The 137,500-nt window shown below is 50.0% G+C and overlaps 2 protein-coding genes and 2 long non-coding RNA genes across 5 annotated transcripts in view; 3 read left to right on the forward strand and 1 right to left on the reverse strand.

The window, feature by feature from the left end:
• The window catches only part of LOC143438052 (uncharacterized), a 28,919-nt gene extending 5,020 nt beyond the window's left edge, over positions 1–23,899 (reverse strand). The window contains exons 1-3 of the long non-coding RNA XR_013107148.1: positions 23,781–23,899; positions 676–871; positions 1–101 (exon numbers count right to left, since the gene is read on the reverse strand). The exon at positions 1–101 is cut by the window's left edge and continues 166 nt beyond it. This is a non-coding gene — a long non-coding RNA (uncharacterized LOC143438052). The remainder of the gene's footprint in view (positions 102–675; positions 872–23,780) is intronic.
• On the forward strand, positions 21,386–22,733 carry LOC143438051 (uncharacterized). The gene is made up of 2 exons (XR_013107147.1): positions 21,386–21,557; positions 22,561–22,733. It is a non-coding gene; the product is annotated as an uncharacterized LOC143438051 (long non-coding RNA).
• A 31,039-nt stretch (positions 23,900–54,938) lies between the features above and the next one.
• Foxk1 (forkhead box K1) lies at positions 54,939–114,277 on the forward strand. Its single transcript, XM_076923545.1, has 9 exons — positions 54,939–55,524; positions 91,703–91,888; positions 103,942–104,098; positions 106,307–106,453; positions 107,584–107,777; positions 109,786–109,952; positions 110,051–110,335; positions 111,620–111,844; positions 112,761–114,277. Exons 1-9 carry the CDS (start codon positions 55,004–55,006, stop codon positions 113,039–113,041), a joined length of 2,163 nt encoding a protein of 720 aa, XP_076779660.1. The 5' UTR covers positions 54,939–55,003; the 3' UTR covers positions 113,042–114,277.
• Positions 114,278–121,142: 6,865 nt separating this feature from the next.
• On the forward strand, positions 121,143–134,755 carry Ap5z1 (adaptor related protein complex 5 subunit zeta 1). Of its 2 annotated transcripts, XM_076923546.1 has the most exons (17): positions 121,143–121,277; positions 122,603–122,737; positions 122,827–123,013; positions 123,588–123,732; positions 123,962–124,071; positions 124,810–124,978; positions 125,975–126,115; positions 126,251–126,288; positions 126,360–126,522; positions 128,593–128,774; positions 130,268–130,410; positions 130,725–130,865; positions 131,241–131,352; positions 132,098–132,195; positions 133,641–133,773; positions 133,850–134,064; positions 134,171–134,755. In XM_076923546.1, the coding sequence occupies exons 1-17, from the start codon at positions 121,237–121,239 to the stop codon at positions 134,439–134,441; spliced, it is 2,424 nt and encodes an 807-aa protein (XP_076779661.1). In that variant the 5' UTR covers positions 121,143–121,236; the 3' UTR covers positions 134,442–134,755. The 2 variants fall into 2 exon arrangements, with proteins under 2 accessions (XP_076779661.1, XP_076779662.1); XM_076923547.1 differs by lacking the exon at positions 128,593–128,774 and having other exon boundaries at positions 130,323–130,410; positions 134,171–134,649.
• Positions 134,756–137,500: the final 2,745 nt, after the last annotated feature.

Raw genomic sequence — 137,500 nt, forward strand, 5'->3', positions numbered from 1 at the left:
TCCTCTGCAAGAGCAGTGTGTGCTTTTAGCCACTGTGCCATCTCTCCAGCCCCAGCTGCCTGAATCACATGGGGGGCACCATTCCGTAGGCAGATCCCAAGCTGTACAAGAGCAGAGAGAGTGTGCTGAGTGCAAACCAGCAAGCACAAAATTTTATCACTCTGCTCTGAACTGCAGGTGAGATGTGACTAGATGTTCTAAGTTCCTGCTTTGATTTACCTGCTGTGATGGACTGTAACCTGCAATCATGAGCTAAAATAAACCCCGTTATCCTTTAAATTGCATTTTTATCAGAATATTTCTTCAAAGCAACAAAACTGAACATAGATCACCATGACCAGCTTGGGTTCAAGACCCCTGTTGTAGCTGGATTTGGGCTATTTAATTGGGTTCTTTTCCCTACCACCCTTCTCCCTTATCCCTCTCTCTTCCAACCTCCCAACAGTAGGTAGGAGAGAAAGAAGGCTAGAGAGGAAAGGGGGTGTCGATCTCTTTAGACTACTTCCTGCTGGTTAGGGGCATCGAGTTCCTTGAGGCAAGCCCGATTTCTTCTACTTACCAGTGAGCAGCAGCAGCAGCCAACCAGAAACCAGCAAACAGCTAACAGCAGCACCAGCAGCACCAGCCATCATCTCTCTCAGGGCTCTAACATTTATAAACCTTCTGAAGACTCACCAGAATTCCAAACATGAACTATCTTCAGCTGGTAAAATCACACTTCTGCCAGAGCATGAGACAAATCATATTCAGCTGCTGTGGACAATCTGAAGCAGCCCTATATCCCAGCTGGTAAAATCACACTTCTGCCAGAGCATGAGACAAATCATATTCAGCTGCTGTGGACAATCTGAAGCAGCCCTATATCCCAGACCTGGGATTAAAACAAAACATTCACATGATATTTATGTGTTTTTTTTTTTTTTTTTAAGAAACCAAAGGCTAGAGATATGATTCAGAAGTTGAGAGCACTGACCGCTTTTCCAGACATCCTGAATTCAACTCCCAGCAACAACATAGTGGCTCACAACCATCTATAATAGTGTGGAGTGAAAAATTATAAAGACCATTTATATATATATGCTTTTTCTTTACCCTAAACCTGAGCAAAAGAATGCAAGTTCCAGAAAGCAGAACTGGATGTAAGATTTCAGGCTTTCACTGCCCTGGGACACATTCCGGGTGGAGGGCATTATCCCTGAATCAGAGGACACTTGCTGGATTAACATTCCTCAAGCCTCAGGGTGGGGCTATAGCAAGTGAGAAATATTTAACCTGAAATAGTTGGTAATGACAGGGTAGGGCACAGTGACATGGTAAAACTACATTTTTTGAGAAGAATGAGTATGCAGAGTGATTTTCTCGTGGCTCTAAATCATTTAGGGTGGGTTCCTCTGAAATTTTCCACTGTTCTTGGTTATACCCCACCCCTTTGAGGTTTTCCCAGTGTTACAGCCTGCTGATGTTCAAAATTTGTAAAACAACCAATCATGTGTAACCACGCAAAAATGCAACCAATCATGTGTAACCGCGTGAAAATTCCTTCCTTTCCCCACCCCATGCTATAAAAAAAAAAAAAAAAAAAAAAAAAAAAAAAAAAAAACCAACTTGCTGGCCTTTTGTCAAAATTCTGTTCCTGCGTGGACGAGCAGTTTTGACCTTGGCTAGTCAACTCTACAATAAACCTCTGCGGATTGCATCCAGGTATGGTTTCTTGTGATTTTTTGGGTGGTTGTGATTTCCTGAGACTTGAGGAAGGGTCTCCCGAGTTTGGGGGTCTTCAATAGGACCTACACCCTCTTCAAATATGCAAGCATAGCCGGGCGGTGGTGGCACACGCCTTTAATCCCAGCACTTGGGAGGCAGAGGCAGGCGGATTTCTGAGTTTGAGGCCAGCCTGGTCTACAGAGTGAGTTCCAGGACAGCCAGGACTACACAGAGAAACCCTGTCTCGAAAAACCAAAAAATAAATAAATAAAAATAAAAATAAAAATAAAAAATATGCAAGCATATATGCAGGCACAACACTATATAATAAATAAATAAATAAATAAATTTTTTAAAGAAAGAAAGAAAACAAAATTCCCACTACACCTTGTTAGTGTTGATGCTGTGATCACAACTGTGCATGCCTGCAACACTGTATCAGCTGCTTCTGTATCAGCTGTCATTCTGGTGACAAAGGTAACTTAAGGAGGCACAGGTTTATTCTGGCTCACAGTTTGAGTGTACACAGTCCATCCTGGTGGGAAGGCAGGATGGTGGGAGTGTGAGGTGGCTGCTCACACTGCGTCCACAGTCGAGGAGCAGCAAGAGAGAAATGCTGGCGCTCAGCTCACTTTCAGTCCAGGACCCCAGCCATGGGATGGTGTCACCCACACTAAGGGTGGGTCTTCCCATCTCAGTTAACCTAATCTAGAGAATCCCTCGCAGATAGGATTCTGTCCAAGGTGATTCTACATCTGACAAGTTGACCATCACTATAACCATCATGGGCATCAGGCAGGGGTGTAAATAAGGGGCATAAATTAATGGCCACTATGTCAGCATCACACATGGAGCTTCCTATCACCATTGGCAACAGTTGTAGGGATGGAAAGCAATAAGGCATGGCAGGAACTAGGGCTAACTGGGAAAATGTGAATGAGCCTATGTATTATGATTTGGGGACAGACAAACTGACAAGACCAGGGTGACTCCATGGAAGTAGGAACAGGAACTGGGACTCCTCACGTCTTAGCAGAACCAGGAGCAGAGACAGGATTGGAAGTAGAGTCAAGAACTGTAATCTTCAAGTCCTGTTCTGGTGATCATATGACTTCCCACAGGTTATACAACCTTCCCAAACAGCACCACTGAAAGATCCCCGAGAGAAGAGTCCCTTACTCAAGTCTCGAGATGTCACAGCCACCCAATAATTCATAAGACACCAATCTAGATGCAATCAGCAAGAGGCATATTTCAGGATCAACCGGCTGATGGTCAATTCATAACCCACGCAGGAGCACAGGAATTGACCCAGCAGCCCGGGGGAGGAGGAATTTTAAAGGGTAAAACCACAAATGGGGGGGGGGGGCGCGGAGGAGGTAACCAAGGGAACATAACATAAAAACAGTAGAAAGTCTCGGGGCAGTGGTGGTGCATGCCTTTAATCCCAGCACTTGGGAGGCAGAGGCAGGCAGATTTCTGAGTTCGAGGCCAGCCTGGTCTACACAGTGAGTTTCAGGACAGCCAGGGCTACAAAGAGAAACCCTGTCTCAAAAAACAAAAACAAAAAAAAAAAAATCAAAAAAAAAGTAGAAAGTCCCAACCTGTAATTCAGCCAGAGTCATGCAGAAACACAAACATCTCGTACACTCATCTTTCGCAAGAATGTAACCTTGTCCAACCATCTGTGCTTTGGGCCTTCTCTTCCCTGAAGTCTGAGGAATGTTAATCAGCCTCTCCCTTCCTCTCCTGCAAGTGTCTTTTGACTCAGAAATAATGTGCCCCTCCCGGAATGTAGAATGTATCCAGGAGCAGTGAAGACCTAAAATCTCACATTTAGTTCTGCCTTCTTGGTGGATCTAGTGAACCTGATAGCATATATATATATATATATATTTTTTTTTTTTTTTTTTTGCTCAGGTCTAGGGGGTCATAAAAAACTTTCTATATTTTTCATAAGTTTTCTATACCTTTCACCACCTGCTAGGGAAAAAAAATGTTGAAACACATAACCTATGTTTCACACTATAATATTCAGCTTAAACCTGAACATGCTTCTGAAAGCAGTAACCCTAATTAAACTCTTGGGACACACACACACACACACTGTTCAGAGGGACTTTGTTCATAATAGTCAAACACTACAGATGACCCAATGCCCTCCATTAAAACTGTACCATCACATGCTACTTAGCCCTGGAAAGGACAGACCGTGATACACATAGCAACTTTGAGAGCTGACAGGGGATTATACAGAACACAGAGAAAGCCGTCTCAAAGGCTTACACTCTGTGTTATTCCATTTATATAACATTCTTTAAACAGCAAAATTGTGAGAATGGAAAATAGACTAGCGGTCTGCAGGGTGAGGGATTGAGGGAGGAAGTCTGTGGAGTCATAATGGAACAGCATGTAGTAGAATCTTGGGGTACTAGTGAGACAGGCTGACTCCATGACAGGCTTCAAATTGGCAGTTCAGGAGACTATGCCTAAATCTCTGTTTCCAAAGACTGTCCAGGCAAGTCCAGGCCTCAGAAGCTGCCTCAGACCCAGCCTGAGGAAAGGACAATGGATCAGCAACAGTTTCCAGACTTCCCCAGCAACAGTTTCCAGCCCCCCATCCCCACCCCTAGAGACAGAGTGAACAGATTAACATAGAGATCACCTACCCCTCCCAGAATCTCCCTAATGAGCTTTAAATCAGATCTACATGCTCACTTTGGGGTCTTCATCTTTATATATATAGACCCCAGCATGCTGGACTTCTGCAGAATAAAACACTCTTTGCGTTTATATACTATCTGAGTCTGGGGTATCGCTCTCTGTCAAATCACTGGTAATTTCTGAACTTTTTGGTGTGTGGGATCTTTGTTTTATTTTGTTTTTTAAACACTTCTGGGATAGATTTCAGGGTCTCATGTGTGCTAGGCTGGAGCTCTACCACTGAGCCACACCCCAGCCCCTCACTGGGGGATTCTAGGCAGGGGCTCTCCCACTGAGCCACGCCCCAGCCCCTCACTGGGGGATTCTAGGCAGGGGCTCTCCCACTGAGCCACGCCCCAGCCCCTCACTGGGGGATTCTAGGCAGGGGCTCTCCCACTGAGCCACGCCCCATCCCCTCACTGGGGGATTCTAGGCAGTGGCTCTATCACTGAGCCACGCCCCCAGCCCCTCACTGGGGATTCTAGGCAGGTGTTCTACCACTGAGCCACGCCCCAGCCCCTCACTGGGGGATTCTAGGCAGGGGCTCTATCACTGAGCCACGCCCCCAGCCCCTCACTGGGGGATTCTAGGCAGGGGCTCTACCACTGAGCCACGCCCCCAGCCCCCCACTGGGGGATTCTAGACAAGCAATGAACTTGCTGAGCCACGATTTTGTGTGCTGTGTATTCAGATGCTGATTTCTCTGCCCAGAGTTGGGATTTTGGCATTGCCATGATTATTGGAGCATCTCCCATCTCAATAATATATAAAGATTGTTTTCCATCACTTCTAATTGGTTAATAAAATGCTGATCAACCAATAGCTGGCAGGAGGGGAGGGAAGACCGGACTTCAGATCCAAATCTGGGGTTCCCATGGAGCGGGGAGAGAGAGAGAGAGACAGAGACAGACAGAGAGACAGAGACAGTCATAGACAAAGACATAGAATGAGCAGAAGAACCAGGGGGATTTTCCAGGAGCAGGTCATCAAGGGAGCAGCCATGAGGTCACATGGAGCAGGAACCTCCAGGACGAGACAAGATGGCATGTGGCTGGGAAGTAGGCCAGGCCAGCACGGTCAGGTTAGAATAGATGAACCCTACCCAGCTACAGTGCTTGCAGTGTCTTAATATAAGGTCTTTGTGTCATTTATTTAGGAACAAGGTGGGGGGCATGGAAAAGCCTCCAGAATTACAATTACAGAGCCACACCCCTAGCTTGGTAAACGCTTTTATTTTGTCCTCTGTTGTAGAAATATTTAATCCCAAACTGGGGTTTCCACCCCACCTTTGACCTTTAGTTCCCAGGCAATGACACACACACACACACACACACACACACACACACACACACACACCACACATAGCCTTTATATTTACAACAAGCTTTCAGCAGCACAAGAGCTGGGCAGATATCTACCCTGTATATTATTAGAATCCACTTTCCTATCAATAACCCCAAGTTATTACTATGTTTCATCTGGGCTGCTCTTAACTCCCATTGGCCAGCCCCCAGGGCCGTGTTTCTTGTGGCTCACCTAGCCCATGGCGGCTTCTCTTCCTCCTCCTGCACCTTCTTCCTCTCCTCACAGTTCTCTTCCAACCCCAAGCCTGGAACCCTAAACCCCACTTCTGTCTCTTCTGCCCAGCTATTGCCTGTTGGCATCTTTATTTACCAATCAGAAAAAAAAAAAAAAAAAAAACTTGAGGGCAGGGTCACTTGGGACTGACTACATGCAGACTCCAAGTCTTGGGGTCCCACACTTAGCATTACAATAGACAACAAGACCAAACCTCAGTAGTCCTCCTTGTGTCCCAAGACCAGGTCAATAACAGCGAAGAAAGGAAGTCCTTGCTAGTTCCAGGAACTTTTCTTTAAGGACCGTACATAGCTTATGGCCTAGCACAGGGAAAGGCAGAACTCCTTGTAAACACTACAAAGACCCAGAACACATGGTCATCAAATACACCCCAATTAAGGCTGGTGCAAGCATGCAAATCAGCAGAATATAAACGCATAGTAGGATACTACAAGGGCAATCTCTGGTACAAAGCCAGACAGCCATGTAAAGACAGGACACTTGGAGGTCACCCTTGACCACATCTTTTCCATATTTGCAACAAAGGTGTCACTGAGACTTCACACATGGCCAATTCCAAACGGAATCAGCCAAGACACTATGGGGGACAGGGGTGGGGGGGTGGGGGGTGGTTCCATGCAGGAATCCCGTGCTGTTTCCTCTTGTGGTAGTTAATCCTCACTGTTGACTTGATGAGACTCAGAATAACATCGGAGACACAGCACTGGGGGTGTCTATTAGGGTGTTTCCGGGAAGGCTTAGCTGGTGTGGGAAGATCCACCCCAAAGGTGGGCAGCACAATGCCGTGTGCTGGGACTCTGGACTGAGCAGAAAGAACAAAGCAGGCTGAGGATCAGCATCCTTCTCTCTCTGCGACCTGACTCTGGATGCCGGTTGCCTCAAACACCTGCTTCCATGACTTCCTCACCATGACTGATAGCTCATAAACTGAGCCAAAACAGACTCCCCTTTCCTTAAGTGGCATTTGCCAAGCATTATTGTCACAGCCAAGAAAAAATAGCCCCCATCCACCCACTCTTCCACCTGAAGAAACACGTTGGGGAGCATCTTTGAGGTCGCGCATTTGTGGGACTGGTGCCATCCTTCCCCCATCCATTGCCTGTACCCCACTACCCATCCAGGGGTGCCCAGAGCTGTACCTGGAGGTTAGCAGGACCCCACACACTCTGGTACTTACTTTTCTCAAGGTAATTGAAGGTCGCCTGAAGAGAGAGATAGGCATTCAGAGAGACAAAGAGAGGAAGATAGACAAAGGGTTAAGAAGCAGGGGCTGGAGAGATGACTCAGCAGTTAAGAGCACACCGCTCTTGTAGAAGACTCAAGTTTGGTCTCCAGCACCCATGTTGGCATCTGTGGACACCCTCAAACATATGTGCATATACACAAATAAAAATTTTAATATTAAAGAATTTATCCAAAACTGGGGCTAGTAGGTCAGTGTCCTTGTTGTACAAGTTTGAGGACCTGAGTTCACATCCCAAGCACCTGTTTACAAAGCTGGGCATGAAACAAAAGCAGGGTGTGGCCCTGTATGCTCAGTCTCCCCAGCAATGAGGATTAAGATAGGTGGATCCAGGAGCTCCCTGGTAACCAGTCTATCCAAAATAGTGAGTTTCTGGCTCGGAGACAGAGCATGTCTCAAGGCATTAAGGCAGAGAATCATGAGGGAGATATGATGTCCTCCTCTGGCTTCTGCATATATGGGTATATACAGCTATACAGAGAGAAGAGAGGGAAATGAGAAGGATCAAGAAGAGGAAGAAGAAAATGGAGTAAGGAGAAGAAGAAACAACCAAAACTATACTCAGGGAATCAGAAAAAGAGGAAAGTAAAGAGAAGAAAAAGGAAAAAAAGGAAGAAGAGGAAGAAGAAAGAGGAGGAGGAAGAAGAAGAAGAAGAAGAAGAAGAGGAGGGGGAGGAGGAGGAGGAGGAGGAGGAGGGGAAGGAGGAGGAGGAGGAGGAAGAAGAAGAAGAAGAAGAAGAAGAAGAAGAAGAAGAAGAAGAAGAAGAAGAAGAAGAAGAGGAGGAGGAGGAGGAGGAGGGGAAGGAGGAGGAGGAGGAGGAAGAGAAGGAGGAGGAAGAGGAGGAGGAGGGGGAGGAGGAGGAGGAGGAAGAGAAGGAGGTGGAAGAGGAGGAGGAGGGGGAGGAGGGGGAGGGGGAGGAGGAGGAGGAGGAGGAGGAGGGAGAGGGGGAGGAGGAGGGGGAGAGGGAGAGGGAGAGGGAGAGGGAGAGGGAGAGGGAGAGGGAGAGGGAGAGGGAGAGGGAGAGGGAGAGGGAGAGGGAGAGCGAGAGAGAGAGGGAGAGCGAGAGGGAGAGGGAGAGGGAGAGGGAGAGGGAGAGGGAGAGGGAGAGGGAGAGGGAGAGGGAGAGGGAGAGGGAGAGGGAGAAAGAAGAAGAAGAAGAAGAAGAAGAAGAAGAAGAAGAAGAAGAAGAAGAAGAAGAAGAAGAAGAAGAAGAAGAAGAAGAAGAAGAAGAAGAAGAAGAAGCAGAAGCCGCCACCAAATGTATACTCAGGTAGCCATCTGAATCACAGGGCACTTCCCCTGAGTGCCTGTGGTTATAATCAGTCACAGGTGTTGAAGGCAAGCCACACCCTTGCCTGGAAGCTGAGCTACAGGTTGGGACAAAGAGGAAAAACATACAAGCCCGGAACATTCCTTCTAGACGTCTCTGCTTGGAGAGTATACAGCCTCCTTGCTCTGTCCTCATTCCAAAGAAAAGCTTCCTTTTGTCTCTTAACCAAGAGCGTTCTTTATCACAGATGATTCCCTTCTGCTGAACTGGAGACTGTAGGGCGTCCACCCACCCTGCCAATGTTGACACAAGCACTGCCGTCCACCTCAGACACAGTGCAGGAAGCACTACAGATCACCTCCTGCTATCCTCTTTGGTAGACAATAAAAAGTTAGCAGAACCATCTGGAACCCTGGCCTGTCCATCTGTGCTGGACAGTACGCAGCTGTGAAGATGGCTCCGTGGGTGACACATTCATTATGGGAACCTGAGGATATGAGTTCAGATACCCAGGGACCACATAAGAAGACCACATAATCCTCATGTTCCTACAAGAAGATGGGGGCAGAGACAGGAGAATTCTCTGAAGCTTGTGTGTCACTGAGCTTGACAGCCTGTGTTCGGCCCCCAGGTGCCACATTGTGGAAGAAAAGAACCTCTCCCCCAGGTTCTCCTCCAACACCCCATGCACACAAATAATTCAGCAAATGCTTGAAGTAAAATGTAGAGGGAAAAAAAGTCCATTGAAAGTTATTAAAACTTCCTCTCTTTTGAAAACCAGGCATGGTAACATATGCCTGTAATCCTAGCCCTGAAGATACGTAGACAAGAGGATCAGAAGCACAAGGCAGCCCTCAGCCACATAGCATATTTAAGGGCAGCCTAGGATATATAGGACCCTGCAGGAGAAGAAAAGGAAAGCCCTTTTGGAGACAAGGTCTTGCTACGCAGCCCAATACTGAGCTCTTGTCTCAGCCTCCTTCTGAGTGCATCACTACACTAAGCTTTTATATTTATTAATTTTATGTGTGAATATTTTGCCTGTGTGTGTGTATGCATAGAGGTTAGAAGAGGATGTCAAGTTCCCTAAAACCCAAGTTAGGATGATTTTGAGCCACCATGTGGATGCTGGGAATCAAACCTGGATCCTTTGCAAGAGCATACTTAACTGCTGAGCCATCTCTCACGGCTCTCAGCCCATGGGCTGAAACTTCAAAACAAAACACAGCAAGCAGGTCCTAGTGGCACAAACCTGTCACCCCAGATTTTCAGGAGGCTAAAGTAGAAGAATCCCAAGTTAAATGCCTACTTGGGCTACAGAGTGAGTTCAAGACCAGCCTGGACCACTTAGGGAGACCCTGTCTCAAAACAGAAAGTAAAAAGAGGGTTAGAAATATAGCTCAACAATAGAGAGCTTGCTTATAATTCCCCAGAGAGGGGCTGGGGTGTGGCTCAGTGGTAGAGCCCCTGCCTAGAATTCCCCAGTGATGGGCTGGGGTGTGGCTCAGTGATAGAGTGTTTGTCTAGTATGTGTGAGGCTCTGGATTCAATCCCTAGTGCCTCAAAGAAAGAAAGAGTGAGAGAGGGAGGGGAAGGAGGAGAGAGGTACTGGAATTTCAGATAGGTGAAGATTCTAGGCTAGCATGTTCCTCTTTTGAAAGAATTCAAGTATCTGAGTCCAGAAGAGTCCTGCCCTGCAGTCTACCTGACAATAACAACCCTCCTGGGTCACACAGTGATGAATGGGATAATCCCTGATGTGGAAGAGTTGTGGGTCCTAGAGATGGAGAAGCCATTCATAAGTCATTAGGCCATTCAAAGTCATTAAGGTAACAACCAAAGGATTATGGGATAACCAAGAATGACTATCAAGACAACAGCTGGCTCAGTCAGCAAAGCCCTTGTCTAGAAAGTGTGGGGACCACATGGGATGGTATGAGCCTGTTATTCCAGTGATGGTGACTAGGAGTTGGAGGCTGGCAGATCCCTGGAAGCTCATGGGCCAGCTAGCATGTGTGGCAAAGTTTGAGACCAGTGAGAGACCCAAATATATGGTGGAAGATGCCTGAGGAATGACACCTAAGGTTATCCTTGAGACCTCCACACATGTGCTGTGCCCGTGGGCACAAAGGAGTCAGAGTTCACATGTTCACATCCTGCAGGAAGTGCCACTGTAACAGGTGACAAGGACAGATGGAATGACAGGGGGCTGTGAACACCCTAGCAAATTTTTGTCTATGTGATTTTGGTCTCTCTCTCTCTCTCTCTCTCTCTCTCTCTCTCTCTCTCTCTCTCTCTCTCTCTCCCTCTCTTGGTTTTTCGAGACAGGGTTTCTTTGTATATCCTTGGCTGTCCTGGAACTCACTCTGTAGACCAGGCTGGCCTGGAACTCAGAAATCCGCCTGCCTCTGACTCCCAAGTGCATGTGCCACCACTGCCCGGCAGATTTTGGAGTCTCTTTTAGCAGAGAAGACATGTTCTTATCTCAGCCACAGGGCAGCAAGTAGATTGCCCCAGCGGGAGAGATTAGAGACTAGGAGACTAGCAACAATGTTTCTCTTAATTGCTCTCTAGGATGCTGGCTACTTTCCATTCAAGAAGTCGGGTCATTATGACAAATCACATTCCAGAGACTCCACCAGGCAGGCCTTGATGAATAAAAGGAAGCTGAGAGACTGGGGAGATACCCAGTGGGTGAGAGCTCTTGCTGAGCAAGCCCAATGACCTGAGTTCGAATTCCAGCATCCACAGAAGCTGGAACCCCCATACTGTGGAGGGATAGAGCTAGGCCAGAGCTTGCTGGCTGCTCCAGGTTCAATGAGACAGTGTCTCAAGCAAATGAGGAGGCAAGTGGAAGAGCAGGGCATCTAGCATGCTTCTCTGGTTTTCTCACATGTACTTGGCTAAACAATGTGCACATACACCATAAGTACTGTGGTGGTTTGAATGAAAATGGCCCCAATAGGACCACAGGGAGTGACACTATTAGGAGGTGTGGCCTTGTTGAGGAAGTGTGTCACTGGAGGGTGGGATTTGAGGTCTCAGATGCTCAAGCCAGGCCCAGTGACTCACACCCTTCTTGCTGCCTGCCAATCCGGATGTAGAATTCTCTCAGCTACCTCTCCAGCACCATGCCTGTCTATGAGCTGTCATGCTTCCCGCCATGATGACAGTGGACTAAACCCCTGAATTCGTGAGCACCAGCACTGCCGCGAACCCCCCACGCTTGGGCACCAAACTGCCGCTCTGGTTCAAGGGTCAGGGTCTAGCGAGAGAGAGAGTGGGGATAAAGGGGAAGAGACGCGAAGAATGGAGACAAGACAGAGATTCTGATCAAGTCTCGTTTATTGAAGGGAATTCTGAGCTATTTATAGGCTTTTGCCACGTGCCTTGTAGGCACGTGGATACCACGTGCCTTGCAGGTGTTGATATGACGTAAGCCTTACAGGCGTCTATAGCGTGGACAGCACGTGCACTGCAATGCTTTGCAGGTGTGGATAGCACATGCGCCTTATGAGCATGTATGGTGTAGATAGCACGTGGACAGCACGTGAACTGCATGCCTTGCAGGCGTGACTACCACGTGCACCTTGCAGCTGGGGGCAGTAAACAGCAACACAAAATATGTGGGATATCAGAGTGTGCTTTAGCTGTTGTAGGCTATTGAAAACCAAATCTTTCGTCAGGTTATATGGTTCCAGATGGCTGCAAAGTTGATCTAGCCGCTTTCTGCTAAAGTCGGCTCCCAACATAGCACCAAGTAAATGCTTTTTGTTTAAAAGTTGCCATGGTCATGGTGTCTCTTCAAAGCAATAAAAAACCCTCTAAAGACAAGTACTTATACATAAGGTAAGATAAAAATGAGGAAGGAAGCTAACGAAAGATCGATGGTATGAATCAAGTAGAGGACCAGGGATTGTCTGGAGCCAGGGGAGCTGGACGATGTGTGAGAACCTCTGTGGACACAGTTCACAGCTACTTGGAACTCTGACCTCAAAACTAAGGAAGAACCAGCTGTCGTGGCACACACAAGGGCTGGGAAGATGGAGACAGGGTGATTGTGTGTTCAAGGCCAGCCTGGGCTACATATCAATACCTTATCTCAAAAGTTAAAAATAGGGCTGATGAAATACTCAGCTCATAAAGGTGCTCACCATGTCTAACCATTGCACACAGGGACTTCACCAGTGAGCGACCTGCCCTAGAGTTTCTATAGCTGTGAGGAGACCCCAGCAACTCTTAAAAAAAAAAAAAATTTACTGGAGCTGGCTTACAGTTTCAGATGTTTAGTCTGTCATTGTCATGGCAGGAAGTTGTAGAAAAAATATATTGTGTCTGTATGGATGTGGCACCTGTCAATAATAAATTTGATGGCCTATAGCTTAGACAGAAAATAGGAGGTGGGACATCCTATAGGCAGAAAGGATTCTGGGATAGCGCCAGGCGAGAGATTCACCCAGGAAAACATGACAAGACAGCCACATGGCATCCAAGCACAAATAACCAGCTATATGGCAGAGTGTAGATTAGAATAAATGGGTTATTTTAAGATATGATCTAGTCAGAGAAGAGCCTAGCTATATGGCCAAGGTATTTGTAAATATATTTTGAGTCTGAATCTTATTTTTAGGAGTATGGGGCTGGGAGAAAAAAACAGACCTAACTTCTACAGGACGTATGTCAGTATGCCCGCAGACACAGTCCTGGAGAAGGAGCTAAGAGTTCTCCATCCAGATCAGCAGACAGCAGGAAGAGTATGAGACACACTTCCTCCAACAAGGCCATACCTCCTAATACTGCCTCTCCCTGTGGGCCTTTGGGTACCATTTTTATTCAAATCACCACAAGACCCCACCTCAAAAGAAGAGTGTGACCGGGCAGTGGTGACACATGCCTTTAATGCCAGCACTGGGATGCAGGGGCAGGTGGATTTCTGAGTTTGAGGCCATCCTGGTCTACAGAGTGAGTTCCAGGACAGTCAGGGCTACACAGAGAAACCCTATCTCGAAAAACAAAAAAACAAACAAACAAAAAAAAAACAAAAAACAAAAAACAAAAAAAAAACAAAAAAAAAAAAAAAAAAAAAAAAAGAAGAACAAGCAATTGAATGGCTTCTGAGAAATGACACACATAGTTGTCCTCTGGCTTCCACATGCATATGCACACATTCACACATGTAAACATGCAGCCACACACACTTATGCATCTGAATACAAATGAAGGTATGCATACACACACACACACACACACACACACACACACACGTACATGCATCTCTCATTTAAAACCATCCTGCGACTGAAGCGATGGTTCAGTGGTTAAGAGTGCTTGCTGCTCTTGTAGAGAACCCAAGCTTGGTTCCCAGCACCTACACCGGACAGCTCACAACTACCTATCTGTAACTTCAGTCCAGAGAAATCTGGACTCTCTATAAACTAATGGTCATCTGTCTATAAGCTAATGGTTGTCTTCATCCATTTCCAAAGCATGGTCAGGACCACAGTGCCCCATCCCTGTAAGCTGAGTCGGCATCAGCTTTGCTTGCTCTGGAGAAGAAGGGGAGGGAAGAAGAAAGGAAGGGAAGGAGGGAAGGAGGGAGGGAGGGAGAGTGTGAGACACTGGGCCTGGCTTGAGCATCTGACACTCCATCATCATCAAAGAGGATGACCTCTTATGGCCTCCATGGACACCAAGAACACACACTCCACACACACATACACAATTAAAAATGATTTTTAAAAAGCCCACCCCTTAGTCATGCTTGAAATCCCATCACTGAAGGGTCTGAGGAAAAATTGGTGTGAGTTTGAGGCCAGCCTGGACCAGAGCAAGACCTTGTCATTAAAGAAAAAGAAAAAAGGAAAAGGCAAACCTTCCTTCGATCTGTTCCCCGCCCTCGCAGGTCATTCTTAATGGTGACCTCACATATGTGGGCAATGCTTAGTCACCATTTGTTTTCTGCATTGATTCTGTGTCCCCAGCACTTAGCAAGCTGCCTGTCACACAATAGGAGGCGATCAATACGTGTTGATCCCCGTTGATAAAATGATTAAATGAGTGTTCTCCCTCTCCAGCCCGCAAACACATTCATCCAAGCTGTGCTTACAGAATCCCTCAGGACAGGCCCTGCCCGGGAGCAGGAGGTCAGGACAGTGGCCTAGAGGATGCAGGCCAGCTGCCTAGGGGACTGCAGTTGGCTAGGGTGGGACTCAGAAAGGAGCTGCTGAGGGGTCCTGCTTTGCTCCCTCCAGGACACTGGAGACTCTTCAGAGCAAGCAAAGCTGATGCCAACTCAGCTTACAGGGATAGGGCATTGTGGTCCTGACCATGCTTTGGAAATGGATGGAGACAACCATTAGCTTATAGACAAACAACCATTAGCTCATAGATATTCTCTCTTCACTTGCAGTAGCAAAAAGAAGGGAAACACTGGTTCCCAAAGCCACCAGGGACAGAAGCACAGGTGGCCCATTCGTGGCTAGTCTTATGTGCTAACAGCCGATGAGACACCCAGGCTAAGTCAGAAGGAAGCCTTGTCCACTGTGCAGGAAGCAAGCATTGGATCCTGTATCATGTGGTCCCAGTGAAGAACTTTTCAGATTTCTATATGCCACTGATGTGGCCTGTGTGGTGCTATGGCAGGGTCTTGATGGCCAAAATGTAGTTCTGATTAGCTTCAACTTGACACAGCTCAGAGTAATCTGAGGGAGTCTAAACTGGGGGATTGCCTCAATCAGATTGGCTGGTAGGCATGTTTGTGAGACAGTTCTTTTGATTGCTATCTGATATAGGAGGGTCCAGCTAACTGTGGTATCACCCCAGACAGGCAGGCCTGGGCTGTATAAGAAAGATAGCTGAGCCGGGAGGTGGTAATGCACACCTTTAATCCCAATACTTGGGAAGCAGAGGCAGGTGGATCTAAGAGTTCAGGGACAGCCTGGTCTACAGAGTGAGTTCCAGGACAGCCAGGACTACACAAAGAAACCTTGTCAGAAAAGGAGGAGGAACTGATGAAGGAGGAAGAGGTAGAGGAGGAAGAAGAGGAAGAGGAAGAAGAAGAGGAGGGGGAGGAGGAAGAGAAAGAGGAGGAGGAAGAGGAGGAGGAAGAGGAGGAGGAGAGAAGAATTCCTTCTCTACTGGAATTCTGCCCTGAATTAATTCTTGCCCTGGCTCTCCTCACTAATGGATTAATACCTTTAAGATGAAGTAAGCCCTTTCCTCCCCAAGTTTCTTTTGGTTATGGTATTTATCACAGCAACATAAATCAAACTAAGGCAGCAGTCCAAGGACCAGGAACCTCAGCATCTATATAGTACCAACAGCAGCAGCAACATCTGTACCAGCAGCAGCATCACCATCACTATCAGGATCAGGATAAGTACCAACATCAGGACCAGCACCAGTATCAGGACAAGTACCAGCATCAGGACCAGCACCAGATTCGGAACCAGGATAAGCACTGGCACTGGCATCAGCATCGGGGGCACCAGCACTGGAAGATGTTTATTATTCTAGATGCACAATGTGTCATTCAGGCAGCATCAGTAACATTAGAGGGCTGGCTAAAACAAAAACACAGTCTCCAACTTGGCAGAGGGGGTCACACCTGTGATCCGAGCATGGGAAAGGTGGGAAGGATCAAAAGTTCAAGGGCACCCTCAGCTACAGAGTGAGTTTGAGGTCAGCCTTAATTACATAAGACCCTGACTAATATAAAAGAATAAAATGAGAAGGTTTGATGAGGTGAGCTTACTTACAATTCGTGTTTTCCATCCTTTAGCATGGGAAGCACACACATAGAACACAATTCAGAAGGCACATATCAGAACCCAACAACATATCCCACTCCCATCCCTCTGCAGTAATGCTGGCGGCCATAGCTTTCTTGGCATCTCTTCAGGAGTGTCCCTGATTATGAAGGCAGCTGTGTGTGTCTTACTGTTTTCACAGATCCCCGTACTTCTTGTTACACATTCTATCAGATGCCTTTGCTGTCTTTGTCAAATCTCCTAGGCTCTAGATTTCTTCTTGCACCATATAGCCCAAAAATATAATGCCGAGATGATTCAAATGTTTATGCATCCAAGCTAGTTATGGTAGGGCACGCCTGTAATCCCAGTGAGTGAAAGGCTGAAGGGAGACTTCGAGTTCAGCATCAGCTACTCAGCAATTCTGTGCCATGTAAGCACAAGGACCTGAGTTCAGATCCCTGTTATTTCACCTTCCCTCCCCGACCTCCCAAAAAAAACCTGGATGCAACGGAGCATGGCTGGAATTTCCGCATGAGGAAAGTGAGTCAGAAGGATCCTTAAATTAGTCTAGCTGGATTCAAAGAGAGACTCTGTCTCAAAGAACAAGGTGAACAGTGATTGAGGAAGACACTAACATGGGCTTTAAGTCTACACAAACATACACACACAAACACTAACACACACATACAAAAGCACACAGATGTGGACACATGCATACACTATACACAAAATGAAATAAAAATTTAAAACAACAAAAATCTGGGATTTCTAAGGACAGTACCTTGGACATCTTAGACAGTCTTCCTGATAGTTACAACATGGGTCAGAGGCAAGGCTTGGTGGCACATGCCTTAAATTGCAGCACTCAGGAGGCAGAGACGGGCAGATCTCTGTGAGTGTGAGGCCAGCCTGGTAAATAAAAGTTCCAGGTTATCCAAGGCTACTTAGTAAGATTCTGTTTTAAAAAGCAAATGAACGAAATAACAAAACAAAAAAATATATACAAACAAAATAAAAAGTGGGCCTGGCTTAACCAACCTAAATTTTCAATTTCATTCTAAGAATGTGGGGGTCTTTCCACATCTACAAAGAAACAAAATAAATAATTCAGGAAGATTTTCATGGCTTGAACTGTACCTTAGCAAGCTTCATACCTAAATTCCGTTACCCTAGTATCATGGAGTCCCTGCGGCTGACTGGTCAGGCAGCCTGTTTGGCAAACTAAAGGCCAGTGAGAGACTCCATGTCAAAAAACAAGATAGGATATTCTAATGGAAGACAAAGTCTTGCCTCCATTTTTTTTAACAGATTTTTTTTTCTATTTATTTATGTGCAGTACCCATAGAAGCCAGAAGATGGCACTAGATCTCTGAAACCAGAGTTATAAAAGGTTAACTGTCTGATTTGAATGCTGGGAGCCAAATTCAGGTCCTCTGCAAGCATAGGATGCAGTCTTTATAGGCTGAGCCATCTCTCCAGCCCTTCTGATTTTCTTAAACATATACCTGTTGCCTGTGGAAGCCAGAGTTTATGGCATCAGATTCCTGAGACCTAGATTTACAGATGATTGGGAACCACCATGTGGGTGCTGGGAACTGAACCTGGGTCTTCTGAAAGATCAGGAAGTGCTCTTTCTTGACTGCTAAGCCATCTCTCCAGCTCCCACATTCACAACTATATTCACCATGAACCCACAGATCTTATCACTCTGTAGTTTTCTGTTGACTACCGTGCTTCTCTGCAAAGATCATATCATGTCAGATCAAAGAACTTGTGTGTGTGTGTGTGTGTGTGTGTGTGTGTGTGTGTGCTTGCATGCATGTGCGTGTGCACTAAGAATACAGGTCAGAGGACAACTTTGATTGTTGGTCCTCAAGCAACCCCTGACTTTTTTTTTTCTTCTTTTATTGGATATTTTATTTACATTTCAGATGTTATCTACTTACCCCATGCCTCCCACACACACACACCCAGGAACCCCTATCCCTACCCCTGACTTTTTTGTTTGAGACAGTATCTCTTGTTGGGCTGGAACTTGGGGCCAGGCTAGATGGCTCACTGGCTTGGAGGGGGCCTCTTCTCATCTCACACCATTATAGGAACGTGACACCCAGCTTAGCTTTTTACTGTCCATTCTAGGAATCTGAACTCAAGCCCTCACACTTGTGAGGGAAACTGTGTACCACTGAATCCATGCCTACAATCCTGTCTTGTAAGACAGGTAACGAGTCCATGGAATCCACTCCTGAGTGGTGTTAATATACCCAAGATCTTTCTAAATGCTTATTTTTAACTTGGACTTTGTCACAGAGAGTGGGGCAAAAATAAAGTCCTTTTATGTGGGCCACCGTCAGAAGAACTGGCCCAGATTTACGGTGCATCTTCCTGCTTCAAATAATCAGATCAAAAAATCCCGCACAGGAGTGCCCAGGAGTTCGGGTTTCAGTTGATTCCAGAAGTACTCAAGGTGATAACCAAGATTAGCCACCACAAGTCCACCCCTTGTCAACTTGACCCACAGTCACATCTCCTATGTCGGGATTAATTTCCAAATGGAAACAATATCCATTAGGTTATGGTTCTGCCTAATGTGATGTAACTATCCCACATACAACTGCAAACACTTTTAGTGTCTCGTAATTTAAATATGATAACCGCTGATACTCTCTCCACCGATGTAAGATGATAGAGGGAAAAAATGTAAATACTGATGAGATATTTGTGCATATGCACAAACAGAGTTGTGGTGTTTTATCAGTCACCTTCTACATTATTACTGAGACAAGGTCTCTTGCTTGAACCCAGAGCTTACTGGTTCAACTTAGCTTGCCAGCTTAGTACGGGGCTCTGCATGTCTCCCGGATTCTGGGTTTTGTTATTTGGTTTGCTTTGTTTTGAGGCAAAGTAGCCCAGGCTGGTTTTCCCCTCTCAGTCTCCAAAGCAGCTGGTGTGAGGAATACACTATTATAACACCTGACAGCCAGGTTGTGAGTCCTAGAATCCCACAGGAGCAATTCCTGGCCGGCACCCTGTTTCATGTGACTTGTCACCTTGCCAACAGAGCTCTGCACTGGGCTGAATCCCAGCCTCCCTTGTCATGCATGTACCAAAAAGATCTTGTGTGACATGTTCAGCCAAACAAATAATTACAGGATATCTGGCTTGCAAGCAATCTTCTTGCCATGGGAAAAAAAAATGATTAGGTGAGTAACGTCATGTGACATCAGCCAATATGGAGACATCTTTCTTTTCTTTTCCGTTTTTTTTAAGACAGAGTATCTCTGTGTGGTCTTAGTTGTCCTGGAATTTGCTCTGTAGACCTGGCTGGCCTCTGCCTCCAGAGTGCTGAGATTAAAGGTGTACCACCACCACCACCCAGTTAAAGAGGAGACATCTTAATGGAAGCATCTATCAATTCATAATATGTTCAGAATTTCTAAAACTTGTTTTGAGGGGCAAGAGAGATGGTCTCCTGTGGGAGGCAGAAGTAAACACTGCCTCTTGTTCCTCAGGCACTGTCTCCTTGTGTTTTGAGACAGGGTCTCACTGGCCTGGAACTCATCAATAAGGCTGGACTAACCAGCTGGTCCGTGAGCCACAGGAATCTGCCTGCCACCTTTTTCAGGACTGGGATTAAAATCATGCACCATCATGCCTGGCATTTTCCTGTAGATTCTAGGATTAAGCTTGGGTTCTCAGAGTTTACCAACTGAGCCATCTCCGTGGTTCCGTCACTTACAGTGAGCCACTACTACAGCCTGCCCCTTTTGGTTTACTTGTGATGACATCTTATACACCGAAGGCTGACCTCACTAGAAATGTATTCAAGGATGGTTGTGAACTGCTGACTCTCCTGCCTCTGCCTCCCAAGCGTTGAAATTACAGGCTTGCACCAGATCAAGCAGGGTTGGAGATGGAACCCAGGGCTTTCTGCATGGTAGTCAAGCACTCTATTGACTGAGCTACAGCCACAACCTCAGTTTTTATACTGATGCTTTTTGTCATTTGTCACATAAAGCCACTTAGCCACCTGTGGATATGAGGTCTGTTTTTATCATTCATCATAACTCAACGGTACCTCTGATTTGTGACAGGTTTGGCAGAGGGAGGCAGAGAATTCTCATCAGTGAAACTCAACCCTGTTGAGGTCTCCCCACCCCCACCCCCATCCCCGCCTCCCGGCTCTCTCCTCGAGCTTCTAGTTCCTCCCTGTAAAATGGGTCTAAGAAATGCTGTAAAAAGCCCTGGGAACTTCTACAAAGCTCCTTGCATGTCCTCTGCAAGCTGCTGTTAAGAATACTGAACCTGAGCTGGAGAGATGGCTCAGCAGTTAGGAGAACTGACTGCTCTTCCAGAGGTCCTGAGTTCAATTCCCAGCAACCACATGGTGGCGTACAACCATCTGTAATGGGATCCAATGCCCTCTTCTGGTGTGTCTGAAGACAGCTACAGTGTACTCATGCATAAAACAAATACAGAAGAAGAAGAAGAAGAAGAAGAAGAAGAAGAAGAAGAAGAAGAAGAAGAAGAAGAAGAAGAAGAAGAAGAAGAAGCTGATACAGGTTCACTGTGGAGTGGGTTCCTCGTGAAATCTACTACTCACCCCTCAAGCACTTACTGAGTGTGAAGCCAGGGCCTGCACATGATACTGCAAATATAACCATTGATAAAATACATAAAGCCAGACCCAATCGTGCAGGCCAATTGTCCCAGTTTTTGGAGTGGTTGAGGCAGGAAAACTGAAAGTTTAAGGCCTGCCTGCCCTATAGAGTAAGTTCAAGGCCCAGGCTGGGCAACTCAGTGAGATCCTGTCACAAAACCAAAAGCAGAGAAAGGGGCTGGGGAGCTGGCTCATTTAGTAAAGCACTTATTGCTCAAACATGAGGACCCGAGTTCAATTCCCAGCCCCCATGTAAAATACAGCTGGACACTGAAAGGGGGGCGGGTCTCTGGGGCTCAGCCAGCTAGCCCAGAGAGCTCCCGATTGAATGTTATTACACAAGGGCAGTTTGTCACATGAGGCATGCCTCTCTGCCTTCACATCTTGCCTCCGCCGCCACCACGTGCCCTTCCACTTGAGCTTTTTTTCCTGTGCCTCAGACTCAGCAGGTGATCCCAGCCCTAGAGCTTTGTATACTGGTTGTTTTCTCTCTCCATGGTAACCCCAAGGGAAAACTCCAGCCCTCCCTCAGCTGCCTTCTTGTGTGACACATGAACACATCAGCACAAACTCTTCACCATCTCCTGGATCAAGGTTAGATCACCGGCCAGTGAGACCCTCAACAGGTAAAAGACTCTGATGACCCGAGTTCAATCCCTAGGATCTACATGGTGGGAGGAGAGAACTGACTTGTTCGAGTTGTCCTGCCCTCTATACATGCAATGTGATACATATGTGCCCATATACACATAGACACACACAGAGAGACACACACACTCATAGAGAGTAGAACGGTAGGTACCAAGGACTAGAAAAAGAAATGAAACGTAATGTTTAGTGGAGACACAATACCTTCTCAGGAAGACACACACATACAAAATGATTAAATAAAAGCTTAATTTAAACCACCCTTTCTTCCAACAGTGGCCACTTGACATTTTTCTGTCTTCATCAACAATACCCTCTACCAGAGTAGAACGTCCATGCAGGGCAGACTCCTTACCTGTGTGGGTCATCTGCCTCCTTGCAAAATACCTACTGTTTAGTAACCAGGGACACATGGTTATAAAATGGACACATCCCAGAGAAGGCAGAGAAGGGTGGCTGCTTCCCTAGGCTAGTGTTGAGAACATAAGAGACTAATCTTAATAGGGTCTGAAACCGGGTGCTGGTTAGGGCTGGGGGGGGGGGTCACAAAGTGTCAGAAGAGTGTCAGCTGCTTAGCTCACAAAAAGGATGCCTATTGTCCTTTTCCCGGTACACATGACATGATCTGACCTATGAAATCCACGCAAGAGACTTCACAATGTCTCTCTTCTGCTATAGTCCAACCTAGCCTTTACCGTCTGCTTCTGTCCCTCAAAGGCTGGGATTACAGGCATGGACCTGGCTTATGCGGTCTTGGGGTGCATACTAAAGAAGTTCACTAAGCCACAGCTGGGCCACCTTAACCGTTTCTAAGCACAGTCTTGTGGCACAAAACACATTCACACTTTTCAACCATCACCAGTACCCATTTCCAGAACTAACTTCCCAAGAAGGTACTCCGCAGGTGTTAAACACTTTCATTTTCTCTTCCTCAATCCCTGACGTCTCTTTTCTACTTTTCTATGACTTTCACTACTCCAGGAACCTCATATAAGCCGGCTCTCTCAGAACTATGGCTGTTCTCGTCATCCTGCCTCAGCATCCGGAGCTCCTGAGATTACAGGTGTGCGCCACCTTTTTTGCACAACGTCCTCAAGGCTCATCGCATACGGTTAATTCCCTCCCACTTTTGAAATTAAACACATGTCATCTAAGCGTCGTTCCTTATGCTGTACTGATCGGATTCTTCATGGACCTCCGCTGCCAGGCTCGCAGTGTCCACTGAAGACACTATGGTCAAAAAAAGTTGGGCAGGATCCTGACTAGTGCCCCTTCCGGGCCTCAGTTCCCAGAAGAGTCACAGGCACTGGCAAGGACACACTGGGCGGGGACAGGCACCCACCACTACCGAGCCACTGCGCGTGCGCGTATGTAGCCGTCGGTGCGCATGTGCGGAGGCTCCGTTCCCCTGGGTCTGAATCCAGCGATCCGCGGTTTCGCTCCCACCGGGAGGTCTGTTTATAAACACACCGCGCGACCGGCGGCGAGGGGTAACCCTAAGTCAGTGAGGTCGGAGGTCAGAGGTCAGTGGGCACCGGGGCACAGACGGAGAGAACGGCTTCCGCCACCCACGCGGGCTGTGGGATGGCTGCCTGGGCGACCCTGCCACGGCCCCCGGACTGCCGGGCGCCACGTGGTGCGCACGTGGTCCCGCGCGGCGGCGCGCCCCTCCCCCACGGAACCCGCAGTGCCCCCTGGTGGCGCTTGCTGCCCTCCGCGCATGCTCGGACGGCCTCATCAGGCGTCTTCCGGTGTCCCGGCTGAGCCCGCACGCCGTTGCCTGACCCACGCGGGCAGAGAGTGGCCGGCGATCTCACGCGTGGCGGTTGCCGCGGGGTGGGCGGGGCCTCGGGCAAAGACGTGACTTGCCAGGGACGGATGAGTGGATGGAGGAGCACGCATTCTGCGGGTAGGGTTCCCGAAGACCCAGGCTGTAGGCTATTCCACACAGTACACATTCAGTCAGACATGAACAGTTCAAAGAGGAAGTTATTAAAACATTACAGGCGCTTTATTATAGCACTTAGTCCTCGAGATTGTGTTTGTGAGATCCCACTGAAGGCTCGAGCTGCTGTCCAAGCACCCAATGCTGATTCTTAAATAGCCTACTGGTTCTTAGATTGCTGCCTTTTAAAACTTTATACACTGTTCTAATATTTTGAACACTTATCAATTATTGTGGAGGTCAAAAGACAACTTACTCGAGTCGGTTCTCTCCATCTACCATGTAAGTCCGATCAGCAGGCAGTTTTACCCACTTGAGCCTTCTCGCCCGATCTTTGTACCCTGTTCTAAAAAAAAAATTGACATTTAACGAGAAAAACAAATATTCCGGGTTCGTAATACACCTGCAATCCCAGCACTTGGGAGGCTGAGGCAGGAGGTACAAGGTTATCCTCAGCTACCTAGCAAGAGAGGCCAACCTGGGATATATGAGACATGTCTCAAAATAAAACACTCCCCATTGCAACTTTGTGTGGCCAATCCTGAAGTGTGGGCTAGTCCTGTGACGTCCTTGTAACCAGAGAAGGGCCTGGTGGCTTGACCTTGATTGAGAACCTCGGAGTGGGTGGGATGCCCTCACTCCCTGAGACTCAGTCTTGGCTGGCCATCCCCAAACGTTGGTGTTTGAACACAGGATCTTGCTATGTAGCCTAGGCTGTCTCCAGACACACAATCCTCTTGCCTCTGCTTCCTGGCTACTAGAATTCGAGATATCTGCTGCTACACCCAACTTCCCTTCTTTAACTTCATCTAACTTTGTCACCTCTGTCTCACTTACATCACAATTGGTGTGCCCTGATCTATAGCAGGAATGGCGTGCCTTGTTCTGTATCAGTTTTCTCCACGAGGCTCAGGAGATTGCAGAGGTAAAACAATGTCGCATGTCTGGGAAAATGGCAAGTCAGAAGATTGTGAAAGACCCTTCCTCAGCTTTATAGCAGCAGGAAATAGCTGCTTGGGAAGAGACTGGTCAGCTGAACTGCAAGATTTCTCAGTCATCTCCTAGAGGGTGTGAATTTTCAGTGATGGCATCTATCCTGTAAGTGACCCCAATAAAAAACTCATTGGTTCACCATATTTCAATTTGGTATGGCCCTTGCAGTGGTGACACACACCTTGGGAGGCAGAGGTAGGCAGATTTCTGAATTTGAGGCCAGCCTGGTCTACAGAGTGAGTTCCAGGACAGCTAGGGATATACAGAGAAATCCTGTCTCAAAAAAAAAAAAAAAAAAAAAAAAAACAAAAACTTTGTAACACTGAAAAGTCCCTCTAATTCCACTGGGAATCAATCAAGTGATTCCATTTTGGGTCCTGAATGGGAGAGGTACCATGGCTGGCATTTTGTCATGGCCGAATCCCATGAGCTCTCCCTGCACTGGCCCCAGTTTTCCACTTAATCCACAGAACAGTTCTCAGCGGGCAGTGTGGACCACAGGGACACTGTGATCAACACCACAGACTTCATTCTCTTCCCATTTTACAGGCTCAACATCTTGGGGTCAGAAGAATTGTCTCTTGGGCACTTGTTGATTTCTCCCATTGTCCTCACAGGGTCCCCCTCTGCCTCCCAATCCTCTCCTTATAACAGGCAAATCGAATTAAGTCACTCTAGTGACAGCTTCTTCCCTGAGTCTCTTCTGTAGAGACCTTATCTCCAAATTTACACATAGAGTAAACTGGGAGTTGGGACTTAAGCATGCAAAACTTGAGCCACAGTGACACACACCAGCTACTCTGGAGACTGAGGCAGGAGGATCACTTGAGTCCAGGACTTCTGGGCTTTCCTGATCAGGTGTTCACACTAATCCATATGGTAGCGTCCCAGGAACAGAGAAACACCATATTTGTTAAAGGGGAGGTAAATGGAAACAGAGCTGGTCAAAAGTCCCACACTGATCAGTTTGCAGATTTGGGGCTGAGGAGGTATGTCAGTTGATAAAATGCTCACCTTACAAGGTTGAAGACCGAGTGCAATCCCCAGAGCCCACCTTTAAAAAGCCTCCTGGGGTTGTGAATCGTGCTTATAATCCCAGAGCTGAGCAGACAGAACAGGCAGGTCTCTAGGGCCCCCTGGCTGGTCAACCTAGTGTAATTGGCAAGATCCAGACCAAGAGAGACAGTCTCAAAATAAGTGGACAGCACCTGGAAAAGTACATGAGACATTCATTCGTATTACATGTGTGCTGGCTAGTTTTATGTCAGCTTGGCTCTAGAGTCATTAGAGTGGGCAGGGCCTCAATTGAGAAAATGCCTCAGGCTGCAGGCAAGGGTTCTTAGTGATAGATGAGGGAGGGCCCAGCCATTGTGGGTGTTGCTATCCTTGGGCTACTGGTCACAGCTTCTATAAGAAAGCAGGCTGAGCAAGCCAGTAAGTAACACTCCTTCATGGCCTCTGTATCAACTCCTGCCTCCAGGTTCCTGCCCAATTTGAGTTCCTGTCCTGACCTCCTCCAATGCAGATATGTGAGCTGAACTAACCCTTTCCTCCCCAAGTCGCTTTTGTCATGGTGTTTTGTCACAGTAGTGACCTTCACTAGGACATAAGTATACACGTGTGTAAGATTATGTGCGCCAACACACATAAACACACACACACAGAAAGCATGCAAATGTTGAGGTAAAAGACACTTCTGTGAGGGTGTTCCAGAGAACGTATGGGGGAGCAGCTGAGACAGACCCACCCTGATCATAGACAGGGTTCTCTGATTTGGCCATCATGGAGCCAAAATGGAAGAAGGAGCCAGGGCTGGTACAGGGCTATCATCTCTGGAACTCTGGACGTTGATGCAGGAGGACAGCAAGTTTGAGGCCCAGCTGTGTGACAAAAGGAGTTCAAGGCCTGCCCAGGTAACTTAGTGAGACCTTGTCTCAAAAGAAAAGTAAAAGGAGGATTGGATTAAAGCTTGCTGGAAGTGGACCCACCTGGAATCTTCAAGTGAGAGGCTGGGGCTCAGTGGTAGAGCCCCTGCCTAGAATCCCCCAGTGAGGGGCTGGGGTGTGGCTCAGTGGTAGAGCTCCTGCCTAGAATCCCCCAGTGAGGGGCTGGGGTATGGCTCAGTGGTAGAGCCCCTGCCTAGAATCCCCCAGTGAGGAGCTGGGTCGAGACTCAGTGGTAGAGCCCCTGCCTAGAATCCCCCAGTGAGGGGCTGGGGTGTGGCTCAGTAGAGAGCACCTTGGCATGCCAGAAGCAGAGAGAGAGAGAGAGAGAGAGAGAGAGAGAGAGAGAGAGAGAGAGAGAGAGAGAGAGAGAGAGAGAGAGAGAGAGAGAGAGAGAGAGAGGAAAAATAATAATTTTAAAATGTACCAATTGATCCTTGCTTTCATGGGCCATAATAACCTTCTAGTGGCCCCTGTTTAAGCTCCAGGAAGCATATTTTACACCACAAGGGACCCATCCCACCTGCTGACTAATGCCTCCCCTGCTGTCTAATATCACCCAGCCTCATCACCTCCCATGAGCTCTGAAGTCCCCACAAACTTCTGTTGTGGTATCAGGCCGACCTCATACCCTGTCTGAAGGTTAGCTGTAGTGGGAACCCTGGTCTTGTGTCCCATTCATAAGCCTTCACCTTTTCTAGCGCCTTCTATCACAGAAGTCCAGGGAAGGAGCTGCCTGTCCCCTTTCCCCAGGACTCTCATGGTGACCAGCCCCACCCTCACACAGGATCTTCCCTCTGTGGGGTCTCACAAAAGAAACCCAGAACTGCAGTGCTCCAGCTCCAGCCCGACCTTCCCAAGCTGCTCAGGTCGTGAGATTGGTCTGGCACAGACAGAATGAGGACCCGAGGTTGCAAGCAGGCAGCCACCAAGGCTTTATCGCAGATTTCTGCGGAACAAAGGCCCCGCCGGCCCTGGGAACTCACGCTGTGGCCCTATTGAAATCTTGAGGTAGCCTTCTATTAATCACCCCCGCCCCCACCCCGTGCCTCAGAGGCAAAAAAAAAAAAAAAAAAAAAAAAGGGAGACACACAAAAACCTTTTCTAAGCAGGAAGAGCTTTGCAGGGACCCAAGCAGAAAGATTTCAGCCCACAAACCCCTCTCTCTGCCAACCGCATAGATGCTTGGGCCTCATAGACTCATACAAACAAACAAGAGAGGCCTGGCTGGACGGAAGGACAGAAGGAGGGGGAGCAGACGGACGTGACCAAAAGCCCTGCGAACTCTAGGAAAGCAATGTGGGTGACGGAGGGTCCTCACAACCTCACCCCCCCTTGTGTTTTTAGAAATCAAAAAGACCGGATTGAATGATTGTTTTGTTTTGTTTTTAGGTACACAACGAGAGCATAGGCAAAAAGAAACAAAAATCTCACTTCCTAAAGAAACGGAGAACAAATTTTTAGAGAAAGATTTTAAAAAAGAAAATTAAGTAGAAACAAAAATTCCCTCCCTCCTTTCCTTCCTTCCTTCCTTCCTTCCTTCCTTCCTTCCTTCCTTCCTACCAGACCTGAAGTCGCAGTAGCCTTCACCTCCCTCGGTGTTCAGTGCTAACTAGTAAGGAATGCTGTCCTGTTTAGTCGTCAATAAATGTTGTGTTTGGCTTCTGAGGGTTTGTATGGACATAAGGGGGGGTGTACATCTGCGCATGCGTGTGGAAACCAGAGGCCAACAGCCAGTGTTTTCTCTGTCTTTTAGATGTTTTCTTTTTAATGTATGTATATATGTTAATGTCTACATGTGCTTTCGTGCACCGGAGGACAGGGCCTGCAGAGTCCAGAAGAGGGGCGGGTCTGCTAGATCCGGAAAGGAGCTGTGAGCCTCCCAGTGTGGGAGTTCGGGCTCAGGTCCTCTGCGGGAGCAGTCAGTGCTCCTAACTGCGGAGCTATCTCTCCGCCCCCTCCCCGGCCCCCCATCTTCCTTTTAGCAATAGAGCCAAGCACAGCTGATTCCTTTCATTTTACCACAGGAGGTTGAGATTGAAGAACGGAGAGCTGGGCTCTTGCCCTGAAGATGTCCCAGCTTAAACTGATTGCGGGGCCAAGTCCCTTCTCTCCGAGTATGTCTCTTCTTTATACGTGGGATTCTCCAACGTCTCCAATTCCTGGGAAAGTCATTTTATGATAGTCTCATGAGCCAACAAGGTAGCGGCTCTCAGCCTCCCGCGGGCTTGCTGGCCCACGGCTTGCTTGAAAGCGCTCTTTGTCCACTGTAGCTTTATAGATCTGCTTTCACCTCAGCCCTCACAGCGAGTTTGCAAACAGGTAAATCAAGCACAAACAAACTCACTTCAGACACAGCCACTGGCTTCTCTTGATTCCAGTGCTGGCCTGAGGGGAGGCCACCCTACCACTGCTGGAGCTACCTGCTTTGCTTCATTTATTAGGAGCGATGGTTCTATCGACTGCCAGGCACAGTGGTACACATGTAAAATCCCAGCATCTGGGAGGTGGGGGCAGAAAGAGCAGGAGTTCAAGGCCATTCTCAACTATTTAGGGATCTCAAGGCTAGCCTGAGCTACAGGAGCCCTTACCTCACACATACATGTAGATACATGTGTATTCGTACGATTATACAAATATTATTCTCGTTATTTTAATGACAACAGATAGGACATACAGAGAGGTCAGAAGAAGGGCAGAGCATGTGGGGTCAGGACATAAGAACAGAAGGATCAAGGCCAACCTTGGTTACAGAATGAGGTCTAGTCTAGCCTAGGCTACATGAGACAGTGAAGGGGAGGGCGGTGACTAGCCAGTAAAGGTGCTTGTCTAGCAACACTAATGACCTGAGTTCAATCCCCAAACCCACCTAAAGGTAGAAGAGAAACAATTCTACAAAGTTATCCTGTGACTCCCCTACACAAGCTATGGCATGTTCGATGACGATGACGGTGATTATTGAAATAGAGAGATAGGAAGAGGTTTATTAGGTTGCCTTGCATGACTGTGGAGACTGGAAAGTCCCACATCCTTCAGTTGCAAGGCCCTGAGAAGTCCATGGGGTAGTTCCTAACAGAGCCTAAGGTCTAAGAACCAGGGCATAGATGTCCCAGAACAAATAACAAGGATGCCTCAGCAGGATGAGAGGGCACACACCTTATTAATCTTCACATTATTATTTTTTTTGTTTAATCAAGGGAAACATACAATGTCTTCCTCTGGCCACAACAGCATGCCTATGTGCACACACATGCACAAACATATACCCATACATACACACTAAAAAAAGAAAATAATTTACAAATCACCAGTAAAACAAAGCTGGAGGCGTGCTCGGAGAACGTCTCAACCTTTCTCTACCTGCCGACCACAGTGGAGACTTCAGTAGATGGCATGGGAAGTATCCACATTGGTACGGCTGGGCTGCCTACCGTCTCCCACTCAGATGCCAACCAGTGACTCTTTAAGAATGGCCAAAAGCAGCTGGGGAGCGGCAGCCACTGCCACATTCCTGCCTTTATTCCTAGCACTCAGGAGGCAGGGGTCCGAGGCCAGCCTGCTCTAGAAAGCTAGTTATAGGACAACCAGAACTATACAAAGAAACCCTGTCTCAAAAACAAAATGAAACAAAAAGGAGAGGAGGAAGAAGAGGAGGAAGAGGAGGAAGAGGGGGAAGAGGAGGAGGAAGAGGAGGAGGAGGTTCAAAAGCCACAGCTAGGGTGACCACAGGCCCTAGGGAAGAAGCCCTCACTGTTGTTTTTTGAAGTAGATATATACTTATACTATTTATACGTAAGATTTATATTTATACTTATGGTTTTGATGATGTCCCCCATAGTCTCGGGTGTTTGATTCCCCGATTAATGGTGCTGTTTAGGGAAGCTCAGGAGATGTGGTCTTGATGGCCTCTGCTTTCTGCTTGCAGTCTCAAGCATAGGCAGTCTCAGCACCTGTCCCAGAGGTCATGTCTGCTGTCTGTTGTCCCCTGGAACTGTAAGGCAAATAAACCCTTCCTTCTGTAAGTTGCTCTGGTCATGTAGTTTATCCCAGCAATAGGAAGGCAGCCATCCAGTATATCATAGGTGACTGCTGCTCTCAGGAGCGGCCAGGGAAGCGCCCCTCTGCAGTCGGTCGATGCAGAGTCAGAACTCGGCTAAGTACTGAGAGTGACTGTTGAGTTCTCCTGAAGCAGCACATCCCTCTCAACCTCCTCCAGGCTCAGGAAGCATCAGAGATGAGAAGGCAGAAAGAATGAGGAGGCAGAGGAAGTGAAGGAGAGCAGAAAACGCTGTCTCCTGGACGTGACATGCCTGCTGTGCTCGCATGCTGCCTTCCCAAGCTCTGCACTGACTAGACTAGGCAGCATTCAAGCTGACAACTCTATGTAAGTCCCTGGGTGTCTTAGTCAACTCTATTGCTGTGAAGAGACACCCCAACACATGCTTTCTCTTATAAGAGAAAGCATGTAACTGGGGGCTAGCTTACAGTTCCAGAGGGTTAGTCCATTATCACATGGCAGGGTGCATGGCAGGCAGACATGGCACTAGAGAAGTAGCGGAGAGTTCTACATCTGGATCCTCAGGCAGTAGGAAGAGAGAGCTGGTGGACCTGGCTTGGGCTTTTAAACCCTCAAAGTCTACCCCAGTGACACGCTTTCTCCAACAAGGCCACACCTCCTAATCCTTCCCAAGCAATGCCATTCCCAGATGACTAAGCATTCAAATATATGAACCTATGGGAACCATTCATATTCAAACCGCCACAGTGGGTTACAAAAAAATTAAGGAAAGGGCATAAATGAGCCAGTGAAGGTGAGGAGGGGGGGGTTGTTGGGTGGGGTTGGGCGAGCTGTAGAAGACCTGGAGTGGAGAGGATTAATATATATCATATGTATGTATGTATGATATTTTGTTTTTGAAACAGGCTCTTACTATGTGTCTCTGTCTGGCCTGGAACTCACTATATAGCCCAGGCTAGCCTCAAATTCACCCAGATCCACTGCCTCTGTCTCCCAAGTACTGGGATTAAAGGCATGAGCCATCATCCCAGGCACATATACAAATCACTCAAAGAACAAATAAAAGATATTTTCAAACATTAATTAGTTCTAGAAAAACCCTCCAATTACACTCAGAAACAGTGTTTTACCAGCTAGCTGGGCTGTGGAGTTGGCACACAAATTAACCATCCTAGGTGTGTGAATGGTCTGTGCTAGCAGGTGATGGGTCAAAGAGCAGGTGAACCCCCTGCCACACCCATCAAAAAGTCCCCTACTGAGATCTGCTCTCCTAGTTTTCTCCAGTGAACACATACTGATTCTCACTGAGAGAGGTAGAGTGTTTTCAAGTGAAATTTCACAGAAACCAGGCGGCTCTCACATGGTGTTCCTCCCCTATTTAAGCTTTTATCCTGTCCTTGACATCCCAGCAGTTGCTTGGTAACAACCATCTTTAATAAGGCTCTTTCCTCACTGGTACCCTTCCATAAGACCTCATCTCAGAGCAGGCTGGCAGCATCACATGACTTCAGGCCTGAATGACTGCACAAGACATGGGTGTGACTGCCCACTTCCCCAAACATCAATGTAGCAGAAAGAGAAATATACCAGCTTCAGAGTTTTTTCAGAGTCTCCGTATTTTGTGCCTGTACTCCCATCTGAAGGTATCTCTCCTTCCACTGCTCCTACACACCTGCTATTCCTAGAGTTCTGTACATTGCTCTGTTACAGAAAAATCACTAAAGTGCTCACTACACAGGCATGAGGACCTGAGTTTGACACCCCCCCCCAAGCATCACATTAAAAAAAAAAACTGAGCACAGTAGCCCACGCTTGTAATCTTAGCACTGGGCAAATGGAGACAGGTAAGTTCACAGGGCTTGCTGGCCAGCCGTTCTAGCCTAAGCAAGTGACAGGTTCCACATATACATATCATATATATATATATATATATATATATATATATATATATATGAATCTATTTTGAGCATATGACTATGAAAATATATAAATATATAAATATATTAATGTGAATATATGAATATATAATGTTAATATGTTGTATAATATATATACATATATACAGATATATGTGTGTGCATATATATATATATATATATATATATATATATATATATATATATATCTCAAGGCAGTAGGAGTGTGAGGCAGCTGCCTACATGGCATCCACAGTCAGGAAGAGAGATGAATGCTGGGGTTTAGCTCTGTTTCCTGGCTACCATGAGGCCAAGAAACTCCCCAACCACATGCTCTCACCGCCATGACATTCTGCTAAGTGCCTGTGACCAATCAACCACAGACAAGGCCCTTCAAACTGTGAACCCAAATCAGTCTTTCCTCCTGACACTGTTTCTTACATATTTTGCTCACTGTGAGCTCACTGGCCAACCAGCCTCGCCTAAGCAAGTGCCAGGACCCAGTAAGAGAGCCTGCCTCAAAACTCAAGGTGGACGGCTCCTGAGGAACCACATCTGACAGAGTGATCTCCAGCCTCCACACACGCACACCCGAAAGTACAGAAATACTCCTGTACACACATGCACCCACATGCCCGTGAGCCCGTGTACACACACACAATAAAATAAGTGACTTTAAAAAAAATCTTTCATGGAAGTTTTGCAACAAAAACTTCAAATTAAACCCAAGAAGTAACAGAAGATGGATTTCCACAGCACACTGTCACCAACAAGGAGCAGTCTTCCAGTTCTTCAAATAACTTCACTAAGAAAACAGCTCAGGAGGGTTGTGCTTACCTGGCAAGCCCAGGACCCCACATTCCGTCCTCAGCATTGCCAGATAACAGCTGCAGTAACAGCCAGGCAGTGGTGGCACACATCCCCTTAATCAATCCCAGCACTTGGGAGGCAGAGGCAGGCAGATCTCTGAGTTAGAGGCCAGCCTGGTCTACAGAGTGAGTTCCAGGACAGGCAGGGTTACACAGAGAAACAAACAACAGCAGTAACAACAACAAAAACCTAAAAGACCCAGTAGAAAATCAATTTATAAACACTTTATAAACGGACATGCAAATGGCCCTATAGTTGCAAAGCTATTCTAAAACAACGGGAACTGTAAGCACCCTCTAGAAGCAGGATGAGATGTATTTATAGCCCCCAGGAATTAAAAACAGCGAAACAGAGATGGGAAGCAAGGGGAACTTTGATGGACTGCAGGCAGGTGCAGATCGCCTAAGTGACCTGGAGGATTAGTTTGTCTAAAAACTGAACTCCACACATTTTAAGACACAGAGGGACCCTCCTCTAGACAGGGGACTCAGAACAGAGGGCTGGCTTGAAGCCAAGCCTGACCATCTGAGTTTGATCCCTACCTAAAGCAAGGAGAAGCCCAATTCTTATTGTCCCTCTGACCCCACACGCACACATTTGTATGTGTGTACATGCTTCTAGGGCTGACCTTAGGCTCCTTACATTTGCTCACCCATGTATCTCTCTCTGGTCCTTCCAGTGGGCAATGCTAGAGAGAGGAGTGGATGTTGGCTAGGGAGGAAGGCCTTTCTGTTTCCTGCGTCCCCCCTTTGATTCTCCTCCAGCTGTTTCCTGTCCCTCCAAATTCGTGCTCTGCACCAAACTTTCCCTTTGCCTCATCAGTTGCTTCCCATAGCAGCAACTAAAGCTTGCCCGCCATTTTTCTATATGTTGGGGAGAACAATCCCATTGTTGCCCCTCACCACTGTCAGCACGAGCCAACCTTCCCCGTTTCCCTGAAGGAATTCCAGATTCCTTAATTCCAGTTTTCTCACCGCCTTTACTTTGTCCGCTCCTGTTATCCGTACCTAAAGAACACTGCCTGCTTCATCCAATTGCTCTGCCCAACACATAACCAACACTTTCCCCTTTGCAGAGCGGGGGATATATAGCTCGGTTGGTAGAACTGGTCCTCTGCAAGAACAGGAAGTACCCTTAGCAGGTGAGCCATTTCTGCAGCCCCTGGAATGGTCCTCTGGCTGAGCCCTTCACAACTTTGGATGAAATTAAAGTTCTGTTAACTAGGGAAAAGGGCAGAATGGATCCTGCTGTTACAGCTCCAGCCACCACTGACGGTTCCATGACATACGTAGGGTTACTCAGTGGTCTTCCTTGGGACATGCTTCCTGTATGTGTCATTTGAACAACGATTTGTTTCTGCCAAGCTATGGAGGAGCATCAGTCACTGGAGGTGAATGATCTATGTACCCGAGGCTCATATTTTCTGATGTCCTCAACTACTGATATGTCTTGTGTGATTTTTTTTCTGGGAGGCACAATGACAGACCAAAGAATCAGTTTCACCAAAATCTCATGGGGGAACCAATGAGTTCCTGGAGTTCCTCACAGAGCATGGGAGATTCAAAGGATAGGCAGCTATATCACTGAAAAGTCTACCCAGCATGAGTAACTTAAAAGCTACATACCTTGAATCCCCTATGCAACTTGCAGGCAGCTCTACTGAAGACCCTTTTCTCATAATTCTTTACTACTTATCTAACCACAGGAAGAAACCTTGTGAGTACTGTCAGTTTCTTGAACTTCCTGAGTAATATAAGTTTCCTGTAAGTTTTCCAAGCCTTCTCCCCCTGCTTTTCTCTATGAGAAATTTCAATCAGAGGAAACAGCTACACTATCTTGTTGGGGAAAGCTGGGCAGAGAGGCTTCAGATCCAGTGAATTTGTATGTTAACTTCCTCTTGCTTCGATAACATCAGCTGGGGGAGTAAGCTTTGTTGTGGTTGCCTAGGATGCACAGAATTCTGAGTTTAAACCCTACTAATCCCCCCCCCCAATTAACCATTGTTTTAGCTTCATGGCATTGACATACATTTAAAAAAGAGGTCAAGAGGCTTGGGAGGTGGCACAGTGAGTAAGAGTACTTACTGCACAAGCACAAGGTCTTGAGTTCGAATCCCCAGGACCCTCATAGAAAAGCCACATGGTGCCTATTATTCTTGCACTACTGAGGATGGAGTTAGCTTGCTGCCAACTGCCCTAGTTTGCTTTCTCTCGCTGTGACAAAACTGCATCACCAAAAACAAGTTGGGGAGGAAACAGTTTATTTGGGTTTACAGCTCACAGTCTATTATGGAGAGAAGTCTGGGCAAGAACTGGAGGCAGGAATGGGAGCAGGGATCTTGGACAAACACCACTTAATGGCTTGTTCCTCATGGCAGGACCATCTGCCCGGGAGGGGGGGTGGGAATCACCTCCCGTATCCATCACTAATAGAGAAAGTGGTAGCAGGGCGTGGTAGTGGGTGCCTTGGATCCCAGCACTTTGGGAGCAGGGCAGGTTCTCTGAGTCTGAGGCCAGATTGGTCTATAAGAGAATTCCATGATAGCCAAAGCTTGAAAGGATGACACTCTCTCAAAAAGAAAAAGAAGAGCAAAGGCCCCCTCAGGCCAATTAATGGAGGCATTTTCTCAGCTGAGTTTCCTGCTCCCAGATGAGGGCTCTGCCTATGCGCATGCGCACCACCCAAAAGAGATGTCAGATGACGTCATATAGATGTACTCTTACATCAAACCTTGTGAGACTCTCCCTTGAAGCAGAATAGGCTTCACACAGCAAGAAAGAAATGTGACCAATAGGTACAAGATATCCTTGGCAAACTTCGCCGGCCTAGCACAGCTTTCCCACACCACATGGCTGTTACAGGCCACATTTTGCAAGGAACAGTCAAAAGAAGCAGGCTGTGCCTCATCTGTTTCCAATTATCCCAGCACTCTGTGTGTTTAACACAGCTATGCTGTTTCTAAATGGCCAAAAGCCAGGCTGGAGGGCGGGCCATCTCGGATTCTACTTCCTTCCCCAGGCGACACATTTCTTCCCAGAAGTGGGCAACTCTGTGGGTTTTCTGCTTGCTTCAAAATGGAGTAATAGTTAAATATGGGTGGTGGCACACATTTGTAATCCCAACACTTGAGGTAGGGGAGGGAGCTGAGGCTTTAGGTTCAAGGCCAGCCTGGGCTACATGGTAAGACCCTGTCTAAAAAATACAAAAGGAAGTAGTAAGAAAGATGTTGCTTCCCTCAGCGTGGACTCCGTTAGCTCCAAACTTTATCTTCCTACTTTCTTTAAAGCTTTCTTCTCTGGAGTTCCAGTTCTGAAGCTTTCTCACTGAATGCCCCACCCTCGGGGCCTGCTCATTTATGTTTAATTTCTTTTAAATTTTTTATTGTATTTTTAAATTTATTTTATTTTGTGGTGGGAGCATGCATACCAAGGGACACATGTAGAGGCCTGAGGACAACTTGCGGGAATTGGTTCTCTCCTTCAAACTCGAGCTGTCTGGTTTGGTGGCAGGCTCCTTTAACCCACTCAGCTCCCAGCTGACCCTCTCATTTTTCTCAAATGTAAGTTTTGGTTAAAGTTTTAGGTTAAATAGTTTGAAATCGATGCTGAATAACCATATTTGACCATTATTATTGCTGTTGTTGCTGTTTTGACATAGGATCTTTCTGTGTAGCCCAGGCCGGCCTCAAATTTGCTATTACTCAACAGTGGTCTTGAACTCACAATTTTCCTGCCTCAGTCTCCCAAGTGCTGACATAAGCTGCCGTTCCTGGAGAATAGTGCCTAGTAGAAGAACAATTATTTCAGTTTTGAATGAATAAATAATATGATTATTGTGAACTTGCTTACACACACTGGGAATACTTACACTTCATAGTCACATGACTTTATTACTCTGGGAGAATATATGAAATTGAGAATCTGGGGTGTGCAGAAACACAAAGTAACTTATACATTATTGTGTGGGTAGGGGAACCACTGGAACCCTAGGTGTCTGGTCCCAGAGTCTGTTTTGTATCCCTACACCAGCACATGAACAAAGTTACCCCAAAGATAGACCTCTGGGATCCTCTGTGTGTATCACAAAGCAATAAGCCATAAAGTACTATGGTCACAGATCTGTGATCCCAGAGTCACAGGATGCTGAGACAGGAGGACTGATCACAAGTTCAAGAACTGCCTGGGCCACAGAGCAGTTTCAAGACCAGGTTAGGTAATTTAGTGAGACCCTGTGACAAAATAAAAGATAACAAATGTGCTAGGGATATAGCTCAGTGGTAGAGCCCCTGCCTAGAATCCCCCAGTGAGGGGCTGGGGTGTGGCTCAGTGGTAGAGCCCCTGCCTAGAATCCCCCAGTGAGGGGCTGGGGTGTGGCTCAGTGGTAGAGCCCCTGCCTAGAATCCCCCAGTGAGGGGCTGGGGTGTGGCTCAGTGGTAGAGTAATTGTGCTGTGGGTCTGGAAATAGCCTGAGCTTTTTTGTTGAGTTGTATGAGGGAGCCTAGTTTGCAGGCTTGGAAGAACAAGTTTTAACTGAGAGACTCATTCAAATGGGAAAAGTTCCCAGGAACAGCTGCTTTCAGGCCCAGAGGAAAGATAACAGAGGAGATCAGAGACTGAAACAGACTCTGAGACACTAGAAGCAACAGGGACCTGCGTTCTGCTCTCTTTCTTTTTAAGATTTAGTTTAGGAGACTGGAGAGATGGCTCAGTGGTTAAGAGTGCCTACTGCTCTTGCAGGGGACACCAGTTGGATTTTCAGCACCCACATGGTGGCTCACAACAGTCTACAGCCCCAGTGTCTGTCTCTCTCTCTCTCTCTCTCTCTCTCTCTCTCTCTCTCTCTCTCTCTCTCTCTGTGTGTGTGTGTGTCTTTCTCTTTCTGTTTTTCTTTTTTTTTTTTTTTTCTTTCTTGGTATAGAATAGAGTTTATTTAGGGCATGGGGAGGGGATTTGAGGGGGTAGAGACAGACAAAGGCAGAAAGAGAGAGAGAAGAGAGGAGTAGAGGCCTGCCACGAGCATGTGGAAAGAGAGAGGAGGAGGAAGGGAATGGAGAGAGAGGGGGAGAGAGTGTAAGGGAGCAAGAGGAGAAGAGAAGAGAGCAGCTCTGGTTTCAAGATGTTTCTCTCCCTCTTCTGGCCTCTGAAGAACGTCACATAGGCACTGCATAGACTTAAATGTAGATAAAGCATCCACTTACAAAATGGAAGCAATTTCATTATGCATGGGTGTGTATGTATTTATGTGAGTGCAGGTACACCTGGAGGCCAGAAGGGGGCGTTGGATCTCCTGAAGCTGGAGCTTTAGTCAGCTGTGAGTCACCCCATGTGGATGCTAGGAACCACACTTGCATGCACACACAAGTGTGTGTGCACACACACAATACATACATGTCATTCATACACATACTATGCCACACAGAAACCATACCACAACACACATACATATAACCACTCCACACATATACCACAGTACATACACACACACACATAACATACTACACACACACACATACCACACACACACACACACACACACACACACACACACAGATATAAGTGAATGCAGGAAAAAGGAAGGAAGAAAGGGGAAACCCTACATTCTGCATGAAGAATGTAAATTCATGCTCAGGCATACATCAACAAATCCTTTCTGGGCACCCACTGTGAGCCAAGTCCATATTCCAGGGACTCTCTAACAAGATGCAAAGAACATGCCTGTCCCCACATCTTACCCTAATGGACCCCATGGTTTTTATACACGGCTATGCATATGGTAGGTATTGCAGTCATTTAGCTTCTGGTGGGAAATGTAGACTTGAATCAACAATATGTTTTAAGTGAGCAAGAAACTCGGGTCCTTTGGGGGTTTTTTGCTTTGTTTTGTTTGAAATAGGGTTTCAGGCTGGAAAGATAACTCAGTGGCTAAACGCACTTGCTGCCTCTTACAGAGGACCTGAGTTTGGTTCCAACTGCTGGTACCGGACAGCTTGCACCTGGCTACCCCTCCAGCAGATCCATCCTCCTCCTCTGACTTCTACACACAAAAAGAAAATGAATCTTTATTTATTTATTTTTATTTTCTATGTATTGGTGTTTTACCTGCATGTATGACTGTTGGGAATTGAACCTGTGTCAGAAGAGCAGTCAGTGCCCTTAACCCACTGAGCCATCTCTCCAGCCCCAAGAAAATGAATCTGAAAGGAAGAAAGGAAGAGAGAGAGAGAGAGAGACAGAGAGAGAGAGACAGAGACAGAGACAGAGACAGAGACAGAGAGACAGAGAGAGAGTTCTGCTTGGTTTTTTTGCTAACACAATGGGCAACTATGTAGCCCAGGCTGGTCTGGAAGTCAGTATGTAGCAGAGAATGACTTTGAACTCCTGATCCTCCTGCATCTACTTCCCCAGCAGTGAGGATTCCGGGCCCACACTGGCAGGCAGAGTTTGTTTGTTTGTTTGTTTGTTTCTGTTAGAGACAAGGAATCTGGTCATGGAGGTTTTTCCTTTCTTTGTTTGGGCTCAGAAATAATAACAGCTGGACTTGTCTGGAGACTTTGGGACTTACATTTTGTGCTGATTTTATTCACAGATTAATTCCAGTGTTCTCGGTGACTATTTACAAGTTATCCAATTTCCTTTTACTAAACCTGCTTTTATTTTGTTTTATTTTGATGTGTGCCTAGGTCTGAGTAAGTTTCCAGAAACCTTCTTTATAGCAGCAGATGCTGGAACAGAATCACCGTAGTCAGACTGTGGGAAACTCTAATGAGCAAACGACCCAGTTTCTTAAATAAATTGTAAAGAGCGGGTGGGGGTGGGGTGGAAATGGAAGAGAAATAGACTCAAAGGGATTATGAGAATGTTGGTCCTCCACTGCGACGATGTCACAGCTGGCGGCCACTGGGGAAAACAGTCCGGTTATTTCTTTAATGTTAGGCATATACTTTGTGTGTAACCTGGCAATTCCACCCCGAGGAGTCTGCTAGAGAGAAATGGAAACACATGTGGAAGGCTCCGCGGCCGTGACTCACAAAGCCGATGTTGGAAAGCGGTCCATGCGTCCATCAACGGCGGTCGGACGGTTTAGAAGTCTGAGGAAGGCCAGGGAGATGGTTCGGCAGCTAACACTTGTGTGTAAGCCAGGGGATCTGAGGCTGAAGCTAGGAACCCGCCTAATGAGCTGGATGCAGCAGTATGCATCTGTAATCCCCGCACCCCTGAAGTGAGATGAGGAACAGAGACAGGAGAATCACCAGGAAGCTCCAGGGCCAGATCCCCTGGGACATGCGTCACACCGGCAGAGGAGGGCTGTGAGAAGCGGTCTGGAGATGACTGTTGGACTCACAAACTTGAAGCAGCTGTGGTTTCTTGCACGAGACCTGAACAAGATGGGGGAAAGGCTCTGAGGCCCACTCTTCCCTCCGGAGCTATGGGCAGTTAATGGTCTGGGGCTGGGTAGGGCAGGAGGTGGGGTAGGAAGGTGGGTGTGTGTGTGGCCATATTCCTCTGTGGCGTAGCCATGGTAAATTGCCTTTGCTGAAGCGACTAACCCCCAGCAATGCTAATAAAATGCACCGAGAAAGAAGAAATAAAAGGGGAAGGGGAAGGGGAAAGAGAAGCTTATCGGAGTGAGATTAAAGTGCCTTGTATAGGTATATATATGTGAAACTGTGAAAAGTTCTTAAATCTGCGGGATATTCTCCCAAAAAGATGTTCTCAGCAACAAAATGGATTAACTGCTAATGCATGCAACATGAATGAGCTCCCAAAACCTTGTTCTTAGAAAGCTGCCAATAGGGGTTGGGAAAGTGGCTCAGTGAATAAAGTGCTAACATACAAGTCTGAGGAACTGAGTTCGATCCCCAGCACCCATGTAAAAACCAGACAAGGTTGTGCATGTCTGTAACCCCAGGTGGGGTTACAGGTGGGAAGGCAGGTGGCTCTCAGGATTTCTAGCCAGCTAGTCTAATTGACTAATGAGTGAGCTCCAGGTTCAGTGAGAAACATTGTTTCAAATGAAGTGGAGGGAGGGGCTGGAGAGATGGCTCCTCCACTTTGAGAGCAGACTGCTTTTGCAGAAGCCTGGTCTGTCCTTTCACTCTTATATGGGTCTGTGGGTCGTGGGGTTAGAATTCAGGTCATTAGGTTTGCACTGCAAGTGCCTATACCACTGAGCCGTCTTGCTGGCCCTCTGGTATATATGTGTTTGATGTCTGTGAGCGTGGGTGTTCATGCACAGGTGTGGAGGCCACAGATCAGTACATGGTGTCTTCCTCCTTTCCATTCTGCCTCGTTTTTTGATACACAGTTGCTCTCTGAGCCTGGAGCTCATCCAGCCTACGAGGATGTTGGTCTGTTAACTCCAGGATTCTGCCTACCCCTTCTCCTGGGTATAGTCGCGCACCACATACACCTGGCTTTCATGTGCATGCTGGGAGTCTGAACTCAGGTTCTCAGGGGTGCACAGCACACATGGAACGGGCTAAGCCATTCTAGTCCTTACTCCTTTTGTTTATTTGTTTGAGACAAAGTCTTACGTAGCACAGACTGGCAAAAAACCTTGAATTCCCCCGACAACCCTGCCTTCTTATCTCCCGTGTACAGTCTACAGGCATGAGCCACCACACCTGGCTCTCTGTGAATTTTAAATGTTCCCACCACCAAAGGTTTGAAGAGATGAAGATGAAAGTCTTAGAAATGAAGACAGAAGACAGTGCCCCGGCTCTCCACAGGTCACCAAGGGAATCTAGTTAGACCTAGGCTGTGGCCAGCCTTTGCTTTTGCCTGTTCAGCACTCCCTCCCCCTTCAGCTAACAGCAACCAGACTTTGTTTTGAGGCCTGGCCAGCCTTCTGTGTGTAGTCCGGAGGGGCTGCGTGCCAAGAAGCCTGTCCACCTTCCACCTTTGGAGGAGTCTGGAACCTCCACTGAGACAAGCAGCCTGTCTCCCCTAGAGACTGAAGCAAGGGAAGGAAACCGCAGAGCTGATTAATCCCAGAAGGGCATTAATCTCAGCGGCCAGCTGTGGGAATTGCTGCTAAAAATCTCACAGCAACCCTGGCTTCTGCCTCTTCCAGAACCTGGATGTTGGCTCTTCTGTTCTGTGACTCCCCAGTATCAGGCCAATGAATTCCCTTTTTGTTTAAGTTGGCTAGGCTTGGTTTCCATGGCTCAAAACCATCCGGCCATCCACCATTCCGGGTTGCTTTCCCTCTCTTCATCTCCCGGAGCTGGAGTCAGAGCAGATTTAAACTAAGAACGACCCTACAGTGCATGGGGTGGGGAGTGGGGGTCAGTCAAACAAATAGGGAGGCTGTGGCTTGGCTGATAGAGCACTTGCTTAGCATGCATAAATCCCTGAGTTTGACCCCCAGCACCTATAGATCAGGCATGCTGACAGGAACTCATAATTCCAGCACTCAGGCATGTGGAAGCAGGAAGATCCTACACACATCCTTAAGCTACATTACAAGTTCAAGGCTAGCCTGAGCTACACAAAACCCTGCCTCAAAAAAACAAAAGGAGACAGAATACAGAATATAATAGACACTGGTCCATTTGATTCCCCCCCCCACACACACACACACACAACGTGGAAATATATACAACAGGAGGAAGCAAGCAGGTGCCTCTTAGATCCCGCTCTGTTAAAGCACAAACCAAGAAATGAACAAGACAGAATCATGGATCAGCACAAAAAAACTCCCATTGACTTGCACCTGCACTGCCCCTTAGAGATGGGTTGGAATGATTGAGAGCACTGGCTGCTCTTTCAGAGGACCAGGTGCAAGTCCTAGCACCCACAACTGTCTGTAACTTGCAGGAGACCCAGTGCCCTCTCCTGGCTTCCACAGGCATTGCACACACACAGTATTAAGACACAACAGGCAGGCAAAATATCCTTACAGGTAAAGTAATTTTTTAAAAAAAGTTATTAAAAGAGGCAGGGCTGGCAAGATGTCGAGATGGCTCAGTGGGCAAAGGAAATTGTTGACAAGTTGGATGACCTGAGTTTGACCCCTGGGGCCTGTTGCAGCCCGTACTGCCCGTTCCGGTCCGAGGGTCAGGGTCTAGCGAGAGAGAGAGAGAGAGAGAGAGAGAGAGAGAGAGAGAGAGAGAGAGGATAAAGGGGAAGAGACGTGAAGAATGGAGACAAGACAGAGATTCTGATCAAGTCTCGTTTATCGAAGGGAATTCTGAGCTATTTATAGGCTTTTGCCACGTGCCTTGTAGGTGTTGATATGACGTAAGCCTTACAGGCGTCTATAGCGTGGACAGCACGTGTACCGCAATGCCTTGCAGGCGTGGATAGCACGTGCGCCTTATAAGCATGTATGGCGTAGATAGCACGTGGACAGCACGTGAACTGCATGCCTTGCAGGCGTGACTACCACGTGCACCTTGCAGCTGGGGCCAGTAAACAGCAACACAAAATATGTGGGATATCAGAGTGTGCTTTAGCTGTTGTAGGCTATTGAAAACCAAATCTTTCGTCAGGGTATATGGTTCCAGATGGCTGCAAAGTTGATCTAGCCGCTTTCTGCTAAAGTCGGCTCCCAACAGGGGCCCACATGGTAGAAGGAGAGAATTGACTCTCACACATTGTCCTCTGTTCTTCATATGTACACGCCACAGCACATGTATACCCACACAAAAATAAATATACACACGTAATAAAAAAAAACTATTGGAAATTTCTTACTTAAAACAGTAGGATAATAGGAGCTGGAGAGATGGCTCAGTGGTTACGAGTGCTGGCTGCTTTTACAGAGAACCTGAGTTCAATTCCCAGAACCTACATGACAGCTTGCATCTCTCTGTAACTCCAGTTTCAAAGGATTGGCACCTCCAAAGACATGCATGCAGGCAAAACATAAAAAACCCACAATGTTCATAAGAATAAATAAATCTGGAAACAACATAGTAGGGCAGCAATCACAGCTGGGTGCCACTGACATTCATTTTTCATTTCCTTCGTGATTTATCTCATTGTTTCTTTATGGTTTTTATCTGTATGTATGCATGTGAGCATGAGTTTATGCACACCATATCCATACCAGAATCCACAAAGCCCACAAGGATATCAGATCTCCTGGACCTGCCAATGGACTGCCAGTTCTTGCTCCCAAAACTTCCAGCTGAGCAGTGTTGGGAGCCCTTCTGCAGCCAAGTCCTCCCCCCTGCACCACTGTGCTTCCGGGGATGGCACCAGCCCAGGTGGCCTGGTATACTTTGCGTCACCTCTCCATCTCAGCTAAGCATGATGTACTAGGTCGCCATTGCTGTTAGTATCATATAGTCTGGGTGCTGAGCAAGTGCATGGACCATCAATCCTGCTTTGCCACCCCTCAGGCATCCATATGTTCTCCCATAATGAATTGGACTGGCCACCAAAACCACTGTGATACCACAAGACATGGCTGAATCCAATTTCTACATCCCTCCCTCCCCTGAGAGAGGATCTCATGCTTTAGCCTGAGCTACCCTGGAACTCACTACGTAGCTCAAACTCATGGCTGTTCAGCTTCAATCTCCCAAGTGCTAAAATGGCAGACACAAACCACTATTCTCCGTACAGAACCTGACTCTGAGGTTGTATCATAAAAGAAACGTGGACCTTCTTCACTCTTTTTTAAATCTCTGTCAACCCTGTTATGTGTGTGTGTGTGTGTGTGTGATGTATATGAGTTATTTATTTGTGCATGTGTGTATGGATATGTGCACATGTATGCATGTGTGTGTGAGTGCATGTGTGTCTGTGTGATGTGTATACATACATGTGTGTATACAAGAGTGGCCACACATGTGCCATGGCATAGTTGTGGAAGTCAGGTGACAACCTAGGACACTGGTTTTTACCTTTCACTTTGTTTGAGGCAAAGTCTCTTTGTTGCTCACTGGTGGGTATGCCAGGATGGCTGGCCTTCGAGCTTCCTGGGAGGCTCCTGCCTCGCCTCTTCTCTTGCTGAACCAGCACTGGGGTTACAGGCACACCTGGCTTTATGGATATTCTGGGAATTTGAACTCAGGTTCTCATACTTGTTTGGCAGGTGCTTTATCCACTGAGCCATCTCTACAGACTCCCTCTTCACTCTTGCTTGCATTTCTCACTGTGGCATCTTCTAGCTGTCACCGTGAAGCTCAATCAGTCACGTGGAGAGATCACTTGGCCCTCTGCAGAAAAACAACAGAGTTTCAGAGTGATACCCTGCAGGCAGGGCCTCCAGGTTCTGGCAAACTTTTAGAAGTGAAGAGCTCTGGCCAACATCTTGATTCAACTCCTTGCCAGATCCACCTACAAAGCTCATTCCTGAATCCCTGACCCAGAGGGATTAGGAGATGATGTTTACTGCTTAATAATTTGGGGAACTGAATTGTGGCGTCTCATGCTTATAATCCTGGTATGAGGGAGGTAGGGGCAGAAGGAACAGACTTAAGGATAGCCATGGCTCCAGGAGACCCTTTCTTGAAGGAAGGAAGAGGACAGGAAGGAAAGAAAGAACATGTTTGTTTTTTAAAACAGGATCTCACTATGTGCCCTTGGCTGGCCTAGAACTCACTCTGTAGACCAGGCTTGCCTCAAACTCAGAGATCACCTACCTCTGTACCCCTCCCACCCACCTCACCCCCACCCCTGAGTGCTGGAACTAAAGGAGTGTGCTACCATGCCTGGAGAGCTTGGTGTGGTCACACACACACACACACACACACCTGTTCTCCCAATATTCAGAATGCAAAGGCAGATACATTGAAAGTCTCAGGAGGCTAGCCTATGACACAGATCAAGACCAAGTTTCAAGAAGAAGAAGAAGAAAGAGGAGGTAGAGAAGGAGGAAGAAGAGGAGGAGGAGGAGGAAAAGAAGGAGGAAGAAGAAGAGGAGGAGGAGGAAGAGGAGGAAGAAGAGGAGGAGGAGGAAGAAGAGGAAGAGGAAGAGAAGGAGGGGGAGGAGGAGGAAGAGGAGGAGGAAGAAGAAGAAGAGGAGGAGGAGGGGGGAGGAGGAGGAGGAAGAGAAGGAGGAGGAGGAGGAAGAAGAGGAGGAGGAGGAAGAGGAAGAGGAGGAGGAAGAAGAGGAGGAGGAAGAAGAAGAGGAGGAGGAGGAGGAGGGGGGAGGAAGAGGAAGAAGAAAAAGAGGGCTGGAGAAATGACTCAGTGGTTAAAAGCAGGCACTGTTCAGTTCTCAGCACCCACATCAGGTGGCTCACAGCTGCCAACTTCAGGGGATCCAACAAGAGCATGTGGATGAGAGGTTGAGTGAAGCCTTTCATGGTAAGGAGAGTTGAGAGCTTGAAGTTAAAAAGGCAGTGGAGGATGGCCTTGTCAGGCATTGGTGGGAGAGGAGGCCCTTGGTCCCATGAAGGTGGGATGCCCCAGTGTAGGGGAATTCAAGGGTGGGAAGGGGGGAGTGTGTGGATGGATGGGGCACACCCTCATAGAAGCATCAGGAGGGACAGGATAGGGAGTTCCTGGGGGTGGTGGGAATGGGGAAAGGAGATAACATCTGAAATGTGACTAAGTAGAATATCCAATTTAAAAAAAATACATTTAAAAAATAGGCAGAGAAAAGGGGAAAGGTAATTTTCAAGATAACTGTCACACAAAAATATTAACACACAGTTCTCCCTTTCTCTGAGTTCCAACATGGCTTGAACATGTTTCCTGTGTGTTTGAGACAAATATATCTCTTCTCTTGAGCCAGGGTTTCAAAACTATGTTTTTAATGTTCTAAATCACAGGGTAACTGTAGTAACTATTTTGAATTTTGTTGGTTTTTTTTTTAAACCACAGAAATGTAAATATGTGGTTTTGTTTGAATCCCAGGTGTGGGATAAGGGGCTGCTTTGAGGTGGCTGATCAGGATCTGCCTCGTGCTCTAGCAGAAGCGTGGTTTTGTCAGCTGCAGACGGTTTCTGCGATTGTGTGACATTTGGAATTCCAGGGACTTTTCAGAGGACATATAAATGCTAAGGCTCTGAGAGGCAGGGTAGGTTGTTGGTTGGTTGGTTGTGTTGGGGTTGTTGTTGGTTGCTGTTGGTCACCGTTTGCTGAGTAGTCATTTACAAAAAAGGAAGAGGAGGAAGAGGAGAAGGAGGAGGAAGAAATATCCTATGACAAAAGTCAAACTTGCCGCCAAGGAACCCGATGCCCCTAATCAGTCTAACAATGATGATGATGTCACTTCCTTTCCGACCTTTGACTTTATTCAGGGATCTTTTTTTCTTTCCCCTCTATCCCTTTTTCTCTCTTATCTAGTATTAGGAGGTTAAAAGGGTGGAAGAACAGGAATGTGGGAAAGGTGCAAGAAAGAAGAACTCACAAGCTAGCCAAAGACTGGTAACCATAAATGAAAGCAAGCTGAATAGAAGAATTCTCTCTCGGATTTTCAAGCTGTTCTCTAATGGGTAAGAAAGTATTCCTGCAGGGGTTATTCTGTATCTCTCACACACAGAGGCGTGCACACACACTAGGTGGGGGCACACATACACACTCTTGGTTTCTTCCCTCTTCCAGTAACATGCTAGTCAGTCCTTTACAGGAAGAATTACCTTCTGGTCTTTGTGTGATGTGACAACCTAGGGTATCCCTGAACAGTCAGGAAGCAGTACAGTGCATGCCAGAAGGTTCTGAAAAGGGCATAATAACAGCACGGCCTGACATCTGCCAGACAGGAAAAGGCAGAAGCTTGGCCTCAGCTCCCCATGCTTTCTAGGGGTGAGTGTGTGGAATGGCAGCTTCTAAACGTGGGGTGCTCAAGCTGAGGGTGCGGCTCATTGGCAGGATGTTTGTCTAGCATGCACTGGGTTCTGGGACCTATCGCTAGCAGCACACACACACATGAATGCGCACATGGAAAAACCATACATGTGGTGGCACATACATGCAATCCTAGCGCTCAGTTTGTGGCAGGAAGATTGTAAATTCTAGATCATCCTGGGCTACCCAGTGAGTCTCGAAGATCCAGAAGTGAGGCTGGGAAGATGATTCGGTGGATAAACATTCGCCTTACAAGTATGAGAACCAGAGTCCAGATACTCAGGACTCACATCTGTAATCTCAGCACTGGGGAGGTGGCATGTCACACTGCGTGACTTTCCCCAGGAAGTCTTGAACGGATCACTAAGCGCACCAGATAGGGCACTGACAATACAATCGAAAGAAACATTTCATTCAAGTCTACCTCAGTGAAACAATGAGTTCACTGGTTGGGGGTGGGGGGGGTTCCTCACAGGGGTCTGGATGGGGTCTCCTTGCAGAAGCCTGGTAAAGCCTGGTGAGAAAAGTCTCTCTCAGAAGCCTGGGTAAGGAAAGGGCTCTCACAGAAACATGAGTCCTTAAAGGAGCCTGGTGACTCAGGGAGCTACATCATGGAAGAGCCACCCCAACCCATCCCTGGGTTCCCAGTGTAAGCTACAGGTAGCTATACCACCACCACGTCCCCCCCTCTGCTCCCTCCTCCTCCTCCCCCATTCCTCCCAAGAGTATTCACTGCTTACATAAACTCCATGGGGGGGGGGAGGTGGTGCTGGGGACCCTGGTATCATTCTTGTGTGTCTTGTGAGTCCCCACTACCCCTTCTCTCTACAAGGGAATGTTTCATTCTGAAGAAGCAGCTTTGTAACACAGAGACAGAAGGCTCCAGAGCTCCAGGCCAGCCTGCCATATGCAAAAAATAAACAAAAAAATAAGGAAAAGAGCCGGGCATGATACACGCCTACACGCCTTTAATCCCTGCGCTCAGGAGGCAGAAGCAGGAAGATTTATGTCAGCTCAAAGCCAGCCTGGTTTACATAGTGAGTTCCAGACCAGCCAGGCCCCCACAGTGAGACCCTATCTCAAGAAAAGCAGGGGGTGGGCAGGATATGGCTCAGTTTGTGGAATGCTTACCTAGCCACATGAGCTACTGGGTTTGATTTAAATTGTATAGTGGGCATGCCTGAGGTCTCCACACTTAGGATCAGAGGTTCAAGGCTATCCTTTGCCATGTAGCAAGTTGGAGATTAGCCTAGGCTATACAAGACTTTGTCCCCACACCCCCACACCCCCAAAAAAACAGGAAGAAAAGAGGAGGATGAGGGAAGGAGGGAGGGTCACACACCTGGTGGAATTGTGTGCCTTGACAGACCTCTTTTTAATTGTACTGACCATGTGACCACTCGTCCCAGGTATCTACTGGGCATTTGAAGGGTGATTCATGCCATGGGAAAACAGAACTGTAATTTTATTCCATTTTAATTACAATGCCATTCTAAGTAGTGCTTCGTGGCTAGTGACATGTGAACTTGATAGCATAGCTTGTAAGCCTTATTTGGGGTTTGCCAACACAAACTCTCCAGATACTTAAACTGTTAAATGAAGCTGAGGTTTCAGTAAAGTTATTTTGGTGTGTATTGGGGTGGGGGGGCGTCTTTTTTTCCCATCTTCCTTCCTTTCTCCTTCCTCCTTACTTCCTCTCTCTTCTTTATTTCAGACAGGATTTTATGTAGCTAGAAACATTCAACTCCTGACCCTCCTGCCTTCACCACCTCAGGGCTGGGATTACAGGCTTGGATCACCCAGCCTGGTCTATACCATGATGGGGATGGAACCCAGGGCTTCATGGATGTCAGGCAAACACTTTACCCACCGAGGCACACCCCAGCACCAATAAAATTCTTCTTAGTACAAAGCATGCTCTCTCTCTCTCTCTCTCTCTCTCTCTCTCTCTCTCTCTCTCTCTCTCTGTGTGTGTAGGGGGGGTGTTTGTATGTAGTGCTGGAACTTGAACTTGGGACCTTGTGCAGTCCTGACAAACATTCTATCATGGAGCTAAATCTCCAGCCCAATTCTCCTTTTGAGGACTAAATAGAGGCATGTAATTGCCAGTGTAATTACCTCTCTGCCTCCACCAGCCAGTTTGTAAATGTCTCTTTGTGGTCAGCTTGTTCCTAGACCTCCAGCTGTCACCTACCACTCCTTCACATCTCTATTGTCTTGCTTTTACCTCAAGGTCACAGAACCACAGGACGGGCCAGTGGGATTCATCCAGGTGGTTCTGTAGTTCTGTGAATCTATAGCTGCTACAGCATGTTCCATTGCATGCCATGCTTTGTCAATCCATCTTCCTGTTCAGATGTGGTTGGGTTGGGCTGCTTCCTGTCTGGGTGATTATGAATTAATAGTAATTGCAATATCCACCTGCAGGTTGCTGTGTCAGTGTAAGTTTCTTTTTCTTTTTCTTTCTTTCTTTCTTTCTTTTTTTTTCTTTTTTTCTTTCTTTCTTTTTTTTTTTTTTTTTAGTGTTTTTGACAGAGCCTAAGCAGAGCAAGAAATCCACCACTGAGCCACACCCCAGCCCCTCACTGGGGGATTCTAGGCAGGGGCTCTACCACTGAGCCACACCCCAGCCCCTCACTGGGGGATTCTAGGCAGGGGCTCTAACACTGAGGTACACTTTTTACCTTTTTATTTATTTATTTTTTGGATAGATTTTTGCTAAGGTACACAGTCTGGCCTCAAATATACTATTCTGCTTCAGGGTCCTAAGTACCTGAGATCATAAGCCTCTGCCACCAGGCCTGGCTTCAATACAAATTTTTGTTTGGGGAAACAAGTATCTTGAAATGTGAATGTTGTTGTATGTTTGTGTGTTTCATGTATGTTACATGGCTGTATGTGTGAAGGTGTGTGTGTATGTGGATACATGGAGGTCAGAGAATTATACCCTGCTCTGTCACACTCAAGCTTACTCCCTGGAGACAGGGTCTCTCACTGAATCTGGAACTAGTATGGCAGCCACCAATCCCCAGAGATTCTCCTACCTCTGCCCTGGCAGCACCGGGCTTAAGGGTGTAATTATGTCTACACCCAACTTCTAAATGAGTACCAGGTATTCAAACTCAGGTCTTCAGGCTTGCACAGAAAACACTCTGCCTCACGGTCTTCTCGGTCTTCAGCTGTAGCTTATAAGGAACTGCAAAGCTGCTTTCAAAGTGGTTCTGCCTCTGCATCAGCACTGTGGCAGAGTACTGGTTACTCCCCATTCTCATCACCCATGAGTGATGTCAGTTCTGGGATTTGGAAAGCAGTGTGCAGAGATGTGTAGCAATAACCACTGCAACTGTAATTCCTAATGATCTTAAGCATATTTAATACTGTTTAGATTTCATTTACTTTTCATTTTATGTATATGAGTGTTTTGTTTCTATGTATGTCTGTGCATCCTGTGCATGCAGTACCTGAGGAGGCCAGAAGAGGGCTCTGGACCCCCTGGGACTTGAATTTGAGATGGGTCTGGGAACCATGTGGTTACTAAGGAATCAAACTCAGTTCTCTGGAAGAGCAGCCAGTGCTCTAACCACTGAGCCATTTTTTCAGCCCCACAATCTTTTTTTTTTTTTTTTTTTTTTTTTTTTGGTTTTCTATGTGTAGCTCTGGCTGTCCTGGAACTCACTCTGTAGACCAGGCTGGCCTCGAACTCAGAAATCCGCCTGCCTCTGCCTCCCAAGTGCTGGGATTAAAGGTGTGCGCCACCACCGCCCAGCCAGCCCCACAATCTTTTCATATGATTTTTTAAAAAATTATTGTAGCTATTTCTAGTGTGTGCACACGTCATAGCATACACGTGGGGCCCAGAGGACAGGTTTTCAGGAGTTGATTCTTTCCTTCTACCCTGGGAAGGAAGGCTGTTCTCTCATTTCTGCTGCTTCCTGGCGAGCATGCACGTTACTGGCCAGTTTTCCTCTCTCTGCCTCCCATCTTACTAGGAACTCTGGGATTAAAGACACACCACATCAGGCTTTTTAATATGGTCCTTAGGGAACCAACTCAGGTGACCAGGCTTGCATGCTAAGTGCTTTCACCAGCTGAGCCACCTCCCTAGCTACCTTGAATGCTTGCTTCTTACCCAGATAGACTCCTCAAGACATGCCTGTTCGTATCCTTTGGTGGGTTTTTGTTTTGTTTCTGTTTGGTTTTGTTTTAAATGAATGGTTTCTCTGGCTAAATAGCCTCAAACATCTCCCTGGGCTGGGTAGAGTGCTTGCTTAGCATACACTAAGGCCCCAGGTTCCAGCCCTAGCACCTCATAAACTGGGTGTGGTGCTGCATGCCTGTAATCCCACACCCGCCCCCCACCCCCACCCCCCTTTCCCCAGGAGTGGAGGCAGGAGGATTGAAAGCTCAGGGGCCTTCTTGGCTACATAGTGAGTGTGAAGTCAGCCTGGGGTACATGATACTCTGTCTCAAAGATGCAAATAAATAAATAAATAATCATCTGCCCCTTAGCACAGTTTCCTTGTGGCTGGCTCTTTAGCTGGAGTCACGTCTGCTTCTTTTGGATCCTGCTGTGAGCGCTGAAGCTAAGGTGCTGGGCATTGTATGGCCTCTTTTGTTGGCGGCGGGCTTTTTCTCTTTTCTTCTATAGAGTGCAAGCTTTGTGAGACAGCTTAAGCAGGTCCTCTGGACCTGAAGGGATGGAGAGAAGAATTCAGCTTCCCACATTTTCATTGTTCAAGGACCCTTTTTCAAACGGCCTCTTTTCTTGCCTCTCTATGGTAGCTGTCAATATAGCCAATGAATTACTGTTTAAGGAAAAAGGAATTGCAGATAACTGAATAGGTGTCTAGACTTGTCAAGGTCAGGGTGAGCTGGCTCTGTAGCTCTTGATATCATTACCATGCTATTTCTTCCTTCTTGACAGAGAAAGAGGAGGAAGAAGGGAAGGAAGGGAGGGGAGAAATAAATTATCTTTCGTTCTTTCTTGCTTTAGCCCTTTCTGTTGTTCAGACCCAGATCGTAATCCTAAATTGTCCTGTGTTCCACACCAGACTGGATTTGAACTTTTAGCCACCCTCCTGCTTCTACCTTCCAAATACCAGGGTGGGCAGACATACAAACCCAACAGACCAAGCCTAAACCAAACCGAACCTAATTAAAAAAAAAAAAAAAAAAAAAAAAAAAGCAAAGCTTCTGCCCCTGCCTCTCAAACACGCTTAGACAGTATGACACAAGGGAAAATGGTTCTCAACGTATGGGTCGCGACCCTGAAGAGGACTTGTTTATTAGATATCCAGCGTATTAAATATTTACATCGTAATTCATAAGAGCAGCAAAATTACAGTTATGAAGTAGCAACGGAAATCATTTTACTGTTGGGGGTCACCACAACATGAAGAACTATATTAAAGGGTCTCAGTACTAGCAAGGTTGAAAACTACTGCTCTGTCACGGTGATAGGCGTTCCAGTTTGGGTCCAGAATGGATAGGCAGGGAAGCATAGGATTGGAAACAGGCCAAACCTCCCTTCTACCCCAGGACACTATGCCATGCACAACACACGCCCAGCATGGCTACGAGCATTACAATGATCACTACAGGTCTTTAACGTGTGTAGTCCTGAAGCTCACTGAGGGCAGGACCTATGTCTTTCTCTACTCTCAGTCATTATTTTTAAAAATTCGTTTGTGTATGTTTGCACGTGTGTCTCTATGCACGCTTATGCCCGTGCATGCCCAGGAGTGAACAAATACTGTCCTCCCTTTCCCCTCTTTTATTCGTGTTTTTGTTTTTGTTTTGAAACCGTGGTTCACTATGAACGTGGAGCTCACTGATTGGCTAGGCAGGCTGGCCAATGAGCTTCAGGGACCTATCTGTCAACCTTTTACCCAAAGCGCAGGGAAGCTAGAAGCTCTCAATGGGTTTGAAAGTCCGCGCTGAGGAATGAACTCTCCAATCCTGGAGGATCATGCTCTTTTCCAACTCTGCCAGCTCCTTCATAGTCAATTATTAAATGTGAGAAATTGTGTGTGTGTGTGTGTATGTGTGTCCTGGGGGAAGTCTTGGTTGAATTAGCATTCCAGTGCAGGACCTCAAGTTCTCAAGGGATTCACATAGTGCCAAGTTCACCATTTAAATGTTTTCAACTACCGTCCACCTCCAGGGTGTCCACAGTCCCTAGGAACCAGCAGAGCGGCTCACCTTAAAAAGTACAAGGGGAACCAGCTGGGGTGGTACACAGCTGTGACTCCAGCAAGAATTGGGAAGCCAGTCTGGTCTACATACATAGACCTTGTCTAAAAAAAGTGAATGAATTAATTAATTTAAAGGATTAGGCGTGACTGCACACACCTTAATAGCTACACAGGAGGCTGGAACAGGAAGATTATGAATTTGAGGCCAGCTAGGTATTCAAAACCATGCTAGCCTTGGTATGAGACAGGATCTCAAACAACAAAACAAGAACAATCAAGATGGTTCAGTAAGTAAAGGTCACCAAACTTGTGAACCTGAATTCCATCTTCAGAACCCCACATGGTAGGAAGGAATAGACTCCTTGAAAGCTGTCCTCTCTGACCATACACACACACACACTCACTCACTCCACACAAGTAAATACATGAATGAATAAAATGTAATTTGCAACATTATACCAAAAAAAAAAAAAAAAAAGCAAAGCCGAGCAGATGCGATCAGCAAGGAGCAAGAGACCATTGCAAGCATCCCTGGACTTTAAACTCCAGCGCCAATAGGACACCCCTAAAAACGTGGTGAATCCAAGCACCAACGCACGCACTTCGGGACTGGAGGAGGGGGCTCTGTGACTCTCTGCACCCGCCCACCTCGAGTGGAAGCTGCGCGCGCAACGCGAGGGTCCTGCCGCGTCCCGGCTCCGCTCCGCGCCGCGATCCAGCCCGGGTTTCCGCGCGCGCCGCCCCGCCCCGCCCCGCGCCGCCTCGGCCGCCACCGGAGCCGCTCGGAGCTGCGCGAACATGGCCGAAGTCGGCGAGGACAGCGGCGCCCGCGCCCTGCTGGCGCTGCGCTCGGCTCCCTGCAGCCCCGTGCTATGCGCCGCGGCCGCGGCCGCCGCCTTCCCGGCCACCACGTCCCCGCCGCCGCCGCCGGCACAACCTCCACCAGGGCCGCCCGCGCTGCCCGCCGTGCCCGGCCCCGGGCCGGTGCCCTCCACCACCGCCACTGCCACCACCACCGCGCCCGCCCTGGTGGCCGCGGCCGCTGCCTCTGTGCGCCAGAGCCCCGGGCCGGCCCTGGCGCGCCTGGAGGGTCGGGAGTTCGAGTTCCTGATGCGACAGCCCAGCGTCACCATCGGCCGCAACTCATCGCAAGGCTCGGTGGACCTGAGCATGGGCCTGTCGAGCTTCATTTCCCGGCGCCACCTGCAGCTCAGCTTCCAGGAGCCTCACTTCTATCTTCGCTGCCTCGGCAAGAACGGCGTCTTCGTGGACGGGGCCTTCCAGAGGCGCGGAGCGCCCGCCCTGCAGCTACCCCAACAGTGAGTACTGCGCCACCCCCGGGTCACTCCTCTCCAGACTTGACCTGAACCCCCTGGCAGCCCCCTGACCTCCACCCCGCCCGGCTTGGCCCCTTGTCACCCTCTGATCTCGACCCTGCTCAGCCTGAACTCTTGGTCACCCCCCTGAACTCGCCTTCGGCTGGTCTGGCCCCTGAGTCGTTCCCCATATCTCTTCTTGTTCCGGCCGGGTCCTAGCCCCTGGTCACTCCCTCCTCCATCTCGGCCCTGCCAGGCCCTAGCTCCTCTAATCTCGACTCTATCCGGCTCTGATTCCCTAGCCATCTTCTAGTTTAGATCCCACGTAGCGCTGACCCCTGCTTACGCAGATTTCTATCCCACCCAGCCCAGCTAAGCCTGATCTATAAAGTTACCGGTGATGTCGACCTTCACCTGGCTCTGACCCGGAGATTTTCCTGATCTTAATCACGACCTAACTAATTCTGACTCCTTAGTTAACTCATTGGGCCTTGATCTCTGGATGGACCCGACTGATTGGTAGGGCCAAAACCAGACCCCGCTCAGCCTGAAATCCTGTCACCCTGACCCTGGACAGGCCTGAGCACTTGGGTCCACTCTAACCTACCTATCTCCCTCCCTTCCCCCCCCACCCCCCCTCCGACACACACACTCACACTCCCCTACCCTATCTGTCTTTCACTTCTCCCATGTTGGAGCTGGTTACCCATGATCCCCAACCCTTTCTGAACCCAGCTTATCCCCGATCCCACCTGACCTCAATACCTGGGATCACTCTTGACCCCCATCTTAACTTTACTTAACCTGAAGGCTCTAGGGCCATCCCAACCCTTTTCTCACACTGCCTAAGTCTCCAGAGGCCATCCGCTCACCCTGGCCTCCATATTTCCAGCCTGGACTCTCTGGGTCAACTCCAGACCCTCTCAGCCCTGAAACACTCCCCTCCTCCACGGTCACGCCCTGACCTAAACCCTGGCCAGCATCATGAGATACCACCTAGCCTGAGCTAACACCAGTCCTCCCCAGCCTGTCGCCCTCAATCCTGACTCCATTTAGCCAGAACCCCCAGGGTCATTTCTGACCTTTGCTGGTCTGAGCAATGCTAGGTATGCCCCCGTCCCTGACGCCACGGGTCAGTACCCAGTATTCACTCCCTTGGCTTGGCCCTGGGAGGAAGGAAGGAAGGACGGATGAGCTGACCCACTCCTGCCTGGGAGGGTGTTACCTGGGAGGTATACGGTGCAGGGGTATATGGTGAGCTGCTTTGGGACTGGGGGTGAGGGCAGTCCATGCTTTAAATGTAGTATCAGGGCAGGAAGTACTGTGCCTCAGTTTATCCCTAGAACATGGTGGGAAACCCAGGTCTGTCCCTAGCTCGGCCCAGCTCCCAGGACACTGCCCTGTGGCATTTCAACACCATGCCTACCTACCCTCTTTCAGGCTCTCAGGCCGTTGTCACCCTGGGGGCGGGGTCCAGGGCCTTAAGATCCCAGGTCCTAGGAGAAAGCCATGTTAATTACTGGCTCCCAGCAGCTTCTTTTTCTATTCAGTAATTGCTTCTAACGCTCGCTCGCTTGCTAGTGTGCCTTTGACAAGGCTCACAGTCAGGTGTGTCCGCTCATTACTCGTATTTACAAGCACCGTTAGTGTGGAGTCTTCGCTGGGGTCATTCCCAGGTCTGGAGTACTTGCTGTGTATGTCTGTCTTCCCAGGATACCAGACACGTTATAGATTCCGGACTCAATGACTCTGAACCCCAACAGTGACTCATCCTATCAGGGTGTGAGAGGGAATTCGACCTTCGTTTCCCAGACCTGAGAGCTGTGCCCTTGTGCAGCGTAGAGGGCTGTGAACGTAGCTTGGTGGGAGAGCGCGTCTGGAGCTCACGAAAGACTCTGGGTTCCGCCCCCAACACCGAAAGGAAAAAAAAAAAAAAAAGGCTGATTTCTTGGAGGGACAGTTGTTCAGTTAGTAGGTCATTAAATGCATTCCTGGGCCTGAGAAATTGACAGACAACCACTCTCTCTCTCTCTCTTCCCCGCTTCTTAAGGGCTCTTTCCTGAAACTCAAGTTCTGGAAACACCTCAGTCCACTATCCTGTCCTCAATCTACAGTTCTCTTCTTAGGGTTCTTCTCCCAGCCCCTCCTACGTCATTCTTATTGTTGGGGATGGAGGTTCACACACAGAAACCAGAGTAGGAGGCCACTGAGGTCCTGCTCTGAGCAACTCTTCACCTCATTCCCTGAAGAAGAGCCTCAGACTGATCCTGGAGCTGGGTTGGTTGGCAGCCAGGAAGTCCCAGTCATCCTCCTGTCTCCACCCCTACAGCACTGGGGTTGCAGCATCAGGAAACCACACCTGGCTTTTTACATGGGTGCTATGGATGTGGACTGACCTCCTCCTGCTGTGGGGCAAGGGTTCCGACTGATCCATCTCCCCAGCCCCGCTCACTGCCTTTTAAACAAAAGGCTTTCTTTCACACAGAATTGTCCCCGCTGTGGGCAGAGTTTCTACCCATAGTGTTCCTGCTCTTCTTCTGTGGAGGACAAGGCTGGGATTTTTGAAATGATGTTGCTGTGTGCAATGCCTGGAAACCTGTCTCTCAGGAGCTGGTATGTGTAGTGGGTGCGTGTCTGAGCATGGTGGCTTAGCTGTCAGGGAAGTGACTTACCACTGAGCCCAAAGCCCTTTAGGTGAGTACAGAATGTCCTTTGCTGCGCACGTGTGTGTGTGTGTGTGTGTGTGTGTGTGTGTGTGTGTGTGTACATGAGTGTCCCTGTATATGTATGTGTGCATGAGTGTGCTATGAGTGTGTATATAATGTGAGCATGTGTATCTATGTGCATGTGAGTGTATGTGTGTGTGCACGTGCGCACGCTTGAGTGTAGTGTGCACATGTGTATGTATGCGAGCATGCACACGTATTGGGGTCAGAGGGTAACCTTCAGTATAATCCTTATCCCCCTCCATCCTGTTTTGTGAGACAGGATCCCTTACTGAACCTGAGACCTGCTGGTTTGGCTAGACTGGCTGGCTAGCAAGTCCTGAAAACGTCCTGTCTCAGCTCTGCAGCACTGGGGTTACTGGAGTGCAGCAGGGCACCCAGCTTTTGCTTGGGTGTTGGGCACCGAGGTCGGGCCCTTAGGCTTGCTGGCACTTGCTGTGGCCCTCAGGCACTCTTTTTTTTTTTTTTTTTTTCCCTTTTCAGTTTTTATCTTGAAATGAAAAATTCATTAGTGACTTGGAAATAATGGCAGTGTTTTCTGTGCCTCTCTCTTGTTTTGTTAGCCAGTTTTCACACTAATATTTGAGGTTATAAGGTCAAGTGTGGGGGTGCATACCATAGTGGCAAATTCAACCATTGCATTACAGTTTTGTTGACTTAACCGTTGCCCGCCTTCAGCTCGCTCCAGTAGCTCCATGCTTGGCAGTTTTGTCCCCTGTGGACGCCCACACTGATTCCCAAAGCAGCCCCAATCTTCAGCTGCCTTCTACCCCACCCTCAGGATAGCTGACAGTGACAGCCATATATATGGGTGACATTTGCACACACTACACACTCTCCTAGGCGTCTCCCACACAGGGGCAAAGCCAGAATTCAGTCCCCATTGTTTCTGGAAGCATATCTTTTCAAACCTTCAGTTCTTTCTATTACTGGTGTCGGGGAAAGTGTCTCCTGACACAGCTGGTCTTGATGTGTTGTGTTTGATTCTTGGGCAGGGAACCACCCAGAGCTTCCAGGCACTCAGGCAGAGGGAGTGAGTATGCCCTGTGTACAGGACAGACGTCCAAACCTAGGGCTTTGCATGTGCTAAGTAAGCACTGAGCCACACCCAGCCCCTCACTGGGGGTTTCTAGGCAGGGGCTCTACCACTGAGCCACACCCCAGCCCTCTTTTCACTTTTTATTTTATGACAGCCTCTTACTAGGTTGTCCATGCTGGCCTTGAACTTTCAATTTCCTGCCTCTTTTTGCAGAGTGTCTGGAATGATAGGCCTGCATCACCGGGTCATATTTGTGTTTTGGGTTTGATTCAGCCTCTTCCTTGGGTGGGCTTCAGTGTGCGTGCATGCGTGTGTGTGTGTGTGTGTGTGTGTGTGTGTGTGTACACGTGTGTACGTGCGCGTGCGCACACGTCTGTCTGTGTTGGTGATGATGTCTGTATGTTTCTTTTACCATTTTCTTTGGGATTGATTATTGAACTTGAAAGATGCATTTGCTGACACAGGAGAGCACTTGGCCTGGAGTCCTCTGCTTGGGCTCAGTAAGGGGTCAGATTGGCTCCCCAGTTCTGAAGAAACAAAGTAAAACCACAAACACTGAGTACTAAATCTCAGTACCCGGAACCGGAGGCTGCTGTCGTACAGCTACCCCGTTCCTTCCTCGCCAGTTCTGCTCAATCTCCAGGCAAATCATATTTGTGGAACTGCCCTGGGAAAGATGAGAGTCCCTTAAAAGAAGAGAAAAATTACCACAGTGGCTCACCTCACCTAAGAAATGAACAGTGAGTTCTCCTGCTAGCAGCACCCACTCAGAACCCCACTGTCCCATGATGGTCTGGTTTCTCACCCTGGAGTGACTAGAATCAAAGTCATGGGCTGTGTGTCTGTCTTCCATCTCTTGTGTTTATGTATGGGAGTGTGCATGCACATGTGTATGAGTGGGGGGGTCATTCCTTAGGAACTGTATGTCTTTTTTTCTTTCCTCCTCTTCCTCGTCTCTGGAATCTGGAGCTTCTTAATTAGGCTAGCTGGCTGTCGGACCCTCCTCTCTCTGCTCTCTGTACTGAAATCACAAGCCCACCCTGGTTTTTACTGAGTCTTTCTGGATTGAACTCAGGTCCTTGTTCTTATACAGTAAGCAGTGTCCCCACTAAGCCACCCCCCTACCCCCAAGCCCTGAGGGATACATGTTCACTCTCCATTCATCTCTCTGAAGGACCAGGCGTCATTTATCCCCAGAAAGTCCCACAGCTCCTCATAAGACTGAATTCTAGAGACACTGAACCTGCAAATGGGTGTTGGCCCCAGAGATTGGATCAAATTTCAGTTTGATTTTTTATCTTTTCTTTTTGGTCAGAACTGCCTCTTACTGGTATTTGGTATGGCTATCAGAAGACAAAACTGTCTTATCAGATTAGATTTTGTGTGCTCAGGGAAGCAAGTCTGTGTGTATGTGAGGGGGTGGAGAGAGACAGACACACAGACAGACAGACAGACAGACAGATAGACAGACACACACACACACACACACACACACAGACAGACAGAACTGCCTCCTGCCTCATTCCTTAGGAGCTACACACCTTACATTTCAAAGTAGGGTCTCTGAACCTGGCACTCACCACGTAGGCTAGGCCAGGCTGGTCAAGGGAGCCCCAGGGAGAGTCCTTTTCCCAGCCTCCCTAAGGCTCGGATCATAAGCATGTGCCACGGAGCCTGGCTTTTATACAGGGATTCTGAGGATCGGTCTCAGATCCTAATGCTCGCTTGGCTTTGTTGACTGAGCTGTCCCACCCCCATCCTGCACCTCTTTATTCTGGCCAGCCCTGAACTCACCATGTGACTCAGGCTGGCCTCAAACTCCTGATCGTCTTGCCCCAACCTCCAAGTGCTGGGGTGACAGGTGGGTGGCACCCTGTTAGCAGCTCTTGACAGTGACATCTGAGTTCCATGTGTCCTCACTGGGACTCTCATGTTTATTTGACTACCAGCAATGGGTTGTCAGAGGGACTGAGGGGCTTTGCCTCAGGGGGAAGGATAGATGTAACAGATCACAGTGATTATTAGACTTGCATCCTGGTAAAAATATAACCAGCTATCATGGCCACCAGGCGTCATTTGTCCCCGGAAGGTCCCACAGCTCCTTGTAAGACTGAATTCTAGAGACAGGTACCTGCAAATTCCGAAGAATTGCTTCGGACTTATGAGAAGATACTTGACAGCTCTTTGCTGTTTCCAGCTGGTCAGTTGATCATAGCCAATTAGTTGTTAAACCATTGAGCAATTAGTTAGCAGCCGGACGTGTCGAAAGCCATTTGAAAACGTCTGACTCCATGAAGACAGACAGTTCCGTGGACTTCTCATTGTCTAGCATCACCAGGACTGACCACAGCACTCCTCCTTTCCTGCAGTCTCCCACCCTGGTGCCCCCTGGGTGAGGGCAAGTGGGTCAGGAATGGACCTGTTCAAATTCTTTCTTAGAGTCAAAGCTGGACCATGTGGGGACTGAGGTTTATCCGGTGTCTGCCTGGAGGCAACCTGGTATCACATGGAAGGACACTAGGAGGGCAGCAGAAGAGAGCCACTTGGGAGAGGAGACAGTCTCACTGGTTGGCATGGGTGACTTGGGTTTGGTGGAGGCAGGGAGGCAAGTTTGCTGTTGCCTGGGCAATTCTGGGGTCAGGACTTGCAATACAGCCCCCTTGCAGGGAAAGGCTTCCTTCCGGTTGTTGGGAGGCACCTGCTGCTGGTTGTCAGGGTTGTCAGTTCTGCGACATTGTGGTCTGGTTACAAAGTTCCTTTCAGAAGGTCTGTGGGGGCCTGGGGCTGCAGCTCAATCAAAGCCCTACTTCCCTCTCAGGACTGCATAACCCAGGTGTGACGGCGCAAACCTGCAGTCTAGTGGGCAAGAGGCAGGATCAGGAGTTCATGCCCAGCCTTAGCTACTTAGTGAGTGCAAGGCCGGCTAAGGCTATAGGAGACCCTGTCTCCAAAACAAACAAATAAACAAAACAAAAGTTTGCAGGGGTGTAATTAATTGGGAGCTGGCAGAACAAATTTGTGCTAAAAATGTAATCCATTCAGTTTGCACTGAAGACCCCGGGGCTTTTGCCTAAGGTGCAAGAGTTTTATAAATTCTCTTTTGGTAAGATGGGGTTACATGAAACCCAGGCTGGCCTCCAGCTTCCTCTGTAGCCTAGGATGACTTTGAGCTGATTCTCCACCTTCCTGTTGCTGGGATCACAGATGCGCCACCACACAACCAACAGTAAATGGCTGTCTGTCTATATAACTTGCATAGTAATTATATAGTATATGATCTTCACCATTGGGCCTCAGGAAAGATGTTGTTGGTCATGTAATGCAATTCAACTGAGTCTGTACTGAGCGTACAGAAGGTTTCTGAGGAGATACAGACCACATAGAGACATAATGGGGGGGGGGCGTCTTATTTGATGCTTTTGGAAAAAGACTGGGCTTCGCTTTAAAAAGCAGAAATAATAAAAGAGAAGGAGGTGGAGTTTGGAGACTGAACGTTGTATTTGTTGTGAATCGGCATCTTGTGAATGTCGGGGATAAACTTGCTAAATTAATGACAACTCAACTTGCACCCGTGCCTCATTTCCATAATTACCCTACATTTAAGGCGTTTCATATTAAAATGAGAGGATTATAGAAAAAATGCTTTTACTTTGATTTCCTGGAAATGGGCCCTGTTATAACTGGTTTGGAGATGCTGTAGTCATTTTTAAAGCATCATTTCTCCTAAGTTTCTAGCTTTCTGGTTAAATAATGTTGCCAGTTAGTCAGAGAGAGAGAGAGAGAGAGAGAGAGAGAGAGAGAGAGAGAGAGAGCGCGAGCGAGCGCACTTGGAGGAGCAGGAAGCTGGGTACAGAATAGCATCAGCCTGTAATCCCAGCTCTGGAGAGGTGGAGGAGAGAGGACATCCCTGACTACATAGCAAGTCTGAAGCTGACACAAGCTACAGGAGACTTTGTCTCAAACAAACAAAAGATCTTTTCTAGGAACACACACCAACTCAACCAAACCAAAGACCTGGATTTGGCCAGATTTGGTAGAACATGATGATTGCCTGGTCACTTGGGTAGTTGAAGGAGAAGGATCTTGAGTTGTGGACCAGTGGGCCAGCCTGGGCTACATAGATGAGCCTGTCTCAATGAAGCCTCCGATTCAGTGTAAGACCCATTGTGCTGTTTGAATTGTGTTGTCAATTTTGGGTCTTTTACATTTTATTTTATTTATTATTATTGTGTATGTGTGAACACGTGTGTGAGTGTGTGAGTGTACGGGGTGCACACCACAGCACACGTGTGGAGGTCAGAGGACAGTGTCCAGGGATCCCGTTTCCTTCCACTCTGGCTCTTGGCAAGAGAGCTCAGGCCAAGAGACTTGCAAGGTGAGCGTGGTTTTTGTTTTTGTTTTGTTTTTGTAACCTCCAGAGCCATCTCAACAGCCCAGTCATTGCAGTTCTACCGTAAGCCTCACCAGCGCATCTAAAGTAAGCCAGCTAGACTCACAGCTGCTTTGGCTCTCAGTCGGCTAAGGGCGTGAAAAAGGCTTGGCCGCACGGTACCTGTAGCTGGTAGCTGGAACCGAGGGGCTCCCGGCTTTTCTCTCTCACCAGGCAGGACTTGCAGAGCAGCTTCTTCAGGGTTCATTGCAGCGCAGAACCTGAGTCAAAGCCGTGGTCAGTTGTCAGTGGCCACATCACCCACTGTAGCCCATGTTCGCAGTGATGGCAGACCTCATCAGGACTGAATATCTAACTGAATAAAGAAAAGGCTATTTTGCCCTAGGTTCCTTGCGTAAATTCAGTCTCCATGAGGCCAATAAGACATGATTTTTTTTCTTTTAATGTAGATATTAATAGAAACAAGCACTTTGCTACACATAGCTTTTGTTGTGTTTCTTTCTGAGATGGACCCCCAGGGCCTCATGTTACCTGAGCTGGCCTCAAATGCACTAGTTAGTTAAGCATGCCCTGGGGGCTGAGGGTGTGGCTAATAGAGCCCCTGCCTAGAATCCCCCAGTGAGGGGCTGGGGTGTGATTCAGTGGTAGAGCCCCTGCCTAGAATCCCACAGTGAGGGGCTGGGGTGTGACTCAGTGGTAGAGCCCCTGCCTAGACTCCCCCAGTGAGGGGCTGGGGTGTGGCTCAGTGGTAGAGCCCCTGCCTAGACTCCCCCAGTGAGGGGCTGGGGTGTGGCTCAGTGGTAGAGCCCCTGCCTAGACTCCCCCAGTGAGGGGCTGGGGTGTGGCTCAGTGGTAGAGCCCCTGCCTAGACTCCCCCAGTGAGGGGCTGGGGTGTGGCTCAGTGGTAGAGTATATACCTACCATGTAGAAGATGCTGGATTTAGTCCAAGCACTGAATTCCTTGCATCTAGCTGGAGTAGTGTGCAGTCTTCTCTGAAGGGAGCTGTGTGGCCCTGTACAGTGCTGTGACGGACACTGACTGCAGGGTCCTCCAGGTCCTCAGCAGCAGATAAACCAGACTTATAGGCCACACAGGGTGCCAGGACCAGAAAGCTCTCTTGGGAGTGTCACCTCCACCATGTCACAGGCAATGGCCGTGTGACACATGAGGAGTCTCCTTGTGTTACCAAGAGGTCTTGGCTGGAAGGCAATGACTCAAAGTGATTTGTGAACTTAGCAGCTCTCTGGAGCTCATGCAGAGGGAGCAGGAACGAGGCTGGAAGCCACCTGCCAGCACCTTGCCACAAGGTTGCAGAAAAGGGAACCCTGTAGAAGTGAGGGGGCTCCTCCCTGTCCCTGAGAAGCTCAGATCCATTCTGCCTCACAGAGCCGTCTCTGGGAATGGCGCTGAAGTGAGCATTTTTTCCCCAGAAACGTCCAGGAGTATCCATCCGCCTCTGGTTTCAGCCCCATCAGCCAAGAATGTGGCTCCCTAGTTTGGTCCCAGCACACAGACTATGGATCAAGGCTCAGCTTCCCTTTCTGAGTGTTTTTCTCTATAAATTACAGAGTAGACACATATTTTCCCTGGTTCACCTACCCTTAGATTGGCTAGCCAGAGATGTCATGGAGACTCTAGAACTTTCTCCAGTTTCATTGAGCTACAGTAGGCCCTTTGTTTGTTTTTGTTTGTTCTTTATGTTTTCTGTTCAGCTTTTTTTTTTTTTTTTTGGTTTTTCGAGACAGGGTTTCTCTGTGTAGTCCTGGCTGTCCTGGAACTCACTCTGTAGACCAGGCTGGCCTTGAACTCAGAAATCCGCCTGTCTCTGCCTCCCAAGTGCTGGGATTAAAGGCGTGCGCCACCACCGCCCGGCCTCTGTTCAGCTTTTCAAGCAGCCTCAGATGCAGGCTGTGCCCCAGTGTCCTTTAGGGCCACAGGTCCCCCAGCTACTGAGCGCAGCCTCAGTTTATCTGTGTCACAGCAGAGATTTTCTTCATGTGAAGAGTCTTCTGTCTTGATCTCCCATTTCCCCAAAAGAGTCTAGAATTACATGCCTTCTATCCATGTCTGGCTTTATATGGCTTCTGGGGATTAGAACTCAGATCCTCAAACTTGCATGGCAGTCACTTTACCTACCAAGTCATCTCTCTAGCCAGGAATTGTTTTTTGTTTTTTTGTTTTTTTTTTTTTTTTTAATAATAATGATATCACTGTTCATCCTGGGCATCTCAATTCCATTTGAGTCCAGCATCTCAGTGTCTCATCCTTGCAGATGGTAAGATTCTTTGATAGGTAGGTGGCTGTTGTGTGTCTGTGTCTGCCTGTTCCTGTCAGCATTCCATACCAGGTGTATTCACGGAACAGGCTGTTGGCATTGTTGGTGTGGGGTGCTTACTTTTTGGGTAAGGTTCTTTTCATATAGACCAGGCTTGCCTTGAACTCATAATCCTCCTTTATCAGTCCTCCAAGTGCTGGGTTATAGGTGTGTGCCACCGTGCCCAGATGCCCGACAAACTTTCATGGTGCCTTTGCTTTTAGCTCACTAGCCCTGCCGTGGGCAGGTGAGCAGGTGCTGGGTTGAATACTGGCTGTTGCCTAACAGTCTATTGAGGTCAGAGGTTTGCTGCATCTGGAGATTGCACCAGCCCCAGCTTGCCCTATGCAGCTCAGCAGAATCTGCATGGCTGGTGGCTGACAGAGGGAAGAGAGTGGCTAGAGGCAGCCGATCACACTTCCACTCATGACTCTGAGCAGAGCTCAGCCTCTCCAGGGAAGAGCAGCATGCTCAAGAGACAGCAGCTCACTGACCGAGCAACTGGGCAGTAAGTAACTCTGAGGTTTGGGTAGCCAGCCACAGCCTCAGGCCGAAGCCTGCCAGATGCCTATGTTTGCAAATAAAGTTTTAAAGACAGGCGTGGTAGCACCTTCCTGTAATCCCAGTACTTGGAAAGCTAAAGTAGGAGGATGTGAATTTGAGGCTAGCCTGGGCTACAGAGTGAGACCTCCCTCTCCCCGCTCTTTAAAACAGACAGACATTGTTATCCTTGCACACTGCCTGTGGGTTTCTGGATTGGCTAAGGTTGCTTAGTTGAGATGGCTTGTGGCCTAGGAGACAGCTTTTAAGCTCTGCTCCTGGCCCCACCCCCAGCTGCTCCTGACTCCACCCCATCACCAATCATCTCCCTTTCCATTCAGGACCATTTTACTGAGACTCAAAAGCAGGAAAGTGCCAGCTTTCTTTATACACTGCTTCCAGTTCTCTTATCACACTTACACTCAAATGTTTTGTGTATTGGTTTGGGGATATGAATGCATCTTTTTTCCCTTCATTGTTTTCTTCTTTGTTATTTTGTTTAAAAAAAGTTCTTATGATTACATTTAGTTTAGTGTGTTGTCAGATGAGTGTGTGTGTGTGTCTGTGTGTGTGTGTGTGTGTGTGTGTGTGTGTGTGTGTGTCAGAGGACAGCTTATAGGATCAGTTCTCCCCTTCCATCTGTGGATCCCAGGGACTATTGATGTCTGCTTATCAGGCTTAGTGGCAGGCAACTGGATGCTCTCTCTGGACCATCTTGCAGACACATTTCTCATCACTTTATAGATGATTCAAGTTCAGGTATAAAGAAGATAGGCACTTGTGTATTCCTTTGGTGTGTTATACTAGTTTATTCTGAAAGATTTGAGTTTGAAAACATCAGCGGTCACAGAGTCGGGTGTAGGGTGAGGAGTGTCCATCACTCCCTTGAGGCACCTGCCAGGGTTCCTCCATGTGAGGCTTCTGCTTTGTGTCTTCATGTGTTTCCTGGGCGTGCAGAGTCAGGCATTGTGTGTCCTACCCCTTAATATTGCAACAGATTTTCTGTAAGAATTTCTTACAGAACTGTGACCCAGTGGTCTGTATAGCAATCATCTAAGCTGTTTTATTAGCAAGTATCAACTACACATGATAATGGGTGTCATTATGACATCTTCATAATGCATATAGTGTATTTTGGCCATATTGACCCTCCATTTCCCTCTTCCACTTCTCTGGATCTCCCCTCTGCCTTTTGCTTTTGGCCCTTTATTTTTTGATTTGTAGTGCTCTAGTGGGTCTCATTAGGGTTTTCTGTGTGTATAGATGAGGGGTTATTTACAAGAGCATGGCTATTTTCCCAATCAAAGGCTGCACCACTGGAGACAGTGTGCCCCAACAAGCAACCAATAATTGTATAGATCTCAGGGAGGAGTGGGGTCTGGCGAGCCCATCCCCCAACCATATACCAAATTTTTGTCAGATGTCCCAAAAACATCTTTTAGAGTGTTCTAACCCTAACATTGGACCTAGCCCAAAACTTTGCTCCGGGGATATGGAGCCTGCAGCACGGGGCTTGGCTACGTATCGTACTTACTGTTGCATCCTTCACTGCCTGTCACCCACAGCAGATCCTCAACCTTTTCATCTTTATTGACTATGACAGAAAACAAAAAACAAGCCAGATATTTTATAGGATTGCCCAACCAGCGAAGTTTCAGGATTTTTCCTGAGTTGATAAAAGTGCTGATTAGAGTCAGGCCTAGCGTCTTTGGCTGGGAAGGAAAGGGCCACACACCTTCTCCGGATGCGGCTGACAGCCCTGGAGTTGGTTCCTGACTGCAGGAACGCTCTGCTTTCTACCAAGCAGTTACTGTGTCTTCTTTTGTAGTTACTAAGTGATGCCTGAGTGTTGGCCCAGTGCAGGATAGTTTGTATCTGTCCAATCTCATTTACTTGCTTCTAGTAACAGTTTTACAGCCCCCTGCATGTGTTTCCTAGTCTTTATCTACAAACAATGATACTTTGTCTCTTTCTTCTACTGTTTCTTTCCTTGTTCTGGTTGGATGGGCTGGAGCTCCGAAAAAAAAAATCCCTTTGGGTAAAGAGCCTAGGCTAAGGGACTCCTTTCTCTCAGGCAGCTGCAGCAAGAGGAATGCAGGGAGGCATTCCACAGCAAATGCAGATTTCACGGCTGCAGATCTGCTTCCTGGCTTGGGGAGAGAAGGCTCAATGGATAAAGGCACTTACTACACCCGACAACACCCAGGTTTAGATCCCCTGAACCCATGTAAAAAAGTTGGATGCAATAGGGGGTCTGTAACTCCAGTAGACCTCTCAGAACAGAAGAGTATCCAGAACAGCACCCAAAGGTTGTCCTTGAACCTCCACATATGTACCCACAACTAACACCCCTCCATCCCCAAAATACCACGCACACGCACGCACGCACGCACGCGCACACACACACACACACACAGAGAGAGAGAGAGAGAGAGAGAGAGAGAGAGAGAGAATGAGTGAATGAATTGTTAAAAGATTAAAAAGGACTTCCTAAACCCTGCTTGGTGACAAGTGCATGTAATAATAGTCCCAGCACTGGGTATGTGAAAGCAGGAAGATCCGGAATTAAGGGGTTACCCTTAGCTACAGAGTGAGCTGGGCCCAGCCTGGCTACATGGGGCCATGTCTCAAAAAAAAAAGAAAGAAAAAAAGAAAAAGAAAGAAAACCAACAAACAAAAGGCTTGCTTCCTCGTCACTTACAGTGTAACATATCTGATGCCTCATCTACTCACAAAGCCAAGGCAGGAGGATTGCTTGAGCCTTGGAGTTCAAGGCCAGCCAGAACTATTATACAGCAAGACCCTGTCTTGGTAGTAAGTAGCCACTTCCTTCACGAAGCCCTTGGTTAGGTCCCATGGAAGCCACCAAGCCTAGTGATGCCTTGTATATATGCATCCGATGCTCAGTTAAGCTTGGGCACTGTTATAGGACCACGTTTTTCTTGGCCACTTTGGTAGCCTGAGTATGTATATATATGCTGGCGTGTGTGGCACACGGCTGGCCCTCACTGACAGAGTGGTGAGCAAAAGGGGGAGGGCTAAGTGTGGAAAAGGTTAATTCCTTAGCTTGCTCCCTTTCCTTCAGCTAACCCACCCTTCCTTCCTTCCTTCCTTCTTTTCTTCCTTCTTTTCTTCCTTCCTTCCTTCCTTCCTTCCTTCCTTCCTTCCTTCCTGGCATAGATGGTCTGGTAGCCTAGGCTGCCCTCATATGCCACTGTAGCCCAAGGCTATCCTTGGTATCCTGATCTTCCTGACTCCCTCTCCCAAGTTCTGAGATTACAGGCATTCATAACCACACCTTGCTTCCCTTAGTGCTTCCAGAGTCCCGATGATCAGGGAGCATCTAGGGAAAGGGGTCAACCTGGATGGCCCAGTGTGTACCAGACCAGCCAGAGCCACGCGTAGCAAGACCATATCTTCAGAAAACCAAAAATGATCCGGGGTAAAGCCTGGTGTCATGGTGGCACATGCCCATAACCCAGCATTCTAGAGGCAGAGGCAGAGCCTGGGCTGTGTACAGAGACAAAATCAAACAAACAAGTAAAAAAAAAAAAAAAATGGGAAATTAAAAAAAAAATCTGTGGGCTGGAGATACAGTTAGTTAGTGGCCAGTCTTGTTGTAATGCATCAGGAGCTGAGCTCTGAGTGTGTGCTGGAGTCTGCTCTGGAGTAAGGGACATGTAGCCATGTTCATGTGTCACCATGGGAGACCACCAGTCAGCTGATAAGGTGTCTATCCTGGGTCAGGTCGGATTTTTTTGAACTACCTGGGGGATGAGCTAGGCCTCTCCAAGTTCTCTGCTGGCCAGGAAGCACATCAGAGCCAGAGGCAGGTCCCTCCCTGTCATTTCTGGAGCAGTTTATCTGGAGCCCGGGGACTTAAGAGTGGGGAGAGTTTGAGAAGACAGACAGTCTCGGCTTACTCTGGATTCTCATGAAGAGCTTTTCAAGGCTTCCTGGATTTCTGGTTCTGGGTGGGATGGAGAACAAATAGAAGGCAGGTGCTACAGAGCTCAGCCAGGCTATCCTGGAGGGTTCTCATTGGCGTTTTGTGATGGGAACAGACTTGGCTGGACCATTCCTATGTATCTGAAGGCATTTTAATTCAGCAAAATGCATGAGTAGATTAAGGAGTTTTGATTATCCAGTAAGAGCTTTTACTGGCATGCGGTTGTGCTTGTTTGTGTGTGTGTGTGTGTGTGTGTGTGTGTGTGTGTGTGTGTATGCACGTGGTGTGTGTGACTGTGTGATGTGTATGGGGGCCTGGCTGTGCCATGGTGGAAATCAGAGGATAGTCTTGAAGAAATTTTTCCTTCTACTTTTCTGTGGGCTCTGGGGATGCAACTCAGGTTGCATAGCAGGCACCCTTACCAGCCGAGCCATCTTGAAGTCCCAGGCCTGCCATTTTTGTGTCTTCTGGGGTTGAGACCATCTGTCTTCTTCCAGGTCAGACTCAGAGTTCTTTGTCTCCAACTACAGGCTCTGCCTCCATCTTCTGAGTGTGGTGGCCCCCAGATACCCCTCTGTAGGAACTGACTGCTCAGACGCTGACACCACCCTGTGCTCCTCCTCTCTCCCACATTACCCTCCAAGTATGCACGCACAAGGGCAGCTGAGTCCACCCCAGCATGTGCTCCTGGGACAGGAAGCACTGTGTGCTCTTTATGGGGATTTCAGGGTGGGCGGGGTAGGCATCTTTAAGGAAGTGGTACTTCAACTGAGATTCTAGTCACCATCCTGAGCCCTGGGTAAGGGCATCAGAATAGAGGGCCAGGGCCAGGGGCAGGACTCAGTTGGTAGAGTGCTTGCCTGGCACCCAAAGCATCTCCAGCAGCACCCAAAGCATCTCCAGCATCTCCAGCATTCATAAACGGGGCGTGAAGGTGCACACCTCTAATCCCAGCACTCTGGTGTTGGAGGCAGGAGGATCAGACTTTAAGGACATCCTGGACTACCTGAGACCCTGTTTCTGAAAACAAAACAAAGCAATAGATAAGCAGAGTGCTGCACCTGTATAACCTGGGAATAAGGCATCGTGACGGTCCAGTTCTGTGAAGTGGGCAGGGAGACACATGGGGAGACCCTCCCTTAACATACCGATTAATTGGTAGTTCTATGAGATTTAATGACCTCCAGTTTAACCAAGGAGGGGAAACTAACAGCAGGCAGTCAAAGATCAGCAAGCCTGTGAGGAGAATATATCCAAGCTCTAGGACGTCATGGATGTAAATGCTGCAGGAAGGCTGGTCACTCGCCATTTGGAAACACTCAGTGCTGGCCTCACTAAGTAGCCCCCCTCCCCCCATGCAGGTGCACCTGCTCCCTGGTGGGATTATGGGACTCGCCCTTGCTGTGAATTAGTGCCTCTGTTGCAGAGACTGGAAGGCTGGCTCAGGTGGCAGAGACACTGGTTGTCCAGCCACAGGACAAGCTCACACACACGCTTATTACTGAACCTAGTGCTAAACACACAATTCTATCACTGAACTATATCCCTTCACACTGCTCTGTTTTTCAACAGTGTCTCCTTGTATAGGCCAGGCTGGCCTTGAACATTTCATAATCCTCCTGCCTCAGCACCCACCCCATACTGAGATTATAAGAAGTGCCACCATACCTGGCACCTGTCCTCCTCCTGCTCCTTGGAAGGAAAGCAGCATCCTAACCTCTGACATCCGTCTCTGTGCTTCCGGGTTTATGGGAGGAGTTGTTGGAGGGTGCCAGCAAACTTGCTGCTTGAAATTTAAAACAAACCTACAAGCTCTCCGTCTCTGTCCATGGAGATGCCACGTGGAGACCTGGGGTCTCCAGTAGATGTGATCCCGGAAGACTGGAGCAAGTTAGAGTACCTGAAAGACTCTGGGGAAATGGTGGTCTTCTGGGCTGTGATGTCCACTTTATGCAAGATCACCTAGGGTGGTGGAAACAGATGCTAAGGGGCAGAAGGGTCCTCAGCTATATTGAACATTTGGGGGATTAGGGGTGGCCACTGGTAGGCAGTCTCTGGCTAGAGTTTTTCATACAAGCATTATGAATAGAACTCAGAGCCTCTTAATAGAGGGTTTCTAAGACAGTGCTCTATCCCTGAGCCACACCTCTAGCCTTTTACTGGGGGTGGAGGGGTCTAGGCAAAGGTTCTACCAGTGACCCATGCTCCCAGCCCTTACGTTTACTGTTTTGAGATAGGGTTTTATTAAGTTGCCCAGACTGGCCTTGAACTCTTGCCCCTCATCCCGCAGGCTCCTCTAAGTAGCCCTGCAGACTTCTGGAGCTGTTTTTATTGCAGAGCAAACCATCTGGACTAATGGGCCATCAGGGATAAATCACAGGACCAAGGATGCGATTTACATAACGGTTAAACCAGTTTAGTGTATCCCGAGAAGGGAGCCAGCTCCTCCCCGAGCGATTATTCAGTGTTATTAATCTGCTTTATGGCCCAGTTTCCCCAAATGGGTAATTGCTCCTTCAAAGTATTAAAATTTATTTAGAAACCTAGGTACATGCAGGAGAGGGAGTGGCCTGACCGCTGTTGAGGAAAGAGCTCTTTTCTCTGCTACAGGATATCATTTGGCCCAGGCTAGCCTCCAACTCACTGCAATTCTCCTGCCTCAGCCTTCCTCATAGGGCGCCATCCCCAGCTGGGCATCCATTTATTCCTTGTGCCTTTTCTTTCTAGCTTGTCTTTCCTGATTCTTCTTTTCCTGTCAAAAAAAAAAAAAAAACTTTTTTAAAAATTACATTTTATATACTTACTGTCTGGGGAGGAGATGGGCACCATGATCAGGGTATGGAGATCCAGGACAACTTAGGGAGTCATGTGGGTTTGTTCAGGCTACGCGCTGAGCTAGCTCACCCACCTCAGATCTTTCTAGGCCACGTGGGCCCCGAGTGGCATCCTGCCTTACTAAGACTGCAGACCTATGGCTTGGTGCTGGTTCTCAGGCTCAGGGTACAGGGAGACTAGGAGGGCCAGGAGGTCCCCTGTGGAACCAGCGTCACCCCAGGAGTGTGCTGTGGTGCTCTGGGAGAGCGGAGGCTCTTACACATTCCTTATGCTGATAAGAGGCTCCTTTGTTTTGTTTGGATTTTATCTGGGCTGGTGTCGAGGTCTCTAAGCTGAAGTCCCCTGCTGTTTTGTAAACAGCTCTAGCCCTCTGCTCTTCTCCCTCTGGAGAACTGGAGGCTTCCCCTGCCTTTGATCTGATCTTATCAATGTCCGCTGGTGTGGGCTGTCTGCCCCAAGGCAGAATAGACCTGGAAGAAAGGAGCTCCCTCAGGAAAGGCCGGGTTAAACTGACTGACGACTCTAAAACTAGGTTACAATGGGGCAGGCCTGGTGGGCAGGTCTGTATCCCCTCCCCCCCCCCCCCCCCCCCCCCCCCCCCCCCCGCACCGGGGAGGTGGAAGAGTGTCACAGATTTGAGACTAGCCTGGGCTATTTAATAACTCTGAGGCCAGCCTGTAACTACATAGTAAGACTGTCTCATAACACACAAAAAAGAGAGAAAGCAGCAAATGTTTAGAAGTCTTCCTAGTTTAGAAGTTTCCTAGTGGGAGGAGTTAGGAGGTTACAGTTCTGAAATGTGTCAAGGGCTGTGGTTGACTGCTGACCTGGGACTGAAGCTCTGTCACCCTTAAGCTTGATCCCTCTGGGGAAGAGGCAGCCACTGTGTCTCTGTGAGCCTGGGTTCTTCAAGCCTGTCTGTCTGTCTGTCTGTCTGTCCATAAACACCCTGAATCTGATTTCAGGTCCTCTTTCAATGGGTCCTTGAGTTAGGGGTGGAGTAGTTAACTTTTTCAAAACCATTCCATTTGTTTATTGTGTGTTTGTGTGTGCACACACTTGCGAAGTTAACACGCAGCACATATGTAGCGGTCAGAGGACAACTTGTGGGAGTCTGTTGTCCCCTTCTGCCATCTGGGCGCTGGGGATGGAATCCAGGTCATCAGCTTTGGTGACAGGAACCTTAGCCACCAAACCATATTGCTGCGTCTCCTTCGGAGAAATCAATCAGCACCACCAGGGCCCTGCTGGGTGTGCTTTGTGCTACGGCAGATGCACCCACCTTGCTCCTAGAAGGAGGAAGTGGAGGGGCCAGGGCGGAGCTGCTTGGCTGCCGGGTGGGAGGTTCCAGGTCACTGTGCACACACAGGTTGAGGCCACTTTTAACAGACACTGGACCATGGAGGAGCCCCAGTGCCCATGTATGATGTCACAGCAGGTCCACGGCTTGGGTTTCTTTCTTTATGTTTGGTACTTGTGGGGCAGTTGCTCTTTTTCTGGCTCTGTGAAACTCCTGGTATGTTTGTTTTTATTATTCATTCATTCATTCATTCATCATCATCATGTGTTGAGGGGTGTGTGTGTGGGTGTGGGTGTGGGTGTCAGATGTCAGATGTAGATGTCAGGAAAGCTTTCAGGAGTTAGTTTTCTCCACCGTGTAGACTAGGGGATCCAACTCAGGTTGTTGGGCTTGGTGGGGAGCATCTTTCTCCCACTGGGCCATCTCACCAGTCCCTCTCTCCCTGTTATTTTGGGATTTGGCCTCAAACTTACTATGTATCCAAGGATAATCTTGAACTTACACCCCCCAAATCACAGGCATGAGCCGCCACTCTCAGTTTGTGCAGTCCTATGGGGTGTTGTGGGGGAATCTGTGGGACCCAGGGCTTGGTGCATGCCAGGCCAGCACATCTACAACCACAGTTCGTGCCTTAAACTTGTGACCTTGGGTCTTTAGTTGAATACTGAGAATTACCAGCCTCTATTACCTGACCCTACTTGGAAAAACATTAAGATTGTCTTCCTAGTCCCTGGGTTTGTTGCTGCTGTTGCGAGCATTCTGGTCTCTGTTTAGGTGTAGAGGACCCATCCGGCTCAGCCGCTCACCCCAGGGCCAGCTGCTCTCTCACTTGGCTCATTGTCAGGTTGGGGACTTCGCACTGTTTATACTCCCAAGCACCTTCAGATCCATTGATGATTAAACACTGTACAAACAGCTGGGGTCCGGCTACCGACAGCCCTGCTGCAGGCTTGGGAGGGTGGCCAGTGCTCCTGCCTTTTTGTTGCTCTGTTTATTTCAAGCAGATGAGAGATGCTCTTTAGAGATAGGCTCGCAGGCACAGGCCTTCATCCCAGCACTCAGAAGGCAGAGGCAGGATGGTCACAGGTACAATGCCACCCTGTCTACAGAGTGAGATCTGGCCTCAGAAACAAAGCATAGCACTTTTGGATGGACCTGAGTTAGTGGAGTGCTTGCCTAGCATGCCCAGTGCCCCGGAGCTTGCTGGGTAGGTTAGACTAGCTGGCCCGTGAACCCCAAGGATCCCCGTCTCTGTCTCCAGCACTGGGGTTACAGGCATGGACTGCCACACTTGGCCTTGGATTTGGACACCGAGGACCTGAACTCTGGTCCTAATGTGTGTATGCCGAGCTTTACCTGCGATGTGTTATCCCACCCAGCTCCCCCCACCCCCACCCCAGGAACCAAGGAAGGTAACCATCAGCTACCCCCTCTCCCCCCCCCCCCCACCAGGAAGGCCACCATCATACAGTTAATTTTGTAACTTTAATGTAATCAGAGTTTCTTTTTGTCTTACTTTATGTTTCATTTTACTTCTCTGTGTGTGGTGTATGTGTGCATGTGTGTGCAGAGGTGCACACAGGAGTGTGAGTGTACATGTGTATGCATTCACAGAGACCTTGGGTACCCTGCTGTGGCATCTTTGGTGGTATTGCTTTGAGACATGTTCTTTGACTAGGCTGTTGGTCAAAAAGTGCAGCTATCCTCCTGCCTCTGCCTCCCACAGCACTGGGGTTCCAGCCACGTGTGCATGGCCTTGCCCAGCATTTTATGTAGGTCCGTGAATCCGAACTCACTCTTCTGGCTTGCCTCGCAAACAACGAGTCCTACCACTGACTTACCTCTAGCCTCTGTGGGGTTTTTAAAAATACAGTTACTTGTTTTGTTGAATGTTTATGGTTTATTTGTTTGTTTGTTGTTTAATTTTTTGTTTTTTTTGAGACAGGGTTTCTTTGTGTAGCCTTTGCTATCCTGAAACTCCTATAGACCAGGCTGGCATCAAACTCAGAGATTTGTCTACGTCTGCCTCCCGAGTGTTGGGATTAAAGGAATGCGCCACCACTTCCCAGGCTGTTGTGCATTTATGTGGTGGGGGTACCATGGTGTGGGCGGAGATTAGAAAACAACTTCCTCCCCTCACCGCTTAGGACCAAGAATCAAACCCAGGTCATCAGGTTTGGTGGTAATCACCTGTGCCCACTGAGCCATCTCTCTGTATTTGAGACAAAGTCTCATTCTGTATCCCACACTGCCCTGGAAGTCACTAGGTAGCCCAGACTGTCTTCAGATTCAGTGCAATCCTCCTGTCTCAGCCTCCCAGTGCTGGGATTGCATGCATGTCTCACCACACCAGTGAGAAAGGTTCCTTATGTGTAGTTACTTCTCTTCTGTTGTGCACAGGTCCCCAGGTACTGTATGGGAAAACTAAGACAGAAGAGCTAAACCGAGCCAGGCACCATGGACACACCTATCCTCCCAGGATCTGACTAAGGAGGAGGACGCAGGAGATTGGGAGTTTGCAGCCAGCCTGGGCTAGTCAGTCTTTCTCCTCCATCCAACCCCCAGTCACCCCAGTCACACACATAGATTTTAGTGATACCACCAGGGTCACTCAGCTACCTAGAGAGGCAGTCTCATGGCTGCTGTCCTTTCTTCTGAAGCTGGCCATCTCAGTTTACTTTATGTGTATGGTTGTTTCTCCTACATGTGTTTCTGTGCACTGTTGGAGGCCAGAAGAGGGTGTCAGATCCCCAGAGCTGTAATTACAGGTGGTTGTGAGCTCTCTGACCTGGGTACCAGGAGCTGCAGTTGGGCTCTCTGAAGAGCACTGAACAGTCTTAACTGTTGAGACATCTCCCAGCCCTCTGCCTTTTGTGAGCCCAGGGCTCACAAGTTCAGCTAGGCTGACTAGCCAGGAAGTCCCAGGAGCCCTCCTGTCTCCAGTGCTCACATGACTGATAGAACTGTCTCCTAGCAGTGTGCTTTTGTTTCGAGAGGTTTTTAATTTCTCCTCCTTTTCCTTCTTCTCCTCCTCTTCCTCCTCCTCCTCTTCCTCTTCCTCCTCCTCTTCCTCTTCCTCCTCCTTCTCCTTTCCCCTCTCTTCCTCCTCCTCTTCCTTCTTCCTCCTCCTTTTCATCATCATCATCGTTTGAGGATGGGGGTTCAGAGGACAGCTTTCCGGAGTTAGTTCTCTCCCCTTTCATTGAGTTCCAGGATGGAACCCAGGTCACCAGATTTTTATAGCAAGTATTTTTATGTCCTCTAAGCCATTTTGAGGGCCCCCATTTTGTTTTGAGGTGAGGCCATACCCTGGAGCCCAGGTTGGCTGACATGCTCCAGCCTCTGCCTTGTAGGTGCTGAGATTTCAGGCCTTGCAGCTTTCACGCCTGGCTGGCTGTGGAGTTTTCGCTAGGCAGACCTTACCTTCAGCAGCTGTCACCCATTCCCACAGTTCTGAAGTCGTGTGTACAGTGTGGGTTTTTTCTCACTTCATCCCACTTGCCTTCCTCAGAGAGTTAGATTCCCACTTCCCGCTTTCTCCCTGGAGAGGAGTCATTGCCAGCCTCATGCCTGCTGGAGGTGTGAGTGGGTGTGGAGATAGATGGCGTTGGGGTGGGGCCAGAATGGGTGCCAGCCCCATGTCTGAAATTGACTTGGAGTGTAGATGGTTAGTTAATCTTGAATGTCACTTTAGTGGGATTTAGAAGCCCTGGAGGGCTGGGGCTAGGCTCAGTTGGTAGAGGGCTTGCCTGGATTCACAATCCCTCACCACATAAACAGTGTATAGTACATGTTGGTCATCTCAGTTCAGCACTTGGGAGGCAGAGTCAGGAGGATCGGGATTTTAACGTTTTCTTTGGCTTTTTAGTTAAAGACCAGGCTAGGCTACATGAGACCCTGAGAAAAATCAAACAGAAATAACCTAAAACAATAAAATCACCTTAGAAACAGACCTGCCTTGTCCACAAGGGAGTTCCTCCAGTGGGTTGACTGATGGGCGGCGCCATTCCATAGGCTCCAGGCGGGATGAGAGCAGAACCGAGCCGAAGCTTTTCTTCTCTGCTTCTCGAGTGGCTTGATGGAGCATCAGGTGTCAGCCCAAAGGCACCTCCTAAAGCCACAAGTCCAGGGACGGCTTGGAGTTACCTCCAACTGCCCTCCTTGCCTGGGTCATTTGGGGTTTATCCACTCATGATCTTCTGTCTGTAGGTCAGTCTTTTCTGTTGCTGTGGTCAGTTTTGGAAATTTTCTGGCCACCATTTCTTTGCCTGCTTTCCATTCCCTTTCTGTTCTGCTGCAGTTGACTGTAAATGGCAGGTCCCTGGGGTTAAGTCCCTCCGAGTCCCTAGGCTCTTGGCACTCACTTTCAGTTTCTATTCTTCAGTTTCTTCTTCATCTTCATCATCATCTTTTTCTTCTTTTTAAGCATTCATTTATTTCACAGGCGTATACTTGCCATGGCACATATGTGGAATCAGAGGACAACCTGAGGGCATTGGCTCTCTCCTTCCACTGGGTGATTTAGGGACTGAGCTCAGCTCACTAAGCCTGGCTGAAAGTATCCTTATGTGCTCAGCGACCTTGCCAGCCATTTTGCGTTTTGGTTTTTGGTGGTTTGGGAATCCTGTGCCAGGTGAGCACCCTTACCACTGAGCCACACTCCCAGGTCTCCTCTGGGTTGTTCATTCTACTTGAGGTTATATGTTAGGTTGCCATAATTTTTTTGATTATAAGATTTCCCATCAGGTCTTCTTTATATCTTCTATTTCTTCACTGAGATTTTAAAAGCTGTTATTTTTTTTTAATTTTATGCATATGAGTATATTTCTTTCCTGGTGCTGTATCTGAGAGATCTGTAGAGCTCACAGTGGCTGCTATGAGATCCTATCCTCTGCCTTGCCAGCAGTGGGCCTGGGGAAGCGTGTACTGGCAGGCTCTCTTGTTTTTCTGAGTTCTCTCTTCCTCCTCGGAAGGATGAAGGGTCGTTAACTGATGCCCAAGACTTTGGACCCTGTTGGATGTTTCGTGCCAGCAGCCGTCCTCACTCACCTGCTTCATCCTGCTACGTGCTTTCCTGGGACTTAACTGCTCCAGATTAGTCTCTGCTCCACACTCTGTGCTCTTGATCCAAGGGAACAGCTCCACCTGTGACATCTCCTGGGATTCCACGGAGTTGTTCCTCCCCCAAAGCCAGAAGACTTCCTGAAGGTTAGACAGACACTGAGGGGCCAGGAGAGAGAGAGAGAGAGGAGACAGAATTGTCATGATGGGGGAGGAGAAAGATGGGCACGTCCCCTATTGGGTCTGGGGTAGACTCTAAAGCTTCCTAACTGGGCACACCTTCCCAACCTGCTGATGTTCTGGGAGGGGACTATTTGTTTATAGTCCTAAGAATTGCACCTAGGGCCTCCTTGATGCCAGGCAAGCTGTTGCTCTGAGGAGCAACATCCCCAGCCCCTCATTGGCGGATTCCAGTAACCACCACTGTGTGGGTTACACACCTTTCATTCTGCGACAGACCACTAAGACTACTGGGGCTGGCCTTGAACTTGCATTGTAGCCCAGGCGGACCTTCAGCTTTCTCCCTTCCTGTATCAATTTCCTGAGTCATTGGGAAGATGGGCATTCCCCCCCAGCCTGGGCTGGTCTGTGTTGGGATAGGAGCGGTAGAGATGTGTGGCGGTGAGTGAGTTAAACCGCTTTGGCTACCGGCAGGTCACACTTGTGCACCCACCCAAGAGCTCTCTGGATTCTCGAATAAAAGGCACACATACAGCAGCTAATTTTGATATGCCTTGACTAGCTCAGTGTCTGGGCACTTCTAAATTTCCCTGCAGCTAGCAAACACTCCTCTCTGGTATTCCTGTGTTAACGTCTTTAAAAATCTATATTTCATCTCTGCTACCCCAGACCAAACAGGGGAAGTCACCATCTTTCTCTTTCCTGATGGTGATTCCCTGTGTCTCCCCTCTCTCATCCATGCAGTCTAAAAGTCTCGTCTCCATCTTTCTGCCCAGCCATTGGCTTTATGGCAATTCTTTATTATCAGTCAAAGCCAGCTGGGGGCAGGGACCCTCAAGGTCTGGAAGTGGGGCTTTTTGGGAGCCAAAAGAAGACAAAAGATTAGAACCAATCTCCAATAGAGATGGAGCGGCCCACACACCAGCAGCAGTGGTTCCGTCGATACCGTTTCTATACTCTGCATGCTGGACCATTAAGCAAGGCCACGAACTTTCAGAAAGAATTCCAAAGCCGGGCAATGGTGGCGCACACCTTTAATCCCAGCACTTGGGAGGCAGAGGCAAGCGGATTTCTGAGTTAGAGGCCAGCCTGGTCTACAGAGTGAGTTCCAGGACAGCCAGGGGTACACAGAGAAACCCTGTCTTGAAAAACCAAAAAAAAAAAAAAAAAAAAAAGAATTCCAGGCTTTCTGTCGTATGCCGCATCTCTTCAGCATGTTTGTATATGTAAATTAACATACTTGTGGGTACAGTATGACAAGAAGAAGAAAGGCTGAACATAAGGGGACGGGGAGGAGCTGGATGGAGGGACTGGATGACAGTCCTGGGCAGTGGTCCTGGGCAGAAGTAGAGGACAGGCACACAGGACTTGTGAGTTTATGTTTTCTTTTTTCAGATAGGGTCTCATGTCACCCAAGCTGACCTGAACTTGCTGTGTTGTCAGAGGATGACTTTAAATATCTGGTTTATGTTTCCCTCTGTTGAAAGCTGGAACATGATGGGAGTTGGTTGCTGCTTTCCCCCTTGGAGAAAGGTGCATGCGACTACCCACTTGGTCCTTGCTTTTTCACTGAGGCAGTAAATCAAAGAAGGATCTTGGGACTGGGGCGGTGGCTCAATGGGGAGCTGTATTTGAGTCCTCTGCACCCATCCAGTGTAAAAGCTAGTCCTGGTTGCATGAACCTGTGCCCCAGCCCCGTGGGAGCCACAGTGGAGACAAGGTTGCTGGCTGCTAACATAGCTCCAGGTTCTGTGAGAGACCCTGTCTCCCGAGAATAAGAAGGCGAGTGATGGAGCAGGACACCCGTTATCCCCCTCTCGTCTCTTGCACACACATGTGCACACACCACGTACATATATGTGCACGTATACACATGGGCCTTGGAAGCTTTAGCTCACCCAAGAACAACAGGTCCTGCCTCTGCTGGTGTGCAGTGAAGGGATGATTCGTTTCCACGAAATGGAACTCATTTCCTTATTGTTGGTGGACCTCGGCCAGCAGGTGATGCTGCCTCCCAGGGATACAGTTGCTCGCTCTTTGTTTCCTGCCTTCAACTTCTTCTGTGCTGTGGATTTAGCCAACTGTACCTACCGATGCCAGATAGAACTGGGTGGGGCTGCCTGTCACAGCCCGCCCTGTCCCACCCACCTGGGTTGCAGTTCCTGGGCCAAGTCTGGGCTCTGGGTAGTTTGTTAGGTCTGGCTGGCCTCTCCATATTAGGAAGGCAAGCTTGGCTGGCCCAGGGCTGCAGAGAGGAAGTGCCCTGGGAGGACTGAGTTGGGCTCTGCCTTGTTTGGACCAATGGAGCTGCTGTTTTTAAAATAACAAAGCCTTGTTGCTCTTTAGATGGGACACAGGGAGACAGCAGAAGTCTCCAGTCAAGTGCTGTGTCTGGCCTAAGATGCTGAGGTAAGGGCTGAAGCCATCCCATGGCTGGCCTGCAACATCGCTGTTCCAGGAAACGCTGCTCTCATTCCAGACTGACAGGCTCAGCCACTGGCTGCCCTCTGGGCTGGTTGTGTGTGGAAGATGCCTGGCCCTTTCCGGGAGGCCCTTCCTGGCTCTGCCTTCAGCTCCTGAAAGGGTTTCCTGAGCCAAGTTGGATAGATTGGTCCCAGGCCTGTGGAAGTCACCGGAATGGAGAGGTTGAGTAGAGAGCCTGTCTCTGCCCCTCTCTGATGGCTTGGCTTTACAAGAGTAGTGGCTTTTTCTGCAATATTCTGAAATACATGTTTACCTAGGAAATACAGCCACGGGGTTCAGAGAGCTTGTGTGTGTGTTCACAGCAGATCTTACATTCAAATAATAGCAGATACTAGTTTTGTTTTTATAGTACTAGAGACTGAGCTGGAGGCCTCACACGCGCTAAGCAAGCTCTGTGTCACTGGCCAGCCGCTCCCTCCCCGCTATCTTTTGTTTTGAGATAAGATCTCACTATTTGCACAGGCTGCCTTTCAGTCAGCAGCCGGAAGCCTAGGCAGCCCTTTTCAGAATCCCAAACACTTGGAATGACAAACCTGCACCATGAGGGCCAACTAAATACTAATTTTGAACTATTATTATTACATGAAATTCAAGGTTTGGATAAAAGATCCTTGATTTTGCTAGTTGTTCTACAACACAATGCTCCTGACTTGGTTCACAGGGAGTGCTGAGCTCTGAGGCGAAGGTCAGACTCTGCCACCGAAGGTCAGGCTCTGCCACCGTGACTCACATCATCCTTGTGAGGAAGCTGTGCTTCAGTGAGGTGACAGTCGCTGGAGTGCTCTGTTGTCACATGGTTCTGAGACCCCTCTGAGACCTGGACCTGAATATTCATTCTAGGTTAGACTGAATTTGTGCGTATCAGGGGCTTGGGTTACATATATTATAAGTATTACATATATGAAGCCTGCCATGCTGGCACACAGCTTTGATAGCTTTGATCTCAGCACTAGGAAGGCAGAGGCAGGCAGATCTCTGGGAATTTGAGGACAGCCTGGTCTAGTGAGTTTCTGAGTGTTAGCATCAGCCCTGGCTTTCAGTCTTCATGGTTGTTTTGAGCTATTGTCTCAAGCCTAAGCTCGCTTCAAACTCATAGCAACCCTCCTGCCTCGGCTTTCTGAATGCTGGGATTTCAGTAGGCATAGACCGCCATGAAACCTTCAGTTCGCCACCACCTCTGGAAGTTTTGTAAACATTCCTGAAAGCATCTCTCTGGAGATTTCCTTTCAGGGGAGAAAGGGGGTGCACCTGCTATAAAATGCAGATGCCTAGGGCCAGCCAGTTGCCTAGGTAACAAAGAGTGAAGCTACTTGGTATGATCACAAATCCCCCAGGAATGTAGCATGAGACGCCTCACAGCAGCGCTGAGCTTCATGGCGGTGGCCTGCCAGTGTGTGCCCTTTTGAAACATTGGGCTGACGCCCCCTCCCCTCGTGTTTGTGCGTGCCACAGCACATATGTGGAGGTCAGAGGCCACTCGCTTGCCCAACAAGTCTTCCACCCGCTTGCCCAGCAATCCTTCCATTCACTGATGCTTTCTTTGCCTGCCTCTGGTCAGCCCCGTGTAACCTAGGGAGGGCTGGCATATACTTCTTTTACTGTCTCATGGTAGGAGAGCCAGCTGCCGACCGATGGAGACCAGTGGCAGGGAGCAGTGACCCTGCTCCAGAGCCTGGACCCAAAAGGATTCCTGCTCCTCCCTATCTGAGACTATGTTGTCATCACTCTTGATGCATAGGTCCCTCTGGATTTAGTCTTCCTGAATCCTTTCACGCCTGTCTTGACTTGGCACCAGGATGCTGTGGTACCCACGGCCCGTCTTGACTCAGCTCTAGGACACTGTGGTACCCATGGCCCCAGCAACCTCGGCTCATCTTTCAGTTGTTCTGGCAAAATGGATTGCCTTCTGTGTGATGTGTGTTGTCTGAACAAGCGTGAAGCACATGCACATGTGTGTGGACGTGTGCAGAGACTACAGGTCGACATCAGGTATCCTCTGTACTCTCTACATTAGTTTTTGGAGACAGGGTCTTTTACTGGGACCTGAGCTAGCCGGTTTGGTCCTTCATTGCTACCGATCCAGTGCTGGGATCCCAGGTGCAGGCTGCAGTGCCTGGCTTTTCTGTGTGTGTTCTGGAGGATCTGAACTCAAGTCCTCACGCCTGCACAGCGAACACTACCCACTGAGCCACCACACCAGCCTCAGCTGAAAGAAGATATTTTAAATGAAATCCCTAGAAATTGTAAGAATTCTTTGCTTTGGACCCATGAGCTGAGGACTTGGCGTAATTGGTAGCATGCCTGCCAGCGTGCCAGAAAGCCCTGGGTTCCAACCCGGTGTTTCCTAACCTTACGTGGAGGTGCACATCTGTAGTCTCAGCACTAAGAAGGTGCACCAGGTGTCCAAGGCCATCCTTGATACTTAGAATTTAAGGCCAACCTAGGTTTCATGAGGCTCTGTCTCAAAATGAAAAAGCCATTTCCTGATCCAGCTGTGGTTTTCCTTGGCACATACACAAGACAAAGCCTCTGCGCCTCTGACCTCCTGGGAATGGGCTTGCTGGGAAGGGCACTGCAACAAGTGTGGACCATGGAATACAGGAAATGAGGGAGCTTCCTGTGTCTAGTCCCCTGCAGATCTTCTTTCCCTCTTAGAGAAGCCTCAACCCTTAGGACTCTCCCCTCCCGAAGCTATCCCCACAGAACTGGGCCAGCAAGCGCTCGCTCATTGGGTCTAAAGGCATGTGGTACCACACAGACCGAGAGCCCTTGTAACCAAGCACGCAGCCTCTTTCTCCCTTCCAGAGTCCGTTCCTTACAGGAAACACTGTTAGAGGACAGGCTGTCACACAGCAGGGACCACTGGGAAGCCCATACTCCTCCCTGTGACAGTCATGTCATGAACGTAATGGAAATGACATTTACTGGTAGTGGCTCAAGCTCCTATCTGTGGCAGTGGGACCTATGGCTACCCAGAGGCCCAGTGCCCGGGAAGGGGCCTCAGCTTTCCCAAAGTTTTCATCCAGGTGTGTGTGTGTGTGTGTGTGTGTGTGTGTGTGTGTGTGTACCACACAAATGTGGCCTGAATAAATTCACATAGCCAAGCATGACCTTGAACTCCTGATCCTCCTGCCCTCAACCTCACCTCAGTTCTGGACTTCCCAGCATGCACCATACACACCGTGTACACAGTACTGGTGAATGAACCCAGGGTTCCAGCTCTTTTTCAAGCAAGCCTGATGTCAGATCCCATCGCTCACCTGCTGTCCATTTGTCATTGTCCACCCTCTATGTCATCGGCCTATGGCAAATAGTTCTCATATTCCTTGGGCCTGAACACTTCCACAGTCTGAGATCTTCCACCCTTACAAGTCCTTCCTAAGACACTCATCATGATCAATCCGGCTGCTGGGAGGTGTCAGGCATTCTTTAAAATGCCACGGTGACATCATTTTAGAAAACTTTTTTTTTTCCCCAGCCACCTCCTTCCCACAAGGGCTTCTCTGAACATACAGAGCTCTTAAGGCAGTGTGTATTGTGTTGATTTTTAAATAATATTTATTTATTTAGTGTGTATGCACGTGCCTGTGTCACAGAAGGCATGAAGAGGTCAGAGAATATCCTTTGAAAATGGGCTTTCTTCTTCCACAACATGGGTTCCATGAATCAAACTCAGGTTGTCACGCTTGGCAGCAAGCGCCTTATCTACTGAGCCATCTTGGCATCCCTTTGTTGGTTTTTGTTTTGTTGTTTTTTTGAGACCAGGTCTCATGCAGTTGAGGCTGACCTTAAACTGTTGGCCCTTCTGCCTCCACCTCCCCAGAACTAGAATTATAGTTGCACACTACCCCTCCAGGTCCAGTTTGTATTTGAGGGGAAATCTGGGGTTCCGAAAATCCCCAGCAAGGTGGATTTTGGTTTAGTTCCTGGGGCCTCATCTGTCAATCACTGATTTCTTGTTACCCAGACAGATTCCTGCTCTGAAGCCTTCTCAGGAAGTTGCTTTAGAAAATTCATGTGTCAATTGCCATAGTTTTCATTATTTAAAAAAAAAAAAATTGAAGGCCAGGCTTGGTGGTGCACGCCTTTAATCCCAGCACTTGAGAGGCAGAGGGAGCAGATTTTTGAGTTCTAGGGTAGCCAGGGCTACACAGAAAAACTTTGTCTCAACAAAACAAAGAAGAAAACAAAAGTTACAGGCAGGAGAGATGGCTCAGTGGTTAACACCCCTGGCTACTCTTCCCGAGGAGCTGGGTTCAATTCCCAGCACTCATATGGCAGCTCACGGCCAGCTATAGTCCTGGTCCCAGAGGATAAGATACTCTCTTCTAGTACCTGGAGGCACCAGACACACAGGTGATCCTAGACACATGCTCTGGCAAGACACCCATACACAGAAGATTTTTTAAAAGCTAGAAAATAAAAAAGGAGGCTTACGTTTTGTTTTGTTTTGTGAGACAGCTTTATTTTGTAGGCCTGGAATTCTCTCTGCAGTCCAGGTTACCCTTGAACTCGCTATGAAGCCCTGTTCCTCCTGCCTCAGCCTCCTGAATAAGGGATACTGACAGGAGTGTGCTACTTATTCCCGATGTAAAACTCTGTCCTCTGGGGTATTCACACTGCGGAGTGGGGTGCTCAAGTGAGCATAGCTCCCTGCAAGTCTGAGCCGTCCTCGCCGTCTGCAGCACCTCGAGCCAGGAAGACCCCACCTTCCTCAGCTCACTGTCTGCTCCTCTGAAGGCCTAGCTCTGGCATGGGGAGCAGCCATGAGAGGAGAGACATATTGTGTTACTTCTTTTTTAAATAGCATTGCTAGAAGCCTGTTAGAGCACAACTCAGTACTCCATTCTTACTTTCTGACAGCTAGGAGCTAGCTCCCTTGTTGATGGGGCACTTTTCCAGATTCCTCCTTCCAAGATGGAGTTGAAAATGACTTGGAAGGCAGGCTTTGGTCTGAGGCTGACTAGGGAGCTGACTAAGAAGACTGAATAAAGTCTGCCTGGGCTGCCGAGAGCTCAGTGCCCCAGTAAACCGGGGCTGTTTGTGTTTTGGTTTGTTGGGTTTTTTGTTTTTTATCTGTGTGCGCGTGTCCACATGTGATTACAGGCACATGTGCACCGTGCCGCATGTTCGGAAATCAGAGGACAGCCTCAGGTGTCAGTCCCCTCCTTCCACTGTTTGGTCACTTCTTAGTGCCTCTGGCCATCGGGCTGCACTCCCTCACTTCCCCACAGGAACGACGAACACGCTGCAGTGTGTAGCTTTATGTGGGTTCTAGAGATTTGAACTCGTGCTTACAATGCAAGTGCTCTTCCTTCTGAGCCACCTCCCTAGCCTCAGCCATGGCTGTCACGGTCAAGCCAGCTGTGTGCTAAACTGAGATCTGACGCCAGATACAATGTTCTCACCTCCTGACAAAATCATCCCCAGTCAGCCCAGCCCCTCCCTGCAGACAGGGCGGGCTCTGTGTTCAGCTTATGAGCCTTCAGGCAAGAACTTCGGTATAATTTACCAGCGGAATAGCTCGTCATTTAAGTCTCCCCCATTGGGTGACTAGTGCTAGAACAGAGTTCTTGTTCACTTTCAAGAAGCCACGCCCCTCAGCAACCAGCCCCTCCCATTCAGTGTGTGTGTGTGTGTGTGTGTGTACGCATGCACACACACACACACACACACACACACACACACACACGCCCTTCTGTCCCCTTGAGCCATGTTTAGAAGTAGGAGGAAACTTAGAGGAACTGGTTCTCCTTTCATCTTGTGGGATTCAAGGAGCAGTGGGTTTTGGCTTTGGTGGTGGTTGTGATGTTGTTCGTTGTTGTTGTTGTTGGCCCTGTGAGCCATATTGAAGGCCCCAGGCAAGAATGTTTTAGAGGGACTCCTCAGCTAAGATTGGGGGGTAGAAGCTTGTAGAGCCCAGCAGCCAAGAGGCTAAGGCAGGATTGCTTTGAGTCCCAAGTATAAGAGAGACCTTATTTTTTTAAAATAAATAAATAAAAATGAAACAAACAGAAAACCCACAACAGCAAGATTTCTCCCTAGGTGGGAGCTCCCTAGGGGTTGAGTCTGCCTTCATGGTGGCTTCCATGATGGACAGGGATCCCTGCCTGACAGGCTTCCTGACCTCAGCAGGGTAGGATAGGCATTGTGAGTGGAAGGTCAGGACCATGTGGGGAACACCTTCTTTAATTGCAAATAGCTCCCCAAGGCCCCAGGCTAGGAGTTAGATGTGGCCCACACCTGTAAATCACAGCTGCTTGGAAGACTGCAACAGGAGGATTGCCATGAGGTCCAGGCCAGTTCTACATAGCAAGACCTTATCTCAAAAACGAACAACAAACAGAAGTGGGTGGACAAGACCCCTGGACAGGTGTGGATCCTATGGGAGAGGTGTGATGGGAGACACCGAGTGCCCTGGAGAAATCTGCCGAGCCACAGGCTGCCTGGCACTTTTCTCACTAGCTCCTCGTGACAGGGTGGCTGCCTCTGGTTGAATTTTGGAAGAGTGAGTCAGGAGCTGTTCTAGCAAGTAACCTGAAGATGGTTGTCACCAAATGTTGCTTTGGCTTGCAGTAGGGTGTGGTGCTACAAAGGGATGGGCACGATTTTAGGAACACAGCTTCCCTCTCCTCCCCTCTCCTTTCTTCCCCTCTCCTCCCCTCTCCTTTCCTCCCCTCCCCTCTCCTCTCCTCCCTCTCCTCCCCTCCCCTCTCCTCCCCTCTCCTCCCCTCTCCTCCCCTCCCTTCCTTTCCTGGTGCCAGGGATCAAATCAGATGTTGTTTACTGTGGGGACATATGATCCCCAACATCATGAAAGGAGAGCAGAGGAGAGAAGGTCAGTTTACCAAACATCTCCGTCGACATCACGTATTCATCTCGGGGTTGGTTTTACTTGGCTGAACTGCAGCTAGAATCTGGGGCCTACATGTCCACTCTGACTGCTCAGTGAGGGGCTCTCCATTCGGCCGTGTCTCTAGCTTTTAGAATCTTGATTGTTGGGGCTAGAGAGGTAACCCAGGGATTAAAGAGCGTGTGCTGCTCTTCAAAAGGACCACAGTTCAGTTCCCAGCACCCACATCAGGTACATCACAACCGCCTATAACTCTGCACAGGGTTGTCCATGGGTGTGCATACACACACAGGTCTTTCGCTCTGTGTCTCTCTCTCACACACATACACACACACACACTCACTTCTCTGTCTCTGTGTCTGTCTCTCTCTCTCTCTCTTTCTCACAGACACACTTCTTAAATATAATCATGGTTTCCACTGGCAGCCTTTGGAGATGGCTGTCAGTCGATCCCTCCAGCTTAGTTGGTGAAGAGACAGGAAGAACAAAGAGGCCAAAGGGTGCTGCCCCGTTTTCTCTTGTGGGTCCTGTCTGCACAGTAAGCCTCACTCAGAGTGTTTGTCTGTCAGTTGTACCCAGATGGTGAGCCAGGGAAGGCCTTGGAAACCCTTCCCTCTCTCCAGGATTAGGCCACAGTTCTTCAGGCTGAGCTCAGCCCAGCCCAGGTCCACAGGCTCATTCTTGTCACATCCACAGCCTGCTCTCCAGGATCCCTGTCTGCTGTGACCACAGGCCTCGGCCACAGCCACAGGCTTTGTCTGGTAGTCATGACTCTCAAGTGCAGGCTCTCAGTTTGACTGAAGGACCCTTGCACCCTCCCAGCAGAGTGAGGGGTAGCACGTTGTCATCCCTGTTCCCTGTGGTAGGGAGGGAGAAAGAGACACATGGCAAAGAACCAGAGATTTGTTACCATGACAACCTTTGTGCAGAACATGGGCTGACCAAGTGTGTCATGTGCACGCACACATGCACACGTGCACTATGTGCTCCCTGCTCATTCAGTCAGGCATTCTCAAGTTACCCTCAGCCAGCTCACTTACCCTCTGGCGGCTCCCAGTCAGTTCCCCCCCAGCTGTCATCAGACATGTGCTAGATGGCTCATAAACGCTTACAGACATGTCGACCTGATGGTGCACAGACACAAGAAGGCAGCTTAGGAAAATGACTGATGGGTTCTGCAAGTCCAAATACTGATGGAGGCGCTGGGGTAGATAGCCTGGTGGGTAAAGTGCTTGCCGTACAAGCGCGAACACACACACACACACACACACACACACACACACACACGTCAGGAGTGGCTGCACATACTTGTAATTACAGCACTGGGGGGTGGGGGGGCTAAAGTCAGAAAGATCTCCCAGCCCCACTGGCAGCAAGCTTAGCCTAAACACAAGCCTAGATTCCCTAGAATGAGGTGGGGAGTGCCTGAGGAGTGACCCCCCAGAGTGATGCCTACCCGTCCCACATGTGTGTACAGCTACTCCCGTGCAGGAGGTAAGTATTACTGGGCCGTGAGATGCTAACTAAGTGGGGTAGAGGTGACCACGGACATGTGCTTTAGACTGGGGTTTGTTGTGTATCCCAGGCTACCCTGAACTTGTGTCTTCTGCCGGCCTCAAATTATTTTTTCTCTTCTTGTTTCAAGTTGTATATATTTATTACATATGTGTGGGAGCACAGAGGCAGGCAGATCCTGAGCTTGCCAGCCAGCCAGTCTAGCTCCGCGAGCCTCTGGCATCCACACACCCACACACTTACGCACACACACAAAGTTAGAAATGAAGAGGTGCGTTCAGCAAATCATGCCCATTTCTTAGAGATGGGGAAAGTTGCCCACCTTGTCTGAGCATATGGTGTGGTCTTTGGGATGGGAGGGGCGTCCCTGGCTGCTCAGAGTCCTGTCTGTCTGTCTGTCTGTCTGTCTGTCACTCAATAGACATACCAGGCTCTAGGCTTGTAAGCCTCAAGTTTAGTGAGAAGCCAGTTAGAGAACACAGACATGCACACACACGTATGCATGCATGCATATGTGCACACTTGCACACTCCCTGTCTGTGGAGTATCACTCTACCTTTATGAGGTGGCATTTGTTTATACTTTGAAGGAATCTGCCTTTAAAATCTTGGAATGAACTGGACATGCTGGTGTGTGCAGGTCATCCTAGCACTTGGGAGGAAGGGCAGGAGGACCTCAAGCTCCAAGCCAGTCTGGAGTACACAGTGAGACCTTGTCTTCTAATGAAAGTGAACAAATGAATGAATGAGTGAAATCTACACAAATGGGGCAGGAACCACACTCACTGTCACCTCTGCAGTCCTGGCACATGGGAGCTCCGAGGGTGTGTCTCTGTGGCACCTGTCTAGGGATATTTATATCTTCTGCCCACAGACCGAGCACAGCTGATGCCAGTGTTCCAGGAGCCCCCACAAGCTTGCCCTGTGGGTAGTGGAACTTCAGTTCCTGTACCCAGTGACCTTGTACCTGACCAGCCCATGTCCTCCCTTTGCAGATGCACCTTCCGGTTCCCGAGCACAGCCATCAAGATCCAGTTCACGTCCCTGTACCATAAAGAGGAGGCCCCAGCGTCCCCCCTGCGGCCACTCTACCCTCAGATCTCCCCACTGAAGATCCACATTCCGGAGCCGGATCTCCGGAGCCTCGTCAGCCCCATCCCTTCCCCGACCGGCACCATCAGGTGAGTAGGCTCTCTTGAGTGCCCCAGGGGACCTTGGGATGGAGCTAGACTCTGGGAGATATTCCTGCAAAGGGAAGTCACCGCCTGTCCAGGTTGTAGATTATGATGAGTTAGGTTCTCCTAAAGCAACTAAGAGAATAGGTGTGTGGCCCAGTCCTGTTAACACAGCGCTCCAAAGGCTGAGGCAGGAGGATTGTCAATGCATGGCCAGCCAGGGCTACATGGGCATTCAAGGACATCCTTGCCCCTCAGTGAGAGAGACCTTATCTCCAGAGCAGAGAGGATGCCACATAGCTCAGTTGGTTTGAGTGCTTATGTGGGCCCTGGGTTCACTTCCCAGTACATAAACTAGGCATGGTGATGTATGCTTGCGACCCTGAAGGCAGGGGAAGAGGAGCTATGATCATCTTGTGCTATGTAATGAGCTAACCTGAACTACACGAGGCCCTGTCTCAAAATAGAGAAGGAAGGGAGATTTGGATTCTGGCCAGTGTTTTTAATGAAGCAGAATTCCCTCCTGCTCCCTCGCATGTTGTGATATTTCTGAAAGTGCTGTGCTGTCCGTCCGTCCGTCCGTCCGTCCGTCCGTCAGGGCCGGAGCCATGGTGCCCCTGAGCTCTGTGGCTTCAGCCCCCACTCATGACACAGGCCAGCCCTGTAACTATGGTAGACATGGCCGGTACTCTTGTGACAGTAACAAGAGTGGTACACTCCTTGGGGGGCAGGAGGTGGGAACCCACAAAACCCTGAGAGTTACTCTCCAGCAAAGCCAGAGCTCTGCTGTCCCTGAGCCCTGGCCATGTGTCACTCCTATAGGCACCCTCACTCGATCTCCAAAGTTATACCTCCTACTTCTCCAAGGCAATACTTGATGCTAGCTCTTTAAAAACTTTTTTTTTCCCCAGTGCTAGGAATGAAACCCAGACTTTTACACATGCTAGGTGTACTGCCTGGTTTTGTGTCAAAAGAGTGTTTCTGTGTTCCAGAGGCAGCCAAGGTTGTGCCTGGTGCTGGCCGCCAAACTTAGTAGTATAAGAGTCACCCAGGTGGTACTGGTTTTGAAAGCATGTAGGGGCATGGAGAGCAGCTGAGGCTTGGCACTGTGAGAGGCCAGGAGAGGCCATTGGTGAAGATGCAACCTCAGCGGCAGCCTAAGGCCCGGGACTGAAGAGGTCAAAGAAGTTGAGCCTCGGCACCATGAAGAAAGCCTAGGAGAGGCTACTGTTGAAGCCTAGTTACAACAAGGGACCCCAACAGTTTTAGAGATGCCAGTGCCATGGGGTGACCACCAAGATCAGCAGCACTAAGTGGAGCTAGCCAATAGCCTACAAGACAAGCTGTGTGCTGTAGAGGGCAGAGTCAGAGATGTGACCCAAGCTCCTTGGAGGAGCCCAGAAAGAAGATCGTGAGTGGATCCCGAAACCAGACACTGGAGTTTGGTTTTGCTTGGTTCAGATTGTGACTTTGCCCTGGTTCTTCCCCTTTAAAGATGGTATTTAATTTCATTTTTATTTTTACAGGAACCCACAGCTGAAAGATTTTGAACTTTTTAAAAGATATTTTGGATTTTTAGAGAGATTGGATATTTTAAAGAGACTGAAATTTGAATGTGCTTGAGTTTGTAAAGAGAGTGGAACTTTTAAAGTTAATTATGTTTTTAATGTGAGATCTTGGGGATGAATAAGAAAGGAAGGGTTATAGCTTAACAGTGATGTTTGTGTGTCAAGTTGACAGGGATCAGTTGTACTGGCTGGTGTTGTGTGTCAACTTGACACAAGCTAGAGTCATCAGAGAGGAAGGAACCTCAGTTGAGGAAATGCCTCCATGAGATCCAGCTGTAAGGCCTTTTCTCAATTTAGTGATCAATAGGGGAGAGCCCAGTACATTGTGGGTGGGGCTATCCTTGGCCAGGCAGGCATGGCACTGGGCCAGTAGCTAGATGTGCAGGCAGGAGGCAGAGGTGGGGATGTGGGCTACTGACCTGATGTAGGCTTTGAAGCCTTGAAGCCCATCCCTAGTGGTATTCTTCCTAATCTTTCCTAAACACTCCGCCACCTGTGGGCCAGCATTCCAACACATGAGGCTGTTCTTACTCAAAGTGCCACATGGGGTTAAGGCTCTGCCACTGAGCCACATCCAGAGCCTAGCCCCCAGTTAGGTGACGTGGAAGCTTCTGGATGCTCAGGCTGGCCTGGAACTGTTGACTCTCCTACCTTGGTCAGCTAGGATCCCGGGTGTGCTGCACCACACCAGCTGGAGTTCCCTCCTTTTTAAAGTTTATATATAAGGGAAATTTTTGGTTCTCGGTTCTGGAAGTTCAAGGCCAGGGCATGACATCTAAAGATGTTCTTCCTCTGGGTGGAAACCCAAGATGGTTAAGAGTATTAGCGGGAGTAAGTGTGAGCATGTGCATGTGTGTGTGTGTGTCCCTGCATGTGTGTGTGTGTGTGTGTGTGTCCCTTGGTTTGCCTTTGTGAACTTATTGTGTTTCCTATCATTGTAATGTATGTATACAGGCCCTTTGTCTGGAGTAAGTCTCCGCCCTCTTTCCTGACACCAGCGAGAGGTGCAGCCTGGGAACTCACAAGTCCAGAGCTGAGGTGGAGAGCCCCATCGTGGCTCTAGACGTATGGGCAATGGGTTATGTCTCTTGGGTAGGTCCGATCATTGCGGCTTCCAGAGCAGCCGCGTCCTCCTGGCTGTGAGGCCTTGCAGTGATGGCAGAGGGCTCGGGAAGGTAGTGGTGAGACCTGGCAGCTGTCCTGTGCGCAGCACCACCCTGTCACTTCATCAGAGACTGCTTTTCCCCAGCCTCTTTGCAGGCTGGGAGTCACCCTGTTCTTACACCCACAATATATGCTCATGACCCATTGTCTTCTAAGTGTTGAACTTGGATGTGGCCCAAGGCCGGTCGTAGAGCCCAGCATTAGTCAAAGCAGTAGGGAGACCCTGTGTGTGGAACTTGTTTTGATACTGTTTCTCTTTCAAACTATATTGACTTATTTATGTATTTATTTGTTGGGAGGGGCATGTGAAGGTCAGAGGATAACATGTGGGAGTCTTTGCTCTCCCTCCCACCATGGGGTCCTGGGGATCAGTCAAACTCAGGTAGTAAGTCTTGACAGCAAGCACCTTCCTTGACCTATGGGGCCATCTGAGCCCCTGATTCAGTGTTTGAGACAGGGTCTCACTGCAGCTAGGGCTGGTTCATAACTCAATATGTTACCCAGGCTTGCCTGAAACTTGCAGTAATCCTCCTGCCTCAGCCTCCCAAGTGCTGGGATTGCAGGTGCAGGTGTTTGTAAAATGATTCAGTCAGTGTGAGAGACTGAGAGTTCTTCACGAAGTCCCTCCCACCCATGGTTCAGGTCACTCATCGCCAGGGCCCATGGCTCTCAACAGTTAAGAAAACTGTAGCCTGTTATTTACATGGGGAATCACATGGCTTTGAACAAGCACAGGATGCTAACATGAGGAACAGGTGGTGCAGGACCAGCCTGAGCTACTGAGTAGGGCCAAAACTAGCCTGGGCAACACAGTGATACCCTGTCATTCTGTAATAAGAAGAAGTCCAGGATGAGTTCAGGGGTAAGACAGACACTTGAGGAGCCTGGAGGGCGTCCTAGGTTAGCCGGGGATGGCATGGTGGCACACACCTGAAATCCAGCACTTGGGAGCAGAAGCCAGAGGATCTGCCAAGGCCAACCTGGTCTACATTATGTGTTGTAGAAACACCAGGCCTACATAGTGAGGCCTCATCTCAAAACCATAAAAAAAAAGCTCTTGGTTCAATATCCAGTACTAGGTGTGTGATTGTGTGATTAAAAGGGGGTCATTTTTAGTGTTGTTTGTTTGTTTCTGAGACAGGATGTCACTTCGTAACTCTGGGATTCACTACATAGGCTGGCCTCAATCATCCTGTGCCCATCTTCCTCCTCAGAGCTGGAGCTAAAGGCACAAGCTAGCATGCCCTTCATAGAGTGCTTTTCATTAACATACAGATCAAGAGGGGCTGGAGTGGGGCTGGCTTGGAGAGTTTGTCTTGCCAAGAAGCCCTCAAGATCCTGAGCGCCAGAGCAACACCAGAGGCGGTGGAGGCTGGAGGCTCAAAAGCTGTGTGTCGTCCCCAGCTACACGAGAGCTTGACACCAGCGTGGAGTACAAGAGACAACCAGCAGCCAGAAACAACAGCCAGCTGGTTAAGACACTGGGTGAAGGTTGGGTGTGGAGTGGCTTTTGGTCAGGTGGCATAGTGGCTGTAAAGACACCCCCCCACCCCGGCCGCCGCAGAGCATTTGGTGCTCTGGTGTCCCCAGTGCTTCCTTGGAGTCCCGACTTTGTATCTGCCACATTCCTGGTACTGCTGGAAGGGAGCAGGCCCTTGGCTCCTCAGAGTTCCCACGGGCGCTCGGTCACTCGGGTCGTAGTCGCTGTTGATGGTGGCTTGGGACCTGAGCCCTTAAGTGTCGCAACAAAAGATCTCTGTTGACATCCATTTATCTCCACACTGAGGAATTCCATTGAGCTTTTGTAAAAGCTCCTCCACGGCTGCAGGAGGTTCGGCTGCCAAGACTGTCTCAGTTTGAGTTTCAGTGTAGGGGTGGAGCCCACGTGTTTACAAACACGCCCTGCCCTTCCTCTCCCAGGCAGCGGGAGCCAGGGTGCGGCAGGCTTGGGGAAAGGGTTGGACTTCCCAGCCCGCAGCAGTAGGCCCCGCCCTGCGCAGTCCGCTTGCCTAATTTGGTGAGCTTTGCTAGCGGGTCCCTATTGGCCGACCTGGGCACCGAAGGCTTGGCGCCTCCCTCCATGGAGCAGATCCCAAGGCTTGGTACCTGCCCCGCGTCCCTTTGCCTCCACTCCACCCCCACCAGGCCGGCTTCACTTTGCTGGGCGGCTCCTTATTTCCCAGGGCTGGTTGTTCCGCTGTGGTTTTGAGTTGTGTGTACGTTGGTTTTTTTGGGGGGTGGAAGGGGGGACTGTCCCTGCCTGCAGGGCTCCGCCCAGCAAATGAATGAGCTCTTTGAAAGAAACGGCAGCTTCTGCAGTGTTTTGACCTTTCTTTCTGTGAAGAGCAAGTGATTTAGGGAAGCTGGTTAATCATTTGCTGAGGGTACTCAGGCTAAAGCAGGCTCCGTGAGACCAAAGCAAACTGCCACAGCAGCCAGGAAAGTAGCCTGTGACTCCCAGCACCGGCATTTGTCAATGATCCCTGCACTCTGGGCGCTGAGGCAGGAAGATTGCGAACTTGAGGACAGCTTTTTAGCTGAAACTGGGAGCTCAGGGCTCGGTTCTGTGACAGACCCTGTCTCAAAATGGAAAGGCTGGTGAGATGGCTCCGTGAGTAAAGGTGCTTGCTGCTGCTGAGCCTGAAGACGGCTGAGGTGGAGTCCCAGAAGCCACATGGTGGAAGGGGAGAACAGTCCTCAAGTTCTTCCACACGCAGGCTGTGCAGTGCTGTGCCCTCCCCTGCACAGGTAGCAAGGCTAGCAGTAGTGCCGTGGGTGAAGGAAAACCCGTATCAGACTGCAAATCCCCCTTAATCACGGGTCTTTAGGGCAGTTCTACTTTATTGCAGGCTAGTTCCAGTCTCCTGTGCTCTCGGATTGGAGGGCACCCCAGTCTGCATCAGAAGTCTAGCACCGCGCCGCACCCCTCCCCCAGCCTTAGTTTCACTTGCTTGTGGTTTCAGTTACGCACAGTCCAAAAATATCAAGTGGAAAACTGCAAAAATGAACAAGTTAAAAGTTTTCAATCGAGCGCAGCACCGCATTGCTCCTCCCTGCGTGTGACTCTGCTCAGTGTATCCGGTGGGCGGCTCCGTTACCCAGTCAGTGTTTCCGGTGGGCGGCTCCATTACCCAGTCTGCATTGGGGGCTGGGGGTGAAGCTCCTTGGTAGATCACTTAACCTGGCATGCACAAAGCTGTGTGGTCCGTTAGTACTGGGGTGGGGGTGGGTCAAATTCAGGCGTGCCAAAGACCAGCAGTAAGTTCTGCTGGTAAATGACAAGGCCCACACTTTATCATGGGTGTAGGAACGTAGGAAGCAGCGGTATGTATCTGGCTATGTGCTGTCTAGGGTTCCAGGTACTCGTGGAGGTCTCTGCACGTGTGCCTCTGGAACAGGAGCCTCCCGAATGCGTGTCTCCAAGGCAAACGGTGCTTCCTTCAGGGTGCTAACTTCCTGTGTTCTCATTAGAACTTCAAGGCGACATGGAGTGTTCTGGGCATTTATGGACACTGGGGTCTGCTGTTTCCTGTCCCTGTCTGCACCAACAGGCCTTACCTTGTTTCCTTTCCCATCTGACAGCTTGTTGGATTCTCCCCACCAGAGGCTCTAGGGCCCTCCGTGTTCCTTTGGCCTGTCTCTGCTGTCTGCATGTCTGTTCTCTCCGACCATCTGGGGTGCTGCAACACTGAGTTTCGAGTCGAGCTTGGTGGGAACCATCCCAGTTCTCCTGGGATCCCAGCGGCTGCATCTGAGGTGTGTGTGCCTGTGTGTGCCTGTGTGTGCCTGTGTAGCACCACCTGGGCTCTGTCTGATCAGCCTGCTGGGTACTTTTGTATGGTCACTGTGTCTGCACTGAACAGCCCTTCCTCCCCAGATGTCCCACTGGTGAGAAGCCTTCAAAAAACACAGAACCTGCCTGGCAGAGGCCAGAGGGCCCGGATCCAGCATCAGACCTCCCCATGAATGTAAGGCGACTGCCCCCCTCTCAGACCTCCTCAGGAATATAAGGCGATTGCTTCCCCATCCTTTCTTAAGACTGCCTAAAAGTAGCTGATATTGGGCTGGACTGCTCAGTGGTGAGGCCCTGAGTTCAGATCTCCAGAACCCATGCAAAGACAGACACCACATGGGCCAGCTAGCTGAGCCATCCTCTCATCTCCATGCATACGTACACATACATGCATGTGTGTGTGTGTGTGTGTGTGTATATATATATATAATTTCATATACATATTTTTTTAAAAAGAGTACCTAATATCAGGGTGTGTTCCACCTTGGGTACTTTGTGGTTTCAGAAGCAAAGTTAATCTTTTGAAGTAGCCCCAGGAACTTAACATGACACTTACCTTAGGAGAACACATTCTGTTTGTTTGTTTGTTTGTTTGTTTGTTTTTCAAGGCAGGGTTTTTCTGTGTAGTCCTGGCTGTCCTGGAACTCACTCTGGTAGTCCAGGCTGGCCTCGAACTCAGAAATCCACCTGCCTCTGCCTCCCAAGTGCTGGGATTAAAGGCGTACGCCACCACCGCCCGGCCGCATTCTTTTTTTTAAAACATATTTATTAGTGTGCGTGTGCACACATACCATGGTGCACTCTTGTATCACGCAGGTTCAGGGAATTGAACTCGGGTTGTTTGTCAGGTTTGCCTCTGAAGATCTTCCTTCTCTGCTCTTTTGTTCAAACTCAGCCATAAAAGGTGGGTGTCGTGTGGCTCCCACTGTGACTCCCCCAGGACCCCTCTGGCTTCTCCCGCACCATCTGTCCTTTACCAGCATCCTTCCAAGTCACGGATGTGGGTGGCGGCCCCTTCTTTGGGCTTGGCTCTCATGTTTGGATTTCACTTTTCCTCCTTCTCCCAAATGCTTACATCATCTCTGGTTCGGCTCCTGTCAGCATTTCCTGTTGTATCTGTGTCCTAATTCTGGGGCCCAGCCGTTTCCTTCCTTGTACTTTGTCTCATTTTCCCCCTTCTTAGGGTTTATAATTCCTCTTTTCTGTTTGGTCCCAGCATGCTCTGTGTCCTGCACCCTTCTTGGCAGGGTGCTGCCTCCCCAGCCCGGTCCTGGCTCTCGGTAGGCCCTCTGACCCACGAGTGGTCTTCCTCCTCATCCTGGACTCACATGCCTTTCTCTTTCTTGAATTACTCCTTCGTTTTATTAAAAAACATTCTTCATTTACTTCCTGAGTAAGGGTCTGTCAGAGGAATTTTTAAAAAGACCACCTAGCCAGCATGATGATTCGGTCCCTTTAAAAACAAACAAACAAGCAAACAAACAAACACTATTGAGGAACTGGAAATTGAATTCAGAAGTTAACACGTTAGGCAAGTACTTGATGTAGGCTGGTCTTGAATTCACGTCGCTCCATGTTCCCTCAGCTTCCCGAGTAGCTGGGATGACCGAGCCTGTGTCCAAACCCAGTGAGTTCCAAGGATCCTCCTGTCTCTGCCTCCCCAGTGCTGAGATTACAAGTGCCAGCCACCACACCCAGCTTTTTGACATGGGTTCTGGACATCAAATTCAGACCTTCATACTTACGTGGCCAGCACTTCACCAGCTGTGATACCTTCACAGCCCTGCAGCCCTTATAGACTGTAACCCTCCACCCCCAATTTTGACAGTACTGTTCCCCTGAACCCAACAATTCTAGTGTCTCTACTACACTGGCTGTGAGGTTGGCACTGGAAGAAAGTGACCAGAGAGGCTCTGCTGCTGACACCCACAAGGTGTTGGCTTGAGGAACAGCAGTAGGTGGGTGGGGCCTCCTTCAGATTTCTTTTCTCAGTTTGAAATCTGCTCACAGTAACATGCAGAAGTGTAGTGGAGTTCAAGGTCTCCTTCAGCTGTGTAGCAAGTTCAAGGCCAGCTAAAGAAAGAAACTGAGGCTCTAGTCTACAGCACTTTTGCTAAACTTGGATTAATACAGACAGCATGCTCCCTCCCCTGTACAAACAAAAGCAAGAGAAGAAAGAGAAAGAAAGTAAGAAGTGACTGGCTGTATGGCTGCCAGTGCCGGTAGGCCCTGGACACCTGAGCCAGGCAGGGGTGGTTCTCCCCACGTCTGGGGAGTCCAGCAAGCCAGGCTCCAGGGTGTGGCCCAGGTTGTCACAGGGCCAGCATGAGATTATCAAGGTTGCTGCTGGAACAGGCCAGGGCCAGGCCAGTCCCCAGGAGCTGACTGGCCCTCACAGCCTTCAAGCTTTCTCACTGATTCCAGAGTATGTACACCACCAGGCCCACAAAGTGTGTGTGTGTGCGTGCGTGTGTATGTGTGTGTGTGCGCGCGTGCGCGCGCGCGCATGCTCCTCTGAGGCTGTTCTCGGGTTTCCTGTCTGTTGTTTGAGACAGGGTCTTTCAGTGGCCAACAAAACCTTTGTAGACAGTGACAGGCATAAGTTTCTTCTACACTGCTCTCCGTATTCAGACTCCATCACACCCTCCAAATCAGCCAGCCACCAAGTCCTGGCTCTCTTCTCCCAAGGTGGAGCCAGTCAGTTTGTTTGGGGAATGAGTCCTCTGTTCCCCATAGGGAACAGGTCTACCTCCCTTGGGAGCATGAGGCTCCTCCCCGAGATGTCCGTGACCGGCACTGGAGCCGTGGGCCCTCCGTCGTTTCAGTGTGGCTCTGTGAGGATGACTTTTAGGGGCACATTCGTTTTGGTTTTGTTTGTTTGTTTGGGTTTTAAAGGCAGAGTCAGTCTTGCTGCAATAGCCTGGTCTGCAGCCTCCAGCCCTCTTGCTTCTGTCTCTCAAACACTGGCAGTTCACCCCTGTAAATTTCTGCTCACTTGGTCAGGGTCACCTGACTCCCATGGTCCCAGTGCATCATTTCATGGCTCTGAGGCCTGAGCCCCAGCAGCAGGTTGCCCTGACTTAGGCCCAGCTCTCTCTTTGTAGCCTGCTTGCAAGGATGGTTCAATGGGGTGTACTGAGAAAACACGCTGTTCTGGCGCCTGCCCTGCAGAGGCTGCTGGGAAACTGCCATTACAGACTCAGGACTGGAGCACTCACGGCAGGAGCCAGGCTGAATCGCCTGAGGTTGCCTTTTGGGGCGCAGGGAGTCGGCCATAAACGCATACTGAGCCCAGAGTCTCGCACATGCTAGGCAGGCACTCTGCCGCTGACCACACCCCAGCCCCTCTCTTCTAGGTAAGTGCTCGACTACTGAGCCACATTCTCAGACTTTTCCAAGGGGGTGGACGGGAGTCAGTGGGGACAGGATGGGACTGAGTCTCACTCACAGTTTCCCAGGTTGGACTTGAACTTATTTTGTATCCCAGACCCACCTTGAGCTATACTCCTGCCTCAGCTTCCCCAGTTGCTGGGACGACAGGCCTGCAACCATCAGGTCTGTCTCTTGACTTTTCCTGGTCCTAAGATGGGCTTCTGCCACACCCTGTGTGTCTCTTTGTTTAACCTATCCTGTGGGTCATGAAGACCTTGACTCTGGATTTCGCACTTGGGAGTGAAGATGTGCAGGACACTTCCTTGGGAGTAGGTGGCACGGCCTTGCTACACGGCCTTGATGTCCATACTCCACCATTACTCTGTGGCCTTAGAACGGGCAGGAGATCACGTATACCCAGGATTGATGCTCCACCATCTCCTTGGCTTCACACAATGACAAGCCCACCCACCCCACCTCCTCTGGGTGTCCATGGCCTGTCACTAGGAGGTGTGCTATGTTCCCTAGTGACTTCGCAGTCCTGTGGTTACCAGCGAGACTTGATGTCTCTTGTCATTGGGGAGGCCTGAGGCAGGATGCACAGCGCAGGGAGGCACTGCTGGTGACTCTCCAGTGACGAGCTCTCACCCCTGTGCCACATTTCTCTTGACCATGCCTTTGCTCCAAGTCTGGCTTTGAAGCCTGGCTCTTAAAAAAAATCTTCATTTGCTTGTTTGGTTGTTTTTAAGGCAGGGTCTTACTATTGTGTTCTGGCTGGCTTTGAACTCACAGAGATCTGCCTGCCTCTGCCTTCTGAGTATTGACATTAAAGGAGAAACCTGATTTTTGAGTTTGTGGACATTGGAGTAAAATTGGGTTTATATTTTAGATTCAGAACTAAATCCAGACTGGTGTGGTGTGCATGCCTGGGAATCCCCACATGTGGGCATGTTAGATGTTCCAGTCCATCCTAGGCTCCATGATGGGATATTGTCTCAAGGAAAAGAGAGACTTAAATTCAAGCCAGACGTGTGGTGCATGCCTATTATGTTTCGAGCACTCAGGAGAGTGAGGCAGGAGGATGGTGAGTTTGAGACCAGCCTGAGCTGCACAGCAAGACCCTCCTCTCGGCTTGCTGATTGTACTTTATGTCTGTAGCAAAGCCTGGGCTGGGCCCGAGGACGCCGGACGGGGAGGAGGCCAACAGAAATCACCAGATTTTTGAGGTGGCCAGAAGAGAATGTGAAGCCTTAAACTGGAGACTTTAAGATTCTGTGTGGTGGCCGGGCAGTGGTGGCGCACACCTTTAATCCCAGCACTTGGGAGGCAGAGGCAGGTGGATTTCTGAGTTCGAGGCCAGCCTGGTCTACAGAGCGAGTTCCAGGACTACACAGAGAAACCCTGTCTCGAAGAAAAAAGAAAAAAAGATTCTGTGTGGTGTGCACCCCTCCTTCCTGCAGAAGGGTCGTGACCCCAGAAGAAATTCATTCTCCCACCATGCCTCAGCAGCTTTTGCTGTCCTTGCTTGCTCAGTCCTGAGCAGCTCTCAGGAAGAGGGAGATGGACCAGCGGCCACCCACAGGGTCACATCCCAGGCCTGAGGGACATTGTGCGGGCAGAGGGCAACCATACCAGAGAGCGGTGGCCTGATGGCCTGGGACAGAAAATTCTATGTGCCCCCTCTTCTGCCAACCAGCAGACCTCACCTCGGCTCACCACCACCACTCCACACCCCACCTCCCGCCCCCATCGCCACTGCATGTTTCAAGTTCCCGTGTGTGGCGTTACTTGCCATCCAAGCCTGGTCTTAGGGCGCCATCTTGTGGTCACTTTTATGCTAGCCATGCCTTTACCGCCCAGAGCAGCGTGCCTTTGCTGAAGCCGCTGAGGCAACCGTGTTCTTGCTTATTAGAACCTCTTGGCCTGGGGACTTAGCTTCCTGCAGCTCTGGCCTTGGCCTCAGAGGAGTAAAGCATGTCTGTCCTCTCTTGGGTTCTTTGGTTGTATTTCTCCAGCTTTCTAAAGCTGGTCACCCTGTGATGTTGCCAGTAAGACAGAAATAACACCTCCCTCCATCCATCATCCATTGAGATTCCGAGACAGTGTCCCCACCCAGAGGCCTTCTTCCCAAGGTCTCTGACTGTGTTTTTTCTTCTCTTTAGTGTCCCCAATTCCTGTCCAGCAAGTCCTCGAGGGGCTGGGTCGTCCAGTTACCGCTTCGTCCAGAATGTGACCTCTGACCTTCAGCTGGCCGCAGAGTTCGCAGCAAAGGCAGCCTCTGAGCAGCAAGCAGACACGTCTGGTGGGGACAGCCCCAAGGTGTGAACCTCAGATTTGTTGTTATGGTAACCAAGACTCTGAAGCAAATGTCCTGAGAATGGCTCAGTTGGGGTATTCAAGGTTATAGCGCATGGCTGTGTTGAAGGATCTGTCTACCCGTGTGGGTACCCATGCCCAAACGTGAGCTGGAGTCCTGTCCCATTGCAGTGAGCTGGAGTCCTGTCCCATTGCAGTGAGCTGGAGTCCTGTCCCATTGCAGTGAGCTGGAGTCCTGTCCCATTGCAGTGAGCTGGAGTCCTGTTCCACTGCAGTGAGCTTGAGTCCTGACCCATTGCAGTAAGCTGGAGTCCTGGCATTGCAGTGAGCTGGAGTCCTGTCCCATTGCAGTGCACTGGAGTCCTGACCCATTTCAGTGAGCTGGAGTCCTGGCATTGCAGTGAGCTGGAGTCCTGACCCATTGCAGTGAAAGTCCTGTCCCATTGTGCAGTGAGCTGGAGTCCTGTTCCACTGCAGTGAGCTGGAGTCCTGGCATTGCAGTGAGCTGGAGTCCTGTTCCACTGCAGTGAGCTGGAATCTTGGCATTGCAGTGAGCTGGAGTCCTGTCCCATTGCAGTGAGCTGGAGTCCTGGCATTGCAGTGAGCTGGAGTCCTGACCCATTGCAGTGAGCTGGAGTCCTGTCCCATTGTGCAGTGAGCTGGCGTCCTGTTCCACTGCAGTGGGCTGGAGTCCTGGCATTGCAGTGAGCTGGAGTCCTGTCCCATTGTAGTGAGCTGGAGTCCTGACCCATTGCAGTGAGCTGGAGTCCTGTTCCACTGCAGTGAGCTGGAGTCCTGTTCCACTGCAGTGAGCTGGAGTCCTGGCATTGCAGTGAGCTGGAGTCCTGACCCATTGCAGTGAGCTGGAGTCCTGGCATTGCAGTGAGCTGGAGTCCTGTTCCACTGCAGTGAGCTGGAGTCCTGACCCATTGCAGTGAGCTGGAGTCCTGTTCCACTGCAGTGAGCTGGAGTCCTGTTCCACTGCAGTAAGCTGGAGTCCTGTTCCACTGCAGTGAGCTGGAGTCCTGTTCCACTGCAGTGAGCTGAAGTCCTGTTCCACTGCAGTAAGCTGGAGTCCTGTCTCCCACCCAGGGCCTTCTTGTTCCATCCACTGCTAGTGGAACATTTTCAGGGTTTAATAGTAGTCTTTAAGACAAATGACACATTTGTCTTTCTTTTCTACCCACCTCTTTTTTACGTTTTTCAAGACAGGTTTCTCTGTGTTACTCTAGCTGTTGTGGCACTTGCTCTGTAGATCAGACTGGCCTTGAACTCACAGAGATCCACTTGCCTCTGCCTCTCAAATGCAGAGATTAAAGGGGTGCACCCCCACCACCTGCCCCACTCACCACCCTCTTTTGATGGTACTGGGAATTGAACCCAGGAGTGATTCTTCAGCAGGCTATACCACCAACCCTCTTTTTGCTTTTTATTTTGGGGCAGAGTCTCACTAAATAGCCCCAGCTAGTTTTGAATTTGTGACTGTCCTGCCTCTACCTCCTCAGTGACCTTACAATGGTCTGTGCCACCAGACCAATCACATTTTTTTTTATAACTGTCTTTGTTCCTTTCCACTTGGTAGCTGCCAGTGTGCTGGGGAGTGAGAAACTCCAGAATTCAATGATTAAAAACCTGTTTTCTCTCCCATGAGGTGGGACTCAGCGCTTTTCCATCTTATTTTTTGAGGCAGTGTCTCACTGAACCTGGTGCTCACCCTGTAGGCTAGGCAGGCGGCCAGTGAGTCACTGGGATTCAGTGTGTGACATCATGTCTTTTCTTTTTCTTGGGTGCTGGGGACCCGAACTCCTGCTTCCTGCTTGCGTGGCAGGCTCTTTATGCACTCAGACATTTCCCCAGCCCCTCGATTTTGTTTTGTTTTTTTGAGAGACTCCTGTAGCTGAGGCCGGGCTAACACTCAGAAGTGCTGGGACCACAGCTGTGCACCACACCTGGCCAGAGGCACCATTCCGAATTCTTGTTGTTGTTTGGGGTTTTTTAGGTCTCAACCATAACCCAGGCTAACCTCAAAATCAAGATCCTCCTGCCTCAGCCTTCCAACAGCTGGGAACAGGTCCATTGTCCCATTGTTCAGCAAACATGTTGGTGAATGAGTCTGGCTTCCAGGGTGACTTAAAGCAGCCACTTTGGTCTGTGTCCAGAGTGGGTGGCCCGGGTGGGGAGTTGCTGTCTTATGTGCACTCTGCCCTCCAGGACGAGTCGAAGCCGCCATACTCCTACGCGCAGCTGATCGTACAAGCCATCTCCTCGGCCCAGGACAGGCAGCTGACACTAAGTGGCATCTATGCCCACATCACCAAACATTACCCTTACTACAGGACTGCTGACAAGGGCTGGCAGGTGAGGCCCTGGGAGCCTGGGCAGACCCCGTGCTTCACATAAACCCACAGTAAGGAGGTACCCGGGAGTTTCCCCAGGTGACGAGCAGTGTTACCTCAGTGTTGTGCTAGAGCCGCTACAGAGGTGTTTTCGTCTTGTTTCTGTACAAAGGTCCAAGTAGCCCAGGCTGCCGCTACAGAGCTGTTTTCGTCTTGTTTCTGTACAAAGGTCCAAGTAGCCCAGGCTTATCTCAAGCTTCTTACGTACCTAAGCACGCACCACCAGCTGGGCCACGTCCCGGCCCCAGAATGAATGCTTTTTACTGCTTTCCCCTCCATGCCTGCGTGTAAGGTTTTTTTAAGTTGTTTTTAGACAGTGGCCCGTGCTATAGCTTAAGCAGTCCTCCTGCCTCAACCTCAGCCTCTAGTGCTGGGATCACACTATGAGCCACCACTGTGACCTGATGGTGTCTGTGCTTCCTGCAGTGTAACCTCTGTGACTTTAGCCACGCAAACACATCATTTCAAGCAGCAGTTCACATGTGTGACTTCCGTGCATTTTATCTGTCTCGGAGGCTATGAGGCCTCTGCATTACATGTAATTGGCACAGATTGAGCTATTTGAGTCTTTTCTTTGTAATTCACATTCTCTGCTAGCTAACTTATCCAGAAGAACCTTTTGCTTCTTTTCTTTTGAGCCAAGGTCTTGTGTGGTCCAGGCTGGCTCTGAACTTTCTGCAGCCAACAGTGAACCTCCTGCATCCACTTCCTGAATGCTGACATTACAGAGTGCACTCCCTATGTCTGGTGCTGGGGATGGAGCCCAGGGCTTCCTGTGAGCTAGGCCAGCACTGCACCGGCTGAAACCAACCCCGGCTCCACAAGGAAATTTTTTGAGCCAAGGGCTCATTGTGTAGCCCAGGCTGACCCTGAACTCATGAGCCCCCTGCCTCCTCTCTCCTCCATTCCTGGGTTGATCTTGCACACTTCTCCATCAGTCTTCCACAGAATAGCAGACACTACCCTGTGCCCCACGTGTTCCCAGGAAGGGTGGTCACCTGCAGCCAGGTGCCTGTCACCAGTTCCTGCTGCTGTCACCAGATCTGCCTCTGGTGCCTGTGACCCACAGATATCTCTTTCTGTCGCCCACAGAACTCTATCCGACACAACCTCTCTCTTAACCGCTACTTCATCAAAGTCCCTCGGTCGCAGGAGGAGCCTGGAAAGGGCTCTTTTTGGCGAATAGACCCTGCCTCTGAAGCCAAGCTCGTGGAGCAAGCATTCCGAAAGCGGAGACAGAGAGGTGTCTCCTGTTTCCGCACCCCCTTCGGGCCTCTGTCCTCACGGTAAGCTCCCTGGCACTGTCTGGGTCACAACAGAGGACTGCGGTCCGTTTAGGGGGTGACTTCTCTTTGATTCTCAAGCTTTCTCTCTGCTGCTTTCTTTCCAGTCATGATTTTACATCCTCATCACAACTTCCCCTCCTCTCCCCTCCCCCTCTTCTCCCAGTCCCTCCCTCTCCCCTCCCCCTCTCCTCCCAGTCCCTCCCTCTCCCTGCCCTTCTCTCCTCCCAATCCCTCCCTCTCCCCTCCCTCCTCTCATACTCTCTCCCTTTCGCCTCAGAGAAGGCGGGGCCTCCCATGCATGTCCACCTGCCTTGGCATTAGTTGTAGGACTAGGTGCAGCTTCTCCTGTTGGCTTGCTTGACAAGGCAACCCAGTTAAGGGAAGGGGATCCAGGGGGAGGCAGCAGAGTCAGAGACAGTCGCTGCTCCTGCTTCTGGGGAACACACTAAGACCAAGCTGCACGCTCGTTACATATGTGTAAGGGGTCTAGGTCTGTCCATGTATGCTGTCTGGTTGATGGTTCTGCCTCTGTGGGCCCCTATCAACCTAGGTTAGTTGACTCTAGGTGTTCTTGTGGAATCCTTGACCCCTCTGGCTCCTTCAATCCTTCTTCCCCCTCTTGGCTGGGTTTTAACTCAAGACAAGATCTCACTTTGCAGGCAGGTTGGCCTTGAACTCGTGATATTTCTGATGGCCTTGCAGGCATGTACTATGATGCCCGGCGTGATACCAAGCTCTCAGAGTTTGGTGCTTCTTGATGCAGTCAGTGAGGTGGCCACTGGCTGCTTCCGTAGTGTGTGTAGGAGGCTGAGCCAGCCATAATCTGTCCAAGGGCAGGGTCCCTGAGCTTTTACTGAATGGCCAGAGGCCCTCCTGCTGATGTTGAGACCTTGAGCTCCCTCTGCTATTAATGGAGCCGTATTGGGAGCATTGGGAGCATAACTTGTCTGCTGGCCGCAGAATTGGATGGACGGACTCCACCACTAATAGCTCCACTGGGCCGTGCACCTGCCTGGCAGGTAAAGGCTATTTGGACAGTTCTCTCTGACCGCTTGTGGTCCACAGGAGCCAGTACTTCTAAGGACAGCTGTTGAGTCTGCCTGTGGTTACCAGCAGATGAGAGACTCCTAACTAGCATGGGTCATGTGGCCAGCAAATGGCAGGCACTCTCAGGACTACAGGACAGCAGAGCCTAGTACTTCTGACCCAGTGTCACCCTGAGCCTGGGCGGGGCTTCTTGGGTAGGAGTGCCTGCGTCTGCACTGCCCTCTGGTAGTTCTTAGACATCATAGACACCATCGTGGCCATCCCATAGCAGCCTAGGTTTTGTATAGTACCGGGATTCAATCACCAGCCTCATCCTGGTAGTGCAAGGCCAGGCTGGCATTCCACCACTGAGCTGCACCCCAACCCTGTCTATTTCACTTGTCACTCTGAGTCAGAGTGTCCAGACTGCCCTTGAGCTCATCCTGTAGCCCAAGCAGACCTTGAGCTTTAGATCCTCCAGCCTCCGCCTTCCAGGTAGCAAGGATGACAGGCCAGCATCTGATACCTGCCAAAAGCTTTTTCTTTTGACATAGGCTCCTGGAGGGTGGCAAGACCTTTTAGGCAGTGAATGCTTCAAAGTATGTGGTTGCTAGGAAGCAGTCCGTCCTCCACTCCTCAGCCTGTGTAATGGGACACCTACCTATCCAGCTTTCCACTAAGTGCAAATAGCAATGCTGGGCCTTCATCACCAGGGAAAACCTTAGGGACCTCCTGCAAGTATGGCATGGACACATGGGGAGATGCAGGGTGGATCCCAGGAAGTACGAGACAGAGACATGTGAGGTGCACCTTAGAAATTGTTGGGCAGAGGTGGTGGTGGATGGTCTGTATTCATAGAATCATTGGATCAGACGTAGGGGCAGACATAGGATGTGTCTTAGGAATTGTTGAATGTGGCATGGGGGTGGATGTGAGTGTGCTTTGACCACCTCCACCTTGGTGTGTCTCTTTCTCTTCTCAGGAGTGCTCCAGCTTCACCCACCCACCCTGGACTAATGTCCCCTCGTTCCAGTGGCCTGCAGACCCCAGAGTGCCTGTCTCGGGAGGGCTCCCCCATTCCACATGATCCCGACTTGGGGTCAAAGTTAGCTTCTGTTCCAGAATATCGCTATTCCCAGAGCGCCCCAGGTAAGACACAGGTTCACCCTCTTCCTGGATGTGACAGACTGGATGTGACAGGCTGGATGTCGCTCATCCACATCACTGTCCTCTGTGTCATCCTGCAGGCTCCCCTGTCAGCGCCCAGCCCGTGATCATGGCTGTCCCTCCCCGACCTTCCAACTTAGTGGCTAAGCCTGTCGCCTACATGCCAGCTTCCATAGTGACCTCACAACAGCCCTCAGGCCACGCCATCCATGTGGTCCAGCAGGCCCCCACCGTCACCATGGTGAGGGTGGTCACCACCTCTGCCAACTCAGCCAACGGGTACATCTTGGCTAGCCAGGCCTCAACCGGGACCTCCCACGACACAGCAGGCACAGCCGTGTTGGACCTGGGCAACGAGGCTCGAGGTAACATGACCGCAGCTGCATCCCAGCAGGGTCCCAGCACAGTTGTCACTGTTAGGCAGGGTGAGCCTGGGCCAGCAGGGAGGTGGATCTTGGATGAGGACTTAGTTCTCCCTTCACTGACAGAGCACAAGGCTCTTTATTTCAGTTTTGTTTCATTCAAGGGGACATTCAGGATGCAGTCCTAATTTACTTATTTAGAAGATTGGTTTTATTATTATTTTGTGTGTATGGGTGTTTTGTGTCTGTACCACAGTGTCTGAAGAGGCCAAAGAGGGGCATCAGATACCCTCAAACTGGAGTTGACAGTTGTGAGCCACTATGTGGATGGCCTTAACCACTGGGCCATCTCTCCAAGCCATTTATTTATTTTTAGACAGTGTCTCAATATGTATCCCTGGTTAGGCTGGCTTCAGACTCACTGTCACCTTGCTTCAGCAGTGCCGAGGTTACAGTCATGCATCCCTTGTCTAATCATACATCCCATGTCCAGAAGAAATCTGGCCCTAGGGAGCTATGGCGTAGGCATTGGAGGCACGCTCAGTCTTGTGAAAGGCAGCCTCAGAGCTCCCGGGAAAGTGGTGACCTCTGGGTTGTTATCCCCACGGGGGACCCAGTTCAGTATTATCTCTGTGCTGTAATATTGTCATTCTAGAGACTGGTTTGGCCCGATGGTTTAGGCTTATTTACCCAGCGTGGGCTGCTCGGCAAACCCAAGGCCAGCCTGTGTAATTTAACTGGACTTCGTCTTTTACAAATTAAAGGGGGGTGGAAAGGGGCTGGGGATGAGGCCCAGTGGCCTCCCAGAGAGGATCAGTGCCTCGTGCCACCAGGAACAACAGGGCAATAGTAATTACAATCATAGAAATGACGTCTCCGCAAAAGAGACGGTCACAGCCCTGACAGCAAACTGCCCCATTCCAGACGATACATTTTGCCACACAGATTAAGTTTGGGTTGGTTGTAGTTGAAGGTATAATTATGACTTTATTTATTTTCATTTTGGTTTTGGTGTTTGTGACAAAGTCTTGTGAAGCCCATACTGACCTTGGACTCGCTCTGTAACCAAGGATGACTTGAAATGCTCGATTCCCTACCTCCATTCCCAGCATGTTCTAAAGCTCTGTTAATTTAAACCTGTTTTAATGTTCTAAAGCCCTGTTAATTTAAACCTGTTTTCAAGGATTTTCTTGGGAAGCTCTCTCCCAGTGCCAACCTCATGCTGGGCAGTGGTGGGACTCCGTGGCTGTGGCCATGTGTGATTCTGACTCGCTGTCTGCCCCACAGGTTTGGAAGAGAAGCCCACCATAGCGTTTGCCACAATCCCTGCAGCCAGCCGGGTTATCCAGACAGTCGCCAGCCAGATGGCCCCAGGAGTCCCTGGACACACAGTCACCATCCTACAGCCGGCTGCACCGGTGACTCTCGGGCAGCACCACCTTCCAGTTCGGGCTGTCACTCAGAATGGAAAGCATGCTGTGCCCACGAACAGCTTGACTGGCAATGCTTATGGTGAGGCCCCAGCCTGTCTTCAGCCTGAACCCAGCACTGGGGACCTGCTCTGAGGCAGTGCAGCTCAGGGGAGCACCTGCTTTCCCATCCACTCGGGTCAGTGTCCTGCGCACCTGCTGCGTGCCAGGCACTGAGACCATGCTCAGGAAGGAGCACCAGCAGGAGCACCAGCAGGATGACCCAGTGTTGGCTAGGGTGACAGTGAAGGTCAGAGGAGGAAGTCAGGCAGCTCACAGGGTGCGGCTGCTGACCAGGCTTCTTTGCGCCCAGGCATGGTAGTTATTTTTCTTGTTGCTATAATAAAATACCTGTTACCAAAAGCAACTTCAGGAAGAAAAGGAAGGGAGGGAGGGACGGAGGGAGGGAGGGAGGGAGGGAGGGAGGGAGGGAGGAAGGAAGGAAGGAAGGAAGGAAGGAAGGAAGGAAGGAAGGGTGGGTGGGTTTCTTCACTTTGAAGGTTCAGTCCAACATGGCTGGAAGGCATGGCAGCAGTCGGGAAGCAGAGGGAGAGGAAGCTGGTCCTCCACTTGCTTTTCACTTAGTCTTGGAAGCCAGCGTAGGATGGTGTCACTTGAGCCAGGATAGGTCTTCCCTCTTCGTAACCCTGATCTAAAAGCCCCCTCACAGACACGTGCAGAGGTTTGTTTCCATTGCAATTCTAAATCTCACTAAGGTGATATAAAGATTAGGCATCACAGAGGCACAAGAGGGGAGGGAGAGACATCTTCGGGGTGATGGAGGCAGCAGGGAAAAGGGCCCTGGGTCCAGTCGGGTGTCTGAATCCAATTTGCCGTAGGCAGGGAGAAGCCGCCATTGTGAGGAACAGAGAAAGAACAGTGGCTCTGGCTTTACTGCTCGGGTCAATTAGTGGTCAATTAGTGGTGACCCTTAAGTAACCTCTTCTTCCTACTGCCAGCCCTCACCAGCCCCCTGCAGCTCCTGGCAGCCCAGGCGAGTTCATCCACGCCAGTGGTCATCACCCGGGTATGCGAGGTAGGGCCCGAGGAGCCAACAGCAGCCGTCTCAGTGGCAGCTAATGCGGTGCCGACCCCAGCCATCTCCACTGCCACACCTGCCTCTTCCAGCGGGGAGCCTGAGGTCAAGAGGGCCCGGGTAGAGGAGCCCAGTGGGACAGGCACCACACAGCCCACAGCTATGGCAGCCACCGCCCCTCAGGGCCCGGGGACCGGCGAGTGAAGTGTCACCTGCAGAAAGGTGGAGTGAATCTCACGCCACAGGAGCCCTAGTGGCCAGCAAGCTGCATTCAAGGACCGAACGGAGAAGCTCTTGTGCAGGTGGCCGCCATGCTTGGACAACTTCCTTTTTATCTCCTGTCCTCCCTTGGTTTGAAACAAACACATAAACACGTTCAGACAACTTGATTGTATGAATCTGGGGGTTCTGTGTGTTTATTTACCCCTCTCTCATGCCATCGCCTCTCCCCAGTTCTTGGGGGAGAAGGTCTAGCCCAGCGCCTCAGGAATGGATCCCAGGCAGCACCCACAGCAAGAGCCTGAGCCCCAGGACTGGACAGAAGCACAGTGCAAGCCCAGGCTCCTCTCCTCGGGAGCAGGCCCATGGACTTCCTGTTTGTGACTGATCCAGGAATAGACCAGAAAACAAAGAACGGCAAGAACTTCCCAGCCACAGGCTAGGAGACAGAGCCCTCTCCCCAAAAGTGACAGAGGTCGTGGCATTAATTGGGGTCAGGGAGGTCTACTTTGGCTTTGGACCCTAAATGTTTCTTTCACCTAAATATTGAATCTGGGCTCATCTCAAACCTGAGACACACAGAGGGGCCCATGTGTCTTTGAGGGTCCCTTTTGTAGGCAACCAAGCAACAACAGGCCTGGACACTCACCCACACCAACCCCTGGTGAACATGCCGCTCTCCCCGATAACTCCAAGAAGGATGGGCGGCTCCCACGTTGATGTATCAAAGTGCTTTGGGTTGAAAGTCAGCCCAGGGCCAGTGCCTACAGCACTGGATGAGTCCAGAACTGCAAGCTACAAACAGATATCCAGGGAAACCTGAGCCAGCTCCAAGGGAAGTCTGTCGGCCACCCACTCAGCAGGGAGGATGATGGTGCCAGCAGAAGACAGCAGGGCATCTGTGATGCTCACCTCACGTGTTTCCTCCCACACAGTTTCCTGAGAACCCCAAGACCTGTTCAGTTTGAATATGGAAACCCTCTCTTCTACCCGAAGATGGGGTCCCTGGCCGTCATCCTCTGGAAAGGAAACTCCCTCTCCAGACAGCAGTCGGTGCCAAGTTTGATCACAGCTCAGCAGGAACCAAAGCATGGATGTCAGCTGAGGACTTGGACCTGGGGAGGTCCCTTTGCATGCTGGGAAAGCCAGCAGCACTTTAACATACACCAAGTCTCATGAGCAGGAGCCATCGAACGTCTCCCTCTGTGGAAATTAGAGTTGGTTTTGCAAAAGCAGTCACGGGGCCTGTGCGACAGGAGACATCAAGGCAGCCAGAGACTCAGTGTTGGTCCTCCTGGACGGTGATTCCTAAGCAACTGGCAACAGCTCAGACAGAGACCCCAGGAGAGATGGCCCTGTCCTTGGTATCAAATCACCTACCAGCCAGCCTCCTTTCTCTGCCTGGTGTTGGTCAGAAGAGCCCAGAGGGCCCTGTGAACAAAGAGCGGGCTGGACAAGCTGCCTCTGCTGGAAGGGACGAGACCTGGAGTTTCTGGTCACAGAAGAGCAGGTGATCAGGCTGGATAAGTCCAAGCTCCCCTGTATGGCTGCTGCCATTGAAGCCACCGGTCCCACACACACCAGGGGCCAGTGCAGAGGCCTGCCTCCTCTCTTGAGCTATCTTCCAAGCTCCCCAGGCAGTCATTTCTGTAGTACTAAGCTTCAAGCTGGAAGTAAGCTGTGTTTTGAAGGCCTCCTGCCTGTTGCCTGGGAGGTTTCAGAGGACTGGTGCTGGCATGATAGTGGCCGGGGGAGGGTTTTCCAGGTGGACCTGCCCTTGGAGTGGGCAGAGGGCCGTCTCACATCTCCCCTTTGTACCCAGCATGCACTTGTCTCTGTGTGCCTGGCCTGAGTGCAGGGTTAGGAAAGAATGAATGGGGAGGGGTTCTGAGTTGCCTAGGGAGCTGAGGTGACAAGGGATTCTGGTGCCAGCTGCTGATCGTCCCCTCCATCACCTTTACTCCAAGGCTGTCCATGGTCACCCTCTAAGGCAAATTAAGATTGTGGACGGGCATGGTAGACACTCTGTGCGGCCTCTGCATGGAACTGTGGGTCACCAATCGCCACATCTCTCATCAGGGCTCCTCAGTCTGGCCCTGAGCAGGTTGCTTTCTTGGTTCCTGAAACACTGTGGGCCCTATGCTCTGAGGCAGACCTCACCATTACCAGGGGGTGTGGAAGGATGTGGAGAAAGAGTGGGAACACACTGTCCCAGCTCCTGGCCTTAAGGCCCAGTTAGACAGTCTGAGCTAGAAAGGAGGACGCCAGTCTGCTGCTGCTGCTCGGGGGTAGATTTAGTCATCTACTGAGTAGCACCTGTGGCCTGTGCCAGCTTCTGCCCACAACCCATAGCCATAGACCCCAAAGAGCCAGTGCTCAGATCAGTGGTGCTTCCGTGAGCTCTGAGCCACCAGGTGGTGTTGAGCTAGCTCATCTGTGGATGCTAGAGCTGGAATCGGGAGCCAGGAGGGCCATGTCCATCTACTGTGTGGACCATGCTGGCAACCCTGGAGCACCCCACTAAGCCCTGGGTTGGGGGAACAGTTCAGAAACAGATATGAAGCTTGGTGACCTGTTCCACAGGGCACAAAGGGCTCCAGTCTCTGGCAGGGCTTCATCTGAGCTTGTCTTGTTTTGGTGAGTGTTCCTGGTAGACCAGGTACCTGACTGTCCATACATCTTCTCTCTTCTGCTTCATGTCCAGTACTCTCCAGACTCGTGCTGCAGCCATAGGAGGTCACCATGGTGACGGGAAGTGAAGGGACCCTGCCTGGGAGCTTGCCTGCTCACTGTTATTTCTCCCCATTTTTCTTCCTTCTCTCTCCCTTCCTTCCACTTCTCCCTTCCCCTTCTCTTCCTGTCTTTCCCTCCCTCCTCCTTGCCTCTTCTGTCTTCTCCCCATCTCAGCTTTTAGCCTGGCATCTAGGGCATGAGAAACATGTCTATACCATCAGCTTTTGAAGCCTTGCCTTCGTGCAAGGTGGTTGTCTGACTCCCTGTCCAGGAGGAAGCCCCAGGGACATGTCCCTCACTTTCTGCATTCTTAAAATCCAAGGACCCATCACCTCCCCAACGCATCCTGCACCAGGCCCGCCAGGGTTTGAGGTAGTAGGCACTGTTCATCTTTCCTCTGAAAGGAAAAATGGCCGTCTACAATATTCTGGGAAAGCTGGAAATGGGCAGAGCCAGGGGATGGGTCAGTGTCTTCCCTTATAGACAAGGGGACCCTTGGACAGTGGTAAAACACTGTAAGGTGGGGCTTAAGGGTCAGTTAAATGCAAGAAGGAATCCTTCCCCATAGAGAGGGACAGCTGATGGGTGGATCAGTACTATTATTCCTCAGAATCCTCAAACTTCACGTCACCCACATGGCATTGCCACCCTAGGCACCCTGCTCACCCAGTCCCTCCTTCCCATCCGAACTGCACAGTGCCTGCTTAGGATACATAGAAAGGGATTTGAGTCTGTTTTGGTGAAAGGGCGATGGCTCATGTGTGGGAAATATCACCTCCTGATCAGGAGTGGCAAAGTCACCACAGATGGCCACAGGGTACCCCTCATTTTAGGTCAGGGTGATGGAGCGGTCGCCTATATCCTCCCCTCCAGTCTCTCAGAATACCTCTGCTTAAAAGCAATGTTATAAAGCATAAGTCAAGCTGTTCCAAAGATCGCCAGTGCAGACACCGGCTTCCCGAGGGAAGGGCTTTGGCTTGCGGGGGGGGGGGGGGGGGGGGAGCATGGCCAAGGCCTTCCACCTGCTGCTTCAGTCCTGTTTCCTTTCATCTCAGAGTCCTTGCACCGACTTGCTTGTTGGGCTCTGGGCTTTTTGTTTTGTCCTTCGAGGGGAGAGCTAGGCCAGTGCTCTACCACTGAGCTGTAATCCCAGCCCTTTCGACGTTTTTAAACTTGAGATGGGGGTCTCACAAAGCTGCCCAGGCTGGCAAGTCCTCTTGCCTCAGCTTCCTAAATTTCTGGGGTAATGAGCCTACATGCTGCCATGGCCCAGCGCTGTTTGCCTTTTGTTTGTTTTTGTTTTTTTTGTTTTTTTTGTTTTTTTTTTTTCTGTACCAAAAGCTGCTACACTGGTGACACAGCAGGATGTGGCCTAGGTGCCCCCACAGACTGGCATGTGGCACCCACTTCCCATAGCCTGGGGACTGTCAAAGAGACCTGTTCCCGGGGTTGTCACTTCTCCCTCTCTCTCTGCCCTCCCCATCACCAACCCCTGAGGTCACAGATGCGGATGTTGTTTAAAGCAACACAGAGAGAGAATCCTTTGAAGTAAAACACAGCCCATTGCACTGACCTCCTTAGGGAGAACAAAGCTCCCTGAGCTGCCCTGGCTGCTTGTCCCACCTGCTCCTCTGCTCTTCACCACTGCCCCAAGCTTCCCTCCAGCAGGCCTCAGCTCTGCCGCTGCAGGAGACATGTTAGAACCTACTACCCCCATGGGGTCGGCCACAGCAGCCTGGCCAGGACTGTCCCTCAGATGAGGGCAGCCACATGCCTTCTCCAGAGGTACCACCTGGGTGTGAGGCAGGACAGAGGATTATGGGGGGAGCGGGGAGTGGCCAACTAGAGGGAGAGCAGTTTGGCAAGAGCTAGGGGGAGGTGAGCTGGTGGGACTGGAGGCAGAGGCCTGCCTCACCCCATCTTAGCCCTTACAGCTGGTGCAGGCAGTGGTAAAAAGCTGATCCCTTGGTGAGAATGTCTGTCTGTCTCTCTCTCTTTCTCTCTCTCTGTAAATACTTCACTCAGAGTGCTTCAGTCACACTGAAAAGCAGCATGTGTGTTTCTGGGCTAAGCTGTCAAACACAGGCTGCCTAGGCCCTCCAGGACCACTTCCCCCCAAGCCCTTGTCTGCACCCAGGCCCCACCTTGTGGGAGTTAGAGGATTAGAAGAGCCTGCTGCTTTACCTCTGGGAACCTGGGCCTCAGGCACCCCAAAGCCTGAGTGCAGACAGTGGCCAGGCGTGGTCCACAACCCCTGTATGTGAAGCACTTGCCACCATTAGAGCATCCTCAGCGCTGTCCCTTGAGTCCCTGGGACTAGCTGACCCTGCTAGAATGAGCTCTGTGACCCACTAAGTGTTCGCATTCTCTGTCCTGTATGTATCCAAATGGCACCTTGGCTTCTGAGTCTGAATCCGCTGGTTTAGAACTTTTGTTTTTGATTGGTAAAACTGGGAATTCAAAAATCTAACATCTTCAATATGGTCCCCCTCTCGCATCTTCTCTTAAGGTCCTTTGGGGAGGGGCATTTGGGATCGATCCCTGAGAATACCTTAGCTTGATTCCTGAGCTGGGAAAGGTGGTGGGTGCGGGAAGGGGTGGCCCCAGCTGTTTCCAGGTCTCTCCTTGGATTCTGCTGTGTTCTGGGGGGGGGGCGGGCAGCAGCTGTGCACGTGCGAGGGAGGGGCTAAAGCCAATAGTGAGGTGGTTCTTTTTCTTAACTGAATGATAATTCTGTAAAAGTAATTGGGTGGGGGGAGGGTGTTCAGGGAGTATGTGTGTGTGCGCGTGAGAGAGCATGTGTGATTTTGTTTTGTTTCGTTTTTTACAGTGGCTGTCAAGTATTTTCATGATATGTTTAACACGTAGTGCTTTAAAAGCAGTGGTACCCAATATGTGGGAATCCCAGTTCCAGAGATGGGAGTGCCCCACCTCAGTGAGCGAAGGTCCCACTCTGGAGGGATAAGAAAGGCCTGCGGACCCCACACCAAGCAGCAACACCTGGGCGTTCATTTCAAACGGGATACAGTATTTTTTTATAACAGAACCATCCTTTTTTTAAAAAAAAAAAAGTTTTGACACCTGAATGTGATTTCTAACTATTATTAGACGTTAATGTTTTAAAGCTATAACAAAGTAGAAATTTCTACTTTCTTTTTCATTCATTTGAACTGTTCTTTTATCTATTCGGTTGTTGTATGTGGGTGGGGGAGCTCTGTTTTCTCCTCTTAGCATCTGTTTCTATAACCAGAAATAAAAATTATATATTAAAGAGATGTACCCAAGGGTGTGCGTGGTCTCTGGGAGTGACTGACTGTGGAGGGCAGACAGACCAACCAATGGCCTGGACACACACTCCTGCTCCTGGGAGGGAGAGACCTGACCCCCAGGTGTTTCCAGCATGGGGGCGGATGACCAGGGACTCTTGTTTTCCATGCCTCCCAGGTGCCCAGTCCAGGAAGAGTCCTGCAGGTGTCAGTGATCTAAGACTGTTGAGTCCTCTGTCAGTCGCCTGAGCTCTGAGCATACAGAGATGGTAGACAAATGGCAAGAGGTAGCCCATCTCTCCCTGACTTTTGACACAGGTCCACCACCAGGCCAGGGTGTGTCTGCAGGTGCCTGTGTGTCCTAGTTACTTGCTGGTTGGTTTGAAGAGACACCATGGCTAAGGAAGGGGGTGGGGGGTGGTGGCATTTAATTTGCAGCTCACAGTTCCAGAGGGTCAGAGTCTATGAACATCATGGCAGGGAACATGGCAGCAGACAAGCAGGCATGGGTTGGAGCAGCAGCTACAGGACAGAGTGAGCTAACTGGGAATGCTGTGGGCACTTGACCGCAGGCCACGCCTCCTAACCCTTCCCAAACAGTTCCACTGACTGGGGTCAAAGCATTCAAGTATATGAGTCCACGGGAGCCGCTGTCACTAAGACCACCTCCCCATAGCTGCCTCAGTGGCCCTGGCAGACATCCTGACACTCAGCCGGTGAGAAGCAACCCACTTCTCCCTCTTTCTGTGTACATGTTCTTGGGTGTGACTGCACATGTGTGTGCACCTGTGTGTACATTTGTATGGAGGCTGAGGACAACCTCAGCTGCTGTTCCTCAGGTGGCGCACTCGTGTGTGCGTGTGTGCGTGTGTGCGTGTGTGTGTGTGTGTGTGTGTGTGTGTGTGTGTGTGTGTGTGTTTTCACATGTAGAGGCATAGGCATGCACTGGCCACAGGATACACGAGCATATCCGAGGACAACCTTCAGGTGCCCACCCTCATCATTACACCATGTTTGAGACAGAATCTCTTTACCATTACGTAAGCCAGGCTAGCTCATCTTCTGGCCTCAGGAGATTCTCCTGTCTCCTCCATCTCCTGTGGGTGTGCTGGGATTACAAATCCTTACACTCTGTGGGTTCTGGGGACCCAAACTCACCCTGTCAGGCCTGTGTACGTTCATGTGCTGAGTCATCTTTCTTGCCCTACCTTGCAAAGTAAACTAGGTTAGCCGGCTGGTCAGCAGCAAACCCCCGGGATACTCCGATCTCCACTTTCCCAGTGCTGGGATTACAAGTGTGGGCTTTGTTTTCACATGACCTCCCAGGGATGGAACTCAGGTGCTCGCTTTACTAATTGAGCTGTCTCCACTTCTGCCCGTTTCTCACTGAAGCCTCGCTTATTCTAGGTCATGGGCACTAGTTATTGACAAGAGCCAGAAAGACGCGGACCCAAGTGTCTTCCCACCCCCCCCCAACCCCTCCCGTGACAGCTTCTCAGTCTACTATCAATTTCCTTTTTCTGTGTGTAAAATAGGCACCCTCCCCCCAACCCAAATGGCTGAATGGTGCCAAGGCCTCATCTCAAAACCCAAGGCTAGTAAGACACTCTATTTTTGCAGCAGGGGGCCTGAATTTATAAAAAAACGTGTCTGCCACACAGCTTTTGCTAAGGATGTTGTCTACCACCGAGTCATGCCCCCGGCCCCTCACTTGTGTAAATCTAGGTAGGCACCCTACTGCTAAACTATGTGCCTAGTCTCTCCAGGCCTAGAGTCTACCACTAGCAGTTCCGGGATCAAAGAAAATTGTTCGGGGCCAGGAGCTCTGGGCTTCAAGGACCACGGTTCCGTGGCTCCCTGGCGGCTGGCTGACGTGGATAGATGCTGGCCGGGAATCCGCTTCTGTACTGCAACCCTTTGGCCAAGGCCCCCGCCCCGCCCACCTGCCGCAGGACCGGAAGCTGGTCTGTCCTTGGGGGGGGGGTCCTCCCGCCTGGTGTGGCACCGGAAGCCGGCAACTAGCGGTCCAGATTCTCCCACGTGACGCAGCCAGGATGTGGGAGGGAGGAGGTGGGGTGAAAGAGGCTGGGACACAGTCTGGTCACATGACACGTCATGTGACGCGATCCCGGAAGTCCGCGGGAAGGCTTCGGGCGCCGGTGGGCTCGGAGCTTTGGCGGCATGTTCTCGGCGGGCGCGGAAAGTCTGCTGCACCAGGCCAGGTCTGCCGATCTGGGGCCGGGGCCACGGGTGTGAGACGAAGCCGGGGAGGAGCGGGGAGGCGGTGGTCCGGCTGCGCGGCTCGGGTCCCCGTGTGGCGCCGGATCCCAGGCTCGGGGTGGCCTGCGTGGAGTGTGAGGCTCACGATCCAGCTAAGGAATCCTCCCCATCGTGTCTGGGGCCATGCTAGTGCTGGCCCTGCACTGAGCGTCTAGGTTGCGCCTTCCTTCCCAACTAGCCAGTCCAAGACTTGATGGTACTTGATTCAACGAAGGAAACGACTATCAGAAGCCCAGACCCGATGCATTTGGTAAACTTAAAAAGCAAAGGGACAGATCTGGATTCTGAGCTGGGCCACTCGTGGGCAGAGTAGAATGGATAAGGTCTCTGGGACCTCCTGGAACTAGAGCCTGAAAGAGTTAAAAGTCTGGAGTCTGCGAACAAGACAGAACTCTCGAATAGGTAAATGCGCTTGCCACCAAGCCTGACTCCCTCGAGGTCCCTCCCCCTGGGGACCTCGGGGAGGAAGGAGAAAATCAACTCCCGAGAGTTGATCTCCACTTGAGCACCCCAACATGTACATAAATAAATGCAATAAATCGAAGAAGAAGAAGAAAAAAAGGACAGTTCTCTTAAGATCTGTTAGGAAAATGGTTGGTGACCCGGCCACACAGTCTGCCCAAGGTCCCACGGCCTTTCTTGCCTTCAGTAGTGGGTGGATACTTTTCATTTTAAAGCAGTGTGTTACATGGGGACTTTCTCCTGCCAAACACTCAGTCCCAGAGTATTTGAGTTAGGCCAGTGACATACTATATCAGGCTTGCCTTGCCCTCTGCTGTAATCCTTCCTCCTCAGTATAGAAGCTGTATACTGCACTTCTCACAGGGCTCACTGAAGCAAGTTTAAAGGCAGCTTTCAGCCGGGCGATGGTGGCTCTTTAATCCCAGCACTTGGGAGGCAGAGGCAGGCGGATTTCTGAGTTCGAGGCCAGCCTGGTCTACAGAGTGAGTTCCAGGACAGCCAGGGCTACACAGAGAAACCCTGTCTCGACAAAACCAAAAAAAAAAAAAAAAAAAAAAAAAAAAAAAAAGTGTTTTCATTTTGCCATGGAAGCAATATGCCTCACCATTAAGGGGTATCACTAGGAAACTGGAGTTGCTGCATCTCAGTTCCAGGGAAGGAACCTGTCTGTACCCCAGTTTCTATAAATTCACCCCCAGGCACTGTGAGCCTGGGTGACTGTTCCCTGCCGTCTCTGTGCTGGTTAGGGACAGTCCCCCCGCTGGAGGTGTGGCTTAGTAGCACTGTGGTCCTCTTCCTTCCCTAGGGAGATCCAGGATGAGGAGTTACAGCGTTTCTGTTCCCGGGTCACTAAGCTGCTGCAGGAAGCCCCAGGGCCAGCCACCGTGGATGCCTTACAGAGACTCTTCCTCATAGTCTCAGCCACAAAGTACCCCCGGAGGTGAGTGTGGATCCCTGTACATCCACCAGACAGGTCCCAGCCAGTTTCCCTGGGATGCCAGTGTACTTGACATGGGTCTCACCTTCCAGGCTGGAGAAGACGTGTGTGGACCTGTTGCAGACCACTCTCTGTTTGCCCACCAGCCCTGAGCAGCTCCAGGTCCTCTGTGCTGCTATCTTGAGAGAGATGTCACCTTTTAACGACCTGGCCCTGTCCTGTGATCACACCCAAAACACCCGGCAGCTCAGCCTTGTGGCCTCTGTGCTCTTGGCCCAGGTAATGCAATTGCTACCGTTGGAGGTGGGGTAGGAGGTGAGTGGCTTCTGTTTCTGGTGGTTTTTAGGGTCTCAGGAATACAGCAAGCTGGTTTGTGTCCCTCCATGTACCCATGTGCTATAAAGACCCAGTCAGCTCGCTGTCCATTCCCTTGGGTGGTCTAATGACTATCTCAAGTGTGTATAGCCCCCTGCCCTCTCCTGTCTCATACACATGCACATACATGCACATACATAAACATACATACACACACACAAACATACGTACACACAGAAACACACACATAAACATGCACATAAACATACACACACATACATACACACACATACACACATAAGCATACACACATACACATAAACACACACACACCAGGTCTCTGTTGATAGCTAAATCTGACTTCAGAGCCTGGGCTGCCTGTGTAATATTGCATTGCTGAACATCAGGTCCCCGCACTCAAAGATCGACTGTAGTGTACCTTCCAGACACTCTGGGGATTGAACTCGGGGCCTTGAGCTGGTAAGGCACTCGATTGATCAGCTGAACCATATCCTTGGCTCCCTATCCTGCTTTGAAGGGAGACAGAAAAGGAGAGATCAGACGTGTGAGCCAGCGCATCTTCAAGGTCCTTGAGAACCGGCAGCCTGAGGGGCCCAGTGTCAGGCCCCTCCTCCCCGTCCTGTCCAAGGTCATTGGCCTTGCCCCAGGCATCCTCATGGAAGGTACTGGACAATGCTTCTTTCCAAAAAGCCTCCTTGGCTCCGTTCCACAGTAGCTGTAGTGTAGGGTGTGGTGGAGGGAGGGGTGAGCTGTCTGGAGAACCCTGCATAGTTTACCAGGTTGCAGCCATGGTTTTGGGTTCTGTTGAGCCCCAATTTCTCTTGAACAAATTTAGCACTGCCTGGGAGTCTGGCCAGTTTAACCCCCACTGTACCCCTCCCCCTCCTACAGACCAGACCAACCTGCTCAGCAGAAGGCTGGTAGACTGGCTTCGCTACGCCAGCATCCAGCAAGGGCTTCCGTATTCAGGGGGCTTCTTCTCGACACCCAGGGCCCGGCAGGTGAGTCCCCACTGCCTCAGGATCCCGGGAGTTGAAATCGCAAAAGCTCTATCACAGGCTGGGTCTGTGGCTCAGTTGGTAGAGCTCTTGCCTAGCATGTATGAGGCCTTTGGTTCAAGCCCCAGAACCAAACAGACACTGAGCCTGGTGGTTCATCCTGTAATGGCCGTGCACATCTGTAAAGCTGGGCCACACCTGGAATCCCAGAACTGAGGAGGCAGAAGCAGGAGAATCAGGATTTCAGAGTCATCCTTGGCTACAGTTAGCAAGTTTAAGCAAGTTTAAGGTCCTGAGATCATGTCACAAAAGCAAAACCAACCCTACTCTCTTCTGCGAGAGCTCATTCTCTGTCCCACACATGGGTACCACACGTAGCCAGTCTCACCAGGTGGGTTCTTGTGGATGCTGCATGTCCTTCCTCTTGGTTCCAGTGAGGCCTCTCATTGCTGTCTCCACTTCGGAGTGGATGGGCGCCCTGGGATGGGGGTGGGCACTTTGAGTCTGGCCGGCCCGAGCTCCTCAGCTTGTGCGGCTCCTGCTCGGTGCCTGCAGAACACTGCATGACACACGTCTGCGTTGGAGTCAGTATCATGTGTCTCTAGGTCTTGGGGTAGACCTGCCTCAATCAAGGATGTGGGTGCCTCCTGCAGCACAGCCTTGGGGGGGCAGGTACTGCAGGCTTCTGCGTAGTTTATGAGCCCAGTGACCTCATCTCCAGCCCTGTCCTTCCTCCCACAGCCCGGTCCCATCACTGAGGTGGATGGAGCAGTGGCTTCTGACTTTTTCACAGTACTCTCCACGGGCCAGCACTTCACGGAGGACCAGTGGGTGAACATGCAGGCCTTCTCCATGCTTCGGAAATGGCTGCTGCACAGTGGCCCTGAGGAGCCCGGCAGTCCAGATGCAGGTGCACCCAGGGTGGGACAGGGCACTGAGGGGCAGGGAGCACAAGTACACTGTGGCTTGGGGCCGGGGGGCGGGGGAAGGGGGGTGGGGGGCAGGAGGCATCTGTGGCCTACACTGTAGCCTAGATGCACACCACAGGTGTCCATAGGCCAGGCAAGGTGTGTGATGAGTTTAGAGGTCAGCAACAGGGCTCACTGACCCCAGGAAGAACCAAAACCACAAGCCAGTACCATTTGTGGGCATACCGATGTCTCTACGAAGTGTTCTAAAGTGTTCCCAGAGAGCCAGGCGGACCATCCAAGGCAGTATTCCCAGGCTCACCTGATCTCGCCCATCCGCAAACTCGGATTATAGACAGTCAGACTGAGCTGCTCATGGTGGTATGTGCCTGTGAACCCAGCACTTAGGAGCTGAAGGCAGGAGGATCAGGGGTTCAAGGACAGTCTCAGCTACATTGTTGGAAGGTAGCCTGGGTTACAACCCAGGCCATGTTGAGACCCTGTCTCAAACAAAACAAAAACAACACAAAACAAAGTGTAGTGATACCTACCATGCCAACACTGGACTCTGAGGCAGGAGGATTATAAGTTTGAGATCAGCCTCAACTACATAGCAAGACCTAGTTTTGTTTCTAAGATTTATTTTATGTATATGAGTACACTGTTGCTGTCTTCAGACACGTCAGAAGAGGACATTGGATCCCATTACAGGTGGTCGTGAGCCACCATGTAGCTGCTGGGAATTGAACTCAGGACCTCTGGAAGAGCAGTCAGTGCTCTAAACCACTGAGCCATCTCTCCAGCCCAAGACCTTATTTTAATACTCTAAAAACCAAACAGAAAAACCAATTAGCAGCCCAGACGAAATCTAAGTGTGATAGCCTCTAAGTGTCTAAGGTGATAGCAGCCTCATACTTCTGAACACTGGGAGGCTGCTAGAGCATGTCCATGCCAGTCTGCCATCCACACGGACGTCAAGGTGTCCTTTGCTCTTACAGATGACAAGTCAGAGTTGGAGGGCTCCACCCTGTCTGTGCTCTCTGCAGCCTCCACTGCCAGCCGACTGCTGCCCCCTCGGGAGCGGCTGAGGGAGGTGGCCTTCGAGTACTGCCAGCGCCTGTTGGAGCAGAGTAACCGGAGTGAGTCCCCAGGCTACCAACACCTGGCCCCAGCCCACACTGCCCTCCAGGGTGGTCTCTTCTCACATGACTGCTCATGGCCGCTGGGTGGCCTTGTGGGGCTGTTTGGAGACAAGCCAGCTCTCTTTGTTCCAGGAGCGCTGAGGAAGGGGGACTCGGACCTACAGAAAGCTGTAAGTAACCTGCAGGGTAGTCGGGGCGCTGCTGCCCGGACCGCGTGCGACACAGCTCCGTGTCCCTGCAGTGCCTGGTGGAGGCTGTGCTGGTACTGGACGTGCTGTGTCGGCAGGACCCCTCCTTCCTGTTCCGCACCCTCTCCTGCCTGAAGGCCCTGTACAGGAGGTTGGGCGAAGACCCAGGCAGCGAGCGGGCACTGGTGCCTCTTGCCCAGTTCTTCCTGAACCATGGTGAGTCTGGGTGCATGGGAAGCAGACCACACAGCAGTTCCTCTAGACACTTAGAGGCTATCACACTTAGATTTTGTTTATCGGTAGTGCTGGGCATGGAACCCTGTTGGGGGCTGACTTTTAGCAGAAAGCGGCTATCAGCTTTGCAGCCATCTTGAGCCATATACCCTGACATGAGACTTGGATTACAATAGCCTACAACAGCTGAGCACACTCTGATAATCTTGGTTTAGATACCTTGAGATTAAAGGTGCGTGAGATTAAAGGTGTGTGACTTAAGAGTATGATTTAGGAGTATAAAGATCAGAGTTAGAGACAAGACCTAAGGGTATGATTAAAGGTGTAACTTAGAGGCGTGGCTTAGAAGTGAGACATATAAAAGGCAGAGACAGAACAGATCAGAATCAGACTGAGATCAGAGAATCAGACACATCAGACATTAGGTAGAAGACACTTGGCTTCAGACAGAATCAGACACAGCAGACAGAGGAGACAGAGAAGGAGACACTTAGAGGAAGAGAGACTGAAGAATAAATGGGGTTGAATCACACCCTGTCTAGTCTCCATTCTTCGAGAATGCCCTCACCCTCGCTCTTGCTGAACCCCAACCTGCAGACCGGAGCGGCAGCTTGGGCCGGGATACAGTGGCCGCCCAAACGTGTTGAGGCCCGGGCCTCAACATTTGGCTAGCGTGGACCCCAACATTATTTTGGCCGCCCCAGCATGGGGCTAGTGTGGACCCCAACATTATTTTGGTGCCCAACATGCCAACATTATTTTGGTGCCCAACATGGGGATAGCGCGGACCCCAACATTATTTTGTCACCTGAACAGGGAATTCACATACTAGTCAAGTGCTCTACCACTGAGCCACACCCCAGCCCCTCACTGGGGGATTCTAGGCAGGGGCTCTACCACTGAGCCACACCCCAGCCCCTCACTGGGGGATTCTAGGCAGGGGCTCTACCACTGAGCTACACCCCAGCCCCTCACTGGGGGATTCTAGGCAGGGGCTGTCCCACTGATTTTAATATCAGCACTCTTTTTATTTTGATTGCGTTGTTTTATTGTTCTTGGTTGCTTGGTTCTGTTTTTTTCATGTGTGACTCTGAGTGACCCAGTGTCTTGGTCAGGGTATCGTTACTGTGATGAAACACAATGACCAAAGAAAGCAAGTTGGGGAGAGAAAGGTTTATTGGGCTTACACTTCCAGATCACAGTCCTTCACTGGAGGAGGTCAGGACAGGAACTCAAGCAAGGCTGGAACCTAGAGACAGGAGCTGATGCAGAGGCCATGGAAGGGTGCTTCTTTTTTTTTTTTTTTTTTTTTTTTTTGAGTTATTTATTTATTATATATGAGTACACTGTAGCTACCCTCAGACACACCAGAAGAGGGCATCATATCTCATTACAGATGGTTCTAAGGCACCATGTGGTTGCTGGGATTTGAACTCAGGACCTCTGGAAGTGCAGTCAGTGCTCTTAACCACTGAGCCATCTCTCCAGCCCTGGAAGGGTGCTTCTTACTGGCTGGTTATACATGGCTTGTTCAGTCTGCCACCTTATAGAACCCAGGAGCCACCATGGGCTGGGCTCTCCCCCATTGATCACTAATTGAGAAAATGCCTTACAGCTGGATCTCATGGAGGCATTTTCTCAGTCGATGACTCTAGCTTGTGTCAAGTTGACACACACCAGCCAGTGCACCCAACCTCTCTTATTTGGGAATGGCTTCTTGAGTGTTGTCCCGGCCAGTCTTGAACTTGTAATTCTGCTTCAGCCTCCAGAGTATCTGAGATGATAGTTCTGTGCTGAGCTTAGGACTGATGTACCATGGGCCCATGAAAGTCAAAAGTTGAGGCCTACCACCTTTCTGACATGTCTGTGCTCTGTAGTCTCAGGTTGGTGGCAACATCTCCAGGAGATGTATTATGTTCTGAAGACTCTTGCAGCCCTGGAGGCTTGGCCCACCTGGCTGAGTTCTGGCCTACACTAGGAATCCTTATTCTGAGTCACTACAGATGTTACCTGTGTAGAGCCTAATGCCCTGTGGTGTCTGGTGCCTTTCAGGGGAAGCAGCCGCCATGGATGCAGAAGCCATCTACAGGCAGCTGCTCTGCAGTCTCCCTTCCGAGCGCTTCCACAGCCCCACCGTGGCCTTCGAGGTCATACACTTCTGCACGCGCAACCTGGCTCTGTTCGATGCCCACTTTCTCAGCCTTCTCAGGTTGAGCTTCCCAAGTCTATTCAAGGCACGTGTGGTCCTCATCGGGGTGGGCCCTAGGCTTCCCCTTTCAGTTGATTTCAGTTTGGGGTGTGGTGAGGTGTGAGGCTAGGGACCCCCATGTATCATAGCATACAGAGTCATCTCAGGCAGCGACATGGAAACCAAATAAGATGCTTCAGACATGTAACCTCAGCACAGGGGAGGCTGAGGCAAGGATCAGAAGTAGGAGCTCAAGGCCTGCTTTGGTCACATAGTAGTTCCGGGCCAGCCTGGGCTACATGACACCTTGTCTCAAAAAGCAAACAAAGCCAGCCAGATGTGGTGCAGTGGTGCACACCTTTAATCCCAGCACTCTGGGTCTGAGGCACAGGATTTCTAAGTGTTTGAGGCCAGCCTGGTCTACATAGTTCCAGGCTGGCCAGGGCTACAAAGAACAAGAAAAACCTAGGAGCTGGAGAGGTGCTTGGTGGTTAAGAGCACTGGCTGCTCTTGCAGAGGACCTGCACATGGTATCTCACAACCATCTGTAATTCTTAATTCCAAGGGATCTAGCGCCCCCTCCTGACCTTTACAGGCACTTCATGCGACTCACTAGTGTCTGTGTGTGTGTGTGTCTGTCTGTCTGTGTTCACGCATGTATCCTGTGTACATGAGTCTAGATGTATGTGTGTGGAGATGAAACCACAGCCTTCCACCCTGTTGGCTGAGACAGGGTCTCCGTTTGCTAGCCTGCATACGCCAAGCGAGTTGGCCCGTGGCTTCCTGGCACTCTCTTGTCTGTGCCTCCTCACACAGAAGTACTGGAGTCTCAGACGTGTGCTGCCCGGGGCAGCTTTATGCAGGTTCTCATGTCTGGACTTAGAGCTTCAGTTTTCATCATGTTACTAATCTCCTCCCTCTTTGGAATCAGAATCTCCCTTTACTGGGAGCTCACAGTGTGTCTAGGCTGAGTGGCCAGGCAGCCCCAGTGACGTCCTGTCTCTGCCTCCCCAGCACTGGGCTCTGGGTGCACACTGTTGTGTGCTCACACTATTGTGTGCCTCTTACAGACCCCACTTATGCAGCATCACCTTACTGACCGAGCCGTCTCCCTACCCCAAAACTCACTCCTCTTTCCAAAGAAAACAAGTGGCTACCTTCATTGACAGCATAAAATTGGCTGCAAAAGAAAAAATAAAATAGCAAATGTGACCAGAGAGGTGACTTGCACTGTTAAAGTCACTTGTTGCTAGACCTAGCAGTCAGGAGTTCTGTCCCTGTGACCCACGTGTTAAAGGGAGACAGCCTTTGACTTCACTCCTGTGTACGTGTGCACACACTCACGTTAGCAGCAGTAAGTAAAACCCTGACAACATGGCCAGAGACAGCTTCATCACAGTGTGGGAAGGAGGGGGTGGGTCACGTCGTGTCCCTGTCTAAGCTGTGTCTTTGTGCAGTGAGGGGACAGCAGGAGAGCACTGGATGAGGCATTGCCAGCTAGCATCCTCTTGCCTGCTGAGCCATTGTGTATCCCTGCAGTTCCTGGCTTGGAACAGCCCTCCTCTCACAACCGAGTTTGTGGTACTCCTCCCAGCTCTCGTGGACGCCAGCACAGCTGTGGAGATGTTGCATGCACTGCTTGACCTGCCCTGTCTGACTGCTGCCCTGGATCTACAGCTCAGGTGGGCCCACTCTGGCCTGGTTAACCCTGTCTCCTCCCATGCAACCTGGCTCTGCTCCTTACTGCTCCCGGCTTCTTGGACCAGGCTTCAGGTCACAGACAAGTACATCTCTGGGCCATTTGCCATCCACCTGGAATAGCCCCTGAACCCCCAGGCTCCTCAGCACATTCACGTTCATCAAGGGGGGCCTCCCATGATGTACAGAGCCCTTCCCCATCCCTGAGAGCCTGGGATGTTATAACCAGTACCCCCGGCATCAGGTCAAATAGCACTGTAAGTTGACTTGCATCCCAGCCTAGCCTCTGTCCTCTTAGGTCCACACAGACCCCGTCGGAAAGGGTGCTTTGGGATGTCTCCCTCAGGATCCCCAGCTGTCTAGAGGCCTTCCAGGACCCACAGTTCCAAGGACTCTTCCGGCACCTGCTTCGTACCAAGGCCAGCGGCTCCACAGAGAGGTGGGATTTGATGCCAGAGACTGGGCTGTATATTCTCTCCCTCAGCCTGAGGAGACAGCCGTGGTCCCTGTCACTAGTGCCGTGGGTGTGGAGGGGCTTTGGCCCAGCCCTCATTCGATGCTGTGTGCAGGCCACTATCCAAGTAGGAAAACTAAGACCTAGCATATTCCATGAAGTGGGAGGACCAGGGTGGTCGGCAGGCCGCTCAATTCAGCACTTGCTGCCCTGTCCCTGGCTCTGCTGTCCTGGGAGCCCCTGATATCTCCTGGTCTCCTCGAGCCCCATGAAGCATGTAATCCCAAGGAGTGAGTGAACCATGACCACCTGTAGGAAGGAACTGTGGACTTGCACTCAGTAGCCCCGTTGTGTCCCCAGACTGACGCCACTTCACCAGGTGCTGAAGCCCATGGCCAGCTGTGCCCGGGTAACCCAGTGTGCGGAGGCAGTGCCTGTCCTGCTTCAGGCCTTCTTCTCAGCTGTGACCCAGGTGAGCCACCACTCAGGTGCCCTCCTCCATAGACATCACAAAGTCAAGAGGGACTGGACCACAGTGTGCTGGGCCAGCCTTGACCCCATAAGAGGTTTGTCCTGCTGCATTCTCCATGGCTTCTCTGAGTAAGAGAGACAGAGCCTCGGGACAGTGTGGGCACATGACACTTGAGGCTGGCAGCACAAGCTAGAGCCAGAACAGCATGTGCCCCAGTGCCCCAGCATAGCCCAGTGGTTCCCTGCTGGCTGCATGTCCACAGGTCAGATGACTAGAAGCCCACAGAACCGCTTGAGGTAGGCTAGCAACTAAATGGGCAGTTTGGGGTCACTCAGCCAGACGAGACAGCCTTGGTCTCAGGGAACAGACCTGTTCCCTGATGTTTGTTTTTGAGACACCACCTTTCTGTATAAGCCTGCTAGTCTGGAGCTCACCACGTGGACTAGACTGGCCTCAAACCCTTGGATCTGCCTGCCTCTGTCTGTCTCCCAGTGCTGGGGTTAACGGTGTGCACCACCACAGCCTGCAGCAGAGCAGGGTTCTCAAGGGAGCTGCAGGGCAGGATCTGGGGCCGCCGAGTCCTCTCCCAGCCCCACATGCCCCGCGTGCCGGGGAAGGCAGGCCAGGAATGAGGAGCTTCAACCCCAAGTCAAGGTTCCTCTTTTGTGGCCTCGTTCCTCCCAGAGGGTGGAGGATAACAGCGCCCACTGCTCAAGACTGAGTCTGTTTCTGTTCTTGATCCCAGACTGCCGACGGGGTCCTGATCAACCAGCTGGCACTGCTGCTCCTGGAGAGAAGTGACTCCCTCTACCCAGTCCCTCAGTATGAGGCCGGTGTGCACGGGTAGGCTCACAGCCCTGCCAGGGTCACAGTCCCCATGGCACACAGACCAGCTCCCTGTGCCTCCCCTGTCCTGCCCCAGGCCCTCCAGCCTGCCAGGTCCTCCTCCGTTCAGAGCATTCTAGTGGCTTCCTCCTGCAAGATGCTTTGTGTCCTTTCGGGGTTGGCTCATGTCTCTCTTGCAGATGGTCCTGTCCACTGAGGTGGTTCTCAACCTTCCCAATGCTGCGTGCGACCCTTAACACGGTTCCTCATGCTATGGTGTCCCCCAACCATAGAATTAGTTCATTGCTACTTCATGACGGTAATGTTGCTACTGTTATGAATCATAACGTAATATCTGATGTGGACGATATCTTATATGTGACCAACAGGTTGAGAACCACTGCTTTCTGGGGGGTTATTCACACACATATACACCTGTCCTGGGGATTAAACCTAGGCCCACATGAATGCTAGGCAGGGGCTCTACCACTGAGCCATGCCCCCAGCCCCTCACTGGGGGATTCTAGGCAGGGGCTCTACCACTGAGCCACACCCCAGCCCCTCACTGGGAGATTCTAGGCAGGGGCTCTACCACTGAGCCACAGCCCAGCCCCTCACTGGGGGATTCTAGGCAGGGGCTCTACCACTGAGCCACACCCCAGCCACTCACTGGGGGATTCTAGGCAGATGCTCTACCACTGAGCCACACCCCAGCCCCTCACTGGGGGACTCTAGGCAGGGGCTCTACCACTGAGCCACACCCCAGCCCCTCACTGGGGGATTCTAGGCAGGGGCTCTACCACTGAGCCACACCCCAGCCCCTCACTGGGGGATTCTAGGCAGATGCTCTACCACTGAGCCACACCCCAGCCCCTCACTGGGGGACTCTAGGCAGGGGCTCTACCACTGAGCCACACCCCAGCCCCTCACTGGGGGATTCTAGGCAGGGGCTCTACCACTGAGCCACGCCCCCAGCCCCTCACTGGGGGATTCTAGGCAGATGCTCTACCACTGAGCCACACCCCAGCCCCTCACTGGGGGAGTCTAGGCAGGGGCTCTACCACTGAGCCACACCCCAGCCCCTCACTGGGGGATTCTAGGCAGGGGCTCTACCACTGAGCCACACCCCAGCCCCTCACTGGGGGATTCTAGGCAGGGGCTCTACCACTGAGCCACACCCCAGCCCCTCACTGGGGGATCCTAGGCAGGGCATCTACTCTTCAGTTTTATAGTAGGTCTCACTCTACCCCAGGCTATCCTAGAACTCCCAGCCTTCCTCCTACCTCACTCTCAGCCTGGATTTCAGGCAGTCATGTCCCCAATGGAGAGAACAGCTCCCTATGGGTGGCAGGATTTACCTTCCTGACTGCAGCCCCCTGCTCCTGGCTCCTGTGCTCCCTGTGGGTAGGCTGGGATCAGGCTCGCCCTGAGAACACTGCCTCACGGCGTCCCACTGTCCTCAGGGTACTGAGCTCCCAGCTGCTGGTGCTGTGTAAGCTGAAGCCATCGCTGCTGGTGGAGCTGTCACGTGAGGTTCTAGAGTTCGTGGGGAGCGTGAGCAGCATCCACAGCCGGACCAGCATGTTCACTAGTGTGGTGAGCACAAGCCACCTCCCCCCCCCCCCCATCAGACGGGAAGCCCTGGTGCGAGCTGACTAAGCTCTGGGTCTAGGTGTGGGCCATTGGTGAGTACCTGTCAGTGACCTACGACAAGAGGTGCACAGCAGAGCAGATCAACAAGTTCTTTGAAGCTCTGGAAGCCCTGCTGTTTGAAGTCACCCAGTCCCGCCCCTCAGCCGACTTGCCCTGCTGTCCCCCAGAGGTGATCACTGCACTCATGACCACGCTGACCAAGCTAGCCTCCCGGAGCCAAGACCTGATCCCAAGGTATCCAGCTAGGAAGCACAGAGAGAAACCCGTGGAGGGCAGCTATTTAGGTGCTTTGGGGAATTGATCCTTGGCAGCTAAGGACCTGAGACCCTCTCTTTCCCAGAGTGTCATTGTTCCTGTCAAAAATGCGGACCCTGGCCCAGAACGCAGCCGCCAGCTCTGTGCACAGTGAGAAGGATGCAGAGTCCATCCTGATGCGGGCCACAGAGCTGCTGACACTACTGAAGATGCCCAGTGTGGCCCAGTTCGTGTTCACACCCACTGTGGGTGTGTGCCAGCCCCGCTACCACCGAGACACCAACGTGTCCCTGCCTCTGGCCCTGCGTACAGTCAGCCGACTGGTGGAGAAGGAGGCTGGCCTCCTGCCATGTTGAAGGGACAGTCACCTGAGCAGTAGCTACAGCATAAGAGCCCGGGCAGTGAGCGATGTTTGCTGAGCTGCAGGCTTGGGTGACATGTGGGGAGGAAGGGGGACATGGCTGTCAGGATGGGGTCACCAGCCCCTGGGAATGAATCATCCCGCCTTGTCTCTGTGGCCGGCCACAGTCAGCCTTGAGCAGCTGATAGGTGACTTGAGTGTTACTTCCTAGGCCAAAAAGAATCGGTCTGGTCTGCTTGCTGCTGTTACTTATTTCTGGACTTGGGGGCAGGGAGTGGTGCAGGAAAAATAAACTAAAAGTCTTATATATGCTGGGCAGTGGTGGCGCACGTCTTTCATCCCAGCACTCAGGAGGCAGACAGGGGCAGGTGGATCTCTTGAGTTTGAGGCCAACCTGGTCTACTGAGTGAGTTCTAGGATAGCCAGAGCTACACTGAGAAATCCTGTCTCAAAAAAAAAAAAAAAAAGAATTATTTAATGTTTCTATGTAGGTGCTTACACTCCACAGGGCGCACAGGGAGAACAGGGGACAACTTTTGGGAGTGGGTTCTCTCCTTCAACCACATGGCTGGTTGCCTAGCTCAGTGACAAGCACTTTCACCTACTGAGCCATTTTGGCTGCCCCCATGTAAACCTTCCAGTGCTGCATACAGCCCAGACCTCTCTGCCTTCCCCAGGCTAGGAGGTTGCCAGGGAGCCTAATCACGGCCTGGAGCCCGAGCTGCTGCCCTTCCCAGCCTGCCCTCTGTAGAGGGAAACCCCCAGGTCTCCTGTTTGGTTCCTGTGTCCTTAATGTGACAGAAATGACTTGCTCTGGAGCTGAAGCAATGCCACAAAGCCCTGAGTTTAACCCCAAAGTGTAACCCTAGGCATGGTGGTGCACACTGAAATCCCAGCACTCAGCAGGTGAAGGCAGAAAGGTCAGAAGTTCAAAGTCAGCCTGGACTACAAAAGAAATTGGGCCTGGAAGACGACTCAGCACATAAAAGGCCTTGCCACATAAGCCTGCTAACCAGGGTTGACCCCTAGATCTCCTGTGTAAAGCCATAAGCCGTGGTGTGCGCACCCGCAGAGACAACATCAGTTCAAAGCTCAGGGCCTTGCTAGAGCAGCGGAAGAATGAGATGGAAGGCAAGAGCCAACTCTTAGGACGCATGCTGGGCCTGGGTCACACAAGACACGGTAAATAAAACCCAAGGTGTCTATTCATGAGGGTGTGTGTCTTCTGGGTCTACCTGCAGGTGGTGATTGCTAATGAATTATGCTTCCTAATGTAAGGATATGTGAAGGCTAGACTCAGGGACTCTTACGTGCTCCAGCAGTACCGCACAGAGGCGTCCAGGTTGAGCCCTGCTTGAGCCTTTTTGCAGTTTTCCTGAACCCTGGGCAGTTAGTTCTTCAGGAGCTGCTCAGGTACTGACCATACATGGCCACCAGATGGCACCACCACACCAGTGGTGGGCATGCTTATGACACCACCCTCAACTCCATCCTTCACTTTCTGCTCCTGGGCTATGTATTGGGGCTGGAGCTCCCTAAGGAGAAGTTGAATTTAGGCTCCAGCTGGGGTTTACGGCTAGGTGGGGTGCTGCTACGGAGGCCACTGGGATACGAAAGCCCACGTGTTACTCATGTCCGGATTCACATTCAGGGAAGCCTTTGTTACCCCAGGCCTGCTGTGCCCTGACCAATCTACCTCCCCCAGGTAGACCTGGCCAGATGTGCTCAGAGCTTCCTATCTGTTCCCTGTGAGGGCAGGCTCCCTATAACAGTTCAGTCAGGAACATCAGTGGTTTAAAAAAAAAAAAATAGCCATTTGCTTTATGTGTTTTGCCTGCATGCATGTCATTGCACCATGCATGCATGTGTTTTGCATGCAGAGGCCAGAGAGCATCAGACCCACTGGAACTGGAGTCGTATGCTTGTGAGCCACCATGTACTGGGAATTGAACTCAGGTTCTCAGTAAGAGCAGCCAGTGCTCTTAACCACTGAAACCATCTCTGCAGCCCAGAACCTTGGCATCCTTCAGTCACGGGATGCATGGTTCCACCAAGCACTGAACAGAGTTGATAAAGCCATGCCAGCACGGACAAGGGCAGAGGTGTTTGAAAACACACTGCCCTCTTCTGGGTGGGCACCAGGCAAAGCTAAGTGCCCACTCTGATGGCAGGGGCTCCCCTGGCGACTCTACTCTCAGAGGTCAGCTTGGGGATGAAGGTCACATACGGTATTCAGCCACTCTTCCTCCCTTCGCCTGACTAGAGGATAGGACTGGCCTGGGCTGCAGGCTCTCAGGCCCTCGTGGGGGCTGGTGAAGCTTTTACATCTGCACAGCTGCCTTTAGTGCTGTTGTAATCAGCCTTCATGCAGATGCTTGACAACCTGCATGCACACATGCCATGGTTGTAGTATGTGGTATGAATGTGTGTGTGCAAGTATGTTTACATGTGTGTGCCTGCAGTGTAGAGGCTGGATGTTGACACAGAGTGGTTTCCTTAGTTGCTCTCCACCTAATTGAAATTGTTTTTCTTATGCCTCCTCAGGAGGGGGTGTGCACATGCGTGCCAAGGCAGCGCATCATGTGTAGAGGTAAGGACAGATTTTTGAGTCTGTTCTGCCCTAGGGATTGCTCTCAGGTCAGGCTCTGCAGCAAGTCCTCCTACCCACTGATCCATCCCATCAAACAACCTTATATTTTTTAAAATAATTTTATTTTTGAATGAAAATAGTTACTTTCATACAGTTTATTCTGATGCGTTTCCCCTTCCTCTTCTCCTCCCAGATCCTCCCACCCCCACTACCCTTCCAACTTCACATCTTTCTCTCTTAAGAAAACAAGCATATAGAAAAGACGTACAAGGATTTTAAAAAAAAATGAACAAAGGGAAAAAAGATACTTTTCAGAAAGTAGACACACATACAAATGCAGACACACACACACACGACCAGTAAGGAGACAGGGGAGATTTCGAAAACCACCTGTGCATCTGCTGGCCATCTGCTGCTGGGCTGGGCTTGTCCATAAGTCCTATATGTACCCAGTGAGGCTCCCG

The sequence above is a fragment of the Arvicanthis niloticus genome, chromosome 24 (genome assembly GCF_011762505.2).
Source record: "Arvicanthis niloticus isolate mArvNil1 chromosome 24, mArvNil1.pat.X, whole genome shotgun sequence".
Lineage (NCBI taxonomy): Eukaryota > Metazoa > Chordata > Mammalia > Rodentia > Muridae > Arvicanthis > Arvicanthis niloticus.

Excerpts from the sequence above, each read along its gene's own strand:
- Foxk1 (XM_076923545.1), top strand. The coding sequence starts at position 55,004 with ATGGCCGAAGTCGGCGAGGACAGCGGCGCCCGCGCCCTGCTGGCGCTG. Across the intron at positions 104,099-106,306 it reads CTGGTGGGGACAGCCCCAAG|GACGAGTCGAAGCCGCCATA; the intron begins GTGTGAACCTCA and ends TCTGCCCTCCAG. Across the intron at positions 109,953-110,050 it reads CTATTCCCAGAGCGCCCCAG|GCTCCCCTGTCAGCGCCCAG; the intron begins GTAAGACACAGG and ends GTCATCCTGCAG.
- Ap5z1 (XM_076923546.1), top strand. The coding sequence starts at position 121,237 with ATGTTCTCGGCGGGCGCGGAAAGTCTGCTGCACCAGGCCAG. Across the intron at positions 126,289-126,359 it reads ACTCGGACCTACAGAAAGCT|TGCCTGGTGGAGGCTGTGCT; the intron begins GTAAGTAACCTG and ends GTGTCCCTGCAG. Across the intron at positions 133,774-133,849 it reads CCAGCATGTTCACTAGTGTG|GTGTGGGCCATTGGTGAGTA; the intron begins GTGAGCACAAGC and ends CTCTGGGTCTAG.